The 144,179-nt window shown below is 24.5% G+C and overlaps 3 protein-coding genes, 2 long non-coding RNA genes and 2 pseudogenes across 11 annotated transcripts; 5 read left to right on the forward strand and 2 right to left on the reverse strand.

The window, feature by feature from the left end:
* The first annotated feature begins 4,321 nt into the window (after positions 1 to 4,321).
* LOC149060794 (uncharacterized) lies at positions 4,322 to 5,483 on the forward strand. Its single transcript, XM_089230742.1, has 5 exons — positions 4,322 to 4,478; positions 4,547 to 4,768; positions 4,944 to 5,048; positions 5,126 to 5,277; positions 5,337 to 5,483. The coding sequence occupies exons 1-5, from the start codon at positions 4,322 to 4,324 to the stop codon at positions 5,481 to 5,483; spliced, it is 783 nt and encodes a 260-aa protein (XP_089086868.1).
* Positions 5,484 to 13,669: 8,186 nt separating this feature from the next.
* Positions 13,670 to 15,790, forward strand: LOC149060795 (uncharacterized). The gene has a single exon (XM_089220178.1). The coding sequence runs from the start codon at positions 13,670 to 13,672 to the stop codon at positions 15,788 to 15,790; it is 2,121 nt and encodes a 706-aa protein (XP_089076304.1).
* Positions 15,791 to 15,997: 207 nt separating this feature from the next.
* On the forward strand, positions 15,998 to 19,056 carry LOC149060796 (uncharacterized; annotated as a pseudogene). The gene is made up of 7 exons (XR_016189642.1): positions 15,998 to 16,233; positions 16,406 to 16,652; positions 17,279 to 17,411; positions 17,567 to 17,700; positions 17,769 to 17,986; positions 18,442 to 18,602; positions 18,959 to 19,056. The product of XR_016189642.1 is annotated as an uncharacterized LOC149060796 (transcript).
* A 277-nt stretch (positions 19,057 to 19,333) lies between these two features.
* LOC149060797 (cyclin-dependent kinase 9-like) lies at positions 19,334 to 22,662 on the forward strand. The gene is made up of 6 exons (XM_089230743.1): positions 19,334 to 19,360; positions 21,012 to 21,102; positions 21,175 to 21,341; positions 21,420 to 21,538; positions 21,840 to 22,113; positions 22,178 to 22,662. The coding sequence occupies exons 1-6, from the start codon at positions 19,334 to 19,336 to the stop codon at positions 22,466 to 22,468; spliced, it is 969 nt and encodes a 322-aa protein (XP_089086869.1). The 3' UTR covers positions 22,469 to 22,662.
* Positions 22,663 to 35,391: 12,729 nt separating this feature from the next.
* Positions 35,392 to 93,003, reverse strand: LOC149060798 (uncharacterized). 6 transcript variants are annotated; one of them, XR_016189467.1, is made up of 11 exons: positions 92,932 to 93,003; positions 45,305 to 45,401; positions 44,313 to 44,409; positions 43,321 to 43,417; positions 42,329 to 42,425; positions 41,338 to 41,434; positions 40,346 to 40,442; positions 39,355 to 39,451; positions 37,372 to 37,468; positions 36,380 to 36,476; positions 35,392 to 35,482 (listed from the first exon to the last, which is right to left on the reverse strand). It is a non-coding gene; the product is annotated as an uncharacterized LOC149060798 (long non-coding RNA). The 6 variants fall into 6 exon arrangements; XR_016189466.1 differs by lacking the exons at positions 39,355 to 39,451; positions 92,932 to 93,003 and adding exons at positions 38,363 to 38,459; positions 46,297 to 46,399; XR_016189465.1 differs by lacking the exon at positions 92,932 to 93,003 and adding an exon at positions 46,297 to 46,399.
* LOC149060799 (uncharacterized) lies at positions 77,063 to 89,066 on the reverse strand. Its single transcript, XR_016189631.1, has 7 exons — positions 88,964 to 89,066; positions 87,972 to 88,068; positions 84,995 to 85,091; positions 84,003 to 84,099; positions 82,018 to 82,114; positions 81,026 to 81,122; positions 77,063 to 77,153 (listed from the first exon to the last, which is right to left on the reverse strand). It is a non-coding gene; the product is annotated as an uncharacterized LOC149060799 (long non-coding RNA).
* A 49,230-nt stretch (positions 93,004 to 142,233) lies between the features above and the next one.
* The window catches only part of LOC149060800 (uncharacterized), a 2,339-nt pseudogene continuing 393 nt past the window's right edge, over positions 142,234 to 144,179 (forward strand).

A 144,179-nucleotide genomic window follows, 5' to 3' on the forward strand; every position in this document is an offset into this window, starting at 1 on the left:
TTTATATTATTATACAGCAGAAACCCCTTTGGGACCAAGGTGAAATGTATCAAATAACCGATTGTTTCTAATATGCGGTTTCTACAGAATTATAGTATTATTATACATATTGTATGCATATTTTGTATATTTAAATGCACTTATTAATACTTAAAAACAATATAAAACGGTAAGAAATTATTTAAAAAAATGCACAAGCGAAAATGGTTCAACGAAAAAACAAATACAACTATTTTTTTTTTTTATCGTAACGGTACCAATAAATAATAATAACATAAAAATGTGTACTTTGAAACGGTAATTAAATCATAAACATACCACATGTTTATATGTTTAAACTTTGAATAAACGTTTGTTTTTTATCTGTCAACTTATTAGTCCATGCGAGTTAATTGAGTATTTCGATATATTTAATAAGACATCGATCATCCAAATAAACGGAACAATCATTCTACATGTGTGCAATGATGGCAATAAATACACGTCATATACAATATAATATAAAATCATGTTTAAATATTCACATGAGAGCTCAAATCACGATGGGTACCTATTGTACCTATGTGGCAACAGGTTATATATATAATAAAATGTCACAATTGTTTAATCTATCCATCATTAATGCTCAATCCCACATTCTAAACTTTGGGTTTACAAATACAAAATGTATTTACTAAATCGTTTGATTAACAAATTTGATGTATCATATTATGTTTATTCGTAAATATTGGTAATTCTATAATAGGTATTGGTCGCCCGAAGTTCAAACATTATTAACACAATTAATAAATTCTATTCTATAAAAAGGGCGTAGGCACGTATTTCATGACTCAACATTAGTCATAACTCATAAGACATGAGTGAAAACCAAGATAGTTAATGATTTATATATATATGTAACATACCAATTAGGTACCTATTATCGATTATCATAGAAATTATCTCCAATTAAAGTGCCATTAAAAAAATATTTTTCTTTAAGAAAAATTCTTTAAATTAATTTGGCGAACAATAAGTATTTAGTTTATATAATTAAAATATTTGGCTTCATACAAATTCCGATCGACTGCCACTAATTGCATTTCGATTTTTTTTTTCGTGTAGGTACTGCCTACTTCATATTTGTGTATAAACTGTCAGTTGCAATTATTGTGATTTATTAATTAGTTACTATCATAATTAAATTAAAATATTAAAGCATACCTACATACAAATGTAAACGAGAACTGTTTAATGAATTGGAATCTGCTAATTTGTTTAGATTGAAAATCTGTCACTATACCTGTTTTAAAAATTGTCTTTATTTAATTGAGTTGTCGCACATTTGAATAGTTATTTAAATTAGGGTTTCATTGTATAGTATAATTATAAGTTTTTAACCACCAGATGATTGGTTGGGATACAATTCGGACGTGCTGAATAAAACCCTAGGACCTCATAAGTGGGGAATTGTAAGTTCCTACATGAAAAAAAGTTACGCGTGTTAGTTCTTACGCGGTAAAAAAGTTACATATGTAAGTTCTAACACGGTGGAAGACAAGTACATACCTATCTAAAAAAAATATTCTATATTTTGTATATAGTATTATAAGTTTTATTATATATTTTACTTTCATAAATTTTAATAGTAAGAAAAAAAATATATATTTCAGTTTTATAATATTATAACTATAATAGGTCATCAAATTGATGATATTAAAATTATAGGTATTTAGAAAAATATAGGTAATAATGTGGGGTAAGTGATGAAATGATATAATCACATTTGTTTCAATCGCTATACATAATGGTGCCTATAAAATTATAAAAGTATAGAATCTATGAATATAGATTATCGATAAAGCTGACAAGATAACTTTTACATTGAAAACTTATAATTATAGATTACATTATTATTACCTATATTAAAATGTATGCCGATATCGTATGATAAATTGTAACCTAAATTTCTGATATAAGATTGATAACATAAATTATGTATAATATTTTATAATATATATTAATATATATTATAATTATAAAAATAATATACGCAGTATGGGAACTTACATACGTACCTATTTGTTATATAGTGTTGGAAATTACATATGTCTCTTTTTTACCTGTTAGGTCTCATTTAAGAACTTAAATTCGCCCTCATAAGTATTATACCTTTTTATTCCTTTTTATTTGGGTTGCAATAAAAACGCAGCATAATCATTTGGTTAAAGATTTACTTATTAAAATATTATATTAATTATACTCACTAGACACTTGTTAGCTAGTGGAATACAATTAATGTGGTTAATGTTACATATAATATTACATTTATATTAAAAAGACGACACACCAGCATATGCGCTGTCTTCGTCTTACAACCGTAAAACTGTAGATACCTAATAATAGATAACAACTATGTATGTATCATAGCGTTGTTATATTTTTGATAACATGAATATAACTAAAGTTATCAGCTTTAGAAAATACATTTATTTTTTATTTTTTCATATTTTAATTATTAAAAATTATTGGCTTGTGCCATCAACAAACTAACATATAAAGCTTTTACCTATGTGTTGTGGAATTCTGATAATGCTACCATAAATACTGAGGGAGAAAAGTTGTCATGCGCAAATACAGTTTTTAAGTAGATAGGTATATAAAATGTTGTATTTTATTTAATATTATAAAAGTGTATTCTTTAGGTGTTTGTGTGCATCCGTGCAGAATACTAACTGTTGTCCATTGTGTGACACATGTATAGAGCATGTTATTATACACAATATATATATATACATATATATATATATATTCTAAAATGTATATACCTCAGGGGTTCAAACAGATCCTACAAAAATATTTTTTCCACCGATACAATATAAATGCCCATCACAATAAATTATACACACCTAAGACATATGTATAGACGTTTGAGATGTTTTGTTAAGTGAAAGGTCAAAACGAATTATTTCGTTATATCTCATTATTTGGTTTTAATCAGCGGGGGGTGAATTCGGGTCGTTTGGGATTATAGTACATTGATATACAATATAATATAGACACGAAAAAATAGTGTGCAGTGTCTTATCGTATCGGCATGCATCGGTACAGGCGGTAGGTACAGTCTATTATAAAATACTGAAACGGAAATGGACGTCATGCCGTTACCTAAATGTATACAAACGAGAAAAAGAAGAAAACCTATAAGAGGTGCCATTCACTTGTATTTTGTAATTCATGGAAATTTGGAATTATGTTGTTTATTATTCTGGTCTGTTTACGGATAAATTTCAGCCAGACGTATTGTTTACGTGGAAGACCGATATATTTCGGTTCGATAATCCACTGCATACGAATTCTGTCACGTATAATAAAAAGGTATAAAAAGATATAAATGTATAATACTACTACAATTGTCTCCTGATGGGTTTTTCTTAGCCATACACACTGTGTATACTGACCATCCCACTGCCGCCGCACGATCGCGTACGTTCGCGACATACATTATCAGTTATCATAAATGTTATCACATGTTATCAGTTGTCACATGTTATCATAAATGTTATCACATGTTATCACTTGTTATTCCGTCTTGGAAAAAACTGCAAAATAACAGATCGGGTATCGAACCCGGACCTACCACCTCCCGTGCGACTTTGTTGCCACCGACTAGGCCAGCAGACCGCATTGTCTTAAATCGTTATTTTCACCTATTTAGCCAGAGTTTGATTATATTTAAAGTTAAGAAGAAGACGAAGATTAAAAATTTATTATAACTATATAATATTATAAAAATAAACACATTTTATTATAAATGTTAATTATTTTCATCGAATGAGTTGAGGAAGCCGCTGTCCGGAGAATAGACTTCTGACATTTACATTCTCCACCACTATAAATGATTTTATTGTCAGAAAATAATAATACGATATTAAAATTCCTATTAGTGAATAACTCAGTAATGGCCGATTAGTCGCCAGGATGTCGCGGACTCTTAATAGCCGCTATATATATATCAATACTAATAGCTTACACCTGCACACTTAGAACTCTATGGCAGGCTTTTCAATTACCCCACCTGTTAAACTTCTAGAGGCTACACCCGAGGTCACCGCCACACCTATCGTACGCATGCGCACTGTAATGTTTCATAATTTTCAAAAATGACCTGAAACATCCGTTTAGTACGTCTACAGTCTTAAACCGTTGTACACGTATATTTTTCGTTATCGAACTAAGCCATTAAAATATTGTTAGCAAGTTTTTATTTTACTGTTCAACATTATTTACACGGAACTCATAGTGTTTATTTTTGTTTTGTTACCTTATAAAATTTGAAAAAATGTTTAAATGCGAGCAGTGTCCATCCACGTTTATGCGTAAGAGTAATTTGACTGCTCACCAAAAAAATCATAATGGTGTTCGTTTTTCTTGCACTATTTGCGCGTCGACATTCAGTTACAAGACACATCTCAATAGGCATATGCAAAATGTTCATGGCAAGTATTTATATAATATTATTTAGTATTAATTTATATCTGATGTTCAATATTAATTATATTTATAGGTATCGTTCCGGCTCATCGTCAGCCTGCATCGGTTATTGCTCAACCCACTCGACAGAGTGTTATACAATTCACGCCTCGCGTTGCTCCACAGGGAGACAAACAGATTGCCCCTCAAATATTTGTCCCTGATATCCCGGCCGGTGGCTTGAACATGATGTCCGATGACGAGATTTGCATGGCAGCTATGGACGAATTTGAAAAAGCTCAAGACGATAATACAGGTTAGTTTTATTTTTAATATTATAGATGGGATATAATTTTCAAAGATTCGTATAAATCATAAATTTTATTTATATGCTGGTGGGTTGCACCGGTTGATACATTTAATTTTAAACGATACACAAATTTTTTTTACTATTATAAGAAAATTATTTTTTTTTTAATTTTATTTTTAAGTCTCTTATACAACTACGGGCGTAAACGGCAAACGAGTTTCCACCGCCAATACCGCGTCAGCAGCTAGGGCAAAGAAGGCACGCATGAGTCTAGTGCAGTCCTCCGGTTTCGTTGAGATTTCATCCTCATCAAGCAGAAAAATTTTTTTTTTCAAAAATTCAGTTCAATATTTATTTTACAAGCTGTTGCTCGCGTTGCTCCGAATAGGCCTGATGAGCCAAGCGGAGATTTTAACGATGGGTATGATGATCTCTTTATGGATGCTCATGCTTTCGATGAATTCTTATCGCAAATCAACCCTACACAGGCGACATGGTCACCAACCCAGTCATTGGTAACATGTAATTTTTAAAATAAATATATATATATTAACAAATTATTATTTATGTATAGCCTATCAGTCCACCATCATCGTTTGACTGTTTAGACGACACAGCTGATGGATTTGATTCAGATAATTATGCACAGCGGCCTCCATGGTATACATCACCAACGAACCTAGTAGCTTATGTAAACGAAGGATCCATTGATTTTGTGTAAAATAAAAACAAGCGTGATATTTAAAAAACAAGTTTTTTTTTTATTAAAATATAAGGTATATAAAAATAATTATAAGCTATTTACATATCATACATACGCCCGCCACCGCCACCACCGCCACCGCCACTACCACCACCGATATATTTCGGTTCGATAATCCACTGCATACGAATTCTGTCACGTATAATAAAAAGGTATAAAAAGCTATAAAAAGATATAAATGTATAATACTACTACAATTGTCTCCTGATGGGTTTTTCTTAGCCATACACACTGTGTATACGACCCCAAAAAAAAAAATTATAAATAAATGCTGGCTTAGTTTTGATATTTAACGGAATATCAGAAAATACCATGAAAATAAAATATCAAGAACAAAAGTTATTCACTTATAATATTCAAAATGTTGATATTCAAAATTATTCATAGTTACAACGCGTAATCCAAATGTGCCCGGTGACGATGACGTCATTGCGTTGGACGGACGGTTTCACGCGACATTGATAGGCGGCCGCAGTATGCACATTCGTAAAAATTAACAAAAGTTTTTCTAAAGACGTCATTTGAGCTAGGTATGCTTATGTATACTTAAAATTTATCGAGCTTACATTTAAGTATTATTATTTTGACTAAAATTTTTCTGTACCGTGCAAAATTAATCTTTTTTTTTTAATTTGTCGTAAGGAGTCTGGTTATATTTAAACTCGTTTTAGCCACCAGGGACCTACGAGTCATTATAAATGATTATTAGTGTAAGAAGAATTAAATGCCACTCTCCTACGCACATGCACTTATCAAAACCTCGATAACAATATAAAATTCATCATAATATGAATTCATCATAATATGAATTCATCATAATATGAATTTTACTGAAACTTACTGAAACTTACTCATTTTATTGTTTGACAAAATTCAAATTTCAACATAATTGACGTTGTCTGATTTTGAAAAAATATTTGAATCCAGCATAAAAATTTCAGTGAGTTGTATTATATATTTTTAAAAAATTCACATTTTCAAGTTTTCATTTCAGAATTAAAATAGGATAAAGTAAATTAAGTTTTGTCAGAACTATACATATTTTGAGCTAAAATTAACGCCAATAACGAGTATCAGCAACTATGACCATGTAATAATTAATTTGTCATATGAATGGAATATCTTATGTGTGTCCGTGGATTTGTTTTATTGAAAATGCAGTTTTAGGTACCTACAAAAACGTCTAAAATTAAAATAATTGAAGTACTAACTTAGTATCTATTATTAGTTAAAAAATATAATATTTTATATTCAATTATTAGATGGAAAATAAAAAGCGAGATAAAATACTTTTGTATCAACTCTAAAGTAGTCATAAGCTGATAAATATACATTGGCCTGCTGAAAATTATTTTGGCTTGCCTAGTTGTTAGGATTAGCTCACATTAAAAAAGTTTAAATTACTTACCTGTTCTCGTCTCCTGTTGATTGTTAAATATATTATAATGTGCATTTAATATTGATTATTTGTTTATATTTTTAATATACCTACGATATTGAGAATATCCAATATAAACTACTGAATAATGCATATTATTGTATTCCAGTACAACTTACTGTTCTTGGCATTTTCAATCGTGAAAAACGATTTTAAGTGAAACCGTTTTATCTTTGTTGCGTGTGAGGCAGAGAAACAAAACAAATTTTGGTATGACATTCTCTGAATATTATTTAATTGGAAAATGGGTTATCGTTGATGACGATTAATGACAGTACGAATTAAACCTATCTATATATAACTATATAAGACCTTTAGACTATTACCATTGAGTATACCACGGTGTTTTTTGAATAAAAAACAGCATTGATTGCCGATTAATCATCCTAAATTTGTGTTTCAATTCCAGCATTTTTATAGTGCCGTCTGCCATAGAATAATATAAGGATGCATATTAAGTCGTTATATAATATACTCCATACCAGTGATGCTCAACCCGTGATCTGTAGGTCACTTACGGTCCATTTTTTTCTAATAAAACAAAATATCCAAAAAAAATTAAAATCATTACAAAATATGATTTTTTTTGTAATTTATGAATTCTTTTAAATATTCCAAAAATTCAGTAATCATCGTTGTATTCATGCTTTTTTCTGATAGACATTTTAAGATAAAAATGTTGTCATTTAATATCGATATCATCTGTTTATTTAAAAGAGCGTCGTGGTATTGATCAAACTAAATCTAATGCGTACCTTGTACCTTCAATGTCAATGTGTAGGTACCTACCTATCTCAATTCGTAATCTTTTCTGCAATAGTGAACAGTCAATAAATGATGAAAAGAGCAAGTTCAATATTTACCTTTATGTGTAATACACTCTATCATGTGTAACGAAATTAGTTTAAGTTTGAGATTATTTGTACTTTAATAATAGATGTCCCGTTCAAAGATAATAATTGTTTACCAAAGTGGCCAGCTGAAGAAAACAAGGTTGCACATCACTGCTCTATACTCTGTACGTTAGTTCGTTTTCGTTACATTTAACCCGTGTGGAAGTCGTGTTAAAAATTAAGTTCCTGCCTTACCTATAGATGTCACCAAGAGTTTCAGATAATTTTTCGTATCATAGAACCACTTCCGGCAACATTTATCTTTTCATTAGTAGCACAACTATTTTACACTTTTATTAGTGGGAGCACCACCAAAAATTCCCCAAAAAGTAACCCGATGGAGCTTTGTTCTCACATCAATATTAATAAAAGTAATTATTTTTACTGCGTTTAATCTTTTTATTGGGTACTGTTGAAATATTAATTTTAATCTTAAAATATAATTTAATTGATACCATGTAGAATTTTCACAGTATTGCCATACTGTAGATTAGCTATATATAGTCAATAGTCATACATTTATAAGGAAAGCAATAATACAGAGGTGTCAGGTGACCTATTTTCAATATTGTGAGTATAAATGACAGTTAGAAATATTAGGTATCTGGTATAGTATAATACAGCGTCCTCACTAGGATTTTAGAAAGAGCTAAATGTTATTTTTGAAAATCACTTGCAAGCCGCTTATATATATATTTTTTCATATTTATATTTATATTTACAATCTATATAAAATATGTTAACAATTAGTACAATAAATGGAGTGAAGGAGTGATACATAAGAGGGCTTGGTTGGTTTGATTAAAGAAACTGTTCAATAATAGTATTTGATGCTTACGTTATTAATAATAATAATTAAAAATATAAAAATAATAATACTTTTTAATTCCCAAGTACATACTTAATTAATAGATGTATGAAAATAGATGATCTGTAGTTCTTTTAATTTTTTCAAAATTTATATACCTATTTATTTTTGTCTACATCAACATATGTGTTTTCTATAAAAACTACTAAAAGTAAATTTTAAACATACTTCCTGAAGTTTAGTTGTAATTTCGAAAAATTTGTTGTAATTAATAATATATGCTTTTTATAGAATCTTTTATGGACCAGCAGCTTTTAAACTTTTTTGTTCGTGGAGCCCTTGGGGCTTAGGGCTCCGCGGAGTGCACAATTTTATCACTGATCTAGATTATTCTCTTTTGGAATCGCTTTTATTATTTAAAATCAGATGTGCCTGAAATATAACAAATATAATGCAAGTATTTCATGGGATTTTCAAAAGTAATTTCTTAACTTTAAAGTCCTTTAAAATTGAAGATTGAAAATCGACTTCTTAAAAAGCATAGATATACATTTTTAAATTTTTATTCATAAATATACTAAAAATTAAATCAAAAATTTTGAGGTATGAATAATTTTTCACCAGTAATTCGTCTAAAACGTATGAATAATATGTATGCTTTGATTCAACTAATCAAATTGGTAGAAAAAAATATGCTTTAATTGTTTCAAAGCAACAATAAATTGACACTAATTCTGAATTAAGTTATTATGAAATAAAATATACAGACATAAATACACTTATGGTATATGTGTATCTATACTTAAATCTAACTTATCTTAATACACAATTTAGAAAAAATGTAATACTTTTAATATTAATAAAATTAGTTTTAAATAATAAATTTGATTTATTTTAAATAATCATGGTTACCTACAATAATTCTTCATTTGAATATTATGTTGTGCTTGAAAATAAGTCTTAATGTATGTTAAATTATATTATATATAATATATGGTGTGATTCCCCTTCAAGCATGCCCCCACAGAATTTTTTCATTTAATAATTAATTTATTGAAATTCTGATTTTTGAAATGTTAAAATATACTAGGACCATATTTTTGAATTAGTTTCTTGTAATTTTGAATAGTATTAGTAGGTATGTATCTAACTAATCTCATTGTGTATTTTCAGATGCTAAACAAGCGGTTACATTTTAATTACTACATTCATTATTTGTGCCAACTTCCAAAATGTTATTATCAATACTATGGATGATGAAGGAAAGAAAAACATTGTCAAATTGTCTATAAAAGATTCACAAAACACATTTTAGGTATTTTGTAATACTAATTCTGGCTAAAGAATTCATAGCTAACTGAAATAGTCTTAGATTGCCAATTCAGCCCATTATTTTGCATTTAAAATTAAGCAGCCCATTTTTTAACAATCGGCCAAATAAATGTTGAATAGTCAAAATTATAATTATTGATCATATCATACACAGGCAGTGTTATTGTTACCTAAGTGGTTATAATAATATCATTTTTTTTTTAACAATTAACAAATGTTCACATACAAAATTTAAGGAAACATTTGTTCACTACTTTTGAAAACACCAAGTTACAATTACTATCAGACTTAATTAGTTATAATATAAAATAATTATATTATTTATGGTTCACATCAATTATATTTACTTATTAATAATTATAATTTATATTAAATTATTAAATAATGAATTGCCCCGACCGGCCCATAGACTAATCAATCAGCCTCAAAAATGTGGCAGATGCAGCATATGAACCTTCTGATGCACCCGTGCGCACGCCTATGCTCCACTTCAACCAAAAGAGATAATTGTATATTTTGGTACAATTAAATGTAAAGTGTTTACTATACTAAGAGCTATATATGTGTGTTTTAAGATTATAAATATTACATTTATTTAATTTAGAGTACCCAATTGAATCATGTGCTGTATGGCAATTTATACAAAAATATTTGTATAATATTAAAACTATATTTGATAAATCCCACCTCAGTTTAAATCAATTTTTAATTTAGAAGGATTGATAAAATATGAATTTAATTTAATAACTGTATACGTATTTATGATTGAATATTAAATCTATTATTTATTTGTTATTATATACTTATGAATCTTTATATTGTATTTATTATATTGTATATTTTATATAAACTTCATTATTTTATTATATATTTTTATACCTACATTGTTTTACCTATATAATTTATATTTCTTTATGTTTAATACAATTTAAAAACATATACTAAATAAAAAATATAATTAATTTCACATAAATTTGTCAATAAGTATGTTCCTAAAATAATTGACTGTTAAACTTATTTTAGTCAAAAACATGTTTATTTTCAATGAATATTAATTCTCTGAAATTTTATATTTTGAACAATTTAATAAAAAATATATTATCATGAAGTAAATAAAAGTAAGTATACAAATTTAGAATCTAAATAAAACAAAACATAATAGATATATTTTTAGTGATACCTATTGAATATTTTGTAATATTAATTTTGAGTACCAAGTAGCAATGAAATGTTTTTAAAACATTTAAAAAATATTATAACATTTTATATAAAATGTTTTCTAGATAAATATTTTTTACATATTTTAAAAATATATTAAATTGAATATTTTTAAAAGAATATGTTAAAATTATATATTAATAAATATTTTTTTGAATAACATTTATCAAAAATTAAAAAAATATTTTTAACTGATTATTTTTGAATTAATATCAATAAGACATTTAAACACAATTATTTTTTTAATAATATTTTTTAGATACTTTAAAAATAATAAATTTTAATTAATAACAATATAATTATATTAATTATTCAAATGCATATATATATATTACAATGTATTGTAATTTGAAATGTATAATAACACTGCAGCGGAGCGGATGATATATAGAATATAGGGTCGGTGTTCAGCGTGTTTGATAGTGAAAATGTGCGACGCCTAGCTGACTGCCTATACTTATATATATATACGTGCATCATACGCGCTGCATCGAGAATAGTATATTTAGCTATATTTTTATTGTATAATATATTATAAATGAGATATTTGCATTTGAATATTATATATTATTCTTTTGGAAATTAAAAATTAAATTGTTTTATTTATTGGAATACCTATTAAATATTATATAAAATGTTATCAATCTTAGGTGAATTACCAGTGTTACAGCCATAGAGTTTTTAATTTTTTATTCATAGACCGGCACACAAATTATAAATATAATTATAATCGTGTCCTTTACCAATAAATACGTGTATTCGAGTAAGTAGGTACCGAATAATAGCGAAATGACACAGTAATGCAGCGCTCGTTATGTATATATATATATATTTTATGTACTATATCAGAGCCTAGTAGTAAAAGCGGTGAAAGACATAAGCGTCAAAATGAGATTAAAAAAAAAGTCGTATCGTACAAAAGCGCCAAAATCCTAAGTACCTGTATCCCACGGTGAATAGATATTTAGTAACAGATATTAAATTTAGAAAATTAAAACTAACCAACCAACCTAACTAACTATTTTATAATTTTTTAGAAGAAAGCAATTGTTAAATAACTACTTATATAAAATTTGTATGATAAAATTTGTTTTGTATGATTGTATTATTATTATCGTAATTATTTATATTTAAAATTGGTCATCGTCGCATGCCGGCAACGGCTATTTAGTGATTTCGTTATCGCGTCTAAGTGTATTTCGATTTTCGGTTGGCTCGGCAGCATTGTTCTGTGGAATTACTGGATACTGGGTAATTCAGACAATGAAAATTAATATAAATCTATTAATAATTCTACATAATTTGATATTACATGATAATAATATTATATAACGATGTAATATCATTAATATCAACATCATGTGTGTCACGTTCGACGAAAATATCGATCGTAGCCCGTAGTTGGTGTGGTACTGTGGTAGTGAACTAGTGATATATTGAAATTGTTCGATTGCATTGCAATCTGTCGAAGATTTCTGGTGCTACTCACTGAATATTCTCGCTTTGATATTTGATTATTAATTGAACGTTGTTACTATTTAATTATTTAGTGGTTTTGACAGTTTTCTATCAATATTATATTTGTTGTTGTGTCGTGTTGTTGTACTGTGTAACCACAGAATATAACTTTTTCTAGTTTTTACACTGATCTTACTGCAGAGTGTAGATGACTAAATTGTGATTTGTCAAAAACCATAGTAGGTAGGCACGTGACAAGTATTAAGTGTTCCCGAGTCAAACCATATTATTAAGCCTTTATCAGTATCAGTAAGTATTTAAATAGTTATATTAATTTTATATTTATGTATAAATGATGTTAGGTATTATAATTTTTATAGTTTTCTTTTTTAATTCAGGGTGATTCTTTTAACATTCTACAATTTTTGTCTAAAATTTTTCAATTATATATATATTTTAAATTAGTTAAAATTATTTTTATAATTGTTTTAAATGATATAAAATGGGGATTTAATTTTCAAAAATATTAGCACAAAACTATTGTTATGTAACTAGGTAGGTATCATCAATTTTTTGTTCATGACGATTTGGAAATTGTGAACTTACATTCATTTATAGAATATAAGTAAACACTTAAAACTGAAATAACAAGCACATACCCACTACTCTGTACTCATTAGGTTTATATATAATATGTATTACTTATTACTATATTAGGTAGGTATATACCTAACCTAATATTTATGATGCTTATGATATACTATAACGTGTATAACTTACTATTTAAATGAAAAATATTTTTGTTTTGTTAATATACATGGTACTTATAAATGTAGATTATCTAATTTTTGAAAATTGTATTGAAAAGTTCAAAATTGCAAGTACAAAATATTAACTGAAAATAAGTGTAGAATGTTAAAAAAAAAATCAGTACCTAATAATAACTTACTAGATACATAATTTAAAATCATCTTTTCAGTCTCAAAAAATAATACAAATGCCTAGAAAATTTCATGAATTGTCTGACAGAAGTAAACGAAGGCGGGCTGATGAAGCTGGGTGCTCTCACTTTTCTTATAGTGCATCTTCATCAGATGTTGAAATAACTGCAGTCTCCCCATCAGCTGATATAAATATCCAAATCCTTCCATTCGTTTCAAATGACCAAATAAATATAAATTCAGATCCTTTTCATAATGATGATGAAGATCATTTTGAAAATATTAACAATGATTTTATTAGTAGTAGTTATAATAGTTGTAGTAGTAGTGATAAAAATAGTGATGAGTCTATCCATGAACCGTATTTTCAAACCAGCCATGAAAGTGAATCTCCTACTGGCATTAAACATTTTCTTAAAAATTGGGCTATTAAGCATAATGTAACAGAAGTGTGTCTTTCAGATTTATTAGTTGGCCTAAAAAGTAACGTTGAAGGCCTATCTAAGTTACCGTCTGATGCTAGGACCCTGCTGAAAACAAATATAGTTTTTGAGAAAAGTATTGTGGAACCAGGTAGTTATATTCATTTTGGTTTGGAAATGCAGTTAAAACGTTTAATTTCTAATATTCCATCAGCTAATAATATACAGGACCTTAAACTTTTACTCAATATTGATGGATTACCATTATTCAAAAGTTCAGCCGGTCAAGTGTACCCTATACTAATAGCAATAATGAATGTTCCTCAATTAAAAAATGTAGTGTTTCCTGTAGGTATTTATTATGGTATGCAAAAGCCTAATAATATGTTTAATTTTCTTAATCCATTTATTAATGAGTTGATTGATTTAATGACAAATGGTTTAATAATTGAGCTAGGAAATAAAATATCTGTTAAACTCATTGGTATGTGTTGTGATGCACCTGCTAAAAAAGATTTATTAGGTATTAAAGGGCATGGAGGCTATAATTCTTGCACTAAATGCACAGTTCATGGTAGAACAATTGAAAGAAGAAGAACTTTTGCTGACTTGGACTGTCCATTGAGAACTAACGATGATTTTATAAATTGGGTAGATGTTAATTTTAGGCAATTAGATACACTATTGGTAAGAATACCTGATTTTGATTTTGTTAAATCAATTATTCTCGATTTTATGCACCTTGTATGTTTGGGTGTAATGAGAACAATGCTATTAATTTGGTGCAATGGTGAACTTCCGCATAAACTATCGCGACAACTAATTGATAGAGTTTCAGATTTTATGAAAAACAATCGTAGAAGTTTACCTTTGAAGTTTGTCAGGCAACCTAGGGAATTAAAATATTTATTGCGATTCAAAGCAACAGAATATCGTTCTTTTTTATTATACTTAGGACCAGTTGCTTTAAAAGGAGTTTTGAGTGATGAAAAATATAATAAATTTCTTACATTACATGTAGCAATTTCAATTTTATTGAACCCAAAAAGTTGCCTGAAACCAGATTTAACAGAATACGCCAGAAAGCTTCTTCGACATTTTGTCCAAAACTTTAACAACTTATATGGCGAAATGTTTATTACACACAATTTCCATGGTCTTATTCACTTAACCGATGATGTAGAATACTTTGGTACCATTTTAGACTCAATTACTCTTGATACAAATTCAGCTTTTCCATTTGAAAACTACCTACAAACTATTAAAAAAATGATTAAAGGAAAGAATAAACCCCTTGAACAGATTGGAAAGCGATTAGGTCAGATATTCTCTATCCATTTAGCATTCCCGTCCACCGCCGATATATCCGACTTTCCAAAATTTAAAAATGCTCATTCCAATGGGCCTCTGCTTGTTCACTGCAGTGGTTTACAATATTCTACAGTGCTATTTTCCAATTTTACTATTAAAATCTTACCACCAAATAATTGCTGTGGTACAAAAAAAGGTGATATTATAATAGTCGAAAATATTTGTTATTCTACAGAGCTAAACTGTTATGTTATTGTTGGTAGAACATTTTTAAATAAAAATGATTTCTTCAAAAAACCTTGTAAAAGCTCTTCCTTAGGTATTTTTGAAGTTCAAAAGCAATCTGTTCTCAAATGTTGGCCCATTACTGAAATAATAACAAAGTATGTTTTCTTCAAGTACAAACAAAGTTATATCACTTTTCCACTACTTCATACAGCTTAAATAAATAAATACTACTAATTACATAATATTTAAAATTTACTACTATCTTTGAATATTTTTAAATGTTATAAAATATATTTATATATAATAATAATAATAATAATAAAATAATAACAAAATTGTATTTTGTCATTGAGTGAAGATTGAAACTTAGCTAGTTCAATATTGTCCTTGTCTTATAGTATTTCTTAAACCTTTTCCCTTGTTATGACTGTAATGTTATTTAGTTTATTCAGAATGTGGATATTGATACACTTAATTGATGATGGAGAAAAAGTGCCAGATGTCATTCCGAACACATGGAAAATCGATCAATCAAGCTGCTGGTATCCAAAAAACTTAAAATCAAATGTTATAAATTCCTTAGCTCGGAAGCAAATCATGCCAGACCACAGTGGACGACTGGGAATATTGTACTATGCAAATTATAGAGACCAATATAAGTGAGTATATACCATTTAATGTAATATAATATATCAATATAGGTACCTAATACCTATATTATAAAGACTTCAAATTATTCTGAAATAAATTAAAAATTACCTTTATTGGATTAAGTTTTTTCTTTCTGGATTTTTAGTTATGTACCTATATAATATAATATATAAATTGTAGGTGATTTTCAAATTGGTCTTAAAATGATGGTGAAGTTGGCAAAAAATGCCCAAAATTTACATTCCGATTATGAGCAACGGGGACGAGGAAAAAGAACCAAGTGTTTGTCATCAAAGCGTTTATTTGACAATTTAGATAGTGATTGTTCTGTTGATGAAGACTTTGAAGCATTAAAAAGTAGTCAAAAAAAATCAAAAAATACACGACTTATCCGTATCATTTCCTGATTTCCCTTCAATCTTAAAAGGTGATAAAATACAATAATTAGTTTAACTCAGATGACATGATCATAGGCGTGCTCAGGCCTCTTTTTCAGGGTATGCAAAAGACTGCCACTGGCGTGCCCTAAAAGTTATTTTAAGAATGTAAAATTCTAATAATTTATACACTTACACAATACACAAATGTTGAAAAGACTTACTGTTTAATTAAAAAAATATTGTAACATATTATACTATGACAAAATATAAAAAGTATGTATTACACAAATACTTGATAGTTAATAAAATAATAATTAATAACTAGATATTTCAATTTACTAATAGCACCCGGCCATAGGTATACGTCAGACGGAAGTTAGCATAACAATCGCCCTATTATGATTTTAATACGTGAATCAAACGTTGTCACTGCCGTTAGTCTGATATCATTTCTATCATTTTTTTTAAATAATTTTTTATCATTATAAATATTTTAATATAGGTACGTACTAATTATTTTTCTTGTGCATAAAAGGTTTTTTTCTTGTGTCGATTTTCAAAGAGCTTCAGGGTATGCAGCTGCATACCCTGCATACCCCCTGCGCACGCCTATGGACATGATCATAATATTGAGTTATGTAAAGTATATTTATTTATATTACAATTTCTATAGATAATACTAGTGATGACACTCTTCTAAGCACTTCTAATTGTACAACAGCTAGTAAAACTTTATTGTCATGTCAAGATATGTATAACAATGAAACTTCAGTGGTATCTACTCCAACATGTAGTTCTACAAGTAAGTCAAATGTTAAAATGTTTTTATTATTTGAGTGTTCCTGTAGTTATAATAATATTATTGTTATGCTATATTGTTATATTGTTATATATATTGTTATAATTATATTATTGTTAACAATATTATTGTTGTTTTATATGACTTAAAATATTTTTTAAGCAATATATCTACATCAAATGCTTATCAATGTAAATTAGCAAAAAAATCACATTCTTGTACTTTCCAAAATGGTATTATTAATGACCAAGGAACCCTGCTACTTGCTATGGCTCATCAATTATGTAAACTATCTGGTAAAGATTAAAAAGGCGTTAAATTAACTAGATTGCATATCAATTAAACAATTTTATTTTTATTATAGCTGAAAATAAAAAAATAACTTCAAACATATTTTACATTAAACAAGAATTAAATTCATTTATTGAGAATAAAAAATCAAGCCATTGCAATGAGCATGTACCAACCAGTTCCAGTGCTAATGAAAATTTACTTTCACCATTCCCTTTAAAAAATGAAGATGAACTTACGTTAATTGAATCAAAATTAGTGTCTGAAGATTTATCATTCACTAGTAAATTGGTATGTAAATAAAATTTTAAATTATTTGTTGTTATAATTTCAATCAATATTATGATCTCCATATAACCTAATAATTATAACAATTTATATTTACTATATCATTATGTTATACAGGTATTTGAAATTATAATTATAATAAATATATTTTTATATTTTTAAATAATGTAAAGGGATTAAATTGTCTAGGTATAATATACACAAATGCCGTTTAATATTTAATATTCTACATCTACAATAAATTATATATATTATTCAGTATTTAAGTACACTATTACATGTATTATAGACTATAGTACTTATAATGTATTAATTGTATACAAATATTAATTTTCCTTTGACCAATTAAACCCTTAAATTGAATCATTTTTAAAGTTATAATAAAAACAAAAATAATCTTTTATGTATTACAAAATGTAATATTTCCTCTATAATTATTTTATACATATATTTTATAGGTAACTTCATTTGTATTTGCCTCAGAAGGAAAATCATTACAAAAAGTAACAACGAACATGCTAAAACCCATATTTTCTTATGAGCTAGCTTCACAATATAGCTGGAAAGGCCAGAAAAACAAAAAAAAAATTACATACTTTGAACATTTTTAAAGTTATTATAGGTAAATATAAATTAATTTCGTTTAGCATACTTATAAAAGATGTTTAATTTTTCTTATTTATAAATAATTTTTTTTTTTAATTTTTCATTGCTTTTATTAATTAAAGATCAAGAAAAAACATTAACAATTTATAAATCTGAATCAATTGTATTATAATATTATTAACGGCATACTAACACTTACATTTTTAGTTTTATTTAAAAATAATTCAAATATATAAAAGTTTCTTTAAAACTTAAAACTCCATGAGATTTAAGTATTAATTTACCACCTAGTTTCATACCTCTAAATTATTTTTCTTATTTAAAAAAAAATATATTTACAAGATACATATTTTAACTAATTTATTATATTTGATGCAGTCGGCAAGAAGTTTCCCAAAGAAATTAGTGTTAAATGTACTGTTATTCAATCAATTCAAACATGGTTTGCTAGAGCGCCCTATCAGTAAGTTTTTTATATTATCATTATATATGCAGTAAAACCTCCTTCAAAGGACACACTCTAAGACTGAAACTATTTTATAATAGAATATGTCTATAACACTATATACATATTACATATATGCAATACTATATTCATGAATAACTTTATACAAAGAAATGCTAGTTGGAAGGTTTTACTACATTACATTGATTTTGAATGAACATACATATATATATATTATATATATATATATATTCCTCGCCTAATCACAAATAAATGATTCCTTACACCATTATGATATAATGTCAATCTACGAACAACCATTACTGGTAACACAGTCTGAATGTAAATAACATTTTAGGGAAATGAAATTTGTACTGTCAAAAACCATATAGTTTTACTTAGACATTCTCTTGTGAAAAAGAAAAAAAGTATATCAGTCATTAAAAATTATTTGATTTAGTATTTTTAAACTTTTTTATACCCTAATTTTTATAAATACTTCCAACAAAACAATTTTTTTTATATCTACAAAATAGTATTTGAGTATTAAATTTTTGTTTCTATTTTAAATCTAAACAAAATACAAACATATCATAATTTGAATAATTTTAAGATGAGGTGTATCATTTAAATTTTTGTAATTAATATATGTATATAATATTCTTTTTTAAAGGATTGAAGCCGTATTAAAAAAAAAAAAGAGGATAGCACTGGAAACGTCACAGCTAATCAACACAAAATGTCACCAACACAGCTGCAAAATTCTGACAGTGAAAAACATTGCAATCAAGCGGGCTTATAAATGCACTAATTTCGATTATTTTTTTTTATTTTTTTTTTCACACAGGACTACCAGAATTATTATTTGTTATTTTAATATTATAATTTACTTTAATAAAGGAACAATGGATATGTTCATATTATGACTTTTTTTCTTATTATTTATAGATATAAACAATAAACACACAATATATGTACAAATATAAGTACTTTTATTACTTCACTGATATTTAAAAACATTTAATATAATAATTTAAAAAAATTTTTTTTATATAATATTGGTATAAAAAATATTTTTGAATGATTTATAAGAATATTTTTAAAATCATTTATAAGAAAATTTTTAAATATTTTTAAAATAATTTGAAAATATTTAAAAAATATTTTTAATAAACATTTATTTCATATTTTTAAAATAATGTTTTAACATTTTATTTTCAATGGAAAACTGGCCATTCAAACACTTTATTAACGTTTAAAAAAAAACTTATAAACCTTTTTCTATCATTTTTTAAAACATTAAATAAATATTTTTTTGTTTCTTATATATTTTTAACTTCAGTTTCCAATCACTGCTTTGAGAGAATCTCGAATCCTACAACGTTTAAAAAATGAAAATGTTGTCGAATTGATTGAAATTTGTCATAGAAAAGGTAAATGTTATTAGAGATTGATAAAATGTTATACTTATTTGAAAAAAATAAAAATATTTTAGTTGAGAAATAATAGTTATTTATAAATATTTAAATATATTTATTTTATTCTAGTCTTATGAGAATCCATTATGTTAGGAAGCAATCTGTCTTAATTTGTTCTAATTTGATTAAATTCAGTTCATTATGGTCAACAAACAAATTACATAGAAATATTATAAAATATATAATCTACTAATTACGTAATAAAAACAAACCAATATAATAAATAAAAAATATAATTAATTTCACATAAATTTGTCAATAAGTATGTTCCTAAAATAATTGACTGTTAAACTTATTTTAGTCAAAAACATGTTTATTTTCAATGAATATTAATTCTCTGAAATTTTATATTTTATATTTTATATTATCATAAAGTAAATAAAAGCAAGTATACAAATTTAGAATCTAAATAAAACAAAACATAATAGATATATTTTTAGTAATACCTATTGAATATTTTGTAATATTAATTATGAGTGTTATATATTTTTAACTTCAGTTTCCAATCACTGCTTTGAGAGAATCTCGAATCCTACAACGTTTAAAAAATGAAAATGTTGTCGAATTGATTGAAATTTGTCATAGAAAAGGTAAATGTTATTAGAGATTGATAAAATGTTATACTTATTTGAAATTAATGTAATACAATTATTGTTTAATAGCATGTAAAGAAAATGAATATCGATCATCATTTTTTTTTGTATTTGAATTTTGTGAACATGATCTAGCTGGGTTACTAAGAAATACTACTGTACGATTCAACTTATCTGAAATTAAGGAAATTACCCGTCAAATATTCAATGGCCTGTTCTATATACACACAAATAAGGTGAATTTATTGTCCAGATAATGAAAATTATATAAATTTATATAAAATTAAACTAATAATGTATACCTACCTAAATAGATTTTACACCGTGACTTGAAAACATCAAATATATTGGTTACAAAACAAGGAATTCTGAAATTGGCAGACTTTGGTCTAGCCCGTGAATTTAATGAACCTACAACAGATAAGCCCAATAAGTGAGTAAAAAATCATTCATTTAATATTAGATAATATAGGTACTCATTCATCCATATCAGGATAATATTCATTATACAACAAACAACCAAGCGGTGGTATACATTACCGTTATACTATATTTTCATATATATACCTATACCTTTTTAGTTTTTTACCCAAAGATAGAATATATTTCCAATGTTTAATAAATAATGGCACAATTATTATTTTCCAATTTGATCAAAAACTCGTTATTTGTACAATTTATCATTATTATTTCTATGCTGGTTTACCAATTATGTCAATCTATATTCCATGTAGTTATACTAATCGCGTAGTAACACTCTGGTATCGCCCTCCCGAGTTACTGCTTGGCGAACGTAATTACGGACCAGCTATTGATATGTGGGGAGCTGGATGCATTATAGCTGAACTTTGGACTCGTTGTCCAATAATGCAGGGTTCGTCGGAGGTGGATCAATTAAAATGGATATCATTTTTACGTGGAAAAATCACTCCAGAAGTTTGGCCAAGTGTTGTGAAGTACGATTTGTATAGAAATATAGTACTACCAGAAAATCCTCAACCGGGAATAGTAAATATTTTAAATCATTCAAACTTTGTTTCTTAGACTTAGACCACTTAACGTTTATTTACAGATGTGGAATCGTCTTATGCGTCGTATTTCTAACCCTCAAGGATGCAACCTCCTTGAACAATTACTTTTTTTAGACCCAGAAAAGAGATGCACTGCCAACTTAGCTTTAGACCATGATTTTCTTTGGACAGATCCCATGCCAGATAAATTAACAAATGTCATGTCCAGAATTCATACATCTAATTTTGAGTACACATCTCAACGTGCTAACAATAATCGGCCAATTGTCAACCAGACAGGAGGTATCAACGACGGTGCGTCAACTTCAGGTTTTCCCGATCGTATTTTCTAATTTTTAAATTAAAATCAAAATATTCAGTTTTATAAAAAAATTTAAATAGGTTTAATGTTATTAGTAGAGTTAGATAACTTTCTTGGGGGATAAATATTTTTTAACTCCAACGTTATATTTATATTTTTTTTAGCCAGTAGTTAGTAATTAGGTTAAATATATTATATAAAATGTTTTATTCGCATGATTTTACCAATGACAATTATTAATTTCTTTACAGTTAATTATATTATGCTTTGTATGTGATACATTTATGATTTATAATTGTTTTACAAATGTTTTTTTTTTTTTTTTTGTCTAATGTGACTATTAGAAATAAGATAATTCTATTGAAGAAATATGTTAAAAATGTTAGATTTAAGCATATTTACCATAATTTAGTATACATTTTTGACAATACATGGTAATATTGTTAAGCTTTTAATGTACCTATTTATTTTATTAGTTAGGATCTTAAACACTTCCATAGAGTTTTGAAAAATAAAAACAAAAAAATGTGTACTATACTATTAATTGCCTCTCAGCGTACATAGGTCACATACATACATATTCGCATTGCAATCGTGAAATTTGGGGTGCCAGCCAGATGGTAACATATAAATATAACAAATATAAATATTCAACAATACATTTTACCTATGTCAAAGTAAATGTATTGTTGCTTAACGTACCTACCCACACACACAGTCGTATAGATTACGGTAAAAGGAAGTCGGACACAATTTTACCGCCATAGAGGCGACACCGCTAATACAAAAGAATTCTTTTGCCTGCTGCAGCAGTGTGTGGCCACGGTAACCTAACCTTTAGGCATACATATCAGGGTTCCTATACACCAATGACCACAGTATATAAATGTCTTTATATACAGGGTGAAACAGAAATATATAACGTGAAACATATAAAAGATATGACATTCGGTTAGGTATATCTTTCTGTTTCACAATGTATATTGTATACTTTATATGATACACCATATACGTATACGATAAACATGTGATATTATAGGTATTGTAGGTTAGTCAGTACGGATGATATAATTATAGTAAAAAAATAACAGTAAAACACATAGAAGAAAAATATAGCATAATCAATTTAGTAGGAATTTACAGTAATAACAATCTAATCGCAATTATATTTTTTTATGGGCAATCAGCTTAGGTACCTATGTTAATTAATGAATTCAATAAATATATTGAGATCTGAGTAAAAACAATATTAATGAAATTTAAAAATCAACAGGATGAGTATCAGATGACTTAAAGTTTAAAATTATTAGTATTAGCCAATAAGTAGGTACACTCGATTGCCCCATTCCACTGAGGCATAAAAAACAATGTATCAAAAGTACATAATATTATAAATATGGGACTGATATTATATTTGCCCGACACTCGAATAACAAGACACTTTATATGTGGTATAGATTGTAAGTACAAATTTAGTACAAATTCTACTTTCTTTAAATTTTTAAAAATACTATAATTTTGATTTCATTCCGTTTGTTTCTATTTTAATAATTTTTCTAATATAAATCGGTAGATGACACAAATCCGTGAAACTATATCATCAAAATATAGTGGTTAAATATTAGATTGTAAATTTTATAAAGAACCTATTTATTTAATTAAATATGTAAATATAAAAATAATCTAGTAGGAACAGTAAAGATATCAGATATCTATGAATTTATTAAAGACCTAGCCAATAGCTGTAGAAGGGGTGTATCCCCCTTGCGAATGACTATGATTGTATTTTATAATCATAGGTGCTAATAGGGGGGCTTAGGGGGTATAGCATTCCCAATCACCCTTAAATAATGTCCGTGTTTATGTATCAAAAACATATTTAAAAAAAAAATCTAAGATGAGAAAATACATAATAGCTTAAGCACATTATTATACTATTCTAAATATTGTAATTTAATAACATTTATATTATTATACAGCAGAAACCCCTTTGGGACCAAGGTGAAATGTATCAAATAACCGATTGTTTCTAATATGCGGTTTCTACAGAATTATAGTATTATTATACATATTGTATGCATATTTTGTATATTTAAATGCACTTATTAATACTTAAAAACAATATAAAACGGTAAGAAATTATTTAAAAAAATGCACAAGCGAAAATGGTTCAACGAAAAAACAAATACAACTATTTTTTTTTTTTATCGTAACGGTACCAATAAATAATAATAACATAAAAATGTGTACTTTGAAACGGTAATTAAATCATAAACATACCACATGTTTATATGTTTAAACTTTGAATAAACGTTTGTTTTTTATCTGTCAACTTATTAGTCCATGCGAGTTAATTGAGTATTTCGATATATTTAATAAGACATCGATCATCCAAATAAACGGAACAATCATTCTACATGTGTGCAATGATGGCAATAAATACACGTCATATACAATATAATATAAAATCATGTTTAAATATTCACATGAGAGCTCAAATCACGATGGGTACCTATTGTACCTATGTGGCAACAGGTTATATATATAATAAAATGTCACAATTGTTTAATCTATCCATCATTAATGCTCAATCCCACAATCTAAACTTTGGGTTTACAAATACAAAATGTATTTACTAAATCTTTTGATTAACAAATTTGATGTATCATATTATGTTTATTCGTAAATATTGGTAATTCTATAATAGGTATTGGTCGCCCGAAGTTCAAACATTATTAACACAATTAATAAATTCTATTCTATAAAAAGGGCGTAGGCACGTATTTCATGACTCAACATTAGTCATAACTCATAAGACATGAGTGAAAACCAAGATAGTTAATGATTTATATATATATGTAACATAGCAATTAGGTACCTATTATCGATTATCATAGAAATTATATTAAAATATTTGGCTTCATACAAATTCCGATCGACTGCCACTAATTGCATTTCGATTTTTTTTTCGTGTAGGTACCGCCTACTTCATATTTGTGTATAAACTGTCAGTTGCAATTATTGTGATTTATTAATTAGTTACTATCATAATTAAATTAAAATATTAAAGCATACCTACATACAAATGTAAACGAGAACTGTTTAATGAATTGGAATCTGCTAATTTGTTTAGATTGAAAATCTGTCACTATACCTGTTTTAAAAATTGTCTTTATTTAATTGAGTTGTCGCACATTTGAATAGTTATTTAAATTAGGGTTTCATTGTATAGTATAATTATAAGTTTTTAACCACCAGATGATTGGTTGGGATACAATTCGGACGTGCTGAATAAAACCCTAGGACCTCATAAGTGGGGAATTGTAAGTTCCTACATGAAAAAAAGGTACGCGTGTTAGTTCCCACGCGGTAAAAAAGTTACATATGTAAGTTCTAACACGGTGGAAGACAAGTACATACCTATCTAAAAAAAATATTCTATATTTTGTATATAGTATTATAAGTTTTATTATATATTTTACTTTCATAAATTTTAATAGTAAGAAAAAAAATATATATTTCAGTTTTATAATATTATAACTATAATAGGTCATCAAATTGATGATATTAAAATTATAGGTATTTAGAAAAATATAGGTAATAATGTGGGGTAAGTGATGAAATGATATAATCACATTTGTTTCAATCGCTATACATAATGGTGCCTATAAAATTATAAAAGTATAGAATCTATGAATATAGATTATCGATAAAGCTGACAAGATAACTTTTACATTGAAAACTTATAATTATAGATTACATTATTATTACCTATATTAAAATGTATGCCGATATCGTATGATAAATTGTAACCTAAATTTCTGATATTAGATTGATAACATAAATTATGTATAATATTTTATAATATATATTAATATATATTATAATTATAAAAATAATATACGCAGTATGGGAACTTACAAACGTACCTATTTGTTATATAGTGTTGGAAATTACATATGTCTCTTTTTTACCTGTTAGGTCTCATTTAAGAACTTAAATTCGCCCTCATAAGTATTATACCTTTTTATTCCTTTTTATTTGGGTTGCAATAAAAACGCAGCATACGTAATCATTTGGTTAAAGATTTACTTATTAAAATATTATATTAATTATACTCACTAGACACTTGTTAGCTAGTGGAATACAATTAATGTGGTTAATGTTACATATAATATTACATTTATATTAAAAAGACGACACACCAGCATATGCGCTGTCTTCGTCTTACAACCGTAAAACTGTAGATACCTAATAATAGATAACAACTATGTATGTGTCATAGCGTTGTTATATTTTTGATAACATAAATATAACTAAAGTTATCAGCTTTAGAAAATACATTTATTTTTTATTTTTTCATATTTTAATTATTAAAAATTATTGGCTTGTGCCATCAACAAACTAACATATAAAGCTTTTACCTATGTGTTGTGGAATTCTGATAATGCTACCATAAATACTGAGGGAGAAAAGTTGTCATGCGCAAATACAGTTTTTAAGTAGATAGGTATATAAAATGTTGTATTTTATTTAATATTATAAAAGTGTATTCTTTAGGTGTTTGTGTGCATCCGTGCAGAATACTAACTGTTGTCCATTGTGTGACACATGTATAGAGCATGTTATTATACACAATATATATATATATATATATTCTAAAATGTATATACCTCAGGGGTTCAAACAGATCCTACAAAAATATTTTTTCCACCGATACAATATAAATGCCCATCACAATAAATTACACACACGTAAGACATATGTATAGACGTTTGAGATGTTTTGTTAAGTGAAAGGTCAAAACGAATTATTTCGTTATATCTCATTATTTGGTTTTAATCAGCGGGGGGTGAATTCGGGTCGTTTGGGATTATAGTACATTGATATACAATATAATATAGACACGAAAAAATAGTGCGCAGTGTCTTATCGTATCGGCATGCATCGGTACAGGCGGTAGGTACAGTCTATTATAAAATACTGAAACGGAAATGGACGTCATGCCGTTACCTAAATGTATACAAACGAGAAAAAGAAGAAAACCTATAAGAGGTGCCATTCACTTGTATTTTGTAATTCATGGAAATTTGGAATTATGTTGTTTATTATTCTGGTCTGTTTACGGATAAATTTCGGCCAGACGTATTGTTTACATGGAAGACCGATATATTTCGGTTCGATAATCCACTGCATACGAATTCTGTCACGTATAATAAAAAGGTATAAAAATATATAAATGTATAATACTACTACAATTGTCTCCTGATGGGTTCTCTTAGCCATACACACTGTGTATACGACCCCAAAAAAAAAATTATAAATAAATGCTGGCTTAGTTTTGATACTTAACGGAATGTCAGAAAATACCATGAAAATAAGATATCAAGAACAAAAGTTATTCACTTTAATAATAGATGTCCCGTTCAAAGATAATAATTGTTTACCAAAGTGGCCAGCTGAAGAAAACAAGGTTGCACATCACTGCTCTATACTCTGTACGTTAGTTCGTTTTCGTTACATTTAACCCGTGTGGAAGTCGTGTTAAAAATTAAGTTCCTGCCTTACCTATAGATGTCACCAAGAGTTTCAGATAATTTTTCGTATCATAGAACCACTTCCGGCAACATTTATCTTTTCATTAGTAGCACAACTATTTTACACTTTTATTAGTGGGAGCACCACCAAAAATTCCCCAAAAAGTAACCCGATGGAGCTTTGTTCTCACATCAATATTAATAAAAGTAATTATTTTTACTGCGTTTAATCTTTTTATTGGGTACTGTTGAAATATTAATTTTAATCTTAAAATATAATTTAATTGATACCATGTAGAATTTTCACAGTATTGACATACTGTAGATTAGCTATATATAGTCAATAGTCATACATTTATAAGGAAAGCAATAATACAGAGGTGTCAGGTGACCTATTTTCAATATTGTGAGTATAAATGACAGTTAGAAATATTAGGTATCTGGTATAGTATAATACAGCGTCCTCACTAGGATTTTAGAAAGAGCTAAATGTTATTTTTGAAAATCACTTGCAAGCCGCTTATATATATATTTTTTCATATTTATATTTATATTTACAATCTATATAAAATATGTTAACAATTAGTACAATAAATGGAGTGAAGGAGTGATACATAAGAGGGCTTGGTTGGTTTGATTAAAGAAACTGTTCAATAATAGTATTTGATGCTTACGTTATTAATAATAATAATTAAAAATATAAAAATAATAATACTTTTTAATTCCCAAGTACATACTTAATTAATAGATGTATGAAAATAGATGATCTGTAGTTCTTTTAATTTTTTCAAAATTTATATACCTATTTATTTTTGTCTACATCAACATATGTGTTTTCTATAAAAACTACTAAAAGTAAATTTTAAACATACTTCCTGAAGTTTAGTTGTAATTTCGAAAAATTTGTTGTAATTAATAATATATGCTTTTTATAGAATCTTTTATGGACCAGCAGCTTTTAAACTTTTTTGTTCGTGGAGCCCTTGGGGCTTAGGGCTCCGCGGAGTGCACAATTTTATCACTGATCTAGATTATTCTCTTTTGGAATCGCTTTTATTATTTAAAATCAGATGTGCCTGAAATATAACAAATATAATGCAAGTATTTCATGGGATTTTCAAAAGTAATTTCTTAACTTTAAAGTCCTTTAAAATTGAAGATTGAAAATCGACTTCTTAAAAAGCATAGATATACATTTTTAAATTTTTATTCATAAATATACTAAAAATTAAATCAAAAATTTTGAGGTATGAATAATTTTTCACCAGTAATTCGTCTAAAACGTATGAATAATATGTATGCTTTGATTCAACTAATCAAATTGGTAGAAAAAAATATGCTTTAATTGTTTCAAAGCAACAATAAATTGACACTAATTCTGAATTAAGTTATTATGAAATAAAATATACAGACATAAATACACTTATGGTATATGTGTATCTATACTTAAATCTAACTTATCTTAATACACAATTTAGAAAAAATGTAATACTTTTAATATTAATAAAATTAGTTTTAAATAATAAATTTGATTTATTTTAAATAATCATGGTTACCTACAATAATTCTTCATTTGAATATTATGTTGTGCTTGAAAATAAGTCTTAATGTATGTTAAATTATATTATATATAATATATGGTGTGATTCCCCTTCAAGCATGCCCCCACAGAATTTTTTCATTTAATAATTAATTTATTGAAATTCTGATTTTTGAAATGTTAAAATATACTAGGACCATATTTTTGAATTAGTTTATTGTAATTTTGAATAGTATTAGTAGGTATGTATCTAACTAATCTCATTGTGTATTTTCAGATGCTAAACAAGCGGTTACATTTTAATTACTACATTCATTATTTGTGCCAACTTCCAAAATGTTATTATCAATACTATGGATGATGAAGGAAAGAAAAACATTGTCAAATTGTCTATAAAAGATTCACAAAACACATTTTAGGTATTTTGTAATACTAATTCTGGCTAAAGAATTCATAGCTAACTGAAATAGTCTTAGATTGCCAATTCAGCCCATTATTTTGCATTTAAAATTAAGCAGCCCATTTTTTAACAATCGGCCAAATAAATGTTGAATAGTCAAAATTATAATTATTGATCATATCATACACAGGCAGTGTTATTGTTACCTAAGTGGTTATAATAATATCATTTTTTTTTTTAACAATTAACAAATGTTCACATACAAAATTTAAGGAAACATTTGTTCACTACTTTTGAAAACACCAAGTTACAATTACTATCAGACTTAATTAGTTATAATATAAAATAATTATATTATTTATGGTTCACATCAATTTTATTTACTTATTAATAATTATAATTTATATTAAATTATTAAATAATGAATTGCCCCGACCGGCCCATAGACTAATCAATCAGCCTCAAAAATGTGGCAGATGCAGCATATGAACCTTCTGATGCACCCGTGCGCACGCCTATGCTCCACTTCAACCAAAAGAGATAATTGTATATTTTGGTACAATTAAATGTAAAGTGTTTACTATACTAAGAGCTATATATGTGTGTTTTAAGATTATAAATATTACATTTATTTAATTTAGAGTACCCAATTGAATCATGTGCTGTATGGCAATTTATACAAAAATATTTGTATAATATTAAAACTATATTTGATAAATCCCACCTCAGTTTAAATCAATTTTTAATTTAGAAGGATTGATAAAATATGAATTTAATTTAATAAATGTATACGTATTTATGATTGAATATTAAATCTATTATTTATTTGTTATTTTTTCATTTAATAATTAATTTATTGAAATTCTGATTTTTGAGATGTTAAAATATACTAGGACCATATCTTTGAATTTGTTTCTTGTAATTTTGTATAGTATTAGTAGGTATGTACCTAACTAATCTCATTGTGTATTTTCAGATGCTAAACAAGCGTATACATTTTAATTACTACATTCATTATTTGTGCAAACTTCCAAAAATGTTACTATGGATGATGAAGGAAAGAAAAACATTGTCAAATTGTCTATAAAAGATTCACAAAACTCTTTTTAGGTATTTTGTAATACTGTAATTCTGGCTAAAGAATTCATAGCTAACTGATATAGTCATAGATTGCCAATTCAGCCCATTATTTTGGTTGTTGGTACTCCACTTCATAGGCGTGCTCAGACTTTCATTGCAGATGCAGCATATAAAATTAAGCAGCCCATTTTTCAACAATTGGCCAAATAAATGTTGAATAGTCAAAATTATAATTATTGATCATATTATACACAGGCAGTGTTATTGTTACCTAAGTGGTTATAATAATATCATTTTTTTTTTAACAATTACCAAATGTTCACATACTAAATTTAAGGAAACATTTGTTCACTACTTTTGAAAACACCAAGTTACAATTAATATCGGACTTTATTAGTTATAATATAAAATAATTATATTATTTAAGGTTCACATCAATTTTATTTACTTATTAATTATTATAATTTATATTAAATTATTAAATAATGAATTGCCCCGACCGGCCCACACACTAATCAATCAGCCCAAAAAATGTGGCAGATGCAGCATATGAACGTTCTGCTGCACCCGTTTGCACGCCTATGGGTGATCCAATATTCATAACACGGTGAACGGTACTTTTTACAATCGAATTATGCTTTACTGTTAATTTAAAATAAACCAATTTTAAACATTAAATATATTAAGAATGTGATACAATAAAATTCACATATTCAGTCATATGCAAAAAGTAAAACATACATTTAGACTTTTTTACTGAATTCTATAGAGCAACCATCAGTGAAATCCTATGGACTTTAAGCAATATGTGATAAAATAAAAAAAATAGTCAAAATATCATAGTCCAAAATTATACAATGGAAATGATGCATTTAAACAAATTTTTATCAAAATAAAATAGTCTATGTATGAGTTCAACTAAATATGTATATATTACTCATCACATGATCTGGGAAGTTAAAATACTTTTAAAAGTACAAGATAAACATTGAAATTACAGTTAAATTGAGAAAAACAATATTTTATAAAAACTCCCATTTTCTTTACAACACCTTACAACTACCAATACAAAAATATGATTAAAAATAAAATAAATTTTGATATGGACAATAATATTCAGGGTAAATGTGAATGAATTTGAAGAGTAATTTACAGAAATTCTAACAAAGCTCATAATAATATTATTTCAAAAATCAACCTGTTTATTTTGATTGTAATTGTACAAGAATTGAATCACATTTTATGTGCCATCAAACATATATAAAAATAATGATCAATATTGAGTTAAAGTGATGGAAGTAACAATGAATCCAAAAGTTTCATCAAAATGTTGTTATTAGATTGAAAGCATTAAATGATTGCAAATAAATTTGAGAAGTTATTTATTATTGAATAACACTCATTATCATTAATACCATGAATTCATCCGCTTTACATAATTGTTGTTGATCCAGCATTTCCATTCATGTTCTTAGTTGAATATCAGATTTGTGATTGACATAAGCGATTGCACTAGAAAAATAATTGTTTTATTATTTTGGTAAGACACTTGAGGGTAAATAATAAATAATACTGTGGTGATCCAATATTCATAACACGGTGAAGGGTACATATTACAATCAAATTATGCTTTACTGTTAATTTAAAATAAACCAATTTTAAACATTAAATATATTAAGAATGTGATACAATAAAATTCACATATTCAGTCATATGCAAAAAGTAAAACATACATTTAGACTTTTTTACTGAATTCTATAGAACAACCATCAGTGAAATCCTATGGACTTTAAGCAATATGTGATAAAATAAAAAAAATAGTCAAAATATCAAAGTCCAAAATTATACAATGGATATGATGCATTTAAACAAATTTTTATCAAAATAAAATAGTCTATGTATGAGTTCAACTAAATGTGTATATATCACTCATCACATGATCTGGGAAGTTAAAATACTTTTAAAAGTACAAGATAAACATTGAAATTACAGTTAAATTGAGAAAAACAATATTTTATAAAAACTCCCATTTTCTTTACAACACCTTACAACTACCAATACAAAAATATGATTAAAAATAAAATAAATTTTGATATGGACAATAATATTCAGGGTAAATGTGAATGAATTTGAAGAGTAATTTACAGAAATTCTAACAAAGCTCATAATAATATTATTTCAAAAATCAACCTGTTTATTTTGATTGTAATTGTACAAGAATTGAATCACATTTTATGTGCCATCAAACATATATAAAAATAATGATCAATATTGAGTTAAAGTGATGGAAGTAACAATAAATCCAAAAGTTTCATCAAAACGTTGTTATTAGATTGAAAGCATTAAATGATTGCAAATAAATTTGAGAAATTATTTATTATTGAATAACACTCATTATCATTAATACCATGAATTCATCCGCTTTACATAATTGTTGTTGATCCAGCATTTCCATTCATGTTCTTAGTTGAATATCAGATTTGTGATTGACATAAGCGATTGCACTAGAAAAATAATTGTTTTATTATTTTGGTAATACACATGAGGGTAAATAATAATTAATACTGTGGTGATCCAATATTCATAACACGGTGAGGAGTACATGTTACAATCAAATTATGCTTTACTGTTATTTTAAAATAAACCAATTTTAAACATCAAATATATTAAGAATGTGATACAATAAAATTCACATATCGAGTCATGTGCAAAAAGTAAAACAAACATTTAGACTTTTTTACTGAATTCTATAGAACAACCATCAGTGAAATCCTATGGACTTTAAGCAATAAGTGATAAAATAAAAAAAATAGTCAAAATATCAAAGTCCAAAATTATACAATGGAAATGATGCATTTAAACAAATTTTTATCAAAATAAAATAGTCTATGTATGAGTTCAACTAAATATGTATATATTACTCATCACATGATCTGGGAAGTTAAAATACTTTTAAAAGTACAAGATAAACATTGAAATTACAGTTAAATTGAGAAAAACAATATTTTATAAAAACTCCCATTTTCTTTACAACACCTTACAACTACCAATACAAAAATATGATTAAAAATAAAATAAATTTTGATATGGACAATAATATTCAGGGTAAATGTGAATGAATTTGAAGAGTAATTTACAGAAATTCTAACAAAGCTCATAATAATATTATTTCAAAAATCAACCTGTTTATTTTGATTGTAATTGTACAAGAATTGAATCACATTTTATGTGCCATTAAACATATATAAAAATAATGATCAATATTGAGTTAAAGTGATGGAAGTAACAATAAATCCAAAAGTTTCATCAAAACGTTGTTATTAGATTGAAAGCATTAAATGATTGCAAATAAATTTGAGAAATTATTTATTATTGAATAACACTCATTATCATTAATACCATGAATTCATCCGCTTTACATAATTGTTGTTGATCCAGCATTTCCATTCATGTTCTTAGTTGAATATCAGATTTGTGATTGACATAAGCGATTGCACTAGAAAAATAATTGTTTTATTATTTTGGTAATACACATGAGGGTAAATAATAATTAATACTGTGGTGATCCAATATTCATAACACGGTGAGGAGTACATGTTACAATCAAATTATGCTTTACTGTTATTTTAAAATAAACCAATTTTAAACATCAAATATATTAAGAATGTGATACAATAAAATTCACATATCGAGTCATATGCAAAAAGTAAAACAAACATTTAGACTTTTTTAGTGAATTCTATAGAACAACCATCAGTGAAATCCTATGGACTTTAAGCAATATGTGATAAAATAAAAAAAATAGTCAAAATATCATAGTCCAAAATTATACAATGGAAATGATGCATTTAAACAAATTTTTATCAAAATAAAATAGTCTATGTAAGAGCTCAACTAAATATGTATATATTACTCATCACATGATCTGGGAAGTTAAAATACTTTTAAAAGTACAAGATAAACATTGAAATTACAATTAAATTTAGAAAAACAATATTTTATAAAAACTCCGCTTATCTTTACAATACCTTACAGCTATTAATAAAAAAATATGATTAAAAATAAAATAAATTTTGATATGGACAATAATATTCAGGGTAAATGTTAATGAATTTGAAGAGTAATTTACAGAAATTCTAACAAAGCTCATAATAATATTATTTCAAAAATCAACCTGTTTATTTTGATTGTAATTGTACAAGAATTGAATCACATTTTATGTGCCATCAAACATATATAAAAATAATGATCAATATTGAGTTAAAGTGATGGAAGTAACAATAAATCCAAAAGTTTCATCAAAATGTTGTTATTAGATTGAAAGCAATAAATGATTGCAAATAAATTTGAGAAGTTATTTATTATTGAATAACACTCATTATCATTAATACCATGAATTCATCCGCTTTACATAATTGTTTTTGATCCAGCATTCCAATTCAGGTTCTTAGTTGAATATCAGATTTGTGATTGACATAAGCGATTGCACTAGAAAAATAATTGTTTTATTATTTTGGTAATACACATGAGGGTAAATAATAATTAATACTGTGGTGATCCAATATTCATAACACGGTGAGGAGTACATGTTACAATCAAATTATGCTTTACTGTTATTTTAAAATAAACCAATTTTAAACATCAAATATATTAAGAATGTGATACAATAAAATTCACATATCCAGTCATATGCAAAAAGTAAAACAAACATTTAGACTTTTTTAGTGAATTCTATAGAACAACCATCAGTGAAATCCTATGGACTTTAAGCAATATGTGATAAAATAAAAAAAAAATAGTCAAAATATCATAGTCCAAAATTATACAATGGAAATGATGCATTTAAACAAATTTTTATCAAAATAAAATAGTCTATGTAAGAGCTCAACTAAATATGTATATATTACTCATCACATGATCTGGGAAGTTAAAATACTTTTAAAAGTACAAGATAAACATTGAAATTACAATTAAATTTAGAAAAACAATATTTTATAAAAACTCCGCTTATCTTTACAATACCTTACAGCTATTAATAAAAAAATATGATTAAAAATAAAATAAATTTTGATATGGACAATAATATTCAGGGTAAATGTTAATGAATTTGAAGAGTAATTTACAGAAATTCTAACAAAGCTCATAATAATATTATTTCAAAAATCAACCTGTTTATTTTGATTGTAATTGTACAAGAATTGAATCACATTTTATGTGCCATCAAACATATATAAAAATAATGATCAATATTGAGTTAAAGTGATGGAAGTAACAATAAATCCAAAAGTTTCATCAAAATGTTGTTATTAGATTGAAAGCAATAAATGATTGCAAATAAATTTGAGAAGTTATTTATTATTGAATAACACTCATTATCATTAATACCATGAATTCATCCGCTTTACATAATTGTTTTTGATCCAGCATTCCCATTCAGGTTCTTAGTTGAATATCAGATTTGTGATTGACATAAGCGATTGCACTAGAAAAATAATTGTTTTATTATTTTGGTAATACACATGAGGGTAAATAATAATTAATACTGTGGTGATCCAATATTCATAACACGGTGAGGAGTACATGTTACAATCAAATTATGCTTTACTGTTAATTTAAAATAAACCAATTTTAAACATTAAATATATTGAGAATGTGATACAATAAAATTCACATATTCAGTCATATGCAAAAATTAAAACATACATTTAGACTTTTTTACTGAATTCTATAGAACAACCATCAGTGAAATCCTATGGACTTTAAGCAATATGTGATAAAATAAAAAAAATAGTCAAAATATCATAGTCCAAAATTATACAATGGAAATGATGCATTTAAACAAATTTTTATCAAAATAAAATAGTCTATGTAAGAGCTCAACTAAATATGTATATATTACTCATCACATGATCTGGGAAGTTAAAATACTTTTAAAAGTACAAGATAAACATTGAAATTACAATTAAATTTAGAAAAACAATATTTTATAAAAACTCCGCTTATCTTTACAATACCTTACAGCTATTAATAAAAAAATATGATTAAAAATAAAATAAATTTTGATATGGACAATAATATTCAGGGTAAATGTTAATGAATTTGAAGAGTAATTTACAGAAATTCTAACAAAGCTCATAATAATATTATTTCAAAAATCAACCTGTTTATTTTGATTGTAATTGTACAAGAATTGAATCACATTTTATGTGCCATCAAACATATATAAAAATAATGATCAATATTGAGTTAAAGTGATGGAAGTAACAATAAATCCAAAAGTTTCATCAAAATGTTGTTATTAGATTGAAAGCAATAAATGATTGCAAATAAATTTGAGAAGTTATTTATTATTGAATAACACTCATTATCATTAATACCATGAATTCATCCGCTTTACATAATTGTTTTTGATCCAGCATTCCCATTCAGGTTCTTAGTTGAATATCAGATTTGTGATTGACATAAGCGATTGCACTAGATAAATAATTGTTTTATTATTTTGGTAATACACATGAGGGTAAATAATAATTAATACTGTGGTGATCCAATATTCATAACACGGTGAGGAGTACATGTTACAATCAAATTATGCTTTACTGTTAATTTAAAATAAACCAATTTTAAACATTAAATATATTCAGAATGTGATACAATAAAATTCACATATTCAGTCATATGCAAAAATTAAAACATACATTTAGACTTTTTTACTGAATTCTATAGAACAACCATCAGTGAAATCCTATGGACTTTAAGCAATAAGTGATAAAATAAAAAAAATAGTCAAAATATCATAGTCCAAAATTATACAATGGAAATGATGCATTTAAACAAATTTTTATCAAAATAAAATAGTCTATGTAAGAGTTCAACTAAATATGTATATATTACTCATCACATGATCTGGGAAGTTAAAATACTTTTAAAAGTACAAGATAAACATTGATATTACAGTTAAATTGAGAAAACAATATTTAATAAAAACTCCGGTTTTCTTTACAATACCTTACAGCTATTAATAAAAAAATATGATTAAAAATAAAATAAATTTTGATATGGACAATAATATTCAGGGTAAATGTGAATGAATTTGAAGAGTAATTTACAGAAATTCTAACAAAGCTCATAATAATATTATTTCAAAAATCAACCTGTTTATTTTGATTGTAATTGTACAAGAATTGAATCACATTTTATGTGCCATCAAACATATATAAAAATAATGATCAATATTGAGTTAAAGTGATGGAAGTAACAATAAATCCAAAAGTTTCATCAAAATTTTGTTATTAGATTGAAAGCAATAAATGATTGCAAATAAATTTGAGAAGTTATTTATTATTGAATAACACTCATTATCATTAATACCATGAATTCATCCGCTTTACATAATTGTTTTTGATCCAGCATTCCCATTCAGGATCTTAGTTGAATATCAGATTTGTGATTGACATAAGCGATTGCACTAGAAAAATAATTGTTTTATTATTTTGGTAATACACATGAGGGTAAATAATAATTAATACTGTGGTGATCCAATATTCATAACACGGAGAGGAGTACATGTTAAAATCAAATTATGCTTTACTGTTAATTTAAAATAAACCAATTTTAAACATTAAATATATTCAGAATGTGATACAATAAAATTCACATATTCAGTCATATGCAAAAAGTAAAACATACATTTAGACTTTTTTACTGAATTCTATAGAGCAACCATCAGTGAAATCCTATGGACTTTAAGCAATATGTGATAAAATAAAAAAAATAGTCAAAATATCATAGTCCAAAATTATACAATGGAAATGATGCATTTAAATAAATTTTTATCAAAATAAAATAGTCTATGTAAGAGCTCAACTAAATATGTATATATTACTCATCACATGATCTGGGAAGTTAAAATACTTTTAAAAGTACAAGATAAACATTGAAATTACAATTAAATTTAGAAAAACAATATTTTATAAAAACTCCGCTTATCTTTACAATACCTTACAGCTATTAATAAAAAAATATGATTAAAAATAAAATAAATTTTGATATGGACAATAATATTCAGGGCAAATGTGAATGAATTTGAAGAGTAATTTACTTTAATTCTAACAAAGCTCATAATAATATTATTTCAAAAATCAACCTGTTTATTTTGATTGTAATTGTACAAGAATTGAATCACATTTTATGTGCCATCAAACATATATAAAAATAATGATCAATATTGAGTTAAAGTGATGGAAGTAACAATAAATCCAAAAGTTTCATCAAAATGTTGTTATTAGATTGAAAGCATTAAATGATTGCAAATAAATTTGAGAAATTATTTATTATTGAATAACAATCATTATCATTAATACCATGAATTCATCCGCTTTACATAATTGTTGTTGATCCAGCATTTCCATTCATGTTCTTAGTTGAATATCATATTTGTGATTGACATAAGCGATTGCACTAGAAAAATAATTGTTTTATTATTTTGGTAATACACATGAGGGTAAATAATAATTAATACTGTGGTGATCCAATATTCATAACACGGTGAGGAGTACATGTTACAATCAAATTATGCTTTACTGTTATTTTAAAATAAACCAATTTTAAACATCAAATATATTAAGAATGTGATACAATAAAATTCACATATCCAGTCATATGCAAAAAGTAAAACAAACATTTAGACTTTTTTACTGAATTCTATAAAACAACCATCAGTGAAATCCTATGGACATTAAGCAATAAGTGATAAAATAAAAAAAATAGTCAAAATATCATAGTCCAAAATTATACAATGGAAATGATGCATTTAAACAAATTTTTATCAAAATAAAATAGTCTATGTAAGAGTTCAACTAAATATGTATATATTACTCATCACATGATCTGGGAAGTTAAAATACTTTTAAAAGTACAAGATAAACATTGATATTACAGTTAAATTGAGAAAACAATATTTAATAAAAACTCCGGTTTTCTTTACAATACCTTACAGCTATTAATAAAAAAATATGATTAAAAATAAAATAAATTTTGATATGGACAATAATATTCAGGGTAAATGTGAATGAATTTGAAGAGTAATTTACAGAAATTCTAACAAAGCTCATAATAATATTATTTCAAAAATCAACCTGTTTATTTTGATTGTAATTGTACAAGAATTGAATCACATTTTATGTGCCATCAAACATATATAAAAATAATGATCAATATTGAGTTAAAGTGATGGAAGTAACAATAAATCCAAAAGTTTCATCAAAATGTTGTTATTAGATTGAAAGCAATAAATGATTGCAAATAAATTTGAGAAGTTATTTATTATAGAATAACACTCATTATCATTAATACCATGAATTCATCCGCTTTACATAATTGTTTTTGATCCAGCATTCCCATTCAGGTTCTTAGTTGAATATCAGATTTGTGATTGACATAAGCGATTGCACTAGAAAAATAATTGTTTTATTATTTTGGTAATACACATGAGGGTAAATAATAATTAATACTGTGGTGATCCAATATTCATAACACGGTGAGGAGTACATGTTACAATCAAATTATGCTTTACTGTTAATTTAAAATAAACCAATTTTAAACATTAAATATATTGAGAATGTGATACAATAAAATTCACATATTCAGTCATATGCAAAAATTAAAACATACATTTAGACTTTTTTACTGAATTCTATAGAACAACCATCAGTGAAATCCTATGGACTTTAAGCAATATGTGATAAAATAAAAAAAATAGTCAAAATATCAAAGTCCAAAATTATACAATGGAAATGATGCATTTAAACAAATTTTTATCAAAATAAAATAGTCTATGTATGAGTTCAACTAAATATGTATATATTACTCATCACATGATCTGGGAAGTTAAAATACTTTTAAAAGTACAAGATAAACATTGAAATTACAGTTAAATTGAGAAAAACAATATTTTATAAAAACTCCGGTTTTCTTTACAATACCTTACAACTACCAATACAAAAATATGATTAAAAATAAAATAAATTTTGATATGGACAATAATATTCAGGGTAAATGTGAATGAATTTGAAGAGTAATTTACAGAAATTCTAACAAAGCTCATAATAATATTATTTCAAAAATCAACCTGTTTATTTTGATTGTAATTGTACAAGAATTGAATCACATTTTATGTGCCATCAAACATATATAAAAATAATGATCAATATTGAGTTAAAGTGATGGAAGTAACAATAAATCCAAAAGTTTCATCAAAACGTTGTTATTAGATTGAAAGCATTAAATGATTGCAAATAAATTTGAGAAATTATTTATTATTGAATAACAATCATTATCATTAATACCATGAATTCATCCGCTTTACATAATTGTTGTTGATCCAGCATTTCCATTCATGTTCTTAGTTGAATATCATATTTGTGATTGACATAAGCGATTGCACTAGAAAAATAATTGTTTTATTATTTTGGTAATACACATGAGGGTAAATAATAATTAATACTGTGGTGATCCAATATTCATAACACGGTGAGGAGTACATGTTACAATCAAATTATGCTTTACTGTTATTTTAAAATAAACCAATTTTAAACATCAAATATATTAAGAATGTGATACAATAAAATTCACATATCCAGTCATATGCAAAAAGTAAAACAAACATTTAGACTTTTTTACTGAATTCTATAAAACAACCATCAGTGAAATCCTATGGACATTAAGCAATAAGTGATAAAATAAAAAAAATAGTCAAAATATCATAGTCCAAAATTATACAATGGAAATGATGCATTTAAACAAATTTTTATCAAAATAAAATAGTCTATGTAAGAGTTCAACTAAATATGTATATATTACTCATCACATGATCTGGGAAGTTAAAATACTTTTAAAAGTACAAGATAAACATTGATATTACAGTTAAATTGAGAAAACAATATTTAATAAAAACTCCGGTTTTCTTTACAATACCTTACAGCTATTAATAAAAAAATATGATTAAAAATAAAATAAATTTTGATATGGACAATAATATTCAGGGTAAATGTGAATGAATTTGAAGAGTAATTTACAGAAATTCTAACAAAGCTCATAATAATATTATTTCAAAAATCAACCTGTTTATTTTGATTGTAATTGTACAAGAATTGAATCACATTTTATGTGCCATCAAACATATATAAAAATAATGATCAATATTGAGTTAAAGTGATGGAAGTAACAATAAATCCAAAAGTTTCATCAAAATGTTGTTATTAGATTGAAAGCAATAAATGATTGCAAATAAATTTGAGAAGTTATTTATTATTGAATAACACTCATTATCATTAATACCATGAATTCATCCGCTTTACATAATTGTTTTTGATCCAGCATTCCCGTTCAGGTTCTTAGTTGAATATCAGATTTGTGATTGACATAAGCGATTGCACTAGAAAAATAATTGTTTTATTATTTTGGTAATACACATGAGGGTAAATAATAATTAATACTGTGGTGATCCAATATTCATAACACGGTGAGGAGTACATGTTACAATCAAATTATGCTTTACTGTTAATTTAAAATAAACCAATTTTAAACATTAAATATATTGAGAATGTGATACAATAAAATTCACATATTCAGTCATATGCAAAATTTAAAACATACATTTAGACTTTTTTACTGAATTCTATAGAACAACCATCAGTGAAATCCTATGGACTTTAAGCAATATGTGATAAAATAAAAAAAATAGTCAAAATATCAAAGTCCAAAATTATACAATGGAAATGATGCATTTAAACAAATTTTTATCAAAATAAAATAGTCTATGTATGAGTTCAACTAAATATGTATATATTACTCATCACATGATCTGGGAAGTTAAAATACTTTTAAAAGTACAAGATAAACATTGAAATTACAGTTAAATTGAGAAAAACAATATTTTATAAAAACTCCGGTTTTCTTTACAATACCTTACAACTACCAATACAAAAATATGATTAAAAATAAAATAAATTTTGATATGGACAATAATATTCAGGGTAAATGTGAATGAATTTGAAGAGTAATTTACAGAAATTCTAACAAAGCTCATAATAATATTATTTCAAAAATCAACCTGTTTATTTTGATTGTAATTGTACAAGAATTGAATCACATTTTATGTGCCATCAAACATATATAAAAATAATGATCAATATTGAGTTAAAGTGATGGAAGTAACAATGAATCCAAAAGTTTCATCAAAATGTTGTTATTAGATTGAAAGCATTAAATGATTGCAAATAAATTTGAGAAGTTATTTATTATTGAATAACACTCATTATCATTAATACCATGAATTCATCCGCTTTAAATAATTGTTGTTGATCCAGCATTTCCATTCATGTTCTTAGTTGAATATCAGATTTTTGATTGACATAAGCGATTGCACTAGAAAAATAATTGTTTTATTATTTTGGTAAGACACATGAGGGTAAATAATAAATAATATTGTGGTGATCCAATATTCATAACACGGTGAAGGGTACATATTACAATCAAATTATGCTTTACTGTTAATTTAAAATAAACAAATTTTAAACATTAAATATATTAAGAATGTGATACAATAAAATTCACATATTCAGTCATATGCAAAAAGTAAAACATACATTTAGACTTTTTTACTGAATTCTATAGAGTAACCATCAGTGAAATCCTATGGACTTTAAGCAATATGTGATAAAATAAAAAAAATAGTCAAAATATCATAGTCCAAAATTATACAATGGAAATGATGCATTTAAATAAATTTTTATCAAAATAAAATAGTCTTTGTAAGAGCTCAACTAAATATGTATATATTACTCATCACATGATCTGGGAAGTTAAAATACTTTTAAAAGTACAAGATAAACATTGAAATTACAATTAAATTGAGAAAAACAATATTTTATAAAAACTCCGGTTTTCTTTACAATACCTTACAGCTATTAATAAAAAAATATGATTAAAAATAAAATAAATTTTGATATGGACAATAATATTCAGGGTAAATGTGAATGAATTTGAAGAGTAATTTACAGAAATTCTAACAAAGCTCATAATAATATTATTTCAAAAATCAACCTGTTTATTTTGATTGTAATTGTACAAGAATTGAATCACATTTTATGTGCCATCAAACATATATAAATCTAATGATCAATATTGAGTTAAAGTGATGGAAGTAACAATAAATCCAAAAGTTTCATCAAAATGTTGTTATTAGATTGAAAGCAATAAATGATTGCAAATAAATTTGAGAAGTTATTTATTATTGAATAACACTCATTATCATTAATACCATGAATTCATCCGCTTTACATAATTGTTGTTGATCCAGCATTTCCATTCATGTTCTAAGTTGAATATCAGATTTGTGATTGAAATAAGCGATTGCACTAGAAAAATAATTGTTTTATTATTTTGGTAAGACACATGAGGGTAAATAATAATTAATACTGTGGTGATCCAATATTCATAACACGGAGCGGAGTACATGTTACAATCAAATTATGCTTTACTGTTAATTTAAAATAAACCAATTTTAAACATTAAATATATTAAGAATGTGATACAATAAAATTCACATATTCAGTCATATGCAAAAAGTAAAACATACATTTAGACTTTTTTACTGAATTCTATAGAGCAACTATCAGTAAAATCCTATGGACTTTAAGCAATATGTGATAAAATAAAAAAAATAGACAAAATATCATAGTCCAAAATTATACAATGGAAATGATGCATTTAAATAAATTTTTATCAAAATAAAATAGTCTATGTAAGAGCTCAACTAAATATGTATATATTACTCATCACATGATCTGGGAAGTTAAAATACTTTTAAAAGTACAAGATAAACATTGAAATTACAATTAAATTGAGAAAAACAATATTTTATAAAAACTCCGGTTTTCTTTACAATACCTTACAACTACCAACACAAAAATATGATTAAAAATAAAATAAATTTTGATATGGACAATAATATTCAGGGTAAATGTGAATGAATTTGATGAGTAATTTACAGAAATTCTAACAAAGCTCATAATAATATTATTTCAAAAATCAACCTGTTTATTTTGATTGTAATTGTACAAGAATTGAATCACATTTTATGTGCCATCAAACATATATAAAAATAATGATCAATATTGAGTTAAAGTGATGGAAGTAACAATGAATCCAAAAGTTTCATCAAAATGTTGTTATTAGATTGAAAGCATTAAATGATTGCAAATAAATTTGAGAAGTTATTTATTATTGAATAACACTCATTATCATTAATACCATGAATTCATCCGCTTTAAATAATTGTTGTTGATCCAGCATTTCCATTCATGTTCTTAGTTGAATATCAGATTTTTGATTGACATAAGCGATTGCACTAGAAAAATAATTGTTTTATTATTTTGGTAAGACACATGAGGGTAAATAATAAATAATACTGTGGTGATCCAATATTCATAACACGGTGAGGAGTACATGTTACAATCAAATTTTACTTTACTGTTAATTTAAAATAAACCAATTTTAAACATTAAATATATTAAGAATGTGATACAATAAAATTCACATATTCAGTCATATGCAAAAAGTAAAACATACATTTAGACTTTTTTACTGAATTCTATAGAGCAACCATCAGTGAAATCCTATGGACTTTAAGCAATATGTGATAAAATAAAAAAAATAGTCAAAATATCATAGTCCAAAATTATACAATGGAAATGATGCATTTAAATAAATTTTTATCAAAATAAAATAGTCTATGTAAGAGCTCAACTAAATATGTATATATTACTCATCACATGATCTGGGAAGTTAAAATACTTTTAAAAGTACAAGATAAACATTGAAATTACAATTAAATTGAGAAAAACAATATTTTATAAAAACTCCGGTTTTCTTTACAATACCTTACAGCTATTAATAAAAAAATATGATTAAAAATAAAATAAATTTTGATATGGACAATAATATTCAGGGTAAATGTGAATGAATTTGAAGAGTAATTTACAGAAATTCTAACAAAGCTCATAATAATATTATTTTAAAAATCAACCTGTTTATTTTGATTGTAATTGTACAAGAATTGAATCACATTTTATGTGCCATCAAACATATATAAATCTAATGATCAATATTGAGTTAAAGTGATGGAAGTAACAATAAATCCAAAAGTTTCATCAAAATGTTGTTATTAGATTGAAAGCAATAAATGATTGCAAATAAATTTGAGAAGTTATTTATTATTGAATAACACTCATTATCATTAATACCATGAATTCATCCGCTTTACATAATTGTTGTTGATCCAGCATTTCCATTCATGTTCTAAGTTGAATATCAGATTTGTGATTGACATAAGCGATTGCACTAGAAAAATAATTGTTTTATTATTTTGGTAAGACACATGAGGGTAAATAATAATTAATACTGTGGTAACCCAATATTCATAACACGGTGAGGAGTACATGTTACAATCAAATTATGCTTTACTGTTAATTTAAAATAAACCAATTTTAAACATTAAATATATTAAGAATGTGATACAATAAAATTCACATATTCAGTCATATGCAAAAAGTAAAACATACATTTAGACTTTTTTACTGAATTCTATAGAGCAACTATCAGTAAAATCCTATGGACTTTAAGCAATATGTGATAAAATAAAAAAAATAGTCAAAATATCATAGTCCAAAATTATACAATGGAAATGATGCATTTAAATAAATTTTTATCAAAATAAAATAGTCTATGTAAGAGCTCAACTAAATATGTATATATTACTCATCACATGATCTGGGAAGTTAAAATACTTTTAAAAGTACAAGATAAACATTGAAATTACAATTAAATTGAGAAAAACAATATTTTATAAAAACTCCGGTTTTCTTTACAATACCTTACAGCTATTAATAAAAAAATATGATTAAAAATAAAATAAATTTTGATATGGACAATAATATTCAGGGTAAATGTGAATGAATTTGAAGAGTAATTTACAGAAATTCTAACAAAGCTCATAATAATATTATTTTAAAAATCAACCTGTTTATTTTGATTGTAATTGTACAAGAATTGAATCACATTTTATGTGCCATCAAACATATATAAATCTAATGATCAATATTGAGTTAAAGTGATGGAAGTAACAATAAATCCAAAAGTTTCATCAAAATGTTGTTATTAGATTGAAAGCAATAAATGATTGCAAATAAATTTGAGAAGTTATTTATTATTGAATAACACTCATTATCATTAATACCATGAATTCATCCGCTTTACATAATTGTTGTTGATCCAGCATTTCCATTCATGTTCTAAGTTGAATATCAGATTTGTGATTGACATAAGCGATTGCACTAGAAAAATAATTGTTTTATTATTTTGGTAAGACACATGAGGGTAAATAATAATTAATACTGTGGTAACCCAATATTCATAACACGGTGAGGAGTACATGTTACAATCAAATTATGCTTTACTGTTAATTTAAAATAAACCAATTTTAAACATTAAATATATTAAGAATGTGATACAATAAAATTCACATATTCAGTCATATGCAAAAAGTAAAACATACATTTAGACTTTTTTACTGAATTCTATAGAGCAACTATCAGTAAAATCCTATGGACTTTAAGCAATATGTGATAAAATAAAAAAAATAGTCAAAATATCATAGTCCAAAATTATACAATGGAAATGATGCATTTAAATAAATTTTTATCAAAATAAAATAGTCTATGTAAGAGCTCAACTAAATATGTATATATTACTCATCACATGATCTGGGAAGTTAAAATACTTTTAAAAGTACAAGATAAACATTGAAATTACAATTAAATTGAGAAAAACAATATTTTATAAAAACTCCGGTTTTCTTTACAATACCTTACAGCTATTAATAAAAAAATATGATTAAAAATAAAATAAATTTTGATATGGACAATAATATTCAGGGTAAATGTGAATGAATTTGAAGAGTAATTTACAGAAATTCTAACAAAGCTCATAATAATATTATTTCAAAAATCAACCTGTTTATTTTGATTGTAATTGTACAAGAATTGAATCACATTTTATGTGCCATCAAACATATATAAATCTAATGATCAATATTGAGTTAAAGTGATGGAAGTAACAATAAATCCAAAAGTTTCATCAAAATGTTGTTATTAGATTGAAAGCAATAAATGATTGCAAATAAATTTGAGAAGTTATTTATTATTGAATAACACTCATTATCATTAATACCATGAATTCATCCGCTTTACATAATTGTTGTTGATCCAGCATTTCCATTCATGTTCTAAGTTGAATATCAGATTTGTGATTGAAATAAGCGATTGCACTAGAAAAATAATTGTTTTATTATTTTGGTAAGACACATGAGGGTAAATAATAATTAATACTGTGGTGATCCAATATTCATAACACGGAGCGGAGTACATGTTACAATCAAATTATGCTTTACTGTTAATTTAAAATAAACCAATTTTAAACATTAAATATATTAAGAATGTGATACAATAAAATTCACATATTCAGTCATATGCAAAAAGTAAAACATACATTTAGACTTTTTTACTGAATTCTATAGAGCAAATATCAGTAAAATCCTATGGACTTTAAGCAATATGTGATAAAATAAAAAAAATAGACAAAATATCATAGTCCAAAATTATACAATGGAAATGATGCATTTAAATAAATTTTTATCAAAATAAAATAGTCTATGTAAGAGCTCAACTAAATATGTATATATTACTCATCACATGATCTGGGAAGTTAAAATACTTTTAAAAGTACAAGATAAACATTGAAATTACAATTAAATTGAGAAAAACAATATTTTATAAAAACTCCGGTTTTCTTTACAATACCTTACAGCTATTAATAAAAAAATATGATTAAAAATAAAATAAATTTTGATATGGACAATAATATTCAGGGTAAATGTGAATGAATTTGAAGAGTAATTTACTGAAATTCTAACAAAGCTCATAATAATATTATTTCAAAAATCAACCTGTTTATTTTGATTGTAATTGTACAAGAATTGAATCACATTTTATGTGCCATCAAACATATATAAAAATAATGATCAATATTGAGTTAAAGTGATGGAAGTAACAATAAATCCAAAAGTTTCATCAAAACGTTGTTATTAGATTGAGAGCATTAAATGATTGCAAATAAATTTGAGAAATTATTTATTATTGAATAACACTCATTATCATTAATACCATGAATTCATCCGCTTTACATAATTGTTGTTGATCCAGCATTTCCATTCATGTTCTTAGTTGAATATCAGATTTGTGATTGACATAAGCGATTGCACTAGAAAAATAATTGTTTTATTATTTTGGTAAGACACATGAGGGTAAATAATAAATAATACTGTGGTGATCCAATATTCATAACACGGTGAAGAGTACATATTACAATCAAATTATGCTTTACTGTTAATTTAAAATAAACCAATTTTAAACATTAAATATATTAAGAATGTGATACAATAAAATTCACATATTCAGTCATATGCAAAAAGTAAAACATACATTTAGACTTTTTTACTGAATTCTATAGAGCAACCATCAGTGAAATCCTATGGACTTTAAGCAATATGTGATAAAATAAAAAAAATAGTCAAAATATCATAGTCCAAAATTATACAATGGAAATGATGCATTTAAATAAATTTTTATCAAAATAAAATAGTCTATGTAAAAGCTCAACTAAATATGTATATATTACTCATCACATGATCTGGGAAGTTAAAATACTTTTAAAAGTACAAGATAAACATTGAAATTACAATTAAATTGAGAAAAACAATATTTTATAAAAACTCCGGTTTTCTTTACAATACCTTACAGCTATTAATAAAAAAATATGATTAAAAATAAAATAAATTTTGATATGGACAATAATATTCAGGGTAAATGTGAATGAATTTGAAGAGTAATTTACAGAAATTCTAACAAAGCTCATAATAATATTATTTCAAAAATCAACCTGTTTATTTTGATTGTAATTGTACAAGAATTGAATCACATTTTATGTGCCATCAAACATATATAAATCTAATGATCAATATTGAGTTAAAGTGATGGAAGTAACAATAAATCCAAAAGTTTCATCAAAATGTTGTTATTAGATTGAAAGCAATAAATGATTGCAAATAAATTTGAGAAGTTATTTATTATTGAATAACACTCATTATCATTAATACCATGAATTCATCCGCTTTACATAATTGTTGTTGATCCAGCATTTCCATTCATGTTCTAAGTTGAATATCAGATTTGTGATTGAAATAAGCGATTGCACTAGAAAAATAATTGTTTTATTATTTTGGTAAGACACATGAGGGTAAATAATAATTAATACTGTGGTGATCCAATATTCATAACACGGTGAGGAGTACATGTTACAATCAAATTATGCTTTACTGTTAATTTAAAATAAACCAATTTTAAACATTAAATATATTAAGAATGTGATACAATAAAATTCACATATTCAGTCATATGCAAAAAGTAAAACATACATTTAGACTTTTTTACTGAATTCTATAGAGCAACCATCAGTGAAATCCTATGGACTTTAAGCAATATGTGATAAAATAAAAAAAATAGTCAAAATATCATTGTCCAAAATTATACAATGGAAATGATGCATTTCAATAAATTTTTATCAAAATAAAATAGTCTATGTAAGAGCTCAACTAAATATGTATATATTACTCATCACATGATCTGGGAAGTTAAAATACTTTTAAAAGTACAAGATAAACATTGAAATTACAATTAAATTGAGAAAAACAATATTTTATAAAAACTCCGGTTTTCTTTACAATACCTTACAGCTATTAATAAAAAAATATGATTAAAAATAAAATAAATTTTGATATGGACAATAATATTCAGGGTAAATGTGAATGAATTTGAAGAGTAATTTACTGAAATTCTAACAAAGCTCATAATAATATTATTTCAAAAATCAACCTGTTTATTTTGATTGTAATTGTACAAGAATTGAATCACATTTTATGTGCCATCAAACATATATAAAAATAATGATCAATATTGAGTTAAAGTGATGGAAGTAACAATAAATCCAAAAGTTTCATCAAAACGTTGTTATTAGATTGAAAGCATTAAATGATTGCAAATAAATTTGAGAAATTATTTATTATTGAATAACACTCATTATCATTAATACCATGAATTCATCCGCTTTACATAATTGTTGTTGATCCAGCATTTCCATTCATGTTCTTAGTTGAATATCAGATTTGTGATTGACATAAGCGATTGCACTAGAAAAATAATTGTTTTATTATTTTGGTAAGACACATGAAGGTAAATAATAAATAATACTGTGGTGATCCAATATTCATAACACGGTGAAGGGTACATATTACAATCAAATTATGCTTTACTGTTAATTTAAAATAAACCAATTTTAAACATTAAATATATTAAGAATGTGATACAATAAAATTCACATATTCAGTCATATGCAAAAAGTAAAACATACATTTAGACTTTTTTACTGAATTCTATAGAGCAACAATCAGTGAAATCCTATGGACTTTAAGCAATATGTGATAAAATAAAAAAAATAGTCAAAATATCATAGTCCAAAATTATACAATGGAAATGATGCATTTAAATAAATTTTTATCAAAATAAAATAGTCTATGTAAGAGCTCAACTAAATATGTATATATTACTCATCACATGATCTGGGAAGTTAAAATACTTTTAAAAGTACAAGATAAACATTGAAATTACAATTAAATTGAGAAAACCAATATTTTATAAAAACTCCGGTTTTCTTTACAATACCTTACAGCTATTAATAAAAAAATATGATTAAAAATAAAATAAATTTTGATATGGACAATAATATTCAGGGTAAATGTGAATGAATTTGAAGAGTAATTTACTGAAATTCTAACAAAGCTCATAATAATATTATTTCAAAAATCAACCTGTTTATTTTGATTGTAATTGTACAAGAATTGAATCACATTTTATGTGCCATCAAACATATATAAAAATAATGATCAATATTGAGTTAAAGTGATGGAAGTAACAATAAATCCAAAAGTTTCATCAAAACGTTGTTATTAGATTGAGAGCATTAAATGATTGCAAATAAATTTGAGAAATTATTTATTATTGAATAACACTCATTATCATTAATACCATGAATTCATCCGCTTTACATAATTGTTGTTGATCCAGCATTTCCATTCATGTTCTTAGTTGAATATCAGATTTGTGATTGACATAAGCGATTGCACTAGAAAAATAATTGTTTTATTATTTTGGTAAGACACATGAGGGTAAATAATAAATAATACTGTGGTGATCCAATATTCATAACACGGTGAAGGGTACATATTACAATCAAATTATGCTTTACTGTTAATTTAAAATAAACCAATTTTAAACATTAAATATATTAAGAATGTGATACTATAAAATTCACATATTCAGTCATATGCAAAAAGTAAAACATACATTTAGACTTTTTTACTGAATTCTATAGAGCAACCATCAGTGAAATCCTATGGACTTTAAGCAATATGTGATAAAATAAAAAAAATAATCAAAATATCATAGTCCAAAATTATACAATGGAAATGATGCATTTAAATAAATTTTTATCAAAATAAAATAGTCTATGTAAAAGCTCAACTAAATATGTATATATTACTCATCACATGATCTGGGAAGTTAAAATACTTTTAAAAGTACAAGATAAACATTGAAATTACAGTTAAATTGAGAAAAACAATATTTTATAAAAACTCCGGTTTTCTTTACAATACCTTACAGCTATTAATAAAAAAATATGATTAAAAATAAAATAAATTTTGATATGGACAATAATATTCAGGGTAAATGTGAATGAATTTGAAGAGTAATTTACAGAAATTCTAACAAAGCTCATAATAATATTATTTCAAAAATCAACCTGTTTATTTTGATTGTAATTGTACAAGAATTGAATCACATTTTATGTGCCATCAAACATATATAAATCTAATGATCAATATTGAGTTAAAGTGATGGAAGTAACAATAAATCCAAAAGTTTCATCAAAATGTTGTTATTAGATTGAAAGCAATAAATGATTGCAAATAAATTTGAGAAGTTATTTATTATTGAATAACACTCATTATCATTAATACCATGAATTCATCCGCTTTACATAATTGTTGTTGATCCAGCATTTCCATTCATGTTCTAAGTTGAATATCAGATTTGTGATTGAAATAAGCGATTGCACTAGAAAAATAATTGTTTTATTATTTTGGTAAGACACATGAGGGTAAATAATAATTAATACTGTGGTGATCCAATATTCATAACACGGTGAGGAGTACATGTTACAATCAAATTATGCTTTACTGTTAATTTAAAATAAACCAATTTTAAACATTAAATATATTAAGAATGTGATACAATAAAATTCACATATTCAGTCTTATGCAAAAAGTAAAACATACATTTAGACTTTTTTACTGAATTCTATAGAGCAACCATCAGTGAAATCCTATGGACTTTAAGCAATATGTGATAAAATAAAAAAAATAGTCAAAATATCATTGTCCAAAATTATACAATGGAAATGATGCATTTCAATAAATTTTTATCAAAATAAAATAGTCTATGTAAGAGCTCAACTAAATATGTATATATTACTCATCACATGATCTGGGAAGTTAAAATACTTTTAAAAGTACAAGATAAACATTGAAATTACAATTAAATTGAGAAAAACAATATTTTATAAAAACTCCGGTTTTCTTTACAATACCTTACAGCTATTAATAAAAAAATATGATTAAAAATAAAATAAATTTTGATATGGACAATAATATTCAGGGTAAATGTGAATGAATTTGAAGAGTAATTTACTGAAATTCTAACAAAGCTCATAATAATATTATTTCAAAAATCAACCTGTTTATTTTGATTGTAATTGTACAAGAATTGAATCACATTTTATGTGCCATCAAACATATATAAAAATAATGATCAATATTGAGTTAAAGTGATGGAAGTAACAATAAATCCAAAAGTTTCATCAAAACGTTGTTATTAGATTGAAAGCATTAAATGATTGCAAATAAATTTGAGAAATTATTTATTATTGAATAACACTCATTATCATTAATACCATGAATTCATCCGCTTTACATAATTGTTGTTGATCCAGCATTTCCATTCATGTTCTTAGTTGAATATCAGATTTGTGATTGACATAAGCGATTGCACTAGAAAAATAATTGTTTTATTATTTTGGTAAGACACATGAAGGTAAATAATAAATAATACTGTGGTGATCCAATATTCATAACACGGTGAAGGGTACATATTACAATCAAATTATGCTTTACTGTTAATTTAAAATAAACCAATTTTAAACATTAAATATATTAAGAATGTGATACAATAAAATTCACATATTCAGTCATATGCAAAAAGTAAAACATACATTTAGACTTTTTTACTGAATTCTATAGAGCAACAATCAGTGAAATCCTATGGACTTTAAGCAATATGTGATAAAATAAAAAAAATAGTCAAAATATCATAGTCCAAAATTATACAATGGAAATGATGCATTTTAACAAATTTTTATCAAAATAAAATAGTCTATGTAAGAGTTCAATTAAATATGTATATATTACTCATCACATGATCTGGGAAGTTAAAATACTTTTAAAAGTACAAGATAAACATTGAAATTACAATTAAATTGAGAAAAACAATATTTTATAAAAACTCCCATTTTCTTTACAACACCTTACAACTACCAATACAAAAATATGATTAAAAATAAAATAAATTTTGATATGGACAATAATATTCAGGGTAAATGTGAATGAATTTGAAGAGTAATTTACAGAAATTCTAACAAAGCTCATAATAATATTATTTCAAAAATCAACCTGTTTATTTTGATTGTAATTGTACAAGAATTGAATCACATTTTATGTGCCATCAAACATATATAAATCTAATGATCAATATTGAGTTAAAGTGATGGATGTAACAATAAATCCAAAAGTTTGATCAAAATGTTGTTATTAGATTGAAAGCAATAAATGATTGCAAATAAATTTGAGAAGTTATTTATTATTGAATAACACTCATTATCATTAATACCATGAATTCATCCGCTTTACATAATTGTTGTTGATCCAGCATTTCCATTCATGTTCTAAGTTGAATATCAGATTTGTGATTGACATAAGCGATTGCACTAGAAAAATAATTGTTTTATTATTTTGGTAAGACACATGAGGGTAAATAATAATTAATACTGTGGTAACCCAATATTCATAACACGGTGAGGAGTACATGTTACAATCAAATTATGCTTTACTGTTAATTTAAAATAAACCAATTTTAAACATTAAATATATTCAGAATGTGATACAATAAAATTCACATATTCAGTCATATGCAAAAAGTAAAACATACATTTAGACTTTTTTACTGAATTCTATAGAGCAACAATCAGTGAAATCCTATGGACATTAAGCAATATGTGATAAAATAAAAAAAATAGTCAAAATATCATAGTCCAAAATTATACAATGGAAATGATGCATTTAAACAAATTTTTATCAAAATAAAATAGTCTATGTAAGAGTTCAACTAAATATGTATATATTACTCATCACATGATCTGGGAAGTTAAAATACTTTTAAAAGTACAAGATAAACATTGAAATTACAATTAAATTGAGAAAAACAATATTTTATAAAAACTCCCATTTTCTTTACAACACCTTACAACTACCAATACAAAAATATGATTAAAAATAAAATAAATTTTGATATGGACAATAATATTCAGGGTAAATGTGAATGAATTTGAAGATTAATTTACAGAAATTCTAACAAAGCTCATAATAATATTATTTCAAAAATCAACCTGTTTATTTTGATTGTAATTGTACAAGAATTGAATCACATTTTATGTGCCATCAAACATATATAAAAATAATGATCAATATTGAGTTAAAGTGATGGAAGTAACAATAAATCCAAAAGTTTCATCAAAACGTTGTTATTAGATTGAAAGCATTAAATGATTGCAAATAAATTTGAGAAGTTATTTATTATTGAATAACACTCATTATCATTAATACCATGAATTCATCCGCTTTACATAATTGTTGTTGATCCAGCATTTCCATTCATGTTCTTAGTTGAATATCAGATTTGTGATTGACATAAGCGATTGCACTAGAAAAATAATTGTTTTATTATTTTGGTAAGACACATGAGGGTAAATAATAATTAATACTGTGGTGACCCAATATTCATAACACGGTGAGGAGTACATGTTACAATCAAATTATGCTTTACTGTTAATTTAAAATAAACCAATTTTAAACATTAAATATATTCAGAATGTGATACAATAAAATTCACATATTCAGTCATATGCAAAAAGTAAAACATACATTTAGACTTTTTTACTGAATTCTATAGAGCAACAATCAGTGAAATCCTATGGACTTTAAGCAATATGTGATAAAATAAAAAAAATAGTCAAAATATCATAGTCCAAAATTATACAATGGAAATGATGCATTTAAACAAATTTTTATCAAAATAAAATAGTCTATGTAAGAGTTCAACTAAATATGTATATATTACTCATCACATGATCTGGGAAGTTAAAATACTTTTAAAAGTACAAGATAAACATTGAAATTACAATTAAATTGAGAAAAACAATATTTTATAAAAACTCCCATTTTCTTTACAACACCTTACAACTACCAATACAAAAATATGATTAAAAATAAAATAAATTTTGATATGGACAATAATATTCAGGGTAAATGTGAATGAATTTGAAGAGTAATTTACAGAAATTCTAACAAAGCTCATAATAATATTATTTCAAAAATCAACCTGTTTATTTTGATTGTAATTGTACAAGAATTGAATCACATTTTATGTGCCATCAAACATATATAAATCTAATGATCAATATTGAGTTAAAGTGATGGATGTAACAATAAATCCAAAAGTTTGATCAAAATGTTGTTATTAGATTGAAAGCAATAAATGATTGCAAATAAATTTGAGAAGTTATTTATTATTGAATAACACTCATTATCATTAATACCATGAATTCATCCGCTTTACATAATTGTTGTTGATCCAGCATTTCCATTCATGTTCTAAGTTGAATATCAGATTTGTGATTGACATAAGCGATTGCACTAGAAAAATAATTGTTTTATTATTTTGGTAAGACACATGAGGGTAAATAATAATTAATACTGTGGTAACCCAATATTCATAACACGGTGAGGAGTACATGTTACAATCAAATTATGCTTTACTGTTAATTTAAAATAAACCAATTTTAAACATTAAATATATTCAGAATGTGATACAATAAAATTCACATATTCAGTCATATGCAAAAAGTAAAACATACATTTAGACTTTTTTACTGAATTCTATAGAGCAACAATCAGTGAAATCCTATGGACATTAAGCAATATGTGATAAAATAAAAAAAATAGTCAAAATATCATAGTCCAAAATTATACAATGGAAATGATGCATTTAAACAAATTTTTATCAAAATAAAATAGTCTATGTAAGAGTTCAACTAAATATGTATATATTACTCATCACATGATCTGGGAAGTTAAAATACTTTTAAAAGTACAAGATAAACATTGAAATTACAATTAAATTGAGAAAAACAATATTTTATAAAAACTCCCATTTTCTTTACAACACCTTACAACTACCAATACAAAAATATGATTAAAAATAAAATAAATTTTGATATGGACAATAATATTCAGGGTAAATGTGAATGAATTTGAAGATTAATTTACAGAAATTCTAACAAAGCTCATAATAATATTATTTCAAAAATCAACCTGTTTATTTTGATTGTAATTGTACAAGAATTGAATCACATTTTATGTGCCATCAAACATATATAAAAATAATGATCAATATTGAGTTAAAGTGATGGAAGTAACAATAAATCCAAAAGTTTCATCAAAACGTTGTTATTAGATTGAAAGCATTAAATGATTGCAAATAAATTTGAGAAGTTATTTATTATTGAATAACACTCATTATCATTAATACCATGAATTCATCCGCTTTACATAATTGTTGTTGATCCAGCATTTCCATTCATGTTCTTAGTTGAATATCAGATTTGTGATTGACATAAGCGATTGCACTAGAAAAATAATTGTTTTATTATTTTGGTAAGACACATGAGGGTAAATAATAATTAATACTGTGGTGACCCAATATTCATAACACGGTGAGGAGTACATGTTACAATCAAATTATGCTTTACTGTTAATTTAAAATAAACCAATTTTAAACATTAAATATATTCAGAATGTGATACAATAAAATTCACATATTCAGTCATATGCAAAAAGTAAAACATACATTTAGACTTTTTTACTGAATTCTATAGAGCAACAATCAGTGAAATCCTATGGACTTTAAGCAATATGTGATAAAATAAAAAAAATAGTCAAAATATCATAGTCCAAAATTATACAATGGAAATGATGCATTTAAACAAATTTTTATCAAAATAAAATAGTCTATGTAAGAGTTCAACTAAATATGTATATATTACTCATCACATGATCTGGGAAGTTAAAATACTTTTAAAAGTACAAGATAAACATTGAAATTACAATTAAATTGAGAAAAACAATATTTTATAAAAACTCCCATTTTCTTTACAACACCTTACAACTACCAATACAAAAATATGATTAAAAATAAAATAAATTTTGATATGGACAATAATATTCAGGGTAAATGTGAATGAATTAGAAGATTAATTTACAGAAATTCTAACAAAGCTCATAATAATATTATTTCAAAAATCAACCTGTTTATTTTGATTGTAATTGTACAAGAATTGAATCACATTTTATGTGCCATCAAACATATATAAAAATAATGATCAATATTGAGTTAAAGTGATGGAAGTAACAATAAATCCAAAAGTTTCATCAAAACGTTGTTATTAGATTGAAAGCATTAAATGATTGCAAATAAATTTGAGAAGTTATTTATTATTGAATAACACTCATTATCATTAATACCATGAATTCATCCGCTTTACATAATTGTTGTTGATCCAGCATTTCCATTCATGTTCTTAGTTGAATATCAGATTTGTGATTGACATAAGCGATTGCACTAGAAAAATAATTGTTTTATTATTTTGGTAAGACACATGAGGGTAAATAATAATTAATACTGTGGTGACCCAATATTCATAACACGGTGAGGAGTACATGTTACAATCAAATTATGCTTTACTGTTAATTTAAAATAAACCAATTTTAAACATTAAATATATTCAGAATGTGATACAATAAAATTCACATATTCAGTCATATGCAAAAAGTAAAACATACATTTAGACTTTTTTACTGAATTCTATAGAGCAACAATCAGTGAAATCCTATGGACTTTAAGCAATATGTGATAAAATAAAAAAAATAGTCAAAATATCATAGTCCAAAATTATACAATGGAAATGATGCATTTAAACAAATTTTTATCAAAATAAAATAGTCTATGTAAGAGTTCAACTAAATATGTATATATTACTCATCACATGATCTGGGAAGTTAAAATACTTTTAAAAGTACAAGATAAACATTGAAATTACAATTAAATTGAGAAAAACAATATTTTATAAAAACTCCCATTTTCTTTACAACACCTTACAACTACCAATACAAAAATATGATTAAAAATAAAATAAATTTTGATATGGACAATAATATTCAGGGTAAATGTGAATGAATTTGAAGATTAATTTACAGAAATTCTAACAAAGCTCATAATAATATTATTTCAAAAATCAACCTGTTTATTTTGATTGTAATTGTACAAGAATTGAATCACATTTTATGTGCCATCAAACATATATAAAAATAATGATCAATATTGAGTTAAAGTGATGGAAGTAACAATAAATCCAAAAGTTTCGTCAAAACGTTGTTATTAGATTGAAAGCATTAAATGATTGCAAATAAATTTGAGAAATTATTTATTATTGAATAACACTCATTATCATTAATACCATGAATTCATCCGCTTTACATAATTGTTGTTGATCCAGCATTTCCATTCATGTTCTTAGTTGAATATCAGATTTGTGATTGACATAAGCGATTGCACTAGAAAAATAATTGTTTTATTATTTTGGTAAGACACATGAGGGTAAATAATAATTAATACTGTGGTGACCCAATATTCATAACACGGTGAGGAGTACATGTTACAATCAAATTATGCTTTACTGTTAATTTAAAATAAACCAATTTTAAACATTAAATATATTCAGAATGTGATACAATAAAATTCACATATTCAGTCATATGCAAAAAGTAAAACATACATTTAGACTTTTTTACTGAATTCTATAGAGCAAAAATCAGTGAAATCCTATGGACTTTAAGCAATATGTGATAATATAAAAAAAATAGTCAAAATATCATAGTCCAAAATTATACAATGGAAATGATGCATTTAAATAAATTTTTATCAAAATAAAATAGTCTATGTAAGAGCTCAACTAAATATGTATATATTACTCATCACATGATCTGGGAAGTTAAAATACTTTTAAAAGTACAAGATAAACATTGAAATTACAATTAAATTGAGAAAAACAATATTTTATAAAAACTCCGGTTTTCTTTACAATACCTTACAGCTATTAATAAAAAAATATGATTAAAAATAAAATAAATTTTGATATGGACAATAATATTCAGGGTAAATGTGAATGAATTTGAAGAGTAATTTACAGAAATTCTAACAAAGCTCATAATAATATTATTTCAAAAATCAACCTGTTTATTTTGATTGTAATTGTACAAGAATTGAATCACATTTTATGTGCCATCAATCATATATAAATATAATGATCAATATTGAGTTAAAGTGATGGAAGTAACAATAAATCCAAAAGTTTCGTCAAAACGTTGTTATTAGATTGAAAGCATTAAATGATTGCAAATAAATTTGAGAAATTATTTATTATTGAATAACACTCATTATCATTAATACCATGAATTCATCCGCTTTACATAATTGTTGTTGATCCAGCATTTCCATTCATGTTCTTAGTTGAATATCAGATTTGTGATTGACATAAGCGATTGCACTAGAAAAATAATTGTTTTATTATTTTGGTAATACACATGAGGGTAAATAATAATTAATACTGTGGTGATCCAATATTCATAACACGGTGAAGAGTACATATTACAATCAAATTATGCTTTACTGTTAATTTAAAATAAACCAATTTTAAACATCAAATATATTAAGAATGTGATACAATAAAATTCACATATTCAGTCATATGCAAAAAGTAAAACATACATTTAGACTTTTTTACTGAATTCTATAGAACAACCATCAGTGAAATCCTATGGACTCTAAGCAATATGTGATAAAATAAAAAAAATAGTCAAAATATCAAAGTCCAAAATTATACAATGGAAATGATGCATTTAAACAAATTTTTATCAAAATAAAATAGTCTATGTAAGAGTTCAACTAAATATGTATATATTACTCATCACATGATCTGGGAAGTTAAAATACTTTTAAAAGTACAAGATAAACATTGAAATTACAGTTAAATTGAGAAAAACAATATTTTATAAAATTTCCCATTTTCTTTACAACACCTTACAACTAACAATACAAAAATATGATTAAAAATAAAATAAATTTTGATATGGACAATAATATTCAGGGTAAATGTGAATGAATTTGAAGAGTAATTTACAGAAATTCTAACAAAGCTCATAATAATAATATTTCAAAAATCAACCTGTTTATTTTGATTGTAATTGTACAAGAATTGAATCACATTTTATGTGCCATCAAACATATATAAAAATAATGATCAATATTGAGTTAAAGTGATGGAAGTAACAATAAATCCAAAAGTTTCGTCAAAACGTTGTTATTAGATTGAAAGCATTTAAATGATTGCAAATAAATTTGAGAAATTATTTATTATTGAATAACACTCATTATCATTAATACCATGAATTCATCCGCTTTACATAATTGTTGTTGATCCAGCATTTCCATTCATGTTCTTAGTTGAATATCAGATTTGTGATTGACATAAGCGATTGCACTAGAAAAATAATTGTTTTATTATTTTGGTAATACACATGAGGGTAAATAATAATTAATACTGTGGTGATCCAATATTCATAACACGGTGAAGAGTACATATTACAATCAAATTATGCTTTACTGTTAATTTAAAATAAACCAATTTTAAACATCAAATATATTAAGAATGTGATACAATAAAATTCACATATTCAGTCATATGCAAAAAGTAAAACATACATTTAGACTTTTTTACTGAATTCTATAGAACAACCATCAGTGAAATCCTATGGACTCTAAGCAATATGTGATAAAATAAAAAAAATAGTCAAAATATCAAAGTCCAAAATTATACAATGGAAATGATGCATTTAAACAAATTTTTATCAAAATAAAATAGTCTATGTAAGAGTTCAACTAAATATGTATATATTACTCATCACATGATCTGGGAAGTTAAAATACTTTTAAAAGTACAAGATAAACATTGAAATTACAGTTATATTGAGAAAAACAATATTTTATAAAATTTCCCATTTTCTTTACAACACCTTACAACTAACAATACAAAAATATGATTAAAAATAAAATAAATTTTGATATGGACAATAATATTCAGGGTAAATGTGAATGAATTTGAAGAGTAATTTACAGAAATTCTAACAAAGCTCATAATAATAATATTTCAAAAATCAACCTGTTTATTTTGATTGTAATTTTACAAGAATTGAATCACATTTTATGTGCCATCAAACATATATAAAAATAATGATCAATATTGAGTTAAAGTGATGGAAGTAACAATAAATCCAAAAGTTTCGTCAAAACGTTGTTATTAGATTGAAAGCATTTAAATGATTGCAAATAAATTTGAGAAATTATTTATTATTGAATAACACTCATTATCATTAATACCATGAATTCATCCGCTTTACATAATTGTTGTTGATCCAGCATTTCCATTCATGTTCTTAGTTGAATATCAGATTTGTGATTGACATAAGCGATTGCACTAGAAAAATAATTGTTTTATTATTTTGGTAATACACATGAGGGTAAATAATAATTAATACTGTGGTGATCCAATATTCATAACACGGTGAAGAGTACATATTACAATCAAATTATGCTTTACTGTTAATTTAAAATAAACCAATTTTAAACATCAAATATATTAAGAATGTGATACAATAAAATTCACATATTCAGTCATATGCAAACAGTAAAACATACATTTAGACTTTTTTACTGAATTCTATAGAACAACCATCAGTGAAATCCTATGGACTCTAAGCAATATGTGATAAAATAAAAAAAATAGTCAAAATATCAAAGTCCAAAATTATACAATGGAAATGATGCATTTAAACAAATTTTTATCAAAATAAAATAGTCTATGTAAGAGTTCAACTAAATATGTATATATTACTCATCACATGATCTGGGAAGTTAAAATACTTTTAAAAGTACAAGATAAACATTGAAATTACAGTTAAATTGAGAAAAACAATATTTTATAAAATTTCCCATTTTCTTTACAACACCTTACAACTAACAATACAAAAATATGATTAAAAATAAAATAAATTTTGATATGGACAATAATATTCAGGGTAAATGTGAATGAATTTGAAGAGTAATTTACAGAAATTCTAACAAAGCTCATAATAATAATATTTCAAAAATCAACCTGTTTATTTTGATTGTAATTGTACAAGAATTGAATCACATTTTATGTGCCATCAAACATATATAAAAATAATGATCAATATTGAGTTAAAGTGATGGAAGTAACAATAAATCCAAAAGTTTCGTCAAAACGTTGTTATTAGATTGAAAGCATTTAAATGATTGCAAATAAATTTGAGAAATTATTTATTATTGAATAACACTCATTATCATTAATACCATGAATTCATCCGCTTTACATAATTGTTGTTGATCCAGCATTTCCATTCATGTTCTTAGTTGAATATCAGATTTGTGATTGACATAAGCGATTGCACTAGAAAAATAATTGTTTTATTATTTTGGTAATACACATGAGGGTAAATAATAATTAATACTGTGGTGATCCAATATTCATAACACGGTGAAGAGTACATATTACAATCAAATTATGCTTTACTGTTAATTTAAAATAAACCAATTTTAAACATCAAATATATTAAGAATGTGATACAATAAAATTCACATATTCAGTCATATGCAAACAGTAAAACATACATTTAGACTTTTTTACTGAATTCTATAGAACAACCATCAGTGAAATCCTATGGACTCTAAGCAATATGTGATAAAATAAAAAAAATAGTCAAAATATCAAAGTCCAAAATTATACAATGGAAATGATGCATTTAAACAAATTTTTATCAAAATAAAATAGTCTATGTAAGAGTTCAACTAAATATGTATATATTACTCATCACATGATCTGGGAAGTTAAAATACTTTTAAAAGTACAAGATAAACATTGAAATTACAGTTAAATTGAGAAAAACAATATTTTATAAAAACTCCCATTTTCTTTACAACACCTTACAACTAACAATACAAAAATATGATTAAAAATAAAATAAATTTTGATATGGACAATAATATTCAGGGTAAATGTGAATGAATTTGAAGAGTAATTTACAGAAATTCTAACAAAGCTCATAATAATAATATTTCAAAAATCAACCTGTTTATTTTGATTGTAATTGTACAAGAATTGAATCACATTTTATGTGCCATCAAACATATATAAAAATAATGATCAATATTGAGTTAAAGTGATGGAAGTAACAATAAATCCAAAAGTTTCGTCAAAACGTTGTTATTAGATTGAAAGCATTAAATGATTGCAAATAAATTTGAGAAATTATTTATTATTGAATAACACTCATTATCATTAATACCATGAATTCATCCGCTTTACATAATTGTTGTTGATCCAGCATTTCCATTCATGTTCTTAGTTGAATATCAGATTTGTGATTGACATAAGCGATTGCACTAGAAAAATAATTGTTTTATTATTTTGGTAATACACATGAGGGTAAATAATAATTAATACTGTGGTGATCCAATATTCATAACACGGCGAAGAGTACATATTACAATCAAATTATGCTTTACTGTTAATTTAAAATAAACCAATTTTAAACATCAAATATATTAAGAATGTGATACAATAAAATTCACATATTCAGTCATATGCAAAAAGTAAAACATACATTTAGACTTTTTTACTGAATTCTATAGAACAACCATCAGTGAAATCCTATGGACTTTAAGCAATATGTGATAAAATAAAAAAAATAGTCAAAATATCATAGTCCAAAATTATACAATGGAAATGATGCATTTAAATAAATTTTTATCAAAATAAAATAGTCTATGTAAAAGCTCAACTAAATATGTATATATTACTCATCACATGATCTGGGAAGTTAAAATACTTTTAAAAGTACAAGATAAACATTGAAATTACAATTAAATTGAGAAAAACAATATTTTATAAAAACTCCGGTTTTCTTTACAATACCTTACAGCTATTAATAAAAAAATATGATTAAAAATAAAATAAATTTTGATATGGACAATAATATTCAGGGTAAATGTGAATGAATTTGAAGAGTAATTTACAGAAATTCTAACAAAGCTCATAATAATATTATTTCAAAAATCAACCTGTTTATTTTGATTGTAATTGTACAAGAATTGAATCACATTTTATGTGCCATCAAACATATATAAATCTAATGATCAATATTGAGTTAAAGTGATGGAAGTAACAATAAATCCAAAAGTTTCATCAAAATGTTGTTATTAGATTGAAAGCAATAAATGATTGCAAATAAATTTGAGAAGTTATTTATTATTGAATAACACTCATTATCATTAATACCATGAATTCATCCGCTTTACATAATTGTTGTTGATCCAGCATTTCCATTCATGTTCTAAGTTGAATATCAGATTTGTGATTGAAATAAGCGATTGCACTAGAAAAATAATTGTTTTATTATTTTGGTAAGACACATGAGGGTAAATAATAATTAATACTGTGGTGATCCAATATTCATAACACGGTGAGGAGTACATGTTACAATCAAATTATGCTTTACTGTTAATTTAAAATAAACCAATTTTAAACATTAAATATATTAAGAATGTGATACAATAAAATTCACATATTCAGTCATATGCAAAAAGTAAAACATACATTTAGACTTTTTTACTGAATTCTATAGAGCAACCATCAGTGAAATCCTATGGACTTTAAGCAATATGTGATAAAATAAAAAAAATAGTCAAAATATCATAGTCCAAAATTATACAATGGAAATGATGCATTTCAATAAATTTTTATCAAAATAAAATAGTCTATGTAAGAGCTCAACTAAATATGTATATATTACTCATCACATGATCTGGGAAGTTAAAATACTTTTAAAAGTACAAGATAAACATTGAAATTACAATTAAATTGAGAAAAACAATATTTTATAAAAACTCCCATTTTCATTACAACACCTTACAACTACCAATACAAAAATATGATTAAAAATAAAATAAATTTTGATATGGACAATAATATTCAGGGTAAATGTGAATGAATTTGAAGATTAATTTACAGAAATTCTAACAAAGCTCATAATAATATTATTTCAAAAATCAACCTGTTTATTTTGATTGTAATTGCACAAGAATTGAATCACATTTTATGTGCCATCAAACATATATAAAAATAATGATCAATATTGAGTTAAAGTGATGGAAGTAACAATAAATCCAAAAGTTTCATCAAAACGTTGTTATTAGATTGAAAGCATTAAATGATTGCAAATAAATTTGAGAAGTTATTTATTATTGAATAACACTCATTATCATTAATACCATGAATTCATCCGCTTTACATAATTGTTGTTGATCCAGCATTTCCATTCATGTTCTTAGTTGAATATCAGATTTGTGATTGACATAAGCGATTGCACTAGAAAAATAATTGTTTTATTATTTTGGTAATACACATGAGGGTAAATAATAATTAATACTGTGGTGATCCAATATTCATAACACGGTGAAGAGTACATATTACAATCAAATTATGCTTTACTGTTAATTTAAAATAAACCAATTTTAAACATCAAATATATTAAGAATGTGATACAATAAAATTCACATATTCAGTCATATGCAAAAAGTAAAACATACATTTAGACTTTTTTACTGAATTCTATAGAACAACCATCAGTGAAATCCTATGGACTCTAAGCAATATGTGATAAAATAAAAAAAATAGTCAAAATATCAAAGTCCAAAATTATACAATGGAAATGATGCATTTAAACAAATTTTTATCAAAATAAAATAGTCTATGTAAGAGTTCAACTAAATATGTATATATTACTCATCACATGATCTGGGAAGTTAAAATACTTTTAAAAGTACAAGATAAACATTGAAATTACAGTTAAATTGAGAAAAACAATATTTTATAAAATTTCCCATTTTCTTTACAACACCTTACAACTAACAATACAAAAATATGATTAAAAATAAAATAAATTTTGATATGGACAATAATATTCAGGGTAAATGTGAATGAATTTGAAGAGTAATTTACAGAAATTCTAACAAAGCTCATAATAATAATATTTCAAAAATCAACCTGTTTATTTTGATTGTAATTGTACAAGAATTGAATCACATTTTATGTGCCATCAAACATATATAAAAATAATGATCAATATTGAGTTAAAGTGATGGAAGTAACAATAAATCCAAAAGTTTCGTCAAAACGTTGTTATTAGATTGAAAGCATTTAAATGATTGCAAATAAATTTGAGAAATTATTTATTATTGAATAACACTCATTATCATTAATACCATGAATTCATCCGCTTTACATAATTGTTGTTGATCCAGCATTTCCATTCATGTTCTTAGTTGAATATCAGATTTGTGATTGACATAAGCGATTGCACTAGAAAAATAATTGTTTTATTATTTTGGTAATACACATGAGGGTAAATAATAATTAATACTGTGGTGATCCAATATTCATAACACGGTGAAGAGTACATATTACAATCAAATTATGCTTTACTGTTAATTTAAAATAAACCAATTTTAAACATCAAATATATTAAGAATGTGATACAATAAAATTCACATATTCAGTCATATGCAAACAGTAAAACATACATTTAGACTTTTTTACTGAATTCTATAGAACAACCATCAGTGAAATCCTATGGACTCTAAGCAATATGTGATAAAATAAAAAAAATAGTCAAAATATCAAAGTCCAAAATTATACAATGGAAATGATGCATTTAAACAAATTTTTATCAAAATAAAATAGTCTATGTAAGAGTTCAACTAAATATGTATATATTACTCATCACATGATCTGGGAAGTTAAAATACTTTTAAAAGTACAAGATAAACATTGAAATTACAGTTAAATTGAGAAAAACAATATTTTATAAAAACTCCCATTTTCTTTACAACACCTTACAACTAACAATACAAAAATATGATTAAAAATAAAATAAATTTTGATATGGACAATAATATTCAGGGTAAATGTGAATGAATTTGAAGAGTAATTTACAGAAATTCTAACAAAGCTCATAATAATAATATTTCAAAAATCAACCTGTTTATTTTGATTGTAATTGTACAAGAATTGAATCACATTTTATGTGCCATCAAACATATATAAAAATAATGATCAATATTGAGTTAAAGTGATGGAAGTAACAATAAATCCAAAAGTTTCGTCAAAACGTTGTTATTAGATTGAAAGCATTAAATGATTGCAAATAAATTTGAGAAATTATTTATTATTGAATAACACTCATTATCATTAATACCATGAATTCATCCGCTTTACATAATTGTTGTTGATCCAGCATTTCCATTCATGTTCTTAGTTGAATATCAGATTTGTGATTGACATAAGCGATTGCACTAGAAAAATAATTGTTTTATTATTTTGGTAATACACATGAGGGTAAATAATAATTAATACTGTGGTGATCCAATATTCATAACACGGCGAAGAGTACATATTACAATCAAATTATGCTTTACTGTTAATTTAAAATAAACCAATTTTAAACATCAAATATATTAAGAATGTGATACAATAAAATTCACATATTCAGTCATATGCAAAAAGTAAAACATACATTTAGACTTTTTTACTGAATTCTATAGAACAACCATCAGTGAAATCCTATGGACTTTAAGCAATATGTGATAAAATAAAAAAAATAGTCAAAATATCATAGTCCAAAATTATACAATGGAAATGATGCATTTAAATAAATTTTTATCAAAATAAAATAGTCTATGTAAAAGCTCAACTAAATATGTATATATTACTCATCACATGATCTGGGAAGTTAAAATACTTTTAAAAGTACAAGATAAACATTGAAATTACAATTAAATTGAGAAAAACAATATTTTATAAAAACTCCGGTTTTCTTTACAATACCTTACAGCTATTAATAAAAAAATATGATTAAAAATAAAATAAATTTTGATATGGACAATAATATTCAGGGTAAATGTGAATGAATTTGAAGAGTAATTTACAGAAATTCTAACAAAGCTCATAATAATATTATTTCAAAAATCAACCTGTTTATTTTGATTGTAATTGTACAAGAATTGAATCACATTTTATGTGCCATCAAACATATATAAAAATAATGATCAATATTGAGTTAAAGTGATGGAAGTAACAATAAATCCAAAAGTTTCATCAAAACGTTGTTATTAGATTGAAAGCATTAAATGATTGCAAATAAATTTGAGAAGTTATTTATTATTGAATAACACTCATTATCATTAATACCATGAATTCATCCGCTTTACATAATTGTTGTTGATCCAGCATTTCCATTCATGTTCTTAGTTGAATATCAGATTTGTGATTGACATAAGCGATTGCACTAGAAAAATAATTGTTTTATTATTTTGGTAAGACACATGAGGGTAAATAATAATTAATACTGTGGTGACCCAATATTCATAACACGGTGAGGAGTACATGTTACAATCAAATTATGCTTTACTGTTAATTTAAAATAAACCAATTTTAAACATTAAATATATTCAGAATGTGATACAATAAAATTCACATATTCAGTCATATGCAAAAAGTAAAACATACATTTAGACTTTTTTACTGAATTCTATAGAGCAACAATCAGTGAAATCCTATGGACTTTAAGCAATATGTGATAAAATAAAAAAAATAGTCAAAATATCATAGTCCAAAATTATACAATGGAAATGATGCATTTAAACAAATTTTTATCAAAATAAAATAGTCTATGTAAGAGTTCAACTAAATATGTATATATTACTCATCACATGATCTGGGAAGTTAAAATACTTTTAAAAGTACAAGATAAACATTGAAATTACAATTAAATTGAGAAAAACAATATTTTATAAAAACTCCCATTTTCTTTACAACACCTTACAACTACCAATACAAAAATATGATTAAAAATAAAATAAATTTTGATATGGACAATAATATTCAGGGTAAATGTGAATGAATTTGAAGATTAATTTACAGAAATTCTAACAAAGCTCATAATAATATTATTTCAAAAATCAACCTGTTTATTTTGATTGTAATTGTACAAGAATTGAATCACATTTTATGTGCCATCAAACATATATAAAAATAATGATCAATATTGAGTTAAAGTGATGGAAGTAACAATAAATCCAAAAGTTTCGTCAAAACGTTGTTATTAGATTGAAAGCATTAAATGATTGCAAATAAATTTGAGAAATTATTTATTATTGAATAACACTCATTATCATTAATACCATGAATTCATCCGCTTTACATAATTGTTGTTGATCCAGCATTTCCATTCATGTTCTTAGTTGAATATCAGATTTGTGATTGACATAAGCGATTGCACTAGAAAAATAATTGTTTTATTATTTTGGTAAGACACATGAGGGTAAATAATAATTAATACTGTGGTGACCCAATATTCATAACACGGTGAGGAGTACATGTTACAATCAAATTATGCTTTACTGTTAATTTAAAATAAACCAATTTTAAACGTTAAATATATTCAGAATGTGATACAATAAAATTCACATATTCAGTCATATGCAAAAAGTAAAACATACATTTAGACTTTTTTACTGAATTCTATAGAACAACCATCAGTGAAATCCTATGGACTCTAAGCAATATGTGATAAAATAAAAAAAATAGTCAAAATATCAAAGTCCAAAATTATACAATGGAAATGATGCATTTAAACAAATTTTTATCAAAATAAAATAGTCTATGTAAGAGTTCAACTAAATATGTATATATTACTCATCACATGATCTGGGAAGTTAAAATACTTTTAAAAGTACAAGATAAACATTGAAATTACAGTTATATTGAGAAAAACAATATTTTATAAAATTTCCCATTTTCTTTACAACACCTTACAACTAACAATACAAAAATATGATTAAAAATAAAATAAATTTTGATATGGACAATAATATTCAGGGTAAATGTGAATGAATTTGAAGAGTAATTTACAGAAATTCTAACAAAGCTCATAATAATAATATTTCAAAAATCAACCTGTTTATTTTGATTGTAATTTTACAAGAATTGAATCACATTTTATGTGCCATCAAACATATATAAAAATAATGATCAATATTGAGTTAAAGTGATGGAAGTAACAATAAATCCAAAAGTTTCGTCAAAACGTTGTTATTAGATTGAAAGCATTTAAATGATTGCAAATAAATTTGAGAAATTATTTATTATTGAATAACACTCATTATCATTAATACCATGAATTCATCCGCTTTACATAATTGTTGTTGATCCAGCATTTCCATTCATGTTCTTAGTTGAATATCAGATTTGTGATTGACATAAGCGATTGCACTAGAAAAATAATTGTTTTATTATTTTGGTAATACACATGAGGGTAAATAATAATTAATACTGTGGTGATCCAATATTCATAACACGGTGAAGAGTACATATTACAATCAAATTATGCTTTACTGTTAATTTAAAATAAACCAATTTTAAACATCAAATATATTAAGAATGTGATACAATAAAATTCACATATTCAGTCATATGCAAACAGTAAAACATACATTTAGACTTTTTTACTGAATTCTATAGAACAACCATCAGTGAAATCCTATGGACTCTAAGCAATATGTGATAAAATAAAAAAAATAGTCAAAATATCAAAGTCCAAAATTATACAATGGAAATGATGCATTTAAACAAATTTTTATCAAAATAAAATAGTCTATGTAAGAGTTCAACTAAATATGTATATATTACTCATCACATGATCTGGGAAGTTAAAATACTTTTAAAAGTACAAGATAAACATTGAAATTACAGTTAAATTGAGAAAAACAATATTTTATAAAATTTCCCATTTTCTTTACAACACCTTACAACTAACAATACAAAAATATGATTAAAAATAAAATAAATTTTGATATGGACAATAATATTCAGGGTAAATGTGAATGAATTTGAAGAGTAATTTACAGAAATTCTAACAAAGCTCATAATAATAATATTTCAAAAATCAACCTGTTTATTTTGATTGTAATTGTACAAGAATTGAATCACATTTTATGTGCCATCAAACATATATAAAAATAATGATCAATATTGAGTTAAAGTGATGGAAGTAACAATAAATCCAAAAGTTTCGTCAAAACGTTGTTATTAGATTGAAAGCATTTAAATGATTGCAAATAAATTTGAGAAATTATTTATTATTGAATAACACTCATTATCATTAATACCATGAATTCATCCGCTTTACATAATTGTTGTTGATCCAGCATTTCCATTCATGTTCTTAGTTGAATATCAGATTTGTGATTGACATAAGCGATTGCACTAGAAAAATAATTGTTTTATTATTTTGGTAATACACATGAGGGTAAATAATAATTAATACTGTGGTGATCCAATATTCATAACACGGTGAAGAGTACATATTACAATCAAATTATGCTTTACTGTTAATTTAAAATAAACCAATTTTAAACATCAAATATATTAAGAATGTGATACAATAAAATTCACATATTCAGTCATATGCAAAAAGTAAAACATACATTTAGACTTTTTTACTGAATTCTATAGAACAACCATCAGTGAAATCCTATGGACTCTAAGCAATATGTGATAAAATAAAAAAAATAGTCAAAATATCAAAGTCCAAAATTATACAATGGAAATGATGCATTTAAACAAATTTTTATCAAAATAAAATAGTCTATGTAAGAGTTCAACTAAATATGTATATATTACTCATCACATGATCTGGGAAGTTAAAATACTTTTAAAAGTACAAGATAAACATTGAAATTACAGTTATATTGAGAAAAACAATATTTTATAAAATTTCCCATTTTCTTTACAACACCTTACAACTAACAATACAAAAATATGATTAAAAATAAAATAAATTTTGATATGGACAATAATATTCAGGGTAAATGTGAATGAATTTGAAGAGTAATTTACAGAAATTCTAACAAAGCTCATAATAATAATATTTCAAAAATCAACCTGTTTATTTTGATTGTAATTTTACAAGAATTGAATCACATTTTATGTGCCATCAAACATATATAAAAATAATGATCAATATTGAGTTAAAGTGATGGAAGTAACAATAAATCCAAAAGTTTCGTCAAAACGTTGTTATTAGATTGAAAGCATTTAAATGATTGCAAATAAATTTGAGAAATTATTTATTATTGAATAACACTCATTATCATTAATACCATGAATTCATCCGCTTTACATAATTGTTGTTGATCCAGCATTTCCATTCATGTTCTTAGTTGAATATCAGATTTGTGATTGACATAAGCGATTGCACTAGAAAAATAATTGTTTTATTATTTTGGTAATACACATGAGGGTAAATAATAATTAATACTGTGGTGATCCAATATTCATAACACGGTGAAGAGTACATATTACAATCAAATTATGCTTTACTGTTAATTTAAAATAAACCAATTTTAAACATCAAATATATTAAGAATGTGATACAATAAAATTCACATATTCAGTCATATGCAAACAGTAAAACATACATTTAGACTTTTTTACTGAATTCTATAGAACAACCATCAGTGAAATCCTATGGACTCTAAGCAATATGTGATAAAATAAAAAAAATAGTCAAAATATCAAAGTCCAAAATTATACAATGGAAATGATGCATTTAAACAAATTTTTATCAAAATAAAATAGTCTATGTAAGAGTTCAACTAAATATGTATATATTACTCATCACATGATCTGGGAAGTTAAAATACTTTTAAAAGTACAAGATAAACATTGAAATTACAGTTAAATTGAGAAAAACAATATTTTATAAAATTTCCCATTTTCTTTACAACACCTTACAACTAACAATACAAAAATATGATTAAAAATAAAATAAATTTTGATATGGACAATAATATTCAGGGTAAATGTGAATGAATTTGAAGAGTAATTTACAGAAATTCTAACAAAGCTCATAATAATAATATTTCAAAAATCAACCTGTTTATTTTGATTGTAATTGTACAAGAATTGAATCACATTTTATGTGCCATCAAACATATATAAAAATAATGATCAATATTGAGTTAAAGTGATGGAAGTAACAATAAATCCAAAAGTTTCGTCAAAACGTTGTTATTAGATTGAAAGCATTTAAATGATTGCAAATAAATTTGAGAAATTATTTATTATTGAATAACACTCATTATCATTAATACCATGAATTCATCCGCTTTACATAATTGTTGTTGATCCAGCATTTCCATTCATGTTCTTAGTTGAATATCAGATTTGTGATTGACATAAGCGATTGCACTAGAAAAATAATTGTTTTATTATTTTGGTAATACACATGAGGGTAAATAATAATTAATACTGTGGTGATCCAATATTCATAACACGGTGAAGAGTACATATTACAATCAAATTATGCTTTACTGTTAATTTAAAATAAACCAATTTTAAACATCAAATATATTAAGAATGTGATACAATAAAATTCACATATTCAGTCATATGCAAACAGTAAAACATACATTTAGACTTTTTTACTGAATTCTATAGAACAACCATCAGTGAAATCCTATGGACTCTAAGCAATATGTGATAAAATAAAAAAAATAGTCAAAATATCAAAGTCCAAAATTATACAATGGAAATGATGCATTTAAACAAATTTTTATCAAAATAAAATAGTCTATGTAAGAGTTCAACTAAATATGTATATATTACTCATCACATGATCTGGGAAGTTAAAATACTTTTAAAAGTACAAGATAAACATTGAAATTACAGTTAAATTGAGAAAAACAATATTTTATAAAAACTCCCATTTTCTTTACAACACCTTACAACTAACAATACAAAAATATGATTAAAAATAAAATAAATTTTGATATGGACAATAATATTCAGGGTAAATGTGAATGAATTTGAAGAGTAATTTACAGAAATTCTAACAAAGCTCATAATAATAATATTTCAAAAATCAACCTGTTTATTTTGATTGTAATTGTACAAGAATTGAATCACATTTTATGTGCCATCAAACATATATAAAAATAATGATCAATATTGAGTTAAAGTGATGGAAGTAACAATAAATCCAAAAGTTTCGTCAAAACGTTGTTATTAGATTGAAAGCATTAAATGATTGCAAATAAATTTGAGAAATTATTTATTATTGAATAACACTCATTATCATTAATACCATGAATTCATCCGCTTTACATAATTGTTGTTGATCCAGCATTTCCATTCATGTTCTTAGTTGAATATCAGATTTGTGATTGACATAAGCGATTGCACTAGAAAAATAATTGTTTTATTATTTTGGTAATACACATGAGGGTAAATAATAATTAATACTGTGGTGATCCAATATTCATAACACGGCGAAGAGTACATATTACAATCAAATTATGCTTTACTGTTAATTTAAAATAAACCAATTTTAAACATCAAATATATTAAGAATGTGATACAATAAAATTCACATATTCAGTCATATGCAAAAAGTAAAACATACATTTAGACTTTTTTACTGAATTCTATAGAACAACCATCAGTGAAATCCTATGGACTTTAAGCAATATGTGATAAAATAAAAAAAATAGTCAAAATATCATAGTCCAAAATTATACAATGGAAATGATGCATTTAAATAAATTTTTATCAAAATAAAATAGTCTATGTAAAAGCTCAACTAAATATGTATATATTACTCATCACATGATCTGGGAAGTTAAAATACTTTTAAAAGTACAAGATAAACATTGAAATTACAATTAAATTGAGAAAAACAATATTTTATAAAAACTCCGGTTTTCTTTACAATACCTTACAGCTATTAATAAAAAAATATGATTAAAAATAAAATAAATTTTGATATGGACAATAATATTCAGGGTAAATGTGAATGAATTTGAAGAGTAATTTACAGAAATTCTAACAAAGCTCATAATAATATTATTTCAAAAATCAACCTGTTTATTTTGATTGTAATTGTACAAGAATTGAATCACATTTTATGTGCCATCAAACATATATAAATCTAATGATCAATATTGAGTTAAAGTGATGGAAGTAACAATAAATCCAAAAGTTTCATCAAAATGTTGTTATTAGATTGAAAGCAATAAATGATTGCAAATAAATTTGAGAAGTTATTTATTATTGAATAACACTCATTATCATTAATACCATGAATTCATCCGCTTTACATAATTGTTGTTGATCCAGCATTTCCATTCATGTTCTAAGTTGAATATCAGATTTGTGATTGAAATAAGCGATTGCACTAGAAAAATAATTGTTTTATTATTTTGGTAAGACACATGAGGGTAAATAATAATTAATACTGTGGTGATCCAATATTCATAACACGGTGAGGAGTACATGTTACAATCAAATTATGCTTTACTGTTAATTTAAAATAAACCAATTTTAAACATTAAATATATTAAGAATGTGATACAATAAAATTCACATATTCAGTCATATGCAAAAAGTAAAACATACATTTAGACTTTTTTACTGAATTCTATAGAGCAACCATCAGTGAAATCCTATGGACTTTAAGCAATATGTGATAAAATAAAAAAAATAGTCAAAATATCATAGTCCAAAATTATACAATGGAAATGATGCATTTCAATAAATTTTTATCAAAATAAAATAGTCTATGTAAGAGCTCAACTAAATATGTATATATTACTCATCACATGATCTGGGAAGTTAAAATACTTTTAAAAGTACAAGATAAACATTGAAATTACAATTAAATTGAGAAAAACAATATTTTATAAAAACTCCCATTTTCATTACAACACCTTACAACTACCTATACAAAAATATGATTAAAAATAAAATAAATTTTGATATGGACAATAATATTCAGGGTAAATGTGAATGAATTTGAAGATTAATTTACAGAAATTCTAACAAAGCTCATAATAATATTATTTCAAAAATCAACCTGTTTATTTTGATTGTAATTGCACAAGAATTGAATCACATTTTATGTGCCATCAAACATATATAAAAATAATGATCAATATTGAGTTAAAGTGATGGAAGTAACAATAAATCCAAAAGTTTCATCAAAACGTTGTTATTAGATTGAAAGCATTAAATGATTGCAAATAAATTTGAGAAGTTATTTATTATTGAATAACACTCATTATCATTAATACCATGAATTCATCCGCTTTACATAATTGTTGTTGATCCAGCATTTCCATTCATGTTCTTAGTTGAATATCAGATTTGTGATTGACATAAGCGATTGCACTAGAAAAATAATTGTTTTATTATTTTGGTAATACACATGAGGGTAAATAATAATTAATACTGTGGTGATCCAATATTCATAACACGGTGAAGAGTACATATTACAATCAAATTATGCTTTACTGTTAATTTAAAATAAACCAATTTTAAACATCAAATATATTAAGAATGTGATACAATAAAATTCACATATTCAGTCATATGCAAAAAGTAAAACATACATTTAGACTTTTTTACTGAATTCTATAGAACAACCATCAGTGAAATCCTATGGACTCTAAGCAATATGTGATAAAATAAAAAAAATAGTCAAAATATCAAAGTCCAAAATTATACAATGGAAATGATGCATTTAAACAAATTTTTATCAAAATAAAATAGTCTATGTAAGAGTTCAACTAAATATGTATATATTACTCATCACATGATCTGGGAAGTTAAAATACTTTTAAAAGTACAAGATAAACATTGAAATTACAGTTAAATTGAGAAAAACAATATTTTATAAAATTTCCCATTTTCTTTACAACACCTTACAACTAACAATACAAAAATATGATTAAAAATAAAATAAATTTTGATATGGACAATAATATTCAGGGTAAATGTGAATGAATTTGAAGAGTAATTTACAGAAATTCTAACAAAGCTCATAATAATAATATTTCAAAAATCAACCTGTTTATTTTGATTGTAATTGTACAAGAATTGAATCACATTTTATGTGCCATCAAACATATATAAAAATAATGATCAATATTGAGTTAAAGTGATGGAAGTAACAATAAATCCAAAAGTTTCGTCAAAACGTTGTTATTAGATTGAAAGCATTTAAATGATTGCAAATAAATTTGAGAAATTATTTATTATTGAATAACACTCATTATCATTAATACCATGAATTCATCCGCTTTACATAATTGTTGTTGATCCAGCATTTCCATTCATGTTCTTAGTTGAATATCAGATTTGTGATTGACATAAGCGATTGCACTAGAAAAATAATTGTTTTATTATTTTGGTAATACACATGAGGGTAAATAATAATTAATACTGTGGTGATCCAATATTCATAACACGGTGAAGAGTACATATTACAATCAAATTATGCTTTACTGTTAATTTAAAATAAACCAATTTTAAACATCAAATATATTAAGAATGTGATACAATAAAATTCACATATTCAGTCATATGCAAACAGTAAAACATACATTTAGACTTTTTTACTGAATTCTATAGAACAACCATCAGTGAAATCCTATGGACTCTAAGCAATATGTGATAAAATAAAAAAAATAGTCAAAATATCAAAGTCCAAAATTATACAATGGAAATGATGCATTTAAACAAATTTTTATCAAAATAAAATAGTCTATGTAAGAGTTCAACTAAATATGTATATATTACTCATCACATGATCTGGGAAGTTAAAATACTTTTAAAAGTACAAGATAAACATTGAAATTACAGTTAAATTGAGAAAAACAATATTTTATAAAAACTCCCATTTTCTTTACAACACCTTACAACTAACAATACAAAAATATGATTAAAAATAAAATAAATTTTGATATGGACAATAATATTCAGGGTAAATGTGAATGAATTTGAAGAGTAATTTACAGAAATTCTAACAAAGCTCATAATAATAATATTTCAAAAATCAACCTGTTTATTTTGATTGTAATTGTACAAGAATTGAATCACATTTTATGTGCCATCAAACATATATAAAAATAATGATCAATATTGAGTTAAAGTGATGGAAGTAACAATAAATCCAAAAGTTTCGTCAAAACGTTGTTATTAGATTGAAAGCATTAAATGATTGCAAATAAATTTGAGAAATTATTTATTATTGAATAACACTCATTATCATTAATACCATGAATTCATCCGCTTTACATAATTGTTGTTGATCCAGCATTTCCATTCATGTTCTTAGTTGAATATCAGATTTGTGATTGACATAAGCGATTGCACTAGAAAAATAATTGTTTTATTATTTTGGTAATACACATGAGGGTAAATAATAATTAATACTGTGGTGATCCAATATTCATAACACGGCGAAGAGTACATATTACAATCAAATTATGCTTTACTGTTAATTTAAAATAAACCAATTTTAAACATCAAATATATTAAGAATGTGATACAATAAAATTCACATATTCAGTCATATGCAAAAAGTAAAACATACATTTAGACTTTTTTACTGAATTCTATAGAACAACCATCAGTGAAATCCTATGGACTTTAAGCAATATGTGATAAAATAAAAAAAATAGTCAAAATATCATAGTCCAAAATTATACAATGGAAATGATGCATTTAAATAAATTTTTATCAAAATAAAATAGTCTATGTAAAAGCTCAACTAAATATGTATATATTACTCATCACATGATCTGGGAAGTTAAAATACTTTTAAAAGTACAAGATAAACATTGAAATTACAATTAAATTGAGAAAAACAATATTTTATAAAAACTCCGGTTTTCTTTACAATACCTTACAGCTATTAATAAAAAAATATGATTAAAAATAAAATAAATTTTGATATGGACAATAATATTCAGGGTAAATGTGAATGAATTTGAAGAGTAATTTACAGAAATTCTAACAAAGCTCATAATAATATTATTTCAAAAATCAACCTGTTTATTTTGATTGTAATTGTACAAGAATTGAATCACATTTTATGTGCCATCAAACATATATAAATCTAATGATCAATATTGAGTTAAAGTGATGGAAGTAACAATAAATCCAAAAGTTTCATCAAAATGTTGTTATTAGATTGAAAGCAATAAATGATTGCAAATAAATTTGAGAAGTTATTTATTATTGAATAACACTCATTATCATTAATACCATGAATTCATCCGCTTTACATAATTGTTGTTGATCCAGCATTTCCATTCATGTTCTAAGTTGAATATCAGATTTGTGATTGAAATAAGCGATTGCACTAGAAAAATAATTGTTTTATTATTTTGGTAAGACACATGAGGGTAAATAATAATTAATACTGTGGTGATCCAATATTCATAACACGGTGAGGAGTACATGTTACAATCAAATTATGCTTTACTGTTAATTTAAAATAAACCAATTTTAAACATTAAATATATTAAGAATGTGATACAATAAAATTCACATATTCAGTCATATGCAAAAAGTAAAACATACATTTAGACTTTTTTACTGAATTCTATAGAGCAACCATCAGTGAAATCCTATGGACTTTAAGCAATATGTGATAAAATAAAAAAAATAGTCAAAATATCATAGTCCAAAATTATACAATGGAAATGATGCATTTCAATAAATTTTTATCAAAATAAAATAGTCTATGTAAGAGCTCAACTAAATATGTATATATTACTCATCACATGATCTGGGAAGTTAAAATACTTTTAAAAGTACAAGATAAACATTGAAATTACAATTAAATTGAGAAAAACAATATTTTATAAAAACTCCGGTTTTCTTTACAATACCTTACAGCTATTAATAAAAAAATATGATTAAAAATAAAATAAATTTTGATATGGACAATAATATTCAGGGTAAATGTGAATGAATTTGAAGAGTAATTTACTGAAATTCTAACAAAGCTCATAATAATATTATTTCAAAAATCAACCTGTTTATTTTGATTGTAATTGTACAAGAATTGAATCACATTTTATGTGCCATCAAACATATATAAAAATAATGATCAATATTGAGTTAAAGTGATGGAAGTAACAATAAATCCAAAAGTTTCATCAAAACGTTGTTATTAGATTGAAAGCATTAAATGATTGCAAATAAATTTGAGAAATTATTTATTATTGAATAACACTCATTATCATTAATACCATGAATTCATCCGCTTTACATAATTGTTGTTGATCCAGCATTTCCATTCATGTTCTAAGTTGAATATCAGATTTGTGATTGAAATAAGCGATTGCACTAGAAAAATAATTGTTTTATTATTTTGGTAAGACACATGAGGGTAAATAATAATTAATACTGTGGTGATCCAATATTCATAACACGGTGAGGAGTACATGTTACAATCAAATTATGCTTTACTGTTAATTTAAAATAAACCAATTTTAAACATTAAATATATTAAGAATGTGATACAATAAAATTCACATATTCAGTCATATGCAAAAAGTAAAACATACATTTAGACTTTTTTACTGAATTCTATAGAGCAACAATCAGTGAAATCCTATGGACTTTAAGCAATATGTGATAAAATAAAAAAAATAGTCAAAATATCATAGTCCAAAATTATACAATGGAAATGATGCATTTAAACAAATTTTTATCAAAATAAAATAGTCTATGTAAGAGTTCAATTAAATATGTATATATTACTCATCACATGATCTGGGAAGTTAAAATACTTTTAAAAGTACAAGATAAACATTGAAATTACAATTAAATTGAGAAAAAAAATATTTTATAAAAAATCCGGTTTTCTTTACAATACCTTACAACTACCAATACAAAAATATGATTAAAAATAAAATAAATTTTGATATGGACAATAATATTCAGGGTAAATGTGAATGAATTTGAAGAGTAATTTACAGAAATTCTAACAAAGCTCATAATAATATTATTTCAAAAATCAACCTGTTTATTTTGATTGTAATTGTACAAGAATTGAATCACATTTTATTTGCCATCAAACATATATAAATATAATGATCAATATTGAGTTAAAGTGATGGAAGTAACAATAAATCCAAAAGTTTCGTCAAAACGTTGTTATTAGATTGAAAGCATTTAAATGATTGCAAATAAATTTGAGAAATTATTTATTATTGAATAACACTCATTATCATTAATACCATGAATTCATCCGCTTTACATAATTGTTGTTGATCCAGCATTTCCATTCATGTTCTTAGTTGAATATCAGATTTGTGATTGACATAAGCGATTGCACTAGAAAAATAATTGTTTTATTATTTTGGTAATACACATGAGGGTAAATAATAATTAATACTGTGGTGATCCAATATTCATAACACGGTGAAGAGTACATATTACAATCAAATTATGCTTTACTGTTAATTTAAAATAAACCAATTTTAAACATCAAATATATTAAGAATGTGATACAATAAAATTCACATATTCAGTCATATGCAAACAGTAAAACATACATTTAGACTTTTTTACTGAATTCTATAGAACAACCATCAGTGAAATCCTATGGACTCTAAGCAATATGTGATAAAATAAAAAAAATAGTCAAAATATCAAAGTCCAAAATTATACAATGGAAATGATGCATTTAAACAAATTTTTATCAAAATAAAATAGTCTATGTAAGAGTTCAACTAAATATGTATATATTACTCATCACATGATCTGGGAAGTTAAAATACTTTTAAAAGTACAAGATAAACATTGAAATTACAGTTAAATTGAGAAAAACAATATTTTATAAAAACTCCCATTTTCTTTACAACACCTTACAACTAACAATACAAAAATATGATTAAAAATAAAATAAATTTTGATATGGACAATAATATTCAGGGTAAATGTGAATGAATTTGAAGAGTAATTTACAGAAATTCTAACAAAGCTCATAATAATAATATTTCAAAAATCAACCTGTTTATTTTGATTGTAATTGTACAAGAATTGAATCACATTTTATGTGCCATCAAACATATATAAAAATAATGATCAATATTGAGTTAAAGTGATGGAAGTAACAATAAATCCAAAAGTTTCATCAAAATGTTGTTATTAGATTGAAAGCAATAAATGATTGCAAATAAATTTGAGAAGTTATTTATTATTGAATAACACTCATTATCATTAATACCATGAATTCATCCGCTTTACATAATTGTTGTTGATCCAGCATTTCCATTCATGTTCTAAGTTGAATATCAGATTTGTGATTGAAATAAGCGATTGCACTAGAAAAATAATTGTTTTATTATTTTGGTAAGACACATGAGGGTAAATAATAATTAATACTGTGGTGATCCAATATTCATAACACGGTGAGGAGTACATGTTACAATCAAATTATGCTTTACTGTTAATTTAAAATAAACCAATTTTAAACATTAAATATATTAAGAATGTGATACAATAAAATTCACATATTCAGTCATATGCAAAAAGTAAAACATACATTTAGACTTTTTTACTGAATTCTATAGAGCAACCATCAGTGAAATCCTATGGACTTTAAGCAATATGTGATAAAATAAAAAAAATAGTCAAAATATCATAGTCCAAAATTATACAATGGAAATGATGCATTTCAATAAATTTTTATCAAAATAAAATAGTCTATGTAAGAGCTCAACTAAATATGTATATATTACTCATCACATGATCTGGGAAGTTAAAATACTTTTAAAAGTACAAGATAAACATTGAAATTACAATTAAATTGAGAAAAACAATATTTTATAAAAACTCCGGTTTTCTTTACAATACCTTACAGCTATTAATAAAAAAATATGATTAAAAATAAAATAAATTTTGATATGGACAATAATATTCAGGGTAAATGTGAATGAATTTGAAGAGTAATTTACTGAAATTCTAACAAAGCTCATAATAATATTATTTCAAAAATCAACCTGTTTATTTTGATTGTAATTGTACAAGAATTGAATCACATTTTATGTGCCATCAAACATATATAAAAATAATGATCAATATTGAGTTAAAGTGATGGAAGTAACAATAAATCCAAAAGTTTCATCAAAACGTTGTTATTAGATTGAAAGCATTAAATGATTGCAAATAAATTTGAGAAATTATTTATTATTGAATAACACTCATTATCATTAATACCATGAATTCATCCGCTTTACATAATTGTTGTTGATCCAGCATTTCCATTCATGTTCTAAGTTGAATATCAGATTTGTGATTGAAATAAGCGATTGCACTAGAAAAATAATTGTTTTATTATTTTGGTAAGACACATGAGGGTAAATAATAATTAATACTGTGGTGATCCAATATTCATAACACGGTGAGGAGTACATGTTACAATCAAATTATGCTTTACTGTTAATTTAAAATAAACCAATTTTAAACATTAAATATATTAAGAATGTGATACAATAAAATTCACATATTCAGTCATATGCAAAAAGTAAAACATACATTTAGACTTTTTTACTGAATTCTATAGAGCAACAATCAGTGAAATCCTATGGACTTTAAGCAATATGTGATAAAATAAAAAAAATAGTCAAAATATCATAGTCCAAAATTATACAATGGAAATGATGCATTTAAACAAATTTTTATCAAAATAAAATAGTCTATGTAAGAGTTCAATTAAATATGTATATATTACTCATCACATGATCTGGGAAGTTAAAATACTTTTAAAAGTACAAGATAAACATTGAAATTACAATTAAATTGAGAAAAAAAATATTTTATAAAAAATCCGGTTTTCTTTACAATACCTTACAACTACCAATACAAAAATATGATTAAAAATAAAATAAATTTTGATATGGACAATAATATTCAGGGTAAATGTGAATGAATTTGAAGAGTAATTTACAGAAATTCTAACAAAGCTCATAATAATATTATTTCAAAAATCAACCTGTTTATTTTGATTGTAATTGTACAAGAATTGAATCACATTTTATTTGCCATCAAACATATATAAATATAATGATCAATATTGAGTTAAAGTGATGGAAGTAACAATAAATCCAAAAGTTTCGTCAAAACGTTGTTATTAGATTGAAAGCATTTAAATGATTGCAAATAAATTTGAGAAATTATTTATTATTGAATAACACTCATTATCATTAATACCATGAATTCATCCGCTTTACATAATTGTTGTTGATCCAGCATTTCCATTCATGTTCTTAGTTGAATATCAGATTTGTGATTGACATAAGCGATTGCACTAGAAAAATAATTGTTTTATTATTTTGGTAATACACATGAGGGTAAATAATAATTAATACTGTGGTGATCCAATATTCATAACACGGTGAAGAGTACATATTACAATCAAATTATGCTTTACTGTTAATTTAAAATAAACCAATTTTAAACATCAAATATATTAAGAATGTGATACAATAAAATTCACATATTCAGTCATATGCAAACAGTAAAACATACATTTAGACTTTTTTACTGAATTCTATAGAACAACCATCAGTGAAATCCTATGGACTCTAAGCAATATGTGATAAAATAAAAAAAATAGTCAAAATATCAAAGTCCAAAATTATACAATGGAAATGATGCATTTAAACAAATTTTTATCAAAATAAAATAGTCTATGTAAGAGTTCAACTAAATATGTATATATTACTCATCACATGATCTGGGAAGTTAAAATACTTTTAAAAGTACAAGATAAACATTGAAATTACAGTTAAATTGAGAAAAACAATATTTTATAAAAACTCCCATTTTCTTTACAACACCTTACAACTAACAATACAAAAATATGATTAAAAATAAAATAAATTTTGATATGGACAATAATATTCAGGGTAAATGTGAATGAATTTGAAGAGTAATTTACAGAAATTCTAACAAAGCTCATAATAATAATATTTCAAAAATCAACCTGTTTATTTTGATTGTAATTGTACAAGAATTGAATCACATTTTATGTGCCATCAAACATATATAAAAATAATGATCAATATTGAGTTAAAGTGATGGAAGTAACAATAAATCCAAAAGTTTCGTCAAAACGTTGTTATTAGATTGAAAGCATTAAATGATTGCAAATAAATTTGAGAAATTATTTATTATTGAATAACACTCATTATCATTAATACCATGAATTCATCCGCTTTACATAATTGTTGTTGATCCAGCATTTCCATTCATGTTCTTAGTTGAATATCAGATTTGTGATTGACATAAGCGATTGCACTAGAAAAATAATTGTTTTATTATTTTGGTAATACACATGAGGGTAAATAATAATTAATACTGTGGTGATCCAATATTCATAACACGGCGAAGAGTACATATTACAATCAAATTATGCTTTACTGTTAATTTAAAATAAACCAATTTTAAACATCAAATATATTAAGAATGTGATACAATAAAATTCACATATTCAGTCATATGCAAAAAGTAAAACATACATTTAGACTTTTTTACTGAATTCTATAGAACAACCATCAGTGAAATCCTATGGACTTTAAGCAATATGTGATAAAATAAAAAAAATAGTCAAAATATCATAGTCCAAAATTATACAATGGAAATGATGCATTTAAATAAATTTTTATCAAAATAAAATAGTCTATGTAAAAGCTCAACTAAATATGTATATATTACTCATCACATGATCTGGGAAGTTAAAATACTTTTAAAAGTACAAGATAAACATTGAAATTACAATTAAATTGAGAAAAACAATATTTTATAAAAACTCCGGTTTTCTTTACAATACCTTACAGCTATTAATAAAAAAATATGATTAAAAATAAAATAAATTTTGATATGGACAATAATATTCAGGGTAAATGTGAATGAATTTGAAGAGTAATTTACAGAAATTCTAACAAAGCTCATAATAATATTATTTCAAAAATCAACCTGTTTATTTTGATTGTAATTGTACAAGAATTGAATCACATTTTATGTGCCATCAAACATATATAAATCTAATGATCAATATTGAGTTAAAGTGATGGAAGTAACAATAAATCCAAAAGTTTCATCAAAATGTTGTTATTAGATTGAAAGCAATAAATGATTGCAAATAAATTTGAGAAGTTATTTATTATTGAATAACACTCATTATCATTAATACCATGAATTCATCCGCTTTACATAATTGTTGTTGATCCAGCATTTCCATTCATGTTCTAAGTTGAATATCAGATTTGTGATTGAAATAAGCGATTGCACTAGAAAAATAATTGTTTTATTATTTTGGTAAGACACATGAGGGTAAATAATAATTAATACTGTGGTGATCCAATATTCATAACACGGTGAGGAGTACATGTTACAATCAAATTATGCTTTACTGTTAATTTAAAATAAACCAATTTTAAACATTAAATATATTAAGAATGTGATACAATAAAATTCACATATTCAGTCATATGCAAAAAGTAAAACATACATTTAGACTTTTTTACTGAATTCTATAGAGCAACCATCAGTGAAATCCTATGGACTTTAAGCAATATGTGATAAAATAAAAAAAATAGTCAAAATATCATAGTCCAAAATTATACAATGGAAATGATGCATTTAAATAAATTTTTATCAAAATAAAATAGTCTATGTAAGAGCTCAACTAAATATGTATATATTACTCATCACATGATCTGGGAAGTTAAAATACTTTTAAAAGTACAAGATAAACATTGAAATTACAATTAAATTGAGAAAAAAAATATTTTATAAAAAATCCGGTTTTCTTTACAATACCTTACAACTACCAATACAAAAATATGATTAAAAATAAAATAAATTTTGATATGGACAATAATATTCAGGGTAAATGTGAATGAATTTGAAGAGTAATTTACAGAAATTCTAACAAAGCTCATAATAATATTATTTCAAAAATCAACCTGTTTATTTTGATTGTAATTGTACAAGAATTGAATCACATTTTATTTGCCATCAAACATATATAAATATAATGATCAATATTGAGTTAAAGTGATGGAAGTAACAATAAATCCAAAAGTTTGATCAAAATGTTGTTATTAGATTGAAAGCAATAAATGATTGCAAATAAATTTGAGAAGTTATTTATTATTGAATAACACTCATTATCATTAATACCATGAATTCATCCGCTTTACATAATTGTTGTTGATCCAGCATTTCCATTCATGTTCTAAGTTGAATATCAGATTTGTGATTGACATAAGCGATTGCACTAGAAAAATAATTGTTTTATTATTTTGGTAAGACACATGAGGGTAAATAATAATTAATACTGTGGTAACCCAATATTCATAACACGGTGAGGAGTACATGTTACAATCAAATTATGCTTTACTTTTAATTTAAAATAAACCAATTTTAAACATTAAATATATTCAGAATGTGATACAATAAAATTCACATATTCAGTCATATGCAAAAAGTAAAACATACATTTAGACTTTTTTACTGAATTCTATAGAGCAACAATCAGTGAAATCCTATGGACTTTAAGCAATATGTGATAAAATAAAAAAAATAGTCAAAATATCATAGTCCAAAATTATACAATGGAAATGATGCATTTAAACAAATTTTTATCAAAATAAAATAGTCTATGTAAGAGTTCAACTAAATATGTATATATTACTCATCACATGATCTGGGAAGTTAAAATACTTTTAAAAGTACAAGATAAACATTGAAATTACAATTAAATTGAGAAAAACAATATTTTATAAAAACTCCCATTTTCTTTACAACACCTTACAACTACCAATACAAAAATATGATTAAAAATAAAATAAATTTTGATATGGACAATAATATTCAGGGTAAATGTGAATGAATTTGAAGATTAATTTACAGAAATTCTAACAAAACTCATAATAATATTATTTCAAAAATCAACCTGTTTATTTTGATTGTAATTGTACAAGAATTGAATCACATTTTATGTGCCATCAAACATATATAAAAATAATGATCAATATTGAGTTAAAGTGATGGAAGTAACAATAAATCCAAAAGTTTCATCAAAACGTTGTTATTAGATTGAAAGCATTAAATGATTGCAAATAAATTTGAGAAATTATTTATTATTGAATAACACTCATTATCATTAATACCATGAATTCATCCGCTTTACATAATTGTTGTTGATCCAGCATTTCCATTCATGTTCTTAGTTGAATATCAGATTTGTGATTGACATAAGCGATTGCACTAGAAAAATAATTGTTTTATTATTTTGGTAAGACACATGAGGGTAAATAATAAATAATACTGTGGTGATCCAATATTCATAACACGGTGAAGGGTACATATTACAATCAAATTATGCTTTACTGTTAATTTAAAATAAACCAATTTTAAACATTAAATATATTAAGAATGTGATACAATAAAATTCACATATTCAGTCATATGCAAAAAGTAAAACATACATTTAGACTTTTTTACTGAATTCTATAGAGCAACCATCAGTGAAATCCTATGGACTTTAAGCAATATGTGATAAAATAAAAAAAATAGTCAAAATATCATAGTCCAAAATTATACAATGGAAATGATGCATTTAAATAAATTTTTATCAAAATAAAATAGTCTATATAAGAGCTCAACTAAATATGTATATATTACTCATCACATGATCTGGGAAGTTAAAATACTTTTAAAAGTACAAGATAAACATTGAAATTACAATTAAATTGAGAAAAACAATATTTTATAAAAAATCCGGTTTTCTTTACAATACCTTACAACTACCAATACAAAAATATGATTAAAAATAAAATAAATTTTGATATGGACAATAATATTCAGGGTAAATGTGAATGAATTTGAAGAGTAATTTACAGAAATTCTAACAAAGCTCATAATAATATTATTTCAAAAATCAACCTGTTTATTTTGATTGTAATTGTACAAGAATTGAATCACATTTTATTTGCCATCAAACATATATAAATATAATGATCAATATTGAGTTAAAGTGATGGAAGTAACAATAAATCCAAAAGTTTGATCAAAATGTTGTTATTAGATTGAAAGCAATAAATGATTGCAAATAAATTTGAGAAGTTATTTATTATTGAATAACACTCATTATCATTAATACCATGAATTCATCCGCTTTACATAATTGTTGTTGATCCAGCATTTCCATTCATGTTCTAAGTTGAATATCAGATTTGTGATTGACATAAGCGATTGCACTAGAAAAATAATTGTTTTATTATTTTGGTAAGACACATGAGGGTAAATAATAATTAATACTGTGGTAACCCAATATTCATAACACGGTGAGGAGTACATGTTACAATCAAATTATGCTTTACTGTTAATTTAAAATAAACCAATTTTAAACATTAAATATATTCAGAATGTGATACAATAAAATTCACATATTCAGTCATATGCAAAAAGTAAAACATACATTTAGACTTTTTTACTGAATTCTATAGAGCAACAATCAGTGAAATCCTATGGACTTTAAGCAATATGTGATAAAATAAAAAAAATAGTCAAAATATCATAGTCCAAAATTATACAATGGAAATGATGCATTTAAATAAATTTTTATCAAAATAAAATAGTCTATGTAAGAGCTCAACTAAATATGTATATATTACTCATCACATGATCTGGGAAGTTAAAATACTTTTAAATGTACAAGATAAACATTGAAATTACAATTAAATTGAGAAAAACAATATTTTATAAAACCCCGGTTTTCTTTACAATACCTTACAGCTATTAATAAAAAAATATGATTAAAAATAAAATAAATTTTGATATGGACAATAATATTCAGGGTAAATGTGAATGAATTTGAAGAGTAATTTACAGAAATTCTAACAAAGCTCATAATAATATTATTTCAAAAATCAACCTGTTTATTTTGATTGTAATTGTACAAGAATTGAATCACATTTTATGTGCCATCAATCATATATAAATATAATGATCAATATTGAGTTAAAGTGATGGAAGTAACAATAAATCCAAAAGTTTCGTCAAAACGTTGTTATTAGATTGAAAGCATTTAAATGATTGCAAATAATTTTGAGAAATTATTTATTATTGAATAACACTCATTATCATTAAAACCATGAATTCATCCGCTTTACATAATTGTTGTTGATCCAGCATTTCCATTCATGTTCTTAGTTGAATATCAGATTTGTGATTGACATAAGCGATTGCACTAGAAAAATAATTGTTTTATTATTTTGGTAATACACATGAGGGTAAATAATAATTAATACTGTGGTGATCCAATATTCATAACACGGTGAAGAGTACATATTACAATCAAATTATGCTTTACTGTTAATTTAAAATAAACCAATTTTAAACATCAAATATATTAAGAATGTGATACAATAAAATTCACATATTCAGTCATATGCAAAAAGTAAAACATACATTTAGACTTTTTTACTGAATTCTATAGAACAACCATCAGTGAAATCCTATGGACTCTAAGCAATATGTGATAAAATAAAAAAAATAGTCAAAATATCAAAGTCCAAAATTATACAATGGAAATGATGCATTTAAACAAATTTTTATCAAAATAAAATAGTCTATGTAAGAGTTCAACTAAATATGTATATATTACTCATCACATGATCTGGGAAGTTAAAATACTTTTAAAAGTACAAGATAAACATTGAAATTACAGTTAAATTGAGAAAAACAATATTTTATAAAAACTCCCATTTTCTTTACAACACCTTACAACTAACAATACAAAAATATGATTAAAAATAAAATAAATTTTGATATGGACAATAATATTCAGGGTAAATGTGAATGAATTTGAAGAGTAATTTACAGAAATTCTAACAAAGCTCATAATAATAATATTTCAAAAATCAACCTGTTTATTTTGATTGTAATTGTACAAGAATTGAATCACATTTTATGTGCCATCAAACATATATAAAAATAATGATCAATATTGAGTTAAAGTGATGGAAGTAACAATAAATCCAAAAGTTTCGTCAAAACGTTGTTATTAGATTGAAAGCATTAAATGATTGCAAATAAATTTGAGAAATTATTTATTATTGAATAACACTCATTATCATTAATACCATGAATTCATCCGCTTTACATAATTGTTGTTGATCCAGCATTTTCATTCATGTTCTTAGTTGAATATCAGATTTGTGATTGACATAAGCGATTGCACTAGAAAAATAATTGTTTTATTATTTTGGTAATACACATGAGGGTAAATAATAATTAATACTGTGGTGATCCAATATTCATAACACGTCGAACAGTACATATTACAATCAAATTATGCTTTACTGTTAATTTAAAATAAACCAATTTTAAACATCAAATATATTAAGAATGTGATACAATAAAATTCACATATTCAGTCATATGCAAAAAGTAAAACATACATTTAGACTTTTTTACTGAATTCTATAGAACAACCATCAGTGAAATCCTATGGACTCTAAGCAATATGTGATAAAATAAAAAAAATAGTCAAAATATCAAAGTCCAAAATTATACAATGGAAATGATGCATTTAAACAAATTTTTATCAAAATAAAATAGTCTATGTAAGAGTTCAACTAAATATGTATATATTACTCATCACATGATCTGGGAAGTTAAAATACTTTTAAAAGTACAAGATAAACATTGAAATTACAGTTAAATTGAGAAAAACAATATTTTATAAAAACTCCCATTTTCTTTACAACACCTTACAACTAACAATACAAAAATATGATTAAAAATAAAATAAATTTTGATATGGACAATAATATTCAGGGTAAATGTGAATGAATTTGAAGAGTAATTTACAGAAATTCTAACAAAGCTCATAATAATAATATTTCAAAAATCAACCTGTTTATTTTGATTGTAATTGTACAAGAATTGAATCACATTTTATGTGCCATCAAACATATATAAAAATAATGATCAATATTGAGTTAAAGTGATGGAAGTAACAATAAATCCAAAAGTTTCGTCAAAACGTTGTTATTAGATTGAAAGCATTAAATGATTGCAAATAAATTTGAGAAATTATTTATTATTGAATAACACTCATTATCATTAATACCATGAATTCATCCGCTTTACATAATTGTTGTTGATCCAGCATTTCCATTCATGTTCTTAGTTGAATATCAGATTTGTGATTGACATAAGCGATTGCACTAGAAAAATAATTGTTTTATTATTTTAGTAATACACATGAGGGTAAATAATAATTAATACTGTGGTGATCCAATATTCATAACACGGTGAGGAGTACATGTTACAATCAAATTATGCTTTACTGTTAATTTAAAATAAACCAATTTTAAACATTAAATATATTGAGAATGTGATACAATAAAATTCACATATTCAGTCATATGCAAAAATTAAAACATACATTTAGACTTTTTTACTGAATTCTATAGAACAACCATCAGTGAAATCTTATGGACTTTAAGCAATATGTGATAAAATAAAAAAAATAGTCAAAATATCAAAGTCCAAAATTATACAATGGAAATGATGCATTTAAACAAATTTTTATCAAAATAAAATAGTCTATGTATGAGTTCAACTAAATATGTATATATTACTCATCACATGATCTGGGAAGTTAAAATACTTTTAAAAGTACAAGATAAACATTGAAATTACAGTTAAATTGAGAAAAACAATATTTTATAAAAACTCCGGTTTTCTTTACAATACCTTACAACTACCAATACAAAAATATGATTAAAAATAAAATAAATTTTGATATGGACAATAATATTCAGGGTAAATGTGAATGAATTTGAAGAGTAATTTACAGAAATTCTAACAAAGCTCATAATAATAATATTTCAAAAATCAACCTGTTTATTTTGATTGTAATTGTACAAGAATTGAATCACATTTTATGTGCCATCAAACATATATAAAAATAATGATCAATATTGAGTTAAAGTGATGGAAGTAACAATAAATCCAAAAGTTTCGTCAAAACGTTGTTATTAGATTGAAAGCATTAAATGATTGCAAATAAATTTGAGAAATTATTTATTATTGAATAACACTCATTATCATTAATACCATGAATTCATCCGCTTTACATAATTGTTGTTGATCCAGCATTTCCATTCATGTTCTTAGTTGAATATCAGATTTGTGATTGACATAAGCGATTGCACTAGAAAAATAATTGTTTTATTATTTTGGTAATACACATGAGGGTAAATAATAATTAATACTGTGGTGATCCAATATTCATAACACGGTGAAGAGTACATATTACAATCAAACTATGCTTTACTGTTAATTTAAAATAAACCAATTTTAAACATCAAATATATTAAGAATGTGATACAAAAAAATTAACATATTCAGTCATATGCAAAAAGTAAAACATACATTTAGACTTTTTTACTGAATTCTATAGAACAACCATCAGTGAAATCCTATGGACTCTAAGCAATATGTGATAAAATAAAAAAAATAGTCAAAATATCAAAGTCCAAAATTATACAATGGAAATGATGCATTTAAACAAATTTTTATCAAAATAAAATAGTCTATGTAAGAGTTCAACTAAATATGTATATATTACTCATCACATGATCTGGGAAGTTAAAATACTTTTAAAAGTACAAGATAAACATTGAAATTACAGTTAAATTGAGAAAAACAATATTTTATAAAAACTCCGGTTTTCTTTACAATACCTTACAACTACCAATACAAAAATATGATTAAAAATAAAATAAATTTTGATATGGACAATAATATTCAGGGTAAATGTGAATGAATTTGAAGAGTAATTTACAGAAATTCTAACAAAGCTCATAATAATATTATTTCAAAAATCAACCTGTTTATTTTGATTGTAATTGTACAAGAATTGAATCACATTTTATGTGCCATCAAACATATATAAAAATAATGATCAATATTGAGTTAAAGTGATGGAAGTAACAATAAATCCAAAAGTTTCGTCAAAACGTTGTTATTAGATTGAAAGCATTAAATGATTGCAAATAAATTTGAGAAATTATTTATTATTGAATAACACTCATTATCATTAATACCATGAATTCATCCGCTTTACATAATTGTTGTTGATCCAGCATTTCCATTCATGTTCTTAGTTGAATATCAGATTTGTGATTGACATAAGCGATTGCACTAGAAAAATAATTGTTTTATTATTTTGGTAATACACATGAGGGTAAATAATAATTAATACTGTGGTGATCCAATATTCATAACACGGTGAGGAGTACATATTACAATCAAATTATGCTTTACTGATAATTTAAAATAAACCAATTTTAAACATCAAATATATTAAGAATGTGATACAATAAAATTAACATATTCAGTCATATGCAAAAAGTAAAACATACATTTAGACTTTTTTACTGAATTCTATAGAACAACCATCAGTGAAATCCTATGGACTCTAAGCAATATGTGATAAAATAAAAAAAATAGTCAAAATATCAAAGTCCAAAATTATACAATGGAAATGATGCATTTAAACAAATTTTTATCAAAATAAAATAGTCTATGTAAGAGTTCAACTAAATATGTATATATTACTCATCACATGATCTGGGAAGTTAAAATACTTTTAAAAGTACAAGATAAACATTGAAATTACAGTTAAATTGAGAAAAACAATATTTTATAAAAACTCCCATTCTCTTTACAACACCTTACAACTAACAATACAAAAATATGATTAAAAATAAAATAAATTTTGATATGGACAATAATATTCAGGGTAAATGTGAATGAATTTGAAGAGTAATTTACAGAAATTCTAACAAAGCTCATAATAATATTATTTCAAAAATCAACCTGTTTATTTTGATTGTAATTGTACAAGAATTGAATCACATTTTATGTGCCATCAAACATATATAAAAATAATGATCAATATTGAGTTAAAGTGATGGAAGTAACAATAAATCCAAAAGTTTCGTCAAAACGTTGTTATTAGATTGAAAGCATTAAATGATTGCAAATAAATTTGAGAAATTATTTATTATTGAATAACACTCATTATCATTAATACCATGAATTCATCCGCTTTACATAATTGTTGTTGATCCAGCATTTCCATTCATGTTCTTAGTTGAATATCAGATTTGTGATTGACATAAGCGATTGCACTAGAAAAATAATTGTTTTATTATTTTGGTAATACACATGAGGGTAAATAATAACTAATACTGTGGTGATCCAATATTCATAACACGGCGAAGAGTACATATTACAATCAAATTATGCTTTACTGTTAATTTAAAATAAACCAATTTTAAACATCAAATATATTAAGAATGTGATACAATAAAATTCACATATTCAGTCATATGCAAAAAGTAAAACATACATTTAGACTTTTTTACTGAATTCTATAGAACAACCATCAGTGAAATCCTATGGACTCTAAGCAATATGTGATAAAATAAAAAAAATAGTCAAAATATCAAAGTCCAAAATTATACAATGGAAATGATGCATTTAAACAAATTTTTATCAAAATAAAATAGTCTATGTAAGAGTTCAACTAAATATGTATATATTACTCATCACATGATCTGGGAAGTTAAAATACTTTTAAAAGTACAAGATAAACATTGAAATTACAGTTAAATTGAGAAAAACAATATTTTATAAAAACTCCGGTTTTCTTTACAATACCTTACAACTACCAATACAAAAATATGATTAAAAATAAAATAAATTTTGATATGGACAATAATATTCAGGGTAAATGTGAATGAATTTGAAGAGTAATTTACAGAAATTCTAACAAAGCTCATAATAATATTATTTCAAAAATCAACCTGTTTATTTTGATTGTAATTGTACAAGAATTGAATCACATTTTATGTGCCATCAAACATATATAAAAATAATGATCAATATTGAGTTAAAGTGATGGAAGTAACAATAAATCCAAAAGTTTCGTCAAAACGTTGTTATTAGATTGAAAGCATTAAATGATTGCAAATAAATTTGAGAAATTATTTATTATTGAATAACACTCATTATCATTAATACCATGAATTCATCCGCTTTACATAATTGTTGTTGATCCAGCATTTCCATTCATGTTCTTAGTTGAATATCAGATTTGTGATTGACATAAGCGATTGCACTAGAAAAATAATTGTTTTATTATTTTGGTAATACACATGAGGGTAAATAATAATTAATACTGTGGTGATCCAATATTCATAACACGGTGAAGAGTACATATTACAATCAAACTATGCTTTACTGTTAATTTAAAATAAACCAATTTTAAACATCAAATATATTAAGAATGTGATACAATAAAATTAACATATTCAGTCATATGCAAAAAGTAAAACATACATTTAGACTTTTTTACTGAATTCTATAGAACAACCATCAGTGAAATCCTATGGACTCTAAGCAATATGTGATAAAATAAAAAAAATAGTCAAAATATCAAAGTCCAAAATTATACAATGGAAATGATGCATTTAAACAAATTTTTATCAAAATAAAATAGTCTATGTAAGAGTTCAACTAAATATGTATATATTACTCATCACATGATCTGGGAAGTTAAAATACTTTTAAAAGTACAAGATAAACATTGAAATTACAGTTAAATTGAGAAAAACAATATTTTATAAAAACTCCCATTTTCTTTACAACACCTTACAACTAACAATACAAAAATATGATTAAAAATAAAATAAATTTTGATATGGACAATAATATTCAGGGTAAATGTGAATGAATTTGAAGAGTAATTTACAGAAATTCTAACAAAGCTCATAATAATAATATTTCAAAAATCAACCTGTTTATTTTGATTGTAATTGTACAAGAATTGAATCACATTTTATGTGCCATCAAACATATATAAAAATAATGATCAATATTGAGTTAAAGTAATGGAAGTAACAATAAATCCAAAAGTTTCGTCAAAACGTTGTTATTAGATTGAAAGCATTAAATGATTGCAAATAAATTTGAGAAATTATTTATTATTAAATAACACTCATTATCATTAATACCATGAATTCATCCGCTTTACATAATTGTTGTTGATCCAGCATTTCCATTCATGTTCTTAGTTGAATATCAGATTTGTGATTGACATAAGCGATTGCACTAGAAAAATAATTGTTTTATTATTTTGGTAATACACATGAGGGTAAATAATAATTAATACTGTGGTGATCCAATATTCATAACACGGCAAAGAGTACATATTACAATCAAATTATGCTTTACTGATAATTTAAAATAAACCAATTTTAAACATCAAATATATTAAGAATGTGATACAATAAAATTAACATATTCAGTCATATGCAAAAAGTAAAACATACATTTAGACTTTTTTACTGAATTCTATAGAACAACCATCAGTGAAATCCTATGGACTCTAAGCAATATGTGATAAAATAAAAAAAATAGTCAAAATATCAAAGTCCAAAATTATACAATGGAAATGATGCATTTAAACAAATTTTTATCAAAATAAAATAGTCTATGTAAGAGTTCAACTAAATATGTATATATTACTCATCACATGATCTGGGATGTTAAAATACTTTTAAAAGTACAAGATAAACATTGAAATTACAGTTAAATTGAGAAAAACAATATTTTATAAAAACTCCCATTTTCTTTACAACACCTTACAACTAACAATACAAAAATATGATTAAAAATAAAATAAATTTTGATATGGACAATAATATTCAGGGTAAATGTGAATGAATTTGAAGAGTAATATACAGAAATTCTAACAAAGCTCATAATAATAATATTTCAAAAATCAACCTGTTTATTTTGATTGTAATTGTACAAGAATTGAATCACATTTTATGTGCCATCAAACATATATAAAAATAATGATCAATATTGAGTTAAAGTGATGGAAGTAACAATAAATCCAAAAGTTTCGTCAAAACGTTGTTATTAGATTGAAAGCATTAAATGATTGCAAATAAATTTGAGAAATTATTTATTATTGAATAACACTCATTATCATTAATACCATGAATTCATCCGCTTTACATAATTGTTGTTGATCCAGCATTTCCATTCATGTTCTTAGTTGAATATCAGATTTGTGATTGACATAAGCGATTGCACTAGAGAAATAATTGTTTTATTATTTTGGTAATACACATGAGGGTAAATAATAATTAATACTGTGGTGATCCAATATTCATAACACGGTGAAGAGTACATATTACAATCAAACTATGCTTTACTGTTAATTTAAAATAAACCAATTTTAAACATCAAATATATTAAGAATGTGATACAATAAAATTAACATATTCAGTCATATGCAAAAAGTAAAACATACATTTAGACTTTTTTACTGAATTCTATAGAACAACCATCAGTGAAATCCTATGGACTCTAAGCAATATGTGATAAAATAAAAAAAATAGTCAAAATATCAAAGTCCAAAATTATACAATGGAAATGATGCATTTAAACAAATTTTTATCAAAATAAAATAGTCTATGTAAGAGTTCAACTAAATATGTATATATTACTCATCACATGATCTGGGAAGTTAAAATACTTTTAAAAGTACAAGATAAACATTGAAATTACAGTTAAATTGAGAAAAACAATATTTTATAAAAACTCCCATTCTCTTTACAACACCTTACAACTAACAATACAAAAATATGATTAAAAATAAAATAAATTTTGATATGGACAATAATATTCAGGGTAAATGTGAATGAATTTGAAGAGTAATTTACAGAAATTCTAACAAAGCTCATAATAATAATATTTCAAAAATCAACCTGTTTATTTTGATTGTAATTGTACAAGAATTGAATCACATTTTATGTGCCATCAAACATATATAAAAATAATGATCAATATTGAGTTAAAGTGATGGAAGTAACAATAAATCCAAAAGTTTCGTCAAAACGTTGTTATTAGATTGAAAGCATTAAATGATTGCAAATAAATTTGAGAAATTATTTATTATTAAATAACACTCATTATCATTAATACCATGAATTCATCCGCTTTACATAATTGTTGTTGATCCAGCATTTCCATTCATGTTCTTAGTTGAATATCAGATTTGTGATTGACATAAGCGATTGCACTAGAAAAATAATTGTTTTATTATTTTGGTAATACACATGAGGGTAAATAATAATTAATACTGTGGTGATCCAATATTCATAACACGGCAAAGAGTACATATTACAATCAAATTATGCTTTACTGATAATTTAAAATAAACCAATTTTAAACATCAAATATATTAAGAATGTGATACAATAAAATTAACATATTCAGTCATATGCAAAAAGTAAAACATACATTTAGACTTTTTTACTGAATTCTATAGAACAACCATCAGGGAAATCCTATGGACTCTAAGCAATATGTGATAAAATAAAAAAAATAGTCAAAATATCAAAGTCCAAAATTATACAATGGAAATGATGCATTTAAACAAATTTTTATCAAAATAAAATAGTCTATGTAAGAGTTCAACTAAATATGTATATATTACTCATCACATGATCTGGGAAGTTAAAATACTTTTAAAAGTACAAGATAAACATTGAAATTACAGTTAAATTGAGAAAAACAATATTTTATAAAAACTCCCATTTTCTTTACAACACCTTACAACTAACAATACAAAAATATGATTAAAAATAAAATAAATTTTGATATGGACAATAATATTCAGGGTAAATGTGAATGAATTTGAAGAGTAATATACAGAAATTCTAACAAAGCTCATAATAATAATATTTCAAAAATCAACCTGTTTATTTTGATTGTAATTGTACAAGAATTGAATCACATTTTATGTGCCATCAAACATATATAAAAATAATGATCAATATTGAGTTAAAGTGATGGAAGTAACAATAAATCCAAAAGTTTCGTCAAAACGTTGTTATTAGATTGAAAGCATTAAATGATTGCAAATAAATTTGAGAAATTATTTATTATTGAATAACACTCATTATCATTAATACCATGAATTCATCCGCTTTACATAATTGTTGTTGATCCAGCATTTCCATTCATGTTCTTAGTTGAATATCAGATTTGTGATTGACATAAGCGATTGCACTAGAAAAATAATTGTTTTATTATTTTGGTAATACACATGAGGGTAAATAATAATTAATACTGTGGTGATCCAATATTCATAACACGGCGAAGAGTACATATTACAATCAAATTATGCTTTACTGATAATTTAAAATAAACCAATTTTAAACATCAAATATATTAAGAATGTGATACAATAAAATTAACATATTCAGTCATATGCAAAAAGTAAAACATACATTTAGACTTTTTTACTGAATTCTATAGAACAACCATCAGTGAAATCCTATGGACTCTAAGCAATATGTGATAAAATAAAAAAAATAGTCAAAATATCAAAGTCCAAAATAATACAATGGAAATGATGCATTTAAACAAATTTTTATCAAAATAAAATAGTCTATGTAAGAGTTCAACTAAATATGTATATATTACTCATCACATGATCTGGGAAGTTAAAATACTTTTAAAAGTACAAGATAAACATTGAAATTACAGTTAAATTGAGAAAAACAATATTTTATAAAAACTCCCATTTTCTTTACAACACCTTACAACTAACAACACAAAAATATGATTAAAAATAAAATAAATTTTGATATGGACAATAATATTCAGGGTAAATGTGAATGAATTTGAAGAGTAATTTACAGAAATTCTAACAAAGCTCATAATAATAATATTTCAAAAATCAACCTGTTTATTTTGATTGTAATTGTACAAGAATTGAATCACATTTTATGTGCCATCAAACATATATAAAAATAATGATCAATATTGAGTTAAAGTGATGGAAGTAACAATAAATCCAAAAGTTTCGTCAAAACGTTGTTATTAGATTGAAAGCATTAAATGATTGCAAATAAATTTGAGAAATTATTTATTATTGAATAACACTCATTATCATTAATACCATGAATTCATCCGCTTTACATAATTGTTGTTGATCCAGCATTTCCATTCATGTTCTTAGTTGAATATCAGATTTGTGATTGACATAAGCGATTGCACTAGAAAAATAATTGTTTTATTATTTTGGTAATACACATGAGGGTAAATAATAATTAATACTGTGGTGATCCAATATTCATAACACGGCAAAGAGTACATATTACAATCAAATTATGCTTTACTGATAATTTAAAATAAACCAATTTTAAACATCAAATATATTAAGAATGTGATACAATAAAATTAACATATTCAGTCATATGCAAAAAGTAAAACATACATTTAGACTTTTTTACTGAATTCTATAGAACAACCATCAGGGAAATCCTATGGACTCTAAGCAATATGTGATAAAATAAAAAAAATAGTCAAAATATCAAAGTCCAAAATTATACAATGGAAATGATGCATTTAAACAAATTTTTATCAAAATAAAATAGTCTATGTAAGAGTTCAACTAAATATGTATATATTACTCATCACATGATCTGGGAAGTTAAAATACTTTTAAAAGTACAAGATAAACATTGAAATTACAGTTAAATTGAGAAAAACAATATTTTATAAAAACTCCCATTTTCTTTACAACACCTTACAACTAACAATACAAAAATATGATTAAAAATAAAATAAATTTTGATATGGACAATAATATTCAGGGTAAATGTGAATGAATTTGAAGAGTAATATACAGAAATTCTAACAAAGCTCATAATAATAATATTTCAAAAATCAACCTGTTTATTTTGATTGTAATTGTACAAGAATTGAATCACATTTTATGTGCCATCAAACATATATAAAAATAATGATCAATATTGAGTTAAAGTGATGGAAGTAACAATAAATCCAAAAGTTTCGTCAAAACGTTGTTATTAGATTGAAAGCATTAAATGATTGCAAATAAATTTGAGAAATTATTTATTATTGAATAACACTCATTATCATTAATACCATGAATTCATCCGCTTTACATAATTGTTGTTGATCCAGCATTTCCATTCATGTTCTTAGTTGAATATCAGATTTGTGATTGACATAAGCGATTGCACTAGAAAAATAATTGTTTTATTATTTTGGTAATACACATGAGGGTAAATAATAATTAATACTGTGGTGATCCAATATTCATAACACGGCGAAGAGTACATATTACAATCAAATTATGCTTTACTGATAATTTAAAATAAACCAATTTTAAACATCAAATATATTAAGAATGTGATACAATAAAATTAACATATTCAGTCATATGCAAAAAGTAAAACATACATTTAGACTTTTTTACTGAATTCTATAGAACAACCATCAGTGAAATCCTATGGACTCTAAGCAATATGTGATAAAATAAAAAAAATAGTCAAAATATCAAAGTCCAAAATAATACAATGGAAATGATGCATTTAAACAAATTTTTATCAAAATAAAATAGTCTATGTAAGAGTTCAACTAAATATGTATATATTACTCATCACATGATCTGGGAAGTTAAAATACTTTTAAAAGTACAAGATAAACATTGAAATTACAGTTAAATTGAGAAAAACAATATTTTATAAAAACTCCCATTTTCTTTACAACACCTTACAACTAACAACACAAAAATATGATTAAAAATAAAATAAATTTTGATATGGACAATAATATTCAGGGTAAATGTGAATGAATTTGAAGAGTAATTTACAGAAATTCTAACAAAGCTCATAATAATAATATTTCAAAAATCAACCTGTTTATTTTGATTGTAATTGTACAAGAATTGAATCACATTTTATGTGCCATCAAACATATATAAAAATAATGATCAATATTGAGTTAAAGTGATGGAAGTAACAATAAATCCAAAAGTTTCGTCAAAACGTTGTTATTAGATTGAAAGCATTAAATGATTGCAAATAAATTTGAGAAATTATTTATTATTGAATAACACTCATTATCATTAATACCATGAATTCATCCGCTTTACATAATTGTTGTTGATCCAGCATTTCCATTCATGTTCTTAGTTGAATATCAGATTTGTGATTGACATAAGCGATTGCACTAGAAAAATAATTGTTTTATTATTTTGGTAATACACATGAGGGTAAATAATAATTAATACTGTGGTGATCCAATATTCATAACACGGCAAAGAGTACATATTACAATCAAATTATGCTTTACTGATAATTTAAAATAAACCAATTTTAAACATCAAATATATTAAGAATGTGATACAATAAAATTAACATATTCAGTCATATGCAAAAAGTAAAACATACATTTAGACTTTTTTACTGAATTCTATAGAACAACCATCAGTGAAATCCTATGGACTCTAAGCAATATGTGATAAAATAAAAAAAATAGTCAAAATATCAAAGTCCAAAATTATACAATGGAAATGATGCATTTAAACAAATTTTTATCAAAATAAAATAGTCTATGTAAGAGTTCAACTAAATATGTATATATTACTCATCACATGATCTGGGAAGTTAAAATACTTTTAAAAGTACAAGATATACATTGAAATTACAGTTAAATTGAGAAAAACAATATTTTATAAAAACTCCCATTTTCTTTACAACACCTTACAACTAACAATACAAAAATATGATTAAAAATAAAATAAATTTTGATATGGACAATAATATTCAGGGTAAATGTGAATGAATTTGAAGAGTAATATACAGAAATTCTAACAAAGCTCATAATAATAATATTTCAAAAATCAACCTGTTTATTTTGATTGTAATTGTACAAGAATTGAATCACATTTTATGTGCCATCAAACATATATAAAAATAATGATCAATATTGAGTTAAAGTGATGGAAGTAACAATAAATCCAAAAGTTTCGTCAAAACGTTGTTATTAGATTGAAAGCATTAAATGATTGCAAATAAATTTGAGAAATTATTTATTATTGAATAACACTCATTATCATTAATACCATGAATTCATCCGCTTTACATAATTGTTGTTGATCCAGCATTTCCATTCATGTTCTTAGTTGAATATCAGATTTGTGATTGACATAAGCGATTGCACTAGAAAAATAATTGTTTTATTATTTTGGTAATACACATGAGGGTAAATAATAATTAATACTGTGGTGATCCAATATTCATAACACGGCGAAGAGTACATATTACAATCAAATTATGCTTTACTGTTAATTTAAAATAATCCAATTTTAAACATCAAATATATTAAGAATGTGATACAATAAAATTCACATATTCAGTCATATGCAAAAAGTAAAACATACATTTAGACTTTTTTACTGAATTCTATAGAACAACCATCAGTGAAATCCTATGGACTCTAAGCAATATGTGATAAAATAAAAAAAATAGTCAAAATATCAAAGTCCAAAATTATACAATGGAAATGATGCATTTAAACAAATTTTTATCAAAATAAAATAGTCTATGTAAGAGTTCAACTAAATATGTATATATTACTCATCACATGATCTGGGAAGTTAAAATACTTTTAAAAGTACAAGAGAAACATTGAAATTACAGTTAAATTGAGAAAAACAATATTTTATAAAAACTCCCATTTTCTTTACAACACCTTACAACTAACAATACAAAAATATGATTAAAAATAAAATAAATTTTGATATGGACAATAATATTCAGGGTAAATGTGAATGAATTTGAAGAGTAATTAACAGAAATTCTAACAAAGCTCATAATAATAATATTTCAAAAATCAACCTGTTTATTTTGATTGTAATTGTACAAGAATTGAATCACATTTTATGTGCCATCAAACATATATAAAAATAATGATCAATATTGAGTTAAAGTGATGGAAGTAACATTAAATCCAAAAGTTTCGTCAAAACGTTGTTATTAGATTGAAAGCATTAAATGATTGCAAATAAATTTGAGAAATTATTTATTATTGAATAACACTCATTATCATTAATACCATGAATTCATCCGCTTTACATAATTGTTGTTGATCCAGCATTTCCATTCATGTTCTTAGTTGAATATCAGATTTGTGATTGACATAAGCGATTGCACTAGAAAAATAATTGTTTTATTATTTTGGTAATACACATGAGGGTAAATAATAATTAATACTGTGGTGATCCAATATTCATAACACGGCAAAGAGTACATATTACAATCAAATTATGCTTTACTGATAATTTAAAATAAACCAATTTTAAACATCAAATATATTAAGAATGTGATACAATAAAATTAACATATTCAGTCATATGCAAAAAGTAAAACATACATTTAGACTTTTTTACTGAATTCTATAGAACAACCATCAGTGAAATCCTATGGACTCTAAGCAATATGTGATAAAATAAAAAAAATAGTCAAAATATCAAAGTCCAAAATTATACAATGGAAATGATGCATTTAAACAAATTTTTATCAAAATAAAATAGTCTATGTAAGAGTTCAACTAAATATGTATATATTACTCATCACATGATCTGGGAAGTTAAAATACTTTTAAAAGTACAAGATAAACATTGAAATTACAGTTAAATTGAGAAAAACAATATTTTATAAAAACTCCCATTTTCTTTACAACACCTTACAACTAACAATACAAAAATATGATTAAAAATAAAATAAATTTTGATATGGACAATAATATTCAGGGTAAATGTGAATGAATTTGAAGAGTAATATACAGAAATTCTAACAAAGCTCATAATAATAATATTTCAAAAATCAACCTGTTTATTTTGATTGTAATTGTACAAGAATTGAATCACATTTTATGTGCCATCAAACATATATAAAAATAATGATCAATATTGAGTTAAAGTGATGGAAGTAACAATAAATCCAAAAGTTTCGTCAAAACGTTGTTATTAGATTGAAAGCATTAAATGATTGCAAATAAATTTGAGAAATTATTTATTATTGAATAACACTCATTATCATTAATACCATGAATTCATCCGCTTTACATAATTGTTGTTGATCCAGCATTTCCATTCATGTTCTTAGTTGAATATCAGATTTGTGATTGACATAAGCGATTGCACTAGAAAAATAATTGTTTTATTATTTTGGTAATACACATGAGGGTAAATAATAATTAATACTGTGGTGATCCAATATTCATAACACGGCGAAGAGTACATATTACAATCAAATTATGCTTTACTGTTAATTTAAAATAATCCAATTTTAAAAATCAAATATATTAAGAATGTGATACAATAAAATTCACATATTCAGTCATATGCAAAAAGTAAAACATACATTTAGACTTTTTTACTGAATTCTATAGAACAACCATCAGTGAAATCCTATGGACTCTAAGCAATATGTGATAAAATAAAAAAAATAGTCAAAATATCAAAGTCCAAAATTATACGATGGAAATGATGCATTTAAACAAATTTTTATCAAAATAAAATAGTCTATGTAAGAGTTCAACTAAATATGTATATATTACTCATCACATGATCTGGGAAGTTAAAATACTTTTAAAAGTACAAGAGAAACATTGAAATTACAGTTAAATTGAGAAAAACAATATTTTATAAAAACTCCCATTTTCTTTACAACACCTTACAACTAACAATACAAAAATATGATTAAAAATAAAATAAATTTTGATATGGACAATAATATTCAGGGTAAATGTGAATGAATTTGAAGAGTAATTAACAGAAATTCTAACAAAGCTCATAATAATAATATTTCAAAAATCAACCTGTTTATTTTGATTGTAATTGTACAAGAATTGAATCACATTTTATGTGCCATCAAACATATATAAAAATAATGATCAATATTGAGTTAAAGTGATGGAAGTAACATTAAATCCAAAAGTTTCGTCAAAACGTTGTTATTAGATTGAAAGCATTAAATGATTGCAAATAAATTTGAGAAATTATTTATTATTGAATAACACTCATTATCATTAATACCATGAATTCATCCGCTTTACATAATTGTTGTTGATCCAGCATTTCCATTCATGTTCTTAGTTGAATATCAGATTTGTGATTGACATAAGCGATTGCACTAGAAAAATAATTGTTTTATTATTTTGGTAATACACACGAGGGTAAATAATAATTAATACTGTGGTGATCCAATATTCATAACACGGCGAAGAGTACATATTACAATCAAATTATGCTTTACTGTTAATTTAAAATAAACCAATTTTAAACATCAAATATATTAAGAATGTGATACAATAAAATTCACATATTCAGTCATATGCAAAAAGTAAAACATACATTTAGACTTTTTTACTGAATTCTATAGAACAACCATCAGTGAAATCCTATGGACTCTAAGCAATATGTGATAAAATAAAAAAAATAGTCAAAATATCAAAGTCCAAAATTATACAATGGAAATGATGCATTTAAACAAATTTTTATCAAAATAAAATAGTCTATGTAAGAATTCAACTAAATATGTATATATTACTCATCACATGATCTGGGAAGTTAAAATACTTTTAAAAGTACAAGATAAACATTGAAATTACAGTTAAATTGAGAAAAACAATATTTTATAAAAACTCCCATTTTCTTTACAACACCTTACAACTAACAATACAAAAATATGATTAAAAATAAAATAAATTTTGATATGGACAATAATATTCAGGGTAAATGTGAATGAATTTGAAGAGTAATATACAGAAATTCTAACAAAGCTCATAATAATAATATTTCAAAAATCAACCTGTTTATTTTGATTGTAATTGTACAAGAATTGAATCACATTTTATGTGCCATCAAACATATATAAAAATAATGATCAATATTGAGTTAAAGTGATGGAAGTAACAATAAATCCAAAAGTTTCGTCAAAACGTTGTTATTAGATTGAAAGCATTAAATGATTGCAAATAAATTTGAGAAATTATTTATTATTGAATAACACTCATTATCATTAATACCATGAATTCATCCGCTTTACATAATTGTTGTTGATCCAGCATTTCCATTCATGTTCTTAGTTGAATATCAGATTTGTGATTGACATAAGCGATTGCACTAGAAAAATAATTGTTTTATTATTTTGGTAATACACATGAGGGTAAATAATAATTAATACTGTGGTGATCCAATATTCATAACACGGCGAAGAGTACATATTACAATCAAATTATGCTTTACTGATAATTTAAAATAAACCAATTTTAAACATCAAATATATTAAGAATGTGATACAATAAAATTAACATATTCAGTCATATGCAAAAAGTAAAACATACATTTAGACTTTTTTACTGAATTCTATAGAACAACCATCAGTGAAATCCTATGGACTTTAAGCAATATGTGATAAAATAAAAAAAAAAAGTCAAAATATCAAAGTCCAAAATTATACAATGGAAATGATGCATTTAAACAAATTTTTATCAAAATAAAATAGTCTATGTAAGAGTTCAACTAAATATGTATATATTACTCATCACATGATCTGGGAAGTTAAAATACTTTTAAAAGTACAAGATAAACATTGAAATTACAGTTAAATTGAGAAAAACAATATTTTATAAAAACTCCCATTTTCTTTACAACACCTTACAACTAACAATACAAAAATATGATTAAAAATAAAATAAATTTTGATATGGACAATAATATTCAGGGTAAATGTGAATGAATTTGAAGAGTAATTTACAGAAATTCTAACAAAGCTCATAATAATAATATTTCAAAAATCAACCTGTTTATTTTGATAGTAATTGTACAAGAATTGAATCACATTTTATGTGCCATCAAACATATATAAAAATAATGATCAATATTGAGTTAAAGTGATGGAAGTAACAATATATCCAAAAGTTTCGTCAAAACGTTGTTATTAGATTGAAAGCATTAAATGATTGCAAATAAATTTGAGAAATTATTTATTATTGAATAACACTCATTATCATTAATACCATGAATTCATCCGCTTTACATAATTGTTGTTGATCCAGCATTTCCATTCATGTTCTTAGTTGAATATCAGATTTGTGATTGACATAAGCGATTGCACTAGAAAAATAATTGTTTTATTATTTTGGTGTGTCACGAGGGTAAATAATAATTAATACTGTGGTGATCCAATATTCATAACACGGCGAAGAGTACATATTACAATCAAATTATGCTTTACTGTTAATTTAAAATAAACCAATTTTAAACATCAAATATATTAAGAATGTGATACAATAAAATTCACATATTCAGTCATATGCAAAAAGTAAAACATACATTTAGACTTTTTTACTGAATTCTATAGAACAACCATCAGTGAAATCCTATGGACTCTAAGCAATATGTGATAAAATAAAAAAAATAGTCAAAATATCAAAGTCCAAAATTATACAATGGAAATGATGCATTTAAACAAATTTTTATCAAAATAAAATAGTCTATGTAAGAGTTCAACTAAATATGTATATATTACTCATCACATGATCTGGGAAGTTAAAATACTTTTAAAAGTACAAGATAAACATTGAAATTACAGTTAAATTGAGAAAAACAATATTTTATAAAAACTCCCATTCTCTTTACAACACCTTACAACTAACAATACAAAAATATGATTAAAAATAAAATAAATTTTGATATGGACAATAATATTCAGGGTAAATGTGAATGAATTTGAAGAGTAATTTACAGAAATTCTAACAAAGCTCATAATAATAATATTTCAAAAATCAACCTGTTTATTTTGATTGTAATTGTACAAGAATTGAATCACATTTTATGTGCCATCAAACATATATAAAAATAATGATCAATATTGAGTTAAAGTGATGGAAGTAACAATAAATCCAAAAGTTTCGTCAAAACGTTGTTATTAGATTGAAAGCATTAAATGATTGCAAATAAATTTGAGAAATTATTTATTATTGAATAACACTCATTATCATTAATACCATGAATTCATCCGCTTTACATAATTGTTGTTGATCCAGCATTTCCATTCATGTTCTTAGTTGAATATCAGATTTGTGATTGACATAAGCGATTGCACTAGAAAAATAATTGTTTTATTATTTTGGTAATACAAATGAGGGTAAATAATAATTAATACTGTGGTGATCCAATATTCATAACACGGCGAAGAGTACATATTACAATCAAATTATGCTTTACTGATAATTTAAAATAAACCAATTTTAAACATCAAATATATTAAGAATGTGATACAATAAAATTAACATATTCAGTCATATGCAAAAAGTAAAACATACATTTAGACTTTTTTACTGAATTCTATAGAACAACCATCAGTGAAATCCTATGGACTCTAAGCAATATGTGATAAAATAAAAAAAATAGTCAAAATATCAAAGTCCAAAATAATACAATGGAAATGATGCATTTAAACAAATTTTTATCAAAATAAAATAGTCTATGTAAGAGTTCAACTAAATATGTATATATTACTCATCACATGATCTGGGAAGTAAAAATACTTTTAAAAGTACAAGATAAACATTGAAATTACAGTTAAATTGAGAAAAACAATATTTTATAAAAACTCCCATTTTCTTTACAACACCTTACAACTAACAATACAAAAATATGATTAAAAATAAAATAAATTTTGATATGGACAATAATATTCAGGGTAAATGTGAATGAATTTGAAGAGTAATTTACAGAAATTCTAACAAAGCTCATAATAATAATATTTCAAAAATCAACCTGTTTATTTTGATTGTAATTGTACAAGAATTGAATCACATTTTATGTGCCATCAAACATATATAAAAATAATGATCAATATTGAGTTAAAGTGATGGAAGTAACAATAAATCCAAAAGTTTCGTCAAAACGTTGTTATTAGATTGAAAGCATTAAATGATTGCAAATAAATTTGAGAAATTATTTATTATTGAATAACACTCATTATCATTAATACCATGAATTCATCCGCTTTACATAATTGTTGTTGATCCAGCATTTCCATTCATGTTCTTAGTTGAATATCAGATTTGTGATTGACATAAGCGATTGCACTAGAAAAATAATTGTTTTATTATTTTGGTAATACACATGAGGGTAAATAATAATTAATACTGTGGTGATCCAATATTCATAACACAGTGAAGAGTACATATTACAATCAAATTATGCTTTACTGTTAATTTAAAATAAACCAATTTTAAACATCAAATATATTAAGAATGTGATACAATAAAATTCACATATTCAGTCATATGCAAAAAGTAAAACATACATTTAGACTTTTTTACTGAATTCTATAGAACAACCATCAGTGAAATCCTATGGACTCTAAGCAATATGTGATAAAATAAAAAATAAAAGTCAAAATATCAAAGTCCAAAATTATACAATGGAAATGATGCATTTAAACAAATTTTTATCAAAATAAAATAGTCTATGTAAGAGTTCAACTAAATATGTATATATTACTCATCACATGATCTGGGAAGTTAAAATACTTTTAAAAGTACAAGATAAACATTGAAATTACAGTTAAATTGAGAAAAACAATATTTTATAAAAACTCCCATTTTCTTTACAACACCTTACAACTAACAATACAAAAATATGATTAAAAATAAAATAAATTTTGATATGGACAATAATATTCAGGGTAAATGTGAATGAATTTGAAGAGTAATTTACAGAAATTCTAACAAAGCTCATAATAATAATATTTCAAAAATCAACCTGTTTATTTTGATAGTAATTGTACAATAATTGAATCACATTTTATGTGCCATCAAACATATATAAAAATAATGATCAATATTGAGTTAAAGTGATGGAAGTAACAATATATCCAAAAGTTTCGTCAAAACGTTGTTATTAGATTGAAAGCATTAAATGATTGCAAATAAATTTGAGAAATTATTTATTATTGAATAACACTCATTATCATTAATACCATGAATTCATCCGCTTTACATAATTGTTGTTGATCCAGCATTTCCATTCATGTTCTTAGTTGAATATCAGATTTGTGATTGACATAAGCGATTGCACTAGAAAAATAATTGTTTTATTATTTTGGTAATACACATGAGGGTAAATAATAATTAATACTGTGGTGATCCAATATTCATAACACGGCGAAGAGTACATATTACAATCAAATTATGCTTTACTGTTAATTTAAAATAAACCAATTTTAAACATCAAATATATTAAGAATGTGATACAATAAAATTCACATATTCAGTCATATGCAAAAAGTAAAACATACATTTAGACTTTTTTACTGAATTCTATAGAACAACCATCAGTGAAATCCTATGGACTCTAAGCAATATGTGATAAAATAAAAAAAATAGTCAAAATATCAAAGTCCAAAATTATACAATGGAAATGATGCATTTAAACAAATTTTTATCAAAATAAAATAGTCTATGTAAGAGTTCAACTAAATATGTATATATTACTCATCACATGATCTGGGAAGTTAAAAAAATTTTAAAAGTACAAGATAAACATTGAAATTACAGTTAAATTGAGAAAAACAATATTTTATAAAAACTCCCATTTTCTTTACAACACCTTACAACTAACAATACAAAAATATGATTAAAAATAAAATAAATTTTGATATGGACAATAATATTCAGGGTAAATGTGAATGAATTTGAAGAGTAATTTACAGAAATTCTAACAAAGCTCATAATAATAATATTTCAAAAATCAACCTGTTTATTTTGATTGTAATTGTACAAGAATTGAATCACATTTTATGTGCCATCAAACATATATAAAAATAATGATCAATATTGAGTTAAAGTGATGGAAGTAACAATAAATCCAAAAGTTTCGTCAAAACGTTGTTATTAGATTGAAAGCATTAAATGATTGCAAATAAATTTGAGAAATTATTTATTATTGAATAACACTCATTATCATTAATACCATGAATTCATCCGCTTTACATAATTGTTGTTGATCCAGCATTTCCATTCATGTTCTTAGTTGAATATCAGATTTGTGATTGACATAAGCGATTGCACTAGAAAAATAATTGTTTTATTATTTTGGTAATACACACGAGGGTAAATAATAATTAATACTGTGGTGATCCAATATTCATAACACGGTGAAGAGTACATATTACAATCAAATTATGCTTTACTGTTAATTTAAAATAAACCAATTTTAAACATCAAATATATTAAGAATGTGATACAATAAAATTCACATATTCAGTCATATGCAAAAAGTAAAACATACATTTAGACATTTTTACTGAATTCTATAGAACAACCATCAGTGAAATCCTATGGACTCTAAGCAATATGTGATAAAATAAAAAAAATAGTCAAAATATCAAAGTCCAAAATTATACAATGGAAATGATGCATTTAAACAAATTTTTATCAAAATAAAATAGTCTATGTAAGAGTTCAACTAAATATGTATATATTACTCATCACATGATCTGGGAAGTTAAAAAAATTTTAAAAGTACAAGATAAACATTGAAATTACAGTTAAATTGAGAAAAACAATATTTTATAAAAACTCCCATTTTCTTTACAACACCTTACAACTAACAATACAAAAATATGATTAAAAATAAAATAAATTTTGATATGGACAATAATATTCAGGGTAAATGTGAATGAATTTGAAGAGTAATTTACAGAAATTCTAACAAAGCTCATAATAATAATATTTCAAAAATCAACCTGTTTATTTTGATTGTAATTGTACAAAAATTGAATCACATTTTATGTGCCATCAAACATATATAAAAATAATGATCAATATTGAGTTAAAGTGATGGAAGTAACAATAAATCCAAAAGTTTCGTCAAAACGTTGTTATTAGATTGAAAGCATTAAATGATTGCAAATAAATTTGAGAAATTATTTATTATTGAATAACACTCATTATCATTAATACCATGAATTCATCCGCTTTACATAATTGTTGTTGATCCAGCATTTCCATTCATGTTCTTAGTTGAATATCAGATTTGTGATTGACATAAGCGATTGCACTAGAAAAATAATTGTTTTATTATTTTGGTAATACACATGAGGGTAAATAATAATTAATACTGTGGTGATCCAATATTCATAACACGGTGAAGAGTACATATTACAATCAAATTATGCTTTACTGTTAATTTAAAATAAACCAATTTTAAACATCAAATATATTAAGAATGTGATACAATAAAATTCACATATTCAGTCATATGCAAAAAGTAAAACATACATTTAGACTTTTTTACTGAATTCTATAGAACAACCATCAGTGAAATCCTATGGACTCTAAGCAATATGTGATAAAATAAAAAAAATAGTCAAAATATCAAAGTCCAAAATTATACAATGGAAATGATGCATTTAAACAAATTTTTATCAAAATAAAATAGTCTATGTAAGAGTTCAACTAAATATGTATATATTACTCATCACATGATCTGGGAAGTTAAAATACTTTTAAAAGTACAAGATAAACATTGAAATTACAGTTAAATTGAGAAAAACAATATTTTATAAAAACTCCCATTTTCTTTACAACACCTTACAACTAACAATACAAAAATATGATTAAAAATAAAATAAATTTTGATATGGACAATAATATTCAGGGTAAATGTGAATGAATTTGAAGAGTAATTTACAGAAATTCTAACAAAGCTCATAATAATAATATTTCAAAAATCAACCTGTTTATTTTGATTGTAATTGTACAAGAATTGAATCACATTTTATGTGCCATCAAACATATATAAAAATAATGATCAATATTGAGTTAAAGTGATGGAAGTAACAATAAATCCAAAAGTTTCGTCAAAACGTTGTTATTAGATTGAAAGCATTAAATGATTGCAAATAAATTTGAGAAATTATTTATTATTGAATAACACTCATTATCATTAATACCATGAATTCATCCGCTTTACATAATTGTTGTTGATCCAGCATTTCCATTCATGTTCTTAGTTGAATATCAGATTTGTGATTGACATAAGCGATTGCACTAGAAAAATAATTGTTTTATTATTTTGGTAATACACATGAGGGTAAATAATAATTAATACTGTGGTGATCCAATATTCATAACACGGTGAAGAGTACATATTACAATCAAATTATGCTTTACTGTTAATTTAAAATAAACCAATTTTAAACATCAAATATATTAAGAATGTGATACAATAAAATTCACATATTCAGTCATATGCAAAAAGTAAAACATACATTTAGACTTTTTTACTGAATTCTATAGAACAACCATCAGTGAAATCCTATGGACTCTAAGCAATATGTGATAAAATAAAAAAAATAGTCAAAATATCAAAGTCCAAAATTATACAATGGAAATGATGCATTTAAACAAATTTTTATCAAAATAAAATAGTCTATGTAAGAGTTCAACTAAATATGTATATATTACTCATCACATGATCTGGGAAGTTAAAATACTTTTAAAAGTACAAGATAAACATTGAAATTACAGTTAAATTGAGAAAAACAATATTTTATAAAAACTCCCATTTTCTTTACAACACCTTACAACTAACAATACAAAAATATGATTAAAAATAAAATAAATTTTGATATGGACAATAATATTCAGGGTAAATGTGAATGAATTTGAAGAGTAATTTACAGAAATTCTAACAAAGCTCATAATAATAATATTTCAAAAATCAACCTGTTTATTTTGATTGTAATTGTACAAGAATTGAATCACATTTTATGTGCCATCAAACATATATAAAAATAATGATCAATATTGAGTTAAAGTGATGGAAGTAACAATAAATCCAAAAGTTTCGTCAAAACGTTGTTATTAGATTGAAAGCATTTAAATGATTTCAAATAAATTTGAGAAATTATTTATTATTGAATAACACTCATTATCATTAATACCATGAATTCATCCGTTTTACATAATTGTTGTTGATCCAGCATTTCCATTCATGTTCTTAGTTGAATATCAGATTTGTGATTGACATAAGCGATTGCACTAGAAAAATAATTGTTTTATTATTTTGGTAATACACATGAGGGTAAATAATAATTAATACTGTGGTGACCCAATATTCATAACACGGTGAAGAGTACATATTACAATCAAATTATGCTTTACTGTTAATTTAAAATAAACCAATTTTAAACATCAAATATATTAAGAATGTGATACAATAAAATTAACATATTCAGTCATATGCAAAAAGTAAAACATACATTTAGACTTTTTTACTGAATTCTATAGAACAACCATCAGTGAAATCCTATGGACTCTAAGCAATATGTGATAAAATAAAAAAAATAGTCAAAATATCAAAGTCCAAAATTATACAATGGAAATGATGCATTTAAACAAATTTTTATCAATATAAAATAGTCTATGTAAGAGTTCAACTAAATATGTATATATTACTCAACACATGATCTGGGAAGTTAAAATACTTTTAAAAGTACAAGATAAACATTGAAATTACAGTTAAATTGAGAAAAACAATATTTTATAAAAACTCCCATTTTCATTACAACACCTTACAACTAACAATACAAAAATATGATTAAAAATAAAATAAATTTTGATATGGACAATAATATTCAGGGTAAATGTGAATGAATTTGAAGAGTAATTTACAGAAATTCTAACAAAGCTCATAATAATAATATTTCAAAAATCAACCTGTTTATTTTGATTGTAATTGTACAAGAATTGAATCACATTTTATGTGCCATCAAACATATATAAAAATAATGATCAATATTGAGTTAAAGTGATGGAAGTAACAATAAATCCAAAAGTTTCGTCAAAACGTTGTTATTAGATTGAAAGCATTTAAATGATTTCAAATAAATTTGAGAAATTATTTATTATTGAATAACACTCATTATCATTAATACCATGAATTCATCCGCTTTACATAATTGTTGTTGATCCAGCATTTCCATTCATGTTCTTAGTTGAATATCAGATTTGTGATTGACATAAGCGATTGCACTAGAAAAATAATTGTTTTATTATTTTGGTAATACACATGAGGGTAAATAATAATTAATACTGTGGTGATCCAATATTCATAACACAGTGAAGAGTACATATTACAATAAAATTATGCTTTACTGTTAATTTAAAATAAACCAATTTTAAACATCAAATATATTAAGAATGTGATACAATAAAATTCACAAATTCAGTCATATGCAAAAAGTAAAACATACATTTAGACTTTTTTACTGAATTCTATAGAACAACCATCAGTGAAATCCTATGGACTCTAAGCAATATGTGATAAAATAAAAAAAATAGTCAAAATATCAAAGTCCAAAATTATACAATGGAAATGATGCATTTAAACAAATTTTTATCAAAATAAAATAGTCTATGTAAGAGTTCAACTAAATATGTATATATTACTCATCACATGATCTGGGAAGTTAAAATACTTTTAAAAGTACAAGATAAACATTGAAATTACAGTTAAATTGAGAAAAACAATATTTTATAAAAACTCCCATTTTCTTTACAACACCTTACAACTAACAATACAAAAATATGATTAAAAATAAAATAAATTTTGATATGGACAATAATATTCAGGGTAAATGTGAATGAATTTGAAGAGTAATTTACAGAAATTCTAAAAAAGCTCATAATAATAATATTTCAAAAATCAACCTGTTTATTTTGATTGTAATTGTACAAGAATTGAACCACATTTTATGTGCCATCAAACATATATAAAAATAATGATCAATATTGAGTTAAAGTGATGGAAGTAACAATAAATCCAAAAGTTTCGTCAAAACGTTGTTATTAGATTGAAAGCATTAAATGATTGCAAATAAATTTGAGAAATTATTTATTATTGAATAACACTCATTATCATTAATACCATGAATTCATCCGCTTTACATAATTGTTGTTGATCCAGCATTTCCATTCATGTTCTTAGTTGAATATCAGATTTGTGATTGACATAAGCGATTGCACTAGAAAAATAATTGTTTTATTATTTTGGTAATACACATGAGGGTAAATAATAATTAATACTGTGGTGATCCAATATTCATAACACAGTGAAGAGTACATATTACAATAAAATTATGCTTTACTGTTAATTTAAAATAAACCAATTTTAAACATCAAATATATTAAGAATGTGATACAATAAAATTCACAAATTCAGTCATATGCAAAAAGTAAAACATACATTTAGACTTTTTTACTGAATTCTATAGAACAACCATCAGTGAAATCCTATGGACTCTAAGCAATATGTGATAAAATAAAAAAAATAGTCAAAATATCAAAGTCCAAAATTATACAATGGAAATGATGCATTTAAACAAATTTTTATCAAAATAAAATAGTCTATGTAAGAGTTCAACTAAATATGTATATATTACTCATCACATGATCTGGGAAGTTAAAATACTTTTAAAAGTACAAGATAAACATTGAAATTACAGTTAAATTGAGAAAAACAATATTTTATAAAAACTCCCATTTTCTTTACAACACCTTACAACTAACAATACAAAAATATGATTAAAAATAAAATAAATTTTGATATGGACAATAATATTCAGGGTAAATGTGAATGAATTTGAAGAGTAATTTACAGAAATTCTAAAAAAGCTCATAATAATAATATTTCAAAAATCAACCTGTTTATTTTGATTGTAATTGTACAAGAATTGAACCACATTTTATGTGCCATCAAACATATATAAAAATAATGATCAATATTGAGTTAAAGTGATGGAAGTAACAATAAATCCAAAAGTTTCGTCAAAACGTTGTTATTAGATTGAAAGCATTAAATGATTGCAAATAAATTTGAGAAATTATTTATTATTGAATAACACTCATTATCATTAATACCATGAATTCATCCGCTTTACATAATTGTTGTTGATCCAGCATTTCCATTCATGTTCTTAGTTGAATATCAGATTTGTGATTGACATAAGCGATTGCACTAGAAAAATAATTGTTTTATTATTTTGGTAATACACATGAGGGTAAATAATAATTAATACTGTGGTGATCCAATATTCATAACACAGTGAAGAGTACATATTACAATAAAATTATGCTTTACTGTTAATTTAAAATAAACCAATTTTAAACATCAAATATATTAAGAATGTGATACAATAAAATTCACAAATTCAGTCATATGCAAAAAGTAAAACATACATTTAGACTTTTTTACTGAATTCTATAGAACAACCATCAGTGAAATCCTATGGACTCTAAGCAATATGTGATAAAATAAAAAAAATAGTCAAAATATCAAAGTCCAAAATTATACAATGGAAATGATGCATTTAAACAAATTTTTATCAAAATAAAATAGTCTATGTAAGAGTTCAACTAAATATGTATATATTACTCATCACATGATCTGGGAAGTTAAAATACTTTTAAAAGTACAAGATAAACATTGAAATTACAGTTAAATTGAGAAAAACAATATTTTATAAAAACTCCCATTTTCTTTACAACACCTTACAACTAACAATACAAAAATATGATTAAAAATAAAATAAATTTTGATATGGACAATAATATTCAGGGTAAATGTGAATGAATTTGAAGAGTAATTTACAGAAATTCTAAAAAAGCTCATAATAATAATATTTCAAAAATCAACCTGTTTATTTTGATTGTAATTGTACAAGAATTGAACCACATTTTATGTGCCATCAAACATATATAAAAATAATGATCAATATTGAGTTAAAGTGATGGAAGTAACAATAAATCCAAAAGTTTCGTCAAAACGTTGTTATTAGATTGAAAGCATTAAATGATTGCAAATAAATTTGAGAAATTATTTATTATTGAATAACACTCATTATCATTAATACCATGAATTCATCCGCTTTACATAATTGTTGTTGATCCAGCATTTCCATTCATGTTCTTAGTTGAATATCAGATTTGTGATTGACATAAGCGATTGCACTAGAAAAATAATTGTTTTATTATTTTGGTAATACACATGAGGGTAAATAATAATTAATACTGTGGTGATCCAATATTCATAACACAGTGAAGAGTACATATTACAATAAAATTATGCTTTACTGTTAATTTAAAATAAACCAATTTTAAACATCAAATATATTAAGAATGTGATACAATAAAATTCACAAATTCAGTCATATGCAAAAAGTAAAACATACATTTAGACTTTTTTACTGAATTCTATAGAACAACCATCAGTGAAATCCTATGGACTCTAAGCAATATGTGATAAAATAAAAAAAATAGTCAAAATATCAAAGTCCAAAATTATACAATGGAAATGATGCATTTAAACAAATTTTTATCAAAATAAAATAGTCTATGTAAGAGTTCAACTAAATATGTATATATTACTCATCACATGATCTGGGAAGTTAAAATACTTTTAAAAGTACAAGATAAACATTGAAATTACAGTTAAATTGAGAAAAACAATATTTTATAAAAACTCCCATTTTCTTTACAACACCTTACAACTAACAATACAAAAATATGATTAAAAATAAAATAAATTTTGATATGGACAATAATATTCAGGGTAAATGTGAATGAATTTGAAGAGTAATTTACAGAAATTCTAAAAAAGCTCATAATAATAATATTTCAAAAATCAACCTGTTTATTTTGATTGTAATTGTACAAGAATTGAACCACATTTTATGTGCCATCAAACATATATAAAAATAATGATCAATATTGAGTTAAAGTGATGGAAGTAACAATAAATCCAAAAGTTTCGTCAAAACGTTGTTATTAGATTGAAAGCATTAAATGATTGCAAATAAATTTGAGAAATTATTTATTATTGAATAACACTCATTATCATTAATACCATGAATTCATCCGCTTTACATAATTGTTGTTGATCCAGCATTTCCATTCATGTTCTTAGTTGAATATCAGATTTGTGATTGACATAAGCGATTGCACTAGAAAAATAATTGTTTTATTATTTTGGTAATACACATGAGGGTAAATAATAATTAATACTGTGGTGATCCAATATTCATAACACGGTGAAGAGTACATATTACAATCAAATTATGCTTTACTGTTAATTTAAGATAAACCAATTTTAAACATCAAATATATTAAGAATGTGATACAATAAAATTCACATATTCAGTCATATGCAAAAAGTAAAACATACATTTAGACTTTTTTACTGAATTCTATAGAACAACCATCAGTGAAATCCTATGGACTCTAAGCAATATGTGATAAAATAAAAAAAATAGTCAAAATATCAAAGTCCAAAATTATACAATGGAAATGATGCATTTAAACAAATTTTTATCAAAATAAAATAGTCTATGTAAGAGTTCAACTAAATATGTATATATTACTCATCACATGATCTGGGAAGTTAAAATACTTTTAAAAGTACAAGAGAAACATTGAAATTACAGTTTAATTGAGAAAAACAATATTTTATAAAAACTCCCATTTTCTTTACAACACCTTACAACTAACAATACAAAAATATGATTAAAAATAAAATAAATTTTGATATGGACAATAATATTCAGGGTAAATGTGAATGAATTTGAAGAGTAATTTACAGAAATTCTAACAAAGCTCATAATAATAATATTTCAAAAATCAACCTGTTTATTTTGATTGTAATTGTACAAGAATTGAATCACATTTTATGTGCCATCAAACATATATAAAAATAATGATCAATATTGAGTTAAAGTGATGGAAGTAACAATAAATCCAAAAGTTTCGTCAAAACGTTGTTATTAGATTGAAAGCATTTAAATGATTGCAAATAAATTTGAGAAATTATTTATTATTGAATAACACTCATTATCATTAATACCATGAATTCATCTGCTTTACATAATTGTTGTTGATCCAGCATTTCCATTCATGTTCTTAGTTGAATATCAGATTTGTGATTGACATAAGCGATTGCACTAGAAAAATAATTGTTTTATTATTTTGGTAATACACATGAGGGTAAATAATAATTAATACTGTGGTGATCCAATATTCATAACACAGTGAAGAGTACATATTACAATAAAATTATGCTTTACTGTTAATTTAAAATAAACCAATTTTAAACATCAAATATATTAAGAATGTGATACAATAAAATTCACAAATTCAGTCATATGCAAAAAGTAAAACATACATTTAGACTTTTTTACTGAATTCTATAGAACAACCATCAGTGAAATCCTATGGACTCTAAGCAATATGTGATAAAATAAAAAAAATAGTCAAAATATCAAAGTCCAAAATTATACAATGGAAATGATGCATTTAAACAAATTTTTATCAAAATAAAATAGTCTATGTAAGAGTTCAACTAAATATGTATATATTACTCATCACATGATCTGGGAAGTTAAAATACTTTTAAAAGTACAAGATAAACATTGAAATTACAGTTAAATTGAGAAAAACAATATTTTATAAAAACTCCCATTTTCTTTACAACACCTTACAACTAACAATACAAAAATATGATTAAAAATAAAATAAATTTTGATATGGACAATAATATTCAGGGTAAATGTGAATGAATTTGAAGAGTAATTTACAGAAATTCTAACAAAGCTCATAATAATAATATTTCAAAAATCAACCTGTTTATTTTGATTGTAATTGTACAAGAATTGAATCACATTTTATGTGCCATCAAACATATATAAAAATAATGATCAATATTGAGTTAAAGTGATGGAAGTAACAATAAATCCAAAAGTTTCGTCAAAACGTTGTTATTAGATTGAAAGCATTTAAATGATTGCAAATAAATTTGAGAAATTTTTTATTATTGAATAACACTCATTATCATTAATACCATGAATTCATCCGCTTTACATAATTGTTGTTGATCCAGCATTTCCATTCATGTTCTTAGTTGAATATCAGATTTGTGATTGACATAAGCGATTGCACTAGAAAAATAATTGTTTTATTATTTTGGTAATACACATGAGGGTAAATAATAATTAATACTGTGGTGATCCAATATTCATAACACGGTGAAGAGTACATATTACAATCAAATTATGCTTTACTGTTAATTTAAAATAAACCAATTTTAAACATCAAATATATTAAGAATGTGATACAATAAAATTCACATATTCAGTCATATGCAAAAAGTAAAACATACATTTAGACTTTTTTACTGAATTCTATAGAACAACCATCAGTGAAATCCTATGGACTCTAAGCAATATGTGATAAAATAAAAAAAATAGTCAAAATATCAAAGTCCAAAATTATACAATGGAAATGATGCATTTAAACAAATTTTTATCAAAATAAAATAGTCTATGTAAGAGTTCAACTAAATATGTATATATTACTCATCACATGATCTGGGAAGTTAAAATACTTTTAAAAGTACAAGATAAACATTGAAATTACAGTTAAATTGAGAAAAACAATATTTTATAAAAACTCCCATTTTCTTTACAACACCTTACAACTAACAATACAAAAATATGATTAAAAATAAAATAAATTTTGATATGGACAATAATATTCAGGGTAAATGTGAATGAATTTGAAGAGTAATTTACAGAAATTCTAACAAAGCTCATAATAATAATATTTCAAAAATCAACCTGTTTATTTTGATTGTAATTGTACAAGAATTGAATCACATTTTATGTGCCATCAAACATATATAAAAATAATGATCAATATTGAGTTAAAGTGATGGAAGTAACAATAAATCCAAAAGTTTCGTCAAAACGTTGTTATTAGATTGAAAGCATTTAAATGATTGCAAATAAATTTGAGAAATTATTTATTATTGAATAACACTCATTATCATTAATACCATGAATTCATCTGCTTTACATAATTGTTGTTGATCCAGCATTTCCATTCATGTTCTTAGTTGAATATCAGATTTGTGATTGACATAAGCGATTGCACTAGAAAAATAATTGTTTTATTATTTTGGTAATACACATGAGGGTAAATAATAATTAATACTGTGGTGATCCAATATTCATAACACGGTGAAGAGTACATATTACAATCAAATTATGCTTTACTGTTAATTTAAAATAAACCAATTTTAAACATCAAATATATTAAGAATGTGATACAATAAAATTCACATATTCAGTCATATGCAAAAAGTAAAACATACATTTAGACTTTTTTACTGAATTCTACGGAACAACCATCAGTGAAATCCTATGGACTCTAAGCAATATGTGATAAAATAAAAAAAATAGTCAAAATATCAAAGTCCAAAATTATACAATGGAAATGATGCATTTAAACAAATTTTTATCAAAATAAAATAGTCTATGTAAGAGTTCAACTAAATATGTATATATTACTCATCACATGATCTGGGAAGTTAAAATACTTTTAAAAGTACAAGATAAACATTGAAATTACAGTTAAATTGAGAAAAACAATATTTTATAAAAACTCCCATTTTCTTTACAACACCTTACAACTAACAATACAAAAATATGATTAAAAATAAAATAAATTTTGATATGGACAATAATATTCAGGGTAAATGTGAATGAATTTGAAGAGTAATTTACAGAAATTCTAACAAAGCTCATAATAATAATATTTCAAAAATCAACCTGTTTATTTTGATTGTAATTGTACAAGAATTGAATCACATTTTATGTGCCATCAAACATATATAAAAATAATGATCAATATTGAGTTAAAGTGATGGAAGTAACAATAAATCCAAAAGTTTCGTCAAAACGTTGTTATTAGATTGAAAGCATTTAAATGATTGCAAATAAATTTGAGAAATTTTTTATTATTGAATAACACTCATTATCATTAATACCATGAATTCATCCGCTTTACATAATTGTGGTTGATCCAGCATTTCCATTCATGTTCTTAGTTGAATATCAGATTTGTGATTGACATAAGCGATTGCACTAGAAAAATAATTGTTTTATTATTTTGGTAATACACACGAGGGTAAATAATAATTAATACTGTGGTGATCCAATATTCATAACACGGTGAAGAGTACATATTACAATCAAATTATGCTTTACTGTTAATTTAAAATAAACCAATTTTAAACATCAAATATATTAAGAATGTGATACAATAAAATTCACATATTCAGTCATATGCAAAAAGTAAAACATACATTTAGACTTTTTTACTGAATTCTATAGAACAACCATCAGTGAAATCCTATGGACTCTAAGCAATATGTGATAAAATAAAAAAAATAGTCAAAATATCAAAGTCCAAAATTATACAATGGAAATGATGCATTTAAACAAATTTTTATCAAAATAAAATAGTCTATGTAAGAGTTCAACTAAATATGTATATATTACTCATCACATGATCTGGGAAGTTAAAATACTTTTAAAAGTACAAGATAAACATTGAAATTACAGTTAAATTGAGAAAAACAATATTTTATAAAAACTCCCATTTTCTTTACAACACCTTACAACTAACAATACAAAAATATGATTAAAAATAAAATAAATTTTGATATGGACAATAATATTCAGGGTAAATGTGAATGAATTTGAAGAGTAATTTACAGAAATTCTAACAAAGCTCATAATAATAATATTTCAAAAATCAACCTGTTTATTTTGATTGTAATTGTACAAGAATTGAATCACATTTTATGTGCCATCAAACATATATAAAAATAATGATCAATATTGAGTTAAAGTGATGGAAGTAACAATAAATCCAAAAGTTTCGTCAAAACGTTGTTATTAGATTGAAAGCATTAAATGATTGCAAATAAATTTGAGAAATTATTTATTATTGAATAACACTCATTATCATTAATACCATGAATTCATCCGCTTTACATAATTGTTGTTGATCCAGCATTTCCATTCATGTTCTTAGTTGAATATCAGATTTGTGATTGACATAAGCGATTGCACTAGAAAAATAATTGTTTTATTATTTTGGTAATACACATGAGGGTAAATAATAATTAATACTGTGGTGATCCAATATTCATAACACGGTGAAGAGTACATATTACAATCAAATTATGCTTTACTGTTAATTTAAAATAAACCAATTTTAAACATCAAATATATTAAGAATGTGATACAATAAAATTCACATATTCAGTCATATGCAAAAAGTAAAACATACATTTAGACTTTTTTACTGAATTCTATAGAACAACCATCAGTGAAATCCTATGGACTCTAAGCAATATGTGATAAAATAAAAAAAATAGTCAAAATATCAAAGTCCAAAATTATACAATGGAAATGATGCATTTAAACAAATTTTTATCAAAATAAAATAGTCTATGTAAGAGTTCAACTAAATATGTATATATTACTCATCACATGATCTGGGAAGTTAAAATACTTTTAAAAGTACAAGATAAACATTGAAATTACAGTTAAATTGATAAAAACAATATTTTATAAAAACTCCCATTTTCTTTACAACACCTTACAACTAACAATACAAAAATATGATTAAAAATAAAATAAATTTTGATATGGACAATAATATTCAGGGTAAATGTGAATGAATTTGAAGAGTAATTTACAGAAATTCTAACAAAGCTCATAATAATAATATTTCAAAAATCAACCTGTTTATTTTGATTGTAATTGTACAAGAATTGAATCACATTTTATGTGCCATCAAACATATATAAAAATAATGATCAATATTGAGTTAAAGTGATGGAAGTAACAATAAATCCAAAAGTTTCGTCAAAACGTTGTTATTAGATTGAAAGCATTAAATGATTGCAAATAAATTTGAGAAATTATTTATTATTGAATAACACTCATTATCATTAATACCATGAATTCATCCGCTTTACATAATTGTTGTTGATCCAGCATTTCCATTCATGTTCTTAGTTGAATATCAGATTTGTGATTGACATAAGCGATTGCACTAGAAAAATAATTGTTTTATTATTTTGGTAATACACATGAGGGTAAATAATAATTAATACTGTGGTGATCCAATATTCATAACACGGTGAAGAGTACATATTACAATCAAATTATGCTTTACTGTTAATTTAAAATAAACCAATTTTAAACATCAAATATATTAAGAATGTGATACAATAAAATTCACATATTCAGTCATATGCAAAAAGTAAAACATACATTTAGACTTTTTTACTGAATTCTATAGAACAACCATCAGTGAAATCCTATGGACTCTAAGCAATATGTGATAAAATAAAAAAAATAGTCAAAATATCAAAGTCCAAAATTATACAATGGAAATGATGCATTTAAACAAATTTTTATCAAAATAAAATAGTCTATGTAAGAGTTCAACTAAATATGTATATATTACTCATCACATGATCTGGGAAGTTAAAATACTTTTAAAAGTACAAGATAAACATTGAAATTACAGTTAAATTGAGAAAAACAATATTTTATAAAAACTCCCATTTTCTTTACAACACCTTACAACTAACAATACAAAAATATGATTAAAAATAAAATAAATTTTGATATGGACAATAATATTCAGGGTAAATGTGAATGAATTTGAAGAGTAATTTACAGAAATTCTAACAAAGCTCATAATAATAATATTTCAAAAATCAACCTGTTTATTTTGATTGTAATTGTACAAGAATTGAATCACATTTTATGTGCCATCAAACATATATAAAAATAATGATCAATATTGAGTTAAAGTGATGGAAGTAACAATAAATCCAAAAGTTTCGTCAAAACGTTGTTATTAGATTGAAAGCATTAAATGATTGCAAATAAATTTGAGAAATTATTTATTATTGAATAACACTCATTATCATTAATACCATGAATTCATCCGCTTTACATAATTGTTGTTGATCCAGCATTTCCATTCATGTTCTTAGTTGAATATCAGATTTGTGATTGACATAAGCGATTGCACTAGAAAAATAATTGTTTTATTATTTTGGTAATACACATGAGGGTAAATAATAATTAATACTGTGGTGATCCAATATTCATAACACGGTGAAGAGTACATATTACAATCAAATTATGCTTTACTGTTAATTTAAAATAAACCAATTTTAAACATCAAATATATTAAGAATGTGATACAATAAAATTCACATATTCAGTCATATGCAAAAAGTAAAACATACATTTAGACTTTTTTACTGAATTCTATAGAACAACCATCAGTGAAATCCTATGGACTCTAAGCAATATGTGATAAAATAAAAAAAATAGTCAAAATATCAAAGTCCAAAATTATACAATGGAAATGATGCATTTAAACAAATTTTTATCAAAATAAAATAGTCTATGTAAGAGTTCAACTAAATATGTATATATTACTCATCACATGATCTGGGAAGTTAAAATACTTTTAAAAGTACAAGATAAACATTGAAATTACAGTTAAATTGAGAAAAACAATATTTTATAAAAACTCCCATTTTCTTTACAACACCTTACAACTAACAATACAAAAATATGATTAAAAATAAAATAAATTTTGATATGGACAATAATATTCAGGGTAAATGTGAATGAATTTGAAGAGTAATTTACAGAAATTCTAACAAAGCTCATAATAATAATATTTCAAAAATCAACCTGTTTATTTTGATTGTAATTGTACAAGAATTGAATCACATTTTATGTGCCATCAAACATATATAAAAATAATGATCAATATTGAGTTAAAGTGATGGAAGTAACAATAAATCCAAAAGTTTCGTCAAAACGTTGTTATTAGATTGAAAGCATTAAATGATTGCAAATAAATTTGAGAAATTATTTATTATTGAATAACACTCATTATCATTAATACCATGAATTCATCCGCTTTACATAATTGTTGTTGATCCAGCATTTCCATTCATGTTCTTAGTTGAATATCAGATTTGTGATTGACATAAGCGATTGCACTAGAAAAATAATTGTTTTATTATTTTGGTAATACACATGAGGGTAAATAATAATTAATACTGTGGTGATCCAATATTCATAACACGGTGAAGAGTACATATTACAATCAAATTATGCTTTACTGTTAATTTAAAATAAACCAATTTTAAACATCAAATATATTAAGAATGTGATACAATAAAATTAACATATTCAGTCATATGCAAAAAGTAAAACATACATTTAGACTTTTTTACTGAATTCTATAGAACAACCATCAGTGAAATCCTATGGACTCTAAGCAATATGTGATAAAATAAAAAAAATAGTCAAAATATCAAAGTCCAAAATTATACAATGGAAATGATGCATTTAAACAAATTTTTATCAAAATAAAATAGTCTATGTAAGAGTTCAACTAAATATGTATATATTACTCATCACATGATCTGGGAAGTTAAAATACTTTTAAAAGTACAAGATAAACATTGAAATTACAGTTAAATTGAGAAAAACAATATTTTATAAAAACTCCCATTTTCTTTACAACACCTTACAACTAACAATACAAAAATATGATTAAAAATAAAATAAATTTTGATATGGACAATAATATTCAGGGTAAATGTGAATGAATTTGAAGAGTAATTTACAGAAATTCTAACAAAGCTCATAATAATAATATTTCAAAAATCAACCTGTTTATTTTGATTGTAATTGTACAAGAATTGAATCACATTTTATGTGCCATCAAACATATATAAAAATAATGATCAATATTGAGTTAAAGTGATGGAAGTAACAATAAATCCAAAAGTTTCGTCAAAACGTTGTTATTAGATTGAAAGCATTAAATGATTGCAAATAAATTTGAGAAATTATTTATTATTGAATAACACTCATTATCATTAATACCATGAATTCATCCGCTTTACATAATTGTTGTTGATCCAGCATTTCCATTCATGTTCTTAGTTGAATATCAGATTTGTGATTGTCATAAGCGATTGCACTAGAAAAATAATTGTTTTATTATTTTGGTAATACACATGAGGGTAAATAATAATTAATACTGTGGTGATCCAATATTCATAACACGGTGAAGAGTACATATTACAATCAAATTATGCTTTACTGTTAATTTAAAATAAACCAATTTTAAACATCAAATATATTAAGAATGTGATACAATAAAATTCACATATTCAGTCATATGCAAAAAGTAAAACATACATTTAGACTTTTTTACTGAATTCTATAGAACAACCATCAGTGAAATCCTATGGACTCTAAGCAATATGTGATAAAATAAAAAAAATAGTCAAAATATCAAAGTCCAAAATTATACAATGGAAATGATGCATTTAAACAAATTTTTATCAAAATAAAATAGTCTATGTAAGAGTTCAACTAAATATGTATATATTACTCATCATATGATCTGGGAAGTTAAAATACTTTTAAAAGTACAAGATAAACATTGAAATTACAGTTAAATTGAGAAAAACAATATTTTATAAAAACTCCCATTTTCTTTACAACACCTTACAACTAACAATACAAAAATATGATTAAAAATAAAATAAATTTTGATATGGACAATAATATTCAGGGTAAATGTGAATGAATTTGAAGAGTAATTTACAGAAATTCTAACAAAGCTCATAATAATAATATTTCAAAAATCAACCTGTTTATTTTGATTGTAATTGTACAAGAATTGAATCACATTTTATGTGCCATCAAACATATATAAAAATAATGATCAATATTGAGTTAAAGTGATGGAAGTAACAATAATTCCAAAAGTTTCATCAAAACGTTGTTATTAGGTCGAACGCATTAAATGATTGCAAATAAATCTGAGAAATTATTTATTATTGAATAACACTCATTATCATTAATACCATGAATTCATCCGCTTTACATAATTGTTGTTGATCCAGCATTTCCATTCATGTTCTTAGTTGAATATCAGATTTGTGATTGACATAAGCGATTGCACTAGAAAAATAATTGTTTTATTATTTTGGTAATACACATGAGGGTAAATAATAATTAATACTGTGGTGATCCAATATTCATAACACGGTGAAGAGTACATATTACAATCAAATTATGCTTTACTGTTAATTTAAAATAAACCAATTTTAAACATCAAATATATTAAGAATGTGATACAATAAAATTCACATATTCAGTCATATGCAAAAAGTAAAACATACATTTAGACTTTTTTACTGAATTCTATAGAACAACCATCAGTGAAATCCTATGGACTCTAAGCAATATGTGATAAAATAAAAAAAATAGTCAAAATATCAAAGTCCAAAATTATACAATGGAAATGATGCATTTAAACAAATTTTTATCAAAATAAAATAGTCTATGTAAGAGTTCAACTAAATATGTATATATTACTCATCACATGATCTGGGAAGTTAAAAAAATTTTAAAAGTACAAGATAAACATTGAAATTACAGTTAAATTGAGAAAAACAATATTTTATAAAAACTCCCATTTTCTTTACAACACCTTACAACTAACAATACAAAAATATGATTAAAAATAAAATAAATTTTGATATGGACAATAATATTCAGGGTAAATGTGAATGAATTTGAAGAGTAATTTACAGAAATTCTAACAAAGCTCATAATAATAATATTTCAAAAATCAACCTGTTTATTTTGATTGTAATTGTACAAGAATTGAATCACATTTTATGTGCCATCAAACATATATAAAAATAATGATCAATATTGAGTTAAAGTGATGGAAGTAACAATAAATCCAAAAGTTTCGTCAAAACGTTGTTATTAGATTGAAAGCATTAAATGATTGCAAATAAATTTGAGAAATTATTTATTATTGAATAACACTCATTATCATTAATACCATGAATTCATCCGCTTTACATAATTGTTGTTGATCCAGCATTTCCATTCATGTTCTTAGTTGAATATCAGATTTGTGATTGTCATAAGCGATTGCACTAGAAAAATAATTGTTTTATTATTTTGGTAATACACATGAGGGTAAATAATAATTAATACTGTGGTGATCCAATATTCATAACACGGTGAAGAGTACATATTACAATCAAATTATGCTTTACTGTTAATTTAAAATAAACCAATTTTAAACATCAAATATATTAAGAATGTGATACAATAAAATTCACATATTCAGTCATATGCAAAAAGTAAAACATACATTTAGACTTTTTTACTGAATTCTATAGAACAACCATCAGTGAAATCCTATGGACTCTAAGCAATATGTGATAAAATAAAAAAAATAGTCAAAATATCAAAGTCCAAAATTATACAATGGAAATGATGCATTTAAACAAATTTTTATCAAAATAAAATAGTCTATGTAAGAGTTCAACTAAATATGTATATATTACTCATCACATGATCTGGGTAGTTAAAAAAATTTTAAAAGTACAAGATAAACATTGAAATTACAGTTAAATTGAGAAAAACAATATTTTATAAAAACTCCCATTTTCTTTACAACACCTTACAACTAACAATACAAAAATATGATTAAAAATAAAATAAATTTTGATATGGACAATAATATTCAGGGTAAATGTGAATGAATTTGAAGAGTAATTTACAGAAATTCTAACAAAGCTCATAATAATAATATTTCAAAAATCAACCTGTTTATTTTGATTGTAATTGTACAAGAATTGAATCACATTTTATGTGCCATCAAACATATATAAAAATAATGATCAATATTGAGTTAAAGTGATGGAAGTAACAATAAATCCAAAAGTTTCGTCAAAACGTTGTTATTAGATTGAAAGCATTTAAATGATTGCAAATAAATTTGAGAAATTATTTATTATTGAATAACACTCATTATCATTAATACCATGAATTCATCCGCTTTACATAATTGTTGTTGATCCAGCATTTCCATTCATGTTCTTAGTTGAATATCAGATTTGTGATTGACATAAGCGATTGCACTAGAAAAATAATTGTTTTATTATTTTGGTAATACACATGAGGGTAAATAATAATTAATACTGTGGTGATCCAATATTCATAACACGGTGAAGAGTACATATTACAATCAAATTATGCTTTACTGTTAATTTAAAATAAACCAATTTTAAACATCAAATATATTAAGAATGTGATACAATAAAATTCACATATTCAGTCATATGCAAAAAGTAAAACATACATTTAGACTTTTTTACTGAATTCTATAGAACAACCATCAGTGAAATCCTATGGACTCTAAGCAATATGTGATAAAATAAAAAAAATAGTCAAAATATCAAAGTCCAAAATTATACAATGGAAATGATGCATTTAAACAAATTTTTATCAAAATAAAATAGTCTATGTAAGAGTTCAACTAAATATGTATATATTACTCATCACATGATCTGGGTAGTTAAAAAAATTTTAAAAGTACAAGATAAACATTGAAATTACAGTTAAATTGAGAAAAACAATATTTTATAAAAACTCCCATTTTCTTTACAACACCTTACAACTAACAATACAAAAATATGATTAAAAATAAAATAAATTTTGATATGGACAATAATATTCAGGGTAAATGTGAATGAATTTGAAGAGTAATTTACAGAAATTCTAACAAAGCTCATAATAATAATATTTCAAAAATCAACCTGTTTATTTTGATTGTAATTGTACAAGAATTGAATCACATTTTATGTGCCATCAAACATATATAAAAATAATGATCAATATTGAGTTAAAGTGATGGAAGTAACAATAAATCCAAAAGTTTCGTCAAAACGTTGTTATTAGATTGAAAGCATTTAAATGATCGCAAATAAATTTGAGAAATTATTTATTATTGAATAACACTCATTATCATTAATACCATGAATTCATCTGCTTTACATAATTGTTGTTGATCCAGCATTTCCATTCATGTTCTTAGTTGAATATCAGATTTGTGATTGACATAAGCGATTGCACTAGAAAAATAATTGTTTTATTATTTTGGTAATACACATGAGGGTAAATAATAATTAATACTGTGGTGATCCAATATTCATAACACGGTGAAGAGTACATATTACAATCAAATTATGCTTTACTGTTAATTTAAAATAAACCAATTTTAAACATCAAATATATTAAGAATGTGATACAATAAAATTCACATATTCAGTCATATGCAAAAAGTAAAACATACATTTAGACTTTTTTACTGAATTCTATAGAACAACCATCAGTGAAATCCTATGGACTCTAAGCAATATGTGATAAAATAAAAAAAATAGTCAAAATATCAAAGTCCAAAATTATACAATGGAAATGATGCATTTAAACAAATTTTTATCAAAATAAAATAGTCTATGTAAGAGTTCAACTAAATATGTATATATTACTCATCACATGATCTGGGTAGTTAAAAAAATTTTAAAAGTACAAGATAAACATTGAAATTACAGTTAAATTGAGAAAAACAATATTTTATAAAAACTCCCATTTTCTTTACAACACCTTACAACTAACAATACAAAAATATGATTAAAAATAAAATAAATTTTGATATGGACAATAATATTCAGGGTAAATGTGAATGAATTTGAAGAGTAATTTACAGAAATTCTAACAAAGCTCATAATAATAATATTTCAAAAATCAACCTGTTTATTTTGATTGTAATTGTACAAGAATTGAATCACATTTTATGTGCCATCAAACATATATAAAAATAATGATCAATATTGAGTTAAAGTGATGGAAGTAACAATAATTCCAAAAGTTTCATCAAAACGTTGTTATTAGGTCGAACGCATTAAATGATTGCAAATAAATCTGAGAAATTATTTATTATTGAATAACACTCATTATCATTAATACCATGAATTCATCCGCTTTACATAATTGTTGTTGATCCAGCATTTCCATTCATGTTCTTAGTTGAATATCAGATTTGTGATTGACATAAGCGATTGCACTAGAAAAATAATTGTTTTATTATTTTGGTAATACACATGAGGGTAAATAATAATTAATACTGTGGTGATCCAATATTCATAACACGGTGAAGAGTACATATTACAATCAAATTATGCTTTACTGTTAATTTAAAATAAACCAATTTTAAACATCAAATATATTAAGAATGTGATACAATAAAATTCACATATTCAGTCATATGCAAAAAGTAAAACATACATTTAGACTTTTTTACTGAATTCTATAGAACAACCATCAGTGAAATCCTATGGACTCTAAGCAATATGTGATAAAATAAAAAAAATAGTCAAAATATCAAAGTCCAAAATTATACAATGGAAATGATGCATTTAAACAAATTTTTATCAAAATAAAATAGTCTATGTAAGAGTTCAACTAAATATGTATATATTACTCATCACATGATCTGGGAAGTTAAAAAAATTTTAAAAGTACAAGATAAACATTGAAATTACAGTTAAATTGAGAAAAACAATATTTTATAAAAACTCCCATTTTCTTTACAACACCTTACAACTAACAATACAAAAATATGATTAAAAATAAAATAAATTTTGATATGGACAATAATATTCAGGGTAAATGTGAATGAATTTGAAGAGTAATTTACAGAAATTCTAACAAAGCTCATAATAATAATATTTCAAAAATCAACCTGTTTATTTTGATTGTAATTGTACAAGAATTGAATCACATTTTATGTGCCATCAAACATATATAAAAATAATGATCAATATTGAGTTAAAGTGATGGAAGTAACAATAAATCCAAAAGTTTCGTCAAAACGTTGTTATTAGATTGAAAGCATTAAATGATTGCAAATAAATTTGAGAAATTATTTATTATTGAATAACACTCATTATCATTAATACCATGAATTCATCCGCTTTACATAATTGTTGTTGATCCAGCATTTCCATTCATGTTCTTAGTTGAATATCAGATTTGTGATTGTCATAAGCGATTGCACTAGAAAAATAATTGTTTTATTATTTTGGTAATACACATGAGGGTAAATAATAATTAATACTGTGGTGATCCAATATTCATAACACGGTGAAGAGTACATATTACAATCAAATTATGCTTTACTGTTAATTTAAAATAAACCAATTTTAAACATCAAATATATTAAGAATGTGATACAATAAAATTCACATATTCAGTCATATGCAAAAAGTAAAACATACATTTAGACTTTTTTACTGAATTCTATAGAACAACCATCAGTGAAATCCTATGGACTCTAAGCAATATGTGATAAAATAAAAAAAATAGTCAAAATATCAAAGTCCAAAATTATACAATGGAAATGATGCATTTAAACAAATTTTTATCAAAATAAAATAGTCTATGTAAGAGTTCAACTAAATATGTATATATTACTCATCACATGATCTGGGTAGTTAAAAAAATTTTAAAAGTACAAGATAAACATTGAAATTACAGTTAAATTGAGAAAAACAATATTTTATAAAAACTCCCATTTTCTTTACAACACCTTACAACTAACAATACAAAAATATGATTAAAAATAAAATAAATTTTGATATGGACAATAATATTCAGGGTAAATGTGAATGAATTTGAAGAGTAATTTACAGAAATTCTAACAAAGCTCATAATAATAATATTTCAAAAATCAACCTGTTTATTTTGATTGTAATTGTACAAGAATTGAATCACATTTTATGTGCCATCAAACATATATAAAAATAATGATCAATATTGAGTTAAAGTGATGGAAGTAACAATAAATCCAAAAGTTTCGTCAAAACGTTGTTATTAGATTGAAAGCATTTAAATGATTGCAAATAAATTTGAGAAATTATTTATTATTGAATAACACTCATTATCATTAATACCATGAATTCATCCGCTTTACATAATTGTTGTTGATCCAGCATTTCCATTCATGTTCTTAGTTGAATATCAGATTTGTGATTGACATAAGCGATTGCACTAGAAAAATAATTGTTTTATTATTTTGGTAATACACATGAGGGTAAATAATAATTAATACTGTGGTGATCCAATATTCATAACACGGTGAAGAGTACATATTACAATCAAATTATGCTTTACTGTTAATTTAAAATAAACCAATTTTAAACATCAAATATATTAAGAATGTGATACAATAAAATTCACATATTCAGTCATATGCAAAAAGTAAAACATACATTTAGACTTTTTTACTGAATTCTATAGAACAACCATCAGTGAAATCCTATGGACTCTAAGCAATATGTGATAAAATAAAAAAAATAGTCAAAATATCAAAGTCCAAAATTATACAATGGAAATGATGCATTTAAACAAATTTTTATCAAAATAAAATAGTCTATGTAAGAGTTCAACTAAATATGTATATATTACTCATCACATGATCTGGGAAGTTAAAAAAATTTTAAAAGTACAAGATAAACATTGAAATTACAGTTAAATTGAGAAAAACAATATTTTATAAAAACTCCCATTTTCTTTACAACACCTTACAACTAACAATACAAAAATATGATTAAAAATAAAATAAATTTTGATATGGACAATAATATTCAGGGTAAATGTGAATGAATTTGAAGAGTAATTTACAGAAATTCTAACAAAGCTCATAATAATAATATTTCAAAAATCAACCTGTTTATTTTGATTGTAATTGTACAAGAATTGAATCACATTTTATGTGCCATCAAACATATATAAAAATAATGATCAATATTGAGTTAAAGTGATGGAAGTAACAATAAATCCAAAAGTTTCGTCAAAACGTTGTTATTAGATTGAAAGCATTTAAATGATTGCAAATAAATTTGAGAAATTATTTATTATTGAATAACACTCATTATCATTAATACCATGAATTCATCTGCTTTACATAATTGTTGTTGATCCAGCATTTCCATTCATGTTCTTAGTTGAATATCAGATTTGTGATTGACATAAGCGATTGCACTAGAAAAATAATTGTTTTATTATTTTGGTAATACACATGAGGGTAAATAATAATTAATACTGTGGTGATCCAATATTCATAACACGGTGAAGAGTACATATTACAATCAAATTATGCTTTACTGTTAATTTAAAATAAACCAATTTTAAACATCAAATATATTAAGAATGTGATACAATAAAATTCACATATTCAGTCATATGCAAAAAGTAAAACATACATTTAGACTTTTTTACTGAATTCTATAGAACAACCATCAGTGAAATCCTATGGACTCTAAGCAATATGTGATAAAATAAAAAAAATAGTCAAAATATCAAAGTCCAAAATTATACAATGGAAATGATGCATTTAAACAAATTTTTATCAAAATAAAATAGTCTATGTAAGAGTTCAACTAAATATGTATATATTACTCATCACATGATCTGGGAAGTTAAAATACTTTTAAAAGTACAAGATAAACATTGAAATTACAGTTAAATTGAGAAAAACAATATTTTATAAAAACTCCCATTTTCTTTACAACACCTTACAACTAACAATACAAAAATATGATTAAAAATAAAATAAATTTTGATATGGACAATAATATTCAGGGTAAATGTGAATGAATTTGAAGAGTAATTTACAGAAATTCTAACAAAGCTCATAATAATAATATTTCAAAAATCAACCTGTTTATTTTGATTGTAATTGTACAAGAATTGAATCACATTTTATGTGCCATCAAACATATATAAAAATAATGATCAATATTGAGTTAAAGTGATGGAAGTAACAATAATTCCAAAAGTTTCATCAAAACGTTGTTATTAGGTCGAACGCATTAAATGATTGCAAATAAATCTGAGAAATTATTTATTATTGAATAACACTCATTATCATTAATACCATGAATTCATCCGCTTTACATAATTGTTGTTGATCCAGCATTTCCATTCATGTTCTTAGTTGAATATCAGATTTGTGATTGACATAAGCGATTGCACTAGAAAAATAATTGTTTTATTATTTCGGTAACACACATGAGGGTAAATTATAATTAATACTGTGGTGATCCCATAGGCGTGCACAGATTTTCATTGCAGATGCAGCATATAAAATTAAGCAGCCCATTTTTTAACAATCGGCCAAATAAATGTTGAATAGTCAAAATAATAATTATTGATCATATTATACACAGGCAGTGTTATTGTTACCCAAGTGGTTTTGATAATATCATTTTTTTTTTTAACAATTAACAAATCTTTACATACAAAATTTAAGGAAAAATTTGTTCACTACTTTTGAAAACACCAAGTTACAATTACTATCAGACTTAATTATTTATAATATAAAATAATTATATTATTTATGGTTCACATCAATTTTATTTACTTTATTAATTATTATAATTTATATTAAATTATTAAATAATGAATTGCCCCAACCGGCCCATAGACTAATCAATCAGCCTAAAAAATGTGGCAGATGCAGCATATGAACCTTCTGCTGCACCCGTGCGCACGCCTATACTCCCCTTCAACCAAAAGAGATAATTATATATTTTGGTACAATTAAATGTAAAGTGTTCACTATACTAAGAGCTATGATATGTGTTTTAAGATTATACATATTACATTTATTTAATTTAGAGTACCCAATTGAATCATGTGCTGTATGGCAATTTATACAATATTAAAACTATATTTGATAAATCCCACCTCAGTTTAAATCAATTTTTAATTTAGAAGGATTGATAAAATATGAATTTAATTTAATAACTGTATACGTATATATGATTGAATATTAAATCTATTATTTATTTGTGATTATATACTTATGAATCTTTATATTGTATTTATTATATTGTATATTTTATATAAACTTCATTATTTTATTATATATATAAAAATTATATAAAAACCTACATTGTTTTACCTATATAATTTATATTTCTTTATGTTTAATACAATTTAAAAACATATACTAAATAAAATAAAATTTATTAAATATTTAAATGAACGATAGTTTTTTTTTTTCATTACCTAAAAACCTATAAATTATTTGAAATTTGCTTACCACTTTTTGATGCAGCAATAATAATTTCAGTTATTATATGATCAGAAAATTTATTGAAATTATAAAATAAACCTATTTGTTGGATATGAACAGATTATTTTTTTATCAGTAACAAATATGTTTTATTAAAATGATAAAATTATTAATCTTGACAATAATTTTCTTTTGATTTGTTCATCAAATAATGTATCTTATTAATAATATATTTTATTGTATTGATCAGATATTTTTTTTAAATAGTGTTAGCCATGACAATATTATGTGATCAAATTAATAATGTAAATTTAATCAATATGATAATATATTTGTTATTTTTCAAGATGTTCATAAATTGACACTTTAATGTTGTTAGTTGGACAAATCTGTTTGTTAACTGAACAGTGACAAATATTGTGTTGATCAAATCTATATTTTTATCAATAATACCAAGGTTTTTTTTCCTGTGTGTATCAGGATCACTGTGTCTATTTCAAATGCGACCTTATATCCTAGTCCAAGGTAAGGTTATGTATGGAGCTTCATCCAGTCAAACTAAGTGTAAGTAAAATATTAATAATTGTAAATTGATATATATTTAAGTAAGCTCGTGAATTTTGACCGCAACATAAAATTTTGACCACAACATAAATATATTTTGTTAATTTAAATCGGTTATTAGTTATTAATTTCAAAAATGACACATGGTGTAAAGTCTAAAAATAAAGAACAAATTAGGGATACAATTTTTTGATTCACAAGATTTTCATATTAATGATTTTTTATGTTGTAAGTTATGGAAGTTTGACAACGATCCTGCTTTATCATTGTTTTCATTTTTCTAAGTCCTTTTTCCAAGTTTTAATATGAAAAATCAAAGTATTGTAATGGTTTGTTGTGTTTTTGTTTGTGACGATAACAAATGCATTAGCTTCCATGTGTTTGTAATTCAAACACTGACCAACTTCTTGATCCACCTGGCAGTCTTTATTGTGTCATGATTTGAAGCAGTATTTATTATCGACTGATAGAAAATGTTATATAATATATACATATTTATAAAGATTATAATTTATAAGTTATTTAATCAAATGAGTGCAGAATTTGAGCATAAAAGTTTGTATTTTCTTAGAAATAAATAATATTATCAAAAATGTTGTAATTGTACCCAGACTCCCCTACAGTATCCTTGCTGTATTCATTTAATATAATACATAATTAATAATTATTTACATTTTACACATGTATTTCAGATACCATAAGAATTTTAAGAAATCACAAAAAATTATATTGATCAAGGTATATGAAATTTTATATGGCTGATGCCAAGTTTTGAGAAGAAAAAAAAACAAAAATATCAATTCTAAATTTATATCTTATAATGTATTGGTGTAATCATTTAGTTTATTTTATTTTACATAGTTAAAGTTAATATTTTAATTGTTTGTTTATATGGAGTAAAACTAAGTTCTAAATCACAATTTGGTGTTACATAACAGATTTATCCAATCTTACGCCTACCATCATTAAGACTTTAGGAAATAGAATTCAATCAGTGTCATTAAGATATGCATTATATATTACTTATGGAGCTAATTATTATTTGATCGTTTGATTATTTTATAATTTATTGTAAACATATTATAATATTATATTTATTTCAGTTACCTTTATAAATAAATTATTTATTCATGTTTCATTAAAAAAAAATTGTAACCAATTAGAGAGTTAAATCATTTACCTTTTACATAAAAATTAATAATGAATATATAAGTGTAGGTACACTTGCAAGTAATTTACCAAACTAAATTGTTGTTCCTATTTTCTTTGAAATTAGGTTTCATATAGGTATAATAAAAAGTCAAGTTTTTGTTACAAATAGGACACACTATCAATATATGCACGTGAAAATATTAAAAAATGTGGTTGAGTAATTTTGTGATTAATATAGCACTGGGTGTAATTAATGAGAGAAACATATTGCGAGTTTATAAATAAAATAAAAAAATATTGAGCTGTGATGTAACGGGTCATTTAAATAATGATCCTTCAAAAAAGATTTAAAATTTGGATACTATACTTGTTCCAAAAGAGAATTTACTTGTAATGCCATTACATGTAAATGGAAATCATTGGGTAATTATGTTTGCAGACTTTGATAATCAATTATATTTCTTTGACCCATTCGAAACTATGGAATATAATAAATGTAGACATAATTTTGTGTCCATACTAAGTGAACTGAAAAAAAATCATGTGTACGGGGAGATAGGAAATGCGTGGCCTGAGATGAATTTTCAACTATTTTCTGATTATTCTAAACTAACTGATTGTTATAACTTATAACTGTGGAGTTTATGTGTTGTACTATGCAGAGTGTATGATGAAAAATAAGATTAACAACGTAAAATTCAATAAAGAATTCAGCCCAGGAAATGATATTTAGAAAGGTGTTAAAAGATCTATTGTTGGAAAA

The sequence above is a fragment of the Diuraphis noxia genome, unplaced genomic scaffold, assembly GCF_037042655.1.
Source record: "Diuraphis noxia isolate RWA-SAM2 unplaced genomic scaffold, SU_Dnox_SAM2 contig0001, whole genome shotgun sequence".
NCBI lineage: Eukaryota > Metazoa > Arthropoda > Insecta > Hemiptera > Aphididae > Diuraphis > Diuraphis noxia.

Bases quoted from the DNA above. Each gene is read 5' to 3' on its own strand.
- LOC149060794 (XM_089230742.1), top strand. From the start codon at position 4,322: ATGTTTAAATGCGAGCAGTGTCCATCCACGTTTATGCGTAAGAGTAAT. The intron at 4,479-4,546 runs GCAAGTATTTAT...TTATATTTATAG, and splicing joins GCATATGCAAAATGTTCATG to GTATCGTTCCGGCTCATCGT. The intron at 5,278-5,336 runs GTAACATGTAAT...ATTTATGTATAG, and splicing joins GGTCACCAACCCAGTCATTG to CCTATCAGTCCACCATCATC.
- LOC149060795 (XM_089220178.1), top strand. From the start codon at position 13,670: ATGCCTAGAAAATTTCATGAATTGTCTGACAGAAGTAAACGAAGGCGG.
- LOC149060797 (XM_089230743.1), top strand. From the start codon at position 19,334: ATGTCAATCTACGAACAACCATTACTG. The intron at 19,361-21,011 runs GTAACACAGTCT...TTTTAACTTCAG, and splicing joins TCTACGAACAACCATTACTG to TTTCCAATCACTGCTTTGAG. The intron at 22,114-22,177 runs GTAAATATTTTA...GTTTATTTACAG, and splicing joins AAAATCCTCAACCGGGAATA to ATGTGGAATCGTCTTATGCG.